The sequence below is a fragment of the Perca flavescens genome, chromosome 19, assembly GCF_004354835.1.
Source record: "Perca flavescens isolate YP-PL-M2 chromosome 19, PFLA_1.0, whole genome shotgun sequence".
Taxonomy (NCBI): domain Eukaryota; kingdom Metazoa; phylum Chordata; class Actinopteri; order Perciformes; family Percidae; genus Perca; species Perca flavescens.
The window spans coordinates 10,038,834-10,156,522 of NC_041349.1; the positions used below are offsets into that span (position 1 = coordinate 10,038,834).

General features: G+C 39.6%; 4 protein-coding genes across 10 annotated transcripts; 1 reads left to right on the forward strand and 3 right to left on the reverse strand.

Moving 5' to 3' along the window:
* Positions 1-35,348: 35,348 nt before the first annotated feature.
* On the reverse strand, positions 35,349-70,586 carry LOC114545333 (uncharacterized). Its single transcript, XM_028563607.1, has 5 exons — positions 69,979-70,586; positions 65,733-65,788; positions 65,236-65,595; positions 35,628-35,799; positions 35,349-35,364 (listed from the first exon to the last, which is right to left on the reverse strand). Exons 1-5 carry the CDS (start codon positions 69,987-69,989, stop codon positions 35,349-35,351), a joined length of 615 nt encoding a protein of 204 aa, XP_028419408.1. The 5' UTR covers positions 69,990-70,586.
* LOC114545546 (uncharacterized) lies at positions 49,426-54,310 on the forward strand. 2 transcript variants are annotated; one of them, XM_028563907.1, is made up of 4 exons: positions 49,426-49,737; positions 51,426-51,481; positions 51,619-51,978; positions 52,112-54,310. In XM_028563907.1, the coding sequence occupies exons 2-4, from the start codon at positions 51,433-51,435 to the stop codon at positions 52,306-52,308; spliced, it is 606 nt and encodes a 201-aa protein (XP_028419708.1). In that variant the 5' UTR covers positions 49,426-49,737; positions 51,426-51,432; the 3' UTR covers positions 52,309-54,310. The 2 variants fall into 2 exon arrangements, with proteins under 2 accessions (XP_028419708.1, XP_028419707.1); XM_028563906.1 differs by lacking the exon at positions 49,426-49,737 and adding an exon at positions 50,278-50,895.
* On the reverse strand, positions 53,897-88,184 carry LOC114545542 (uncharacterized). 4 transcript variants are annotated; one of them, XM_028563897.1, is made up of 4 exons: positions 88,120-88,184; positions 55,948-55,996; positions 55,448-55,810; positions 53,897-54,733 (listed from the first exon to the last, which is right to left on the reverse strand). In XM_028563897.1, the coding sequence occupies exons 2-4, from the start codon at positions 55,994-55,996 to the stop codon at positions 54,441-54,443; spliced, it is 705 nt and encodes a 234-aa protein (XP_028419698.1). In that variant the 5' UTR covers positions 88,120-88,184; the 3' UTR covers positions 53,897-54,440. The 4 variants fall into 4 exon arrangements, with proteins under 4 accessions (XP_028419698.1, XP_028419696.1, XP_028419695.1 ...); XM_028563895.1 differs by lacking the exon at positions 88,120-88,184 and adding an exon at positions 56,544-56,956 and having other exon boundaries at positions 53,897-54,730; positions 55,948-56,003; XM_028563894.1 differs by lacking the exon at positions 88,120-88,184 and adding an exon at positions 56,544-56,955 and having other exon boundaries at positions 53,898-54,733; positions 55,948-56,003.
* Positions 73,125-98,576, reverse strand: LOC114545551 (uncharacterized). 3 transcript variants are annotated; one of them, XM_028563914.1, is made up of 5 exons: positions 98,455-98,576; positions 92,543-92,598; positions 92,368-92,405; positions 74,579-74,900; positions 73,125-73,712 (listed from the first exon to the last, which is right to left on the reverse strand). In XM_028563914.1, the coding sequence occupies exons 1-5, from the start codon at positions 98,463-98,465 to the stop codon at positions 73,468-73,470; spliced, it is 672 nt and encodes a 223-aa protein (XP_028419715.1). In that variant the 5' UTR covers positions 98,466-98,576; the 3' UTR covers positions 73,125-73,467. The 3 variants fall into 3 exon arrangements, with proteins under 3 accessions (XP_028419715.1, XP_028419714.1, XP_028419716.1); XM_028563913.1 differs by lacking the exon at positions 74,579-74,900 and having other exon boundaries at positions 73,125-73,715; positions 92,046-92,405; XM_028563915.1 differs by lacking the exons at positions 73,125-73,712; positions 74,579-74,900 and adding an exon at positions 91,542-91,910 and having other exon boundaries at positions 92,046-92,405.
* Between the last annotated feature and the right edge of the window lie 19,113 nt (positions 98,577-117,689).

The window sequence follows — 117,689 nt, forward strand, 5'->3', positions numbered from 1 at the left end:
CCTACAGGGCGTCAACGAGACTCTGCCTCCTCAAGAGCACACGTAGAGCAGCAACTTACTTCTCTTTACATTACATTACATGTCTATATATGTTAGAGGTAGCACGCCTCTGGAGCAACTAGGGTTTAAGTGTCTTGCTCAGGGACACATTTGTTGATGTATCGTTGTGGGAAATGAACCCAGGTCTCCCAAACCAAAGGTATGTGTCATATCCACGGCACCATCACCACCCACTCTCTCTTTTGGATTGTTCCACAGAGGTAAAACTGATTTTATTGTTTAGCGTTGAGGGAAGTGCAAGTTTAGCGATACTTGGCTTGAAAAAAACTGAATTTAGGGCTCAGTTGATGTTGTGATAAAAGGTCTTAAATGTCATTCATAATGGTCTTAAAAAATTATAAAGTCTTAGATTGGACTTGGTGAAACCTGCAGAAACTCTGGGAGGGGCCCATAGAGAATACATTTCTACAGAATGTTGTGCTACATCCCAGCTGACAGAATAAAGTGGCCTTTTATTTTGTTTTCATTTTTTTGATAAAGAAATTAAATGAAAATATTGAAAATGTACTGAATATATTGCAAATGGAAACAAACAAAGCTAAATACTTATCTACTTTAGTAATTTATATTTTAAGTCTTTGTTGTTCCTGATCAGCTACACAACAGCCTGTACCCTGCCCAACATATTTAATATTTACAAATTATGAGACTGAAAGATTAACATAGAAATATAACCGAAGAAATGGACATGATTAAAGACTAAGTTCAGAATCAGAAAAGGCTTTATTGCGAGGTAAGTAACGTAACATAATTGTCTTGGGGGACAGTTCATACATAAACATATAAAATGACCAATACATGTAAAAGAAACAATAACAGAACCAAACAATATTACAGTTAACAATAAGAAAAGAAGGCTGAATGGTTTAGTTCAGGATGTGAACAGATGTTGAGGGAATGTGAAATAGTTCAGGAGAGATAGCTCATGGAATGGACAGGTTATAGTCCAGGATGTACGTTAATGTAACGCAGGGCTTGACATTAACTTTTTGAGGCACTTGTCCTTCGGACAAGTACATTTACGTTTCACTTGTCCATGAACAAAAGTCACTTGTCCGGGTAAAGATTCATCATTTTATAATTTTTTTTTATGTTTTGCTAATGCAGAATTTGAAGAAACCATTGAAAGCATCCAAACACTATCAACATTAATACAATTCAGTTTAAACAGTAGAAACAAATGTGTCCCAAGAACAAATTTCCCCTTCAACAAGAAAAAAGGATCTCCAGACTCATAATACAAAATTATACTTTGCACGCCGGTGTGCAGAAGTTAATATATTGAGATTCTAAGTGAATATTTTAAAGTTTCTCATTACTTTCAGATTCCTAGTCAATATTCTAAGTTACTATGTCAATATATTGAGATATTCTGAGTTACTAAATCAATATATTGAGATACTGAACCAATATGTTGAGTTACTAAGTCAATATATTACGATACTGAGCCAATATATTGAGATTAAGTCAATATTTTATAGTTTCTCATTACTTTGATATTCTTTGTTTATATTCCGAGATACAGAGTCAATATATTGAGATACTAATTCAATATTTTGACCAGAGGTAGTGGTGACTTGAACTTATACTATATCTAAAATAATTTTGTTTTCTTTCTACAATTTCACTTACCAAGGGATCCTTTAAAAAGGTGTAGCTACTTTACAGTTGATTATTACCTGATATTTAATCCGCTACAAACGAGTAGCGGAGCAGCTAGTAACGTTACGAGGCAGAGAGCCAGCCGTCAAGAGTCAAATTAACTTCATGCTTCATCCGCACAAAGCACACTTCTATTGCCACGAGTGACAGCTTTATTCGGCTCGTTTTCTGTGAACGATGTGGGGACGGGGTAACGTTAAAGCGTAGTTAGCATGCTAACGTTAGCTAACTATCACCGGCTGCCTGGCTTGCTGGTTCCGCGGTACTTTCATGCTGTATCGTTTACAGAGAAGGAGCTGAACAGTGGGCTGGGTCTAACGTCAGCGGTCCGCTCACCCGCTGCTGCTGCGTCTAACGTTAGTTAATGTAGCGATATTTGTTTCAAATCGGTAAAGTAAAATCTGTAACATAAACGGAATGAGTGGCACATAATAACGTATATAATGCTTCATCCACACAAAGCACATTGCTATCGCCACGAGTGACTTCTGTTTTCAGCTTGTTTTCTGTGAACGATGTGGCGAGGAGGTAACGTTAAGGTGGAGTTAGCAAGCTAACACCGGCTAGCTCGCCGTGCTTTCATGCTGCTTCGCTTTCGGAGAATGCGCTGAACAGCGGGCTGCCTGGGATTGTGGGGTAAAATATGTATTTGTTTCAATTCTGTAACATTGACGAAATGAGTGGCATTTTGTTTTGTTTGAGTTTTAACTTGTCCAGTGGGGCAAGTAAATTTCTCTTCCACTTGTCCTACAAAAAATCCTCCGGACAAGCGGACAAGCCTTAATGTCGAGCCCTGATGTAACGTATAACATCTAGGAGTGGGGGGGGGGGGGAGCCAATCCCCTTCTCAGCAGAGACGGTACGCTGAAGGGCAGAGTGCAGCGAACCGTCTCTAGACGCTGATGGAGGAGATGAAGATGGACTCGATGATGCCAGTGGAGAAGTTAACTCTCGTTGTCTTTGGCAGGTGAAGTTACAGTTTCAGTTACACAACACAAGACTCTTAACCAGAGTCTCAGGTGATAAAGGTCAATAAAAAGCTGCAAGCAGACATGGAGCATTTCTTCTTCTAGTGAAGAGCTCCCTCTGCTGGAAGGGTAAAAGGTTAAAGCTCTATGTGATAAAGTTAAAGCTGTATACAAAGTCTGGTAGAAGTTTAAATGAAAAAGGTTTTTAAAAATTGCACATATGAGCTGTACCCTGTGTGGAATACGAGGCGAGTATTTCAATATTCAGATCTGTCTAACAAGTTACAGACATAAATGATGGAGAAAACAATGGTCACTCAGTCACTTACTGAGGAATATAAAGGAAAGATGGGTTTCAATCCACTTTTCAGTTGGTTTGTGTTTGTTTTGCTGATGTGTGTGTGAAGCATCTGAGTTGTAACCTGACAGACAATGGGGAACTAGTATTTTCTGGGGCTCTGTGGTATGTAACTGGATTCTACCAGTTTAGTCTCATTAGAGTTGTTGATTAAACTGTTTCCACTGATCCACCTGCTGAACTGTAACTTTTCTCTGAGTAGGAATCTTGATTTCTAGACAGAAAGAGTCTGAAAAAACAGAAACAAAAACCCAGCAGAGCTGCTGTCAGTCCACAGTAGAGACCGATCCTTCCCCGACTCTCTGGTTGTGGTGGACTTGTTGTGTTTGGTGGACTTGTTGTGTTTGGTGTCTCAGGTTCAGGCCGATCCCTCGCTGCTGTAAAGAGAACAAACACATCTGTTTCATTCATGTGAAGGAAAAACATTTCACTAAAAGAGAAGGAAGTGTAAGGATCGTGGATTTTGTTTTACTTTTAAATTGTGGTGAATTAAACCTGTTATGGAAGTTGTTGTGAATCAACTTACCGGTGACATTGAGCCAACATTTACCAGAGCTACTCCCATAACTTGTGTGCACTCTACACACATACTGTCCAGAGTCTTCAGTCCTGAGTCTGGACACATGAAGTCTGAGTCGTCCTTCTCTGAGGACATCTTTGTCCCACTGGACTCGTCCTGCAAACTGTTCATGCTGAAACTCTGGGACCTCAACTCCTCCATGGAGATGAAACAGGACTGAGGGTCTGAAATGAGCAAGCTTATTACAGTAGATATAAAGAGAGTTGGAGGAAGTGTGAGGGTTGGTTGTGAAGGTCCACTCCAGTGTGATGTGGTGGTTCTCCTCTGCCTGATAGGAGGTCTGGGTCACATTCACTACAAATGTTCCTGTTGAGGAGACAGAGAGGGAAAGTGAGGAGCAGACACACTGACAACTTTAAACTCCATCTCCACATGTTTCTCTGGACACTTTAGTGATTCTTTGTTTAGTGTTAGTGGAGAATAAAGTGAATCTGTAAACTAACCAGAGAGAGGAGAGGAGACAGAGGCGAAGAGTCACAAACACATGAGCTCTAAGTTCAATCTCCAAATCAGGGACGTTGTCAGGCCTATTTTAGGGGGGCTGAAGCTACCCCAAAATGTTCCTAAGCCCCCCTAAATAAAAATAAGAACAACGATAACAATTTCATTCATCCTCATTCATATTGAGACACAAAAAATGACATATATAGCTACAAAAAAAATAGCCAAAAAGTCGGAAGTTAGACAGAAGTACAGAGAGTCGTTGTGCTATCAAGATGATGCACGGCACCGTTTCATTGCATTGGTGTTAACTGGCAGCTTTCAGAGCGTTGCAGACCGGCGCATTGCAAGTAGCTGGGGGATTCATCTCGTCTCGTCGCTACTCTTTGGTCTGAACTCGCTATGCACCCTCCCCCCCACACACACAAACACACACCGATACACACGCTAATGGTGAAAGTAAGATTGATTACACGTAGTGATACAGAGTGAAATTGTAAGTTGTTTTTAATGACCTGCTTACCTTTAGCTACGTTTTCTTGTGGTAAAGTAAAGGGGATATTTTGGTTTGCTATGGAAAACTATAGTCTACCTAGAGTGAACGAGGGAAATACAAGAAATGGTTAACTTAGCAAGCTAATCACAACTCTTTATTCATTGCCAATAATATAGCCTATCTCTATAGTAGGCATATTCTAAAACAATATCCATCTCCATAGAATGTTGTTGTCACTGAAAACTAAAGTCATCGGGTCCTTGTTAATGTAATTGTACCATTGTATCCTTCAATTCATTGAGCAGATGAGATGGAAATGGAAGATATTTCAGCAGAGAGAAAGAGAACCAGGAGATTGGCAGAGCAGTTGATTCTGAGGGAGCTGGTGTGATTGAGGTCAATACTGAGGCCTATACTACAAATCAAGATCAACATGTCCTGGATCTCTTTCAGTTACCCGGCTTCACTAACCCTAACAACCGCGGTTCTGCATAAGCTGTATCACGACGGTGGTTAACAACTAGTTCAATCAACCCAGGGTTTCCCAATCCAGCGGCACACGAGTTCACATAAAAGAGGCGGTGTTTGCACAGACCAATCACAAACATCTAACAGAGACGCATATTTTATATAAGAAGAGCAAACTATAATTCTACATAAATATGAAGAACACAGACTCGGTTTTACAGGTAAAACATAATACAGTCGCTGCTTCCTAAAACAGGAAGGAAAGCTGGCAAAAACAATAGCAGATGTAGATGCGTAAATCACAAAGCTCATCCATATCACTTCCTCATCAGTCAGACACAATATCTGACCATAATTACACTTGTGCTTTCGATAACTGTCGTTGCTTTAGTCTATTATTTCAGTTGCAACCCTGGCAGTGGAAGCGATCATGAGAGCAAATAAAAAATATAAAAACATAATTCAAACCGATGTATGCATTGGCAACACACGGCTCAAGAAGCCGACAAATAGCCTATATGTAATTCCCTCCTCTTAAAATCTATATCTTTCATATTTCAAATACCCATCAGGGAATGTTAACGGGGTTGTCGGTCTCTAAATGTTTTAACTTTTATGAGCGCACCTCTCTCTCTCTCTCTCTCTCTCTCTCTCTCTCTCCCTCTCCCTCTCCCTCTCCCTCTCTATCTCTCTCTCTCCCTCTCTTCCCTGATTTATTACCATTGTGAGTTTCCTACAAAACATAACATATTTGCAATAGTCTTTGTTAATAATATTCACGACCTTATTACAATATTCAAGACATTCACACATTCACTTCAGTTGCATATTTATTGGGTTCTGTTTCTGTTGGGCTAGTTCCATCTTCCTTTTCTTCCATTTTTCCATGTCTCGCTCAGAAACCAACACTAGACAACAACAAAATAACAGGAAACAAGGAAACAGGAAACAGGAAACAATTATTCCATTCACATGACTGCTTCTTATGTGCATGGTTTACCTGGTGCCTCTCTGATGAAAGATGAGATGTCTTCTTCAGCGAGAATTGATGTTATCTGCTCTGTCTATTCTTTGCAGGAGCTGCACCTCTGTAAAGACAGTTTTATGTATTTATACTTACCAATTTGTGTGTGATCAGCTTAACTCCAAAATATATCAAATGTTTAGACATTAAACAACTTGGCACAGTGGTAACACTGAACAATAATTTAGACAGGTTATACAGCAGTGGACAAACCCAGGTCAGTTGATTTCCTCCGTCCATAATGTAAAAGGGCATCAGTCAGCAGGTCAAGGCGGTGTGACTCTGGCAAATCTTTGGAGGAAAGACTACAGCCTTTCCATTCCTTCCCCATCTGTGAGCCCAAACCTTTCAAGCCGCCTGGTGCTGTACTTGATCTGTGATTAAAGCAAAGTCTTAGAATATCACATACACTGACACTAAGCATTATCCTACTACAGTGGAAACTGCTTATAGTGATCACGGTTACAGCGACCAACTGCCTATATGGATCAAAAAGGGATGTTTTTTTCCCCATACTCACACTACTGTGGCTCAGTGATTGATTTTGCCCTCCATTTCCTGCTCTGCTTGCGGTTTCACACTTTTATTGTGAATAATTATTGTCCCTGGGCTCTCACAGGTGCAGGTAGACCTACTGTATGTTTCATGAGTGGAGTGTAATGCTTTCACCCTGACCTTTCAGACTTGAAGGTCTTTGAGCAGGAGAGGGCCCTGATACAGTTCATGTTATTTTATCTTTAAATCAGTAGTGAACCTGTCCATTTCATTACTTTATATTCATATAATAATTATAGAAATTAGATGTTAATCTTTATAAAAAAATAAACAAAAATATAACAAATTTGCTTATAACAATCATCATATGAACACTGTAAGCGGTTTCCATTATATCACTAAACAGTGCATCTCTGAAACAAGTCAAACACTAGGTGGAGAAATGTTAGAATAAAGATTACTTTAAGGCATTCATACTTATTTCAGGTGTACAGTGGATAGATATTAAAAATGGAGGCCAAAAAGAGAGTGAATGATGAATTTACCTGGCAGGGCTGTTGTAAGTTGTAATATTTTGAAATCTCCCATATACATTCAATGAGGTTCATATCTGGTGATTGAAAAAAAAATGTATAAGCTGTTTCCCAATTCAGGGTAACATCAAGTTTCTTTGCTTGTTGTTGGGACCTCAGAATGTTGCCAGCCTTGAAATTATTGCAGTCCTAAAGATTTAACGAACTATTAGATTTATGAGCCGAATAATGGTCTTCATCCAGGAGTTTCACATTTCATAAAATCAGATTTTTCAGTCCTAATACAGTATTCTGCAACTGTGACTAACCTTGTTAGGCTTTGAGCCGTCAGGATGTGAAAGAAGGTATTCCTCTACAAACTTTTCATCAACAAACATGCGGGTTCCATGAAATGGCTCAACCACACTTGTCCCTGAGCTTTGCTTCCTCACAAGGCCAAAATTGGCATCCAATGTCACTATCATATAATAATAATAATAATAAATTGAATTTATATAGCGCTTTTCATGGACTCAAAGTTGCTTTACAGGGCAGGGTAGATTATAAAAACATAACAAAACAAAACGAACAAAACAAAACAAAACAAGTAGAACAAAACAAGATTCAGATGAAAAAGGGAGGGGGGGCAGGGGGCTATGGGTAGGCAGAGTTGAAGAGATGGGTCTTGAGGCGGGACTGGAAGATGGTGAGGGACTCAGAGGTGCGGATCTCTTGGGGGAGGGAGTTCCAGAGCCTGGGAGCTGCTCTGGAGAAGGCTCTGTTCCCAAAACTGCGGAGTTTGGACTTTTGGATGGAGAGGGGACCGGCTGAGGTGGATCTGAGGGAACGTGAGGGTTGGTAGGGGGAGAGGAGGTCAGTGAGGTATGAGGGGGCCAGATGGTGGAGGGCTTTGTGTGAGGACCAGGATTATGTAGGTGATCCGGTGGGAAATAGGAAGCCAGTGGAGTTGTTTTAGGACTGGAGTGATGTGGTGCCAGGATTTGGAGCGGGTAATGAGGCGGGCGGCTGACTTCTGGACCAGTTGGAGTCGGTTGATGTTGGTAGAGCTGATGCCAAAGAGAAGTGAGTTGCAGTAGTCCAGTCGGAAGGAGATGAAGGCGTGAATGAGTCTTTCAGCAGAGGGGGGTGCGAGAGAGAGTCTGATTTTGGCGATGTTGCGGAGGTGAAAGAAGGAGGTTTTAATGACTTGACGGATGTGAGGCTCAAGGGAGAGGGTGGAATCAAAGATTGCGCCAAGGTTGCGGGCCTGGGGAGATGGGGAGACAATGGTGCCGTCGATGGTGAGAGTGGGGTTATTGGTTTTGCTAAGTGTGGATTTGGAGCCGATCAGAAGGAATTCTGTTTTGTCGCTGTTGAGTTTGAGGAAGTTGTGTTGCATCCAGGTTTTAATAGCTGACAGACAGGAGTTGATGTGGGAGAGGGGAGGATTGTGGGGGGATTTGGTGCTGAGGTAGATCTGGGTGACGGTTTTTGTTTTGAGGGGGGCCAGGGTGTAGACAAGGTAGACAAGTTGGACATCAGGTGAGGTGAGGGTTGAGTCCAGTTGGAGAGTGGTGGAGAGCGGGTTCAGAGAGCTGGTGGGGATTGATAGATTTGAGGTTGCGGAAGGTGATTTAATATCTCCATCTACCTGGGAAACAAACATTTACAGTAATCCTGGTTAATCTGATACAGCCTTCATAAATGCAGGTTGCACCAGAGAACACCTGGTTGATACACTCCTTCTAATATTGTCACTATTTTATTATAATACTTTATACAACAATTAACTGATTTTGCAATATAAATTTAATGCCAAAGGTCATAAAATGGCAAATATAGTTAATCAAACCTTTACTTTTAATAGAAACCATTTCATAAAATTACATCTCCTAAATAAAGGCCAAGATGATGGTTGTTAACTAAGATATTATTTTTATAGAAAAATATCAATAATAACTTTGCATGTAACTATATAATCCTAGACGGTTCCATAAATAAAATGATGTAGTACTATCAAAGTAGAAGGTCCAATTGTCACATCTATGCGGACTGGTCAGTCTTCCATGAAAGGAATTAAAATGTTCACTTCACAGACATGACTTCTAACTGACCTCTGCAATCTGACTTACCTCTGCAAGTGTAAGGTTGTTTTTCCAGCGTAGGGTGTTGCGAAAACCTTTAACAGAAACCTGACACAGCCAAACAAAAAGCTGTAGCAGAAGGATGAAAAAGGCTTCTGGTTCACATGCACACATATAGACAGTGACGGTGCATAGCCGTCCTGCCAAATAAAAAGAGGGAAATAAAATAAAAACATAACAAAGTACTACTATAAAGAACATATCAGCATAGACAAAATCAATCTGAGAATTTCTGTGAGGGCACCTATAATCAGCATCTTCTAGGCAGACAACACAGTGCATAGAGATTGGTGCTGAACATTCAAACGACACCTTAAACATGTCATCCTTGACTGCATCCCAGGCATAAATCTCTCTCTTCTTTGCCTTACTGTATGCAGTCTCAGAACATGAACTACAGCTAGGTGCCACATCATCATCAGATTTAACCTGTTGAGGTCTAACAGATGTGGAAGGGTCTGAAGGGTGGGTCTGTTTGGTGCTGGGTTGGGTACGTCCTGAAGTAGGGTCTGCAACAGATGAAAATGGAACTTTGGTATCTCCTGATGTGGTGTTTCCAGATGTGTTCGAATTGTTTGGTGGGCATTCACAGGTTTTGTTAAGGTCTGGGTATAAGTGAGTGACATTTGTGTTGAGCGGACATTGTGTTCCAGGAAACACTTCTATTCCCAGCTTATTCTGGAGCTCAGCCAAGGTCTTAGTCTGCAGATGTTTGACTCCACTTTCGGGGATGTTTTCGCCCCAGTGCGCACTTGCTAGCCAACCCTCACTTTGACTGTTGCAGCAGAATGCTGACCAGAGCATGGAAGGAATATTAACCGAGCTGTGGATTTTTGTTGGGCCGGGAAATGCTCCAGTTACCAAAAAGCCTTCTTTAACACCTTCTCTGTTGAAACAGTATTTATCCAGAACACATTTGATGCAGCACTCCATTCGTCTCCAGCTTCCCCCATTGAATGAGGGTACTTGTGGAACAATGTTGGTAAGGGTACGAGTAGAGTTCTTATCATTAGCATTTGCATAAGACTGTGGAAACAGATGCCCTCTGTTGGTGTTATTTTGATTGCTGTAATCAGCATTCGCAGCCTGGTAGATGTAGCTCCTCTCTGTAGATATATTCATGTTCTTGTTGTCATTAATGTTCTCAAGCTGTAACAAAAGGAAGGATAAGTTACTGATGTGATCATGGTCGATTTAATGTACAGTAACCAGTTGCTTACACAAAGTTTTACAATTTAAAGTTGACTCAGCAATCTCATGCAGTGTGAAAACTTCCCAAAAAAAAACTTAAACAGGAAGAAACGGAGGAGGAAAACTCAGGAAGAGCAACTGAGAAGGTTTATAGTAGACGCTGTGGGCAGACGAGGATTAGTTGTGGACAGTAGGTGTGGAACAAAATATCAATACAGTTATGTATTGTCCTTTGTTTGATAGGATAATCGATATGCTGGCACCAAATATCGATATTTAAATTAATAAAATATGGTGCTCTAGATAGATTTCCCTACTCCCAACGTTACTAGTTCCTGGCTCTTCAAGGTGGCGCTAAACACGTTAATGAGGAAAACTTGAACATAAGTTAACGAGAGGTAAGAGGAAGAGTTTTTTAACAGGATGGCAGAAATCAGTTTGAGGAAAGTGATGCCCACGTTTAAGTCCAAAGTCTGGACCCCATAGTGGCCCTATAGTTAAAGTAAAACTTGTGCTGCAGAATTGTGCTGTTTTCTTACAGTTTGGACCTGCAGGAAATTAGGAGAGAAACCTGCACTTAACCTATTCACAGGAATTGTGTATTCCTAGTCAGACTGATTTTGTGATGTATTGTTATAAGATTGTCTAGCACTATATTGATTATTGCAGAATTGCTGTATTGTGATATTATCCGTATCGTGAGCCATGTGAGGTACCCTGATTCCCCCCCCTAATGGGCAGTATCACCAGATTTACAGTTAGAAGGCATTCATGAATGTTTTTTTTGCAGCTTTATTGCAGTAGCATACCAGTAAATGTCATCTTAAAAACATACGCTCATAGTTGACTATTTTGCTAAATGCTGTTCTCAAGCTGTTTCTGTCATGGATATAGATTTAATAATAATAATAATAATAATAATAATAATAATAATAATAATAATAATAATATTAATAATAATATTAATAATAATAATAATACATTTTATTTATGGGTGCCTTTCATACCACTCAAGGACAACTTACAGTTAAAACAAGCAGAAATACAGTTAAAAAGGCAAATATTATTTATAACATTTAAAAAGATTGAGATAAAGAATTAAAGTAAAAGCAACATAACTATGAATATGATTGAGAGTGGAGTTATGTGGGGTAGGCCTTCTGAAATACGTGAGTTTTGAGGGATGTTTAAAGGTGGGGAGAGACTCTATGGTACGGATGGATAATACAGGGGGGAGTTCCTAAGGCGAGGGGCAGAATGGCTGAAGGCTCTGGACCCCATTGTGTACAGGCAGGCAAAAGGAGTGGAAAGCACTGTGGAAGAGGAGGATCGGAGAGTTCGGGATGGAGCGTAGGGCTGAAGGAGTTCAGAGAGGTATGGAGGAGTGAGATTATGGAGGGCTTTGAAGGTGAGGAGAAGAATCTTAAAGTGAATAAGGTATTGGACAAGGAGACAGTGCAGCTGTTTGAGGAGTGGAGTAATGTGTTCAGGGGCTCGGGTTCTGGTGATAAAATGAGCAGCTGAGTTTTGGACCAATTGGACTTTATGAATGGACTTCTGGGGTAAACCAGAGAGGAGGGAGTTACAATAATCAATAATACAATATAGGTATGTAATCAGCTAAAAATAAAATATTTGAAATTATAATGTAGTTGTAAATTAATAACAGAGTAAGCAAATAAACAAGCACACCTGTGGTTCAATATACCAATCTTTACTGGATTTCTTGGATATGTTGCCTGGCTGCACCTCTCCGTACTTGTAAGCAGAAAACACTGCAATCTTGTTTGTGGTGTCGTAGAGCGTCACAAAACTTCTGTTGTTATTTAACGTCTGGCAAATGGGTTTGTATCTTTTCTGGTCCAGGATGTTCCCTCTCTCCAAGATTCCCGGGACATCTGGTGGAGATTCGTCGAGGAGAAACTCTGTACAGTCCGACATCGACGGGACCACTTCAGTTACCGTAGGAACAATAGTTAGGAGGAGGAGGAGAGCAGCGAGAGGCAGGAGGAGGCAGCGCATCTTCAGTGATGTCATCGTCAAACACTGTATTGGTCAAAAAGAGTTTGTGTCTTGTTGTTTATCTGTGTCTTCAATATAAAAACTTAAAATAAAAAACAATTAAAATAAACAATGTGAATCTTGCAATGTTAACATCTACCATTTATCTTTTATTTTTGTAAAGTTTTACAGTAATAAGTTAAACAAACATCTAACATTTGTAACTACATCCATGAGGTGTATTGATATTAGAGTAACAGATTACTTTGAATGTGTCCACATAAATGCACTTTGGAAAATCTGTCTATTTAAATGTACATTTAGCTGTGGGTAAATTTCAGAATATGCTTATTAATATAGCTTAAAGATGCAATAATACAAATCACAATTGGGACAGTTGTTGTAAACTGCATTTTATTTTTGTTTAGAGAGACTTAAATCAGCAGAAAGAGGAAGTGTAGTCATAAAGCCTAGTTAGTTTTGAACAAGTACAATCAGCGTCTTAAATACATCAGTTATTATCTGACCAACATATAGACTGTTTCACTGAAACATTTCTACATTATTCACATTTGCTCCCCGTCACTTGGAAAACTTGAACACAGGCCTGAATAACATAAAACGTTGTCATATGGAAACAACTCTTTACTAAATGTTCCAGCTGCTGTTTAAAGTGTCATAGAGCAGCTTTTTATGTGGATCAGGTTTCAGGATGATCTGTCTTCAATGAATCAAATGTGTGTTAAACTGTTGTTGTTGAATTGTCTCTTTACTGAGAGAACCAACCACATTATTATCTGTTAACTTCTGGTCTAATCCACCAACCCTCACACACTAAATCTGTACAGCATGACAGCATGCATCACCACATTCACACATTACCTTGTGTGTCTTCAGACATTTAGGATCCAAACCAGGAGACCAGAGGACAGAGTTCCAGTTTGTGAGTCTGATCCCTTTTCTCTAACACAAAGCTAGTATAAAGTCAAAAAAACCACAAACCACCCAATTGTGTGGCATCTGACATGAAGAGATGACAGGAAACAGCGTAGAACACTGAGCAGAGGACTTTCTAGGTATTGAGGACATTTCGGGGAGCCACCGAGACTTACTTCTGAAGTCACAGTCACAAGTAAAGCAACCAATCACTTCTATCTTCTGTAAAAAGTGTCAGAAACAGGAAATGAACACGGCTGCAGCTGTTTAACAAGAGTTTTTCTCCACCGACCACGGTGCATGATGGGAAACTCTGGACTCTACTGATCTAAAGTTAAAAGAAACTTTTCTTTATGTCTAAATGTAAAGTCCAGTATCTCTACCGTCTACTTCAGCTGTTTCTGTCTGGAACTGGGAGGACATTTGGACTGTTGATTGGATTTCTCTCAGTTTGAGAAGGACAGGCTCTTTACCTGAAACTTCTGGGATAAATAACTGGATAAATAGGATTAAATCATAAGTGTTCCGATGCACGTGATCTAAATAAACACCCCTTTCCTGTTTTGTCATTCAGTCAACATAAAATATTCCAGCACATGTGAAGCTCTTTGTTGTTGATTAACTCTCCAAGTCAAGGGCGATTCCAGAATGTTTTAAGTGGGGTGGCAAAAAGGGGACCAATAATTAGTCAGGCTGCTTAGAAATATAGAAAATATTGGATAGGATAGAACAACACAATGTAATTCTAAAAATAAAAAAGCCAGATACAGTAATGTATGTCTAAAAGATGGGGCCATTTGTTGCTGTTTGTCAGAAGAACAAGGAAGTATTGTGGTGCAAGTGTCTTTATTCATCAACCTACACCACTTTTCACCGGGGCCATGCATTAGTCCGACATGTTTAAAGAAAGGAAAATGGGTAACACTTTATAATAACCATCATTAATAGATGGTAAATTGATAGTTAATTCATCTTTAGTAATTGTTATGTAACTGTCAGCAAACAGTTATTTTACTGTTAACAAACCATTAAATTATAATTAATAATGTTTATTATTATTAATTATTTTCTCTGACCGGAGTCAAGTTCATATCTGCCGGTTATCATATCTCAACCAGTTAAATTGTGGGAGGTCACAGATCTTCCGTTTCAAGTGCTGTTAATTAACAGTTTATTGTTAGACACATTATATCCCTCATATACTATATTAGGTATTGGGTAATGATTAAAAGATGTTTGTAAACCTTTAAGAAATATAGCCTAGTTAGTTTGATAAATAACTGGACAAATATGAAGACTAAATAATAAGTGTTCCACTGCACTTGATCTAAATTAACTTAATTAATTATTAAATGGTTGCTGTACACTTTATAATTCGTCTAACGTTGACAACACGCTCAGGTCATTGCTCTTTTACCTCTCAAACGGTAAAGTGTATAATTGTTTCATTCTTATTTAGTGTTTGTTCATAAAAAAGGCTTTCTGAGCTTTCTCTGTATAAATACCATATATGTTCACTAAGTAGTCAAAAACAATACACCTGCTTAGGCTTTCAGCTAAAATTGCAATCAGCAGTGTTTGATAGGCACCAGACTGAAATCTATTCGGTTTTGAATGCATGGTTAACAGTTTTGACAGCAGTGTGTTAGCATTGGAACAAAGTGCTGTAAATCTACAGTGTTGTGCACGTTGTGGTTAAAGCCATGGGATAAGTGTGTAGAGTTCTGAAAACTGTGTTCAAGCAATAAAAAATGAACTAGAGTTTGGTCCTGCTGCTGTGCAGATTGTGGTTAGAGTTTTGTCTTTAGTTGTGTCCACTGTTGTTTAGCAATTGAAAAAAATGAGCGAGGCAAGAGGCTTTGATTACCACCCTGTCCCCAACTAACGGGCTCTTAACCCCCTGTGTATGAAAAGCACTGCCCAAGGGGATCTTTACAACCAAATGATTTTTCTTAAGTACTCACGGTTTAAGGGCGCTCCTCCCAGGATCACCGAAGGTCCCCTCCTTCCGAAGGATGCCCGCTAGCCTTCCTTGGTTGCCGCGTCGAGAGAGGCCAAGTGCTCAGGGGCTCTGACCGGCCGAGCGGGTAGGGAAATGCACTCCGCTGGGAGATAACAGGAGGTCTGACTGTCAAGATCGGTCCCCGCCAGGCCGCGACTAGCCACGGGCGGTTAAAGAGGAGTCTGAGCTGTACCCCGTTGGGCTGGCCCCTGCCCTCACGGCAGGGCTGTAGAAAAAAGAGAGAAAGTCTTCCAAAAAGGCACAAAAGATTCACGAGGTTTTTTCGTTCCTTAGCCCAACAAGCTCAGGTATTTTTATTTTATTTGAAGCAGAAAGTTAAAAAAGCAAATAAGCTAAATTGAAAGAAAATGAAAAATGCACTAAGCCCCGAACAAAGTAGGTTCAGTGAATAAATCCTCTGAATGCTGAGGTCCTGAAATCTTTGCGTCTGAGGTACAAGGTGTACCTCACCTCTATTTCCTGCCGGCGACGCACCACTATTTATGTACATTTTTTGGTTTACTCCCCCAGGCGCAGCAAGGTTTGTTGTTTTTACCTTATAGGGTGACACAAGTTAATGCAGATACAAGTCAGAAGACACATGCAGGAAATGTCACATGTGATTATGTTCCATCTCTATGCATTACACAATCTACCACAATCTGCACATGTATACATTCGACCCCATCCTCTCTCAGTGCTCCACACGTTAACTCTTCCTCTTTACAGCAGCAGTCTTCTACTCTGGCAGAAAGTCATAAAGCAATCCACACCAACATTTTTCTAAGCAGTGAATATAGTAATAGCAGTAATATAGTTTTAGCATTCTTACATAAGCAGTAATATAGTTTTAGCTGTTTTGGGGTTTTCAACTGAACCTCCATTCAACACAGCAAAAAAAAAAACAGTTACCACTTTCTCATTTTGACTATTGCTTGACCACCTGGTCTCTTGCTTGCCCCACAACACACCACAAAGTCTCTATAAAAAGGCATTAAAAACACTTGATAAAAAACCACTATCCTACCACTATTGTCATTATATAAAAAAATTTAACAGTCTCATTTCTGTTAAAATCCTTTTAAAGGAAACGAAGGAAGGGGTGATTTCAAGCACAGACGGGTTCAGCCAGCAATTATTACAATAAGTACACAAATAATCACAAGCAACTGCTATTTAAGTAGAATAAGATTTATTAACGTCACAATTATCAGTAACCAATCAGTAATCCTTCAATAATAAACTTAGATACCCTTTGACAATATCACAAAACAAAAACAAAGCAAAACAAAACAGCATGTAGCATGGACACCTCTGTGTCTGTGTGGCGTGCGTGTGTGTGTGAGTGTGTGTGTGTGTGTGCGTGTGTGAGAGTGAGAATGAGTGAAAATGGAGGGGGCGGTGTTGAAAGGTAGTCTAACCAAGGGGGTAAGCTTCGCTTCAGAACTCTAGCCATCATGGCGCCATTTTGTTGCTAACTGGCCATCACCTCCTGTTAGCATTCCGCTTTTTTTTTTACGTCACTTGACTGCGAATAACTTTACATCTGAAGCGTTTAAAGACTCTATTTGTCCGTTGTTTAGTTCCAAAGAAACACGACAATGTATAAAAGGCTCCATTACCTTGTACCTCACGTTATGGCTCCGTAGCAGACGTTTTTGTAAAAATAGGCTAACTATTGTGTCATAACCAAGTGACTTACTGTCGCATACTAGAGGAATTACCGTATAGTACAGGAGAAGCTCGCAGGCAGTTTCGACTTACATGAGATGTTTAGGTTTAATACTAATGTTAACTAACATGTTAGTGATCAATAATTAGCCTGTGCCCATGTTATCTCCTTACATACACCTACAGTCTCCGTATCTGTAAGATTGGGAATGATTGAGATTTCTCTTGGCACAGCTACCAGAAGACTTACAACTTTCAGACACGTTGCTCACGTCACATTCTCTCAGTTGGAGGCTGCGCAGTAAAGCTGGCCATCACCGGAAAAGTGCTTCTAATAGCCTTCACTGGTCTCCGTCCAGAGCAACGGGGTCTATTGGTCCATTATATACTGTCTATGAGTCTAACACAAAACTACTAAAATGGCTACTCCGGTGAGCTGCACATAACTATTTAGCCTCAAGAGGGCGATAGTGGTGCTGGGTGCACGAGGAGGGGCTGAAGAAGCCAAGGGGGGTTGCTAGGCAACGCGCACGTTTATGCTAAGTCAAGCGTTAGCTCTAAACTCCACGTGGTTAAGCTAGCAGCGTTAGCTCGGGAGCTACGTGGCTAGCTTGTATGTGTGTGTGTGTGGGGGTGTGTGTGAGAGTGAAAAGAGGGAGAGAGAGAGAGAGAAAGGAGGGAAAACACGATTTATGGAAACAAACACTTAAAACCTTGATCTCTGGGGTAATGGGACTAACCGCTCTCTTCGTTTTACTCAAGATTCTAACTTAACGTGGCGTTATAGCAGAATCTGAGGTTTGTTTAACGGTAAAGAGCGTTTATCCCCCGCAAAACAACATAGCCTTGCTAGCCTCCGCCGTCTCCGCCATGGCCACCAACCCGGAGGCGCTTCCTCCGGAGCTAGCTACGGAGATCGGCAAGGCTATGACCGCCATCCTCACCCTCAGCACGGCGACCACGGTGGCGTTGTCGAGGATCCAGGCGTGGCAGACTGTGGCCCAGCGAAATATCTGGCTCCACATGTCACAGCTACCCACGGAGGTCAGGCGCGAGCTTCTGTACGGTCCCATAGCTCCCGATGGACTATTTGGACCTCGTCTACAGACGGCCACATCCCACCTTCACCAGGCAGCCGAAAAGGCGGAGCGGCTACGGCGGCTTGGCTCCTGGAAGGCGGCACCTCAACAACAGCGCCACCGCTCCACCAGCCGCCATAAGAGGAAACGCCCCACAGCCTCTGCTGCGGTTGCGCCCTCCCAGGCTTCGATCTCCGCCCCTCCGCCTGCCCCACCGCAGCGGCAGCCAGCCCCCGACTGGCAGGCTTCACGGGGTCGAAGGATCATGAAGGCGGCCCCCACCTGGTCTAACCCGCCCCCGGAGCCACCCACCAAGCAGCGGCGACGGTGGCAATGACGGGGCGCGGGGAACGTCTGTCCCGCCACGGTTGAGAATCGGAAACACAACGGCCCTTTTAAGGGCCACTCAAGTCTTTCTAAAGAGCAGTTTCCCCTCAACCTAGCAGCCCTTGTTCCCACTGAACATTACGCTGATAATATGACAGATGTTCCCCACACAAGCACAAGCACACACCAGGTCACCGCTGCTCGCGGAGCTGCACCGCTCTCTCACTATGCAGACAGCGGGAGCAGACGCCATGCCGCTACACTTAGCGCTGCTCAGTTCTCCTCCTCCCCCTGGCTATGCCAGCGGGATGAGGACGACGATGACCCGCCACCCTTTCTACAGGGCCCTACCATGAGCTGGGCGACACGTTCTACCCACGTCTCGCCCAGCGGCGGGACAGGCTCTGCGCTTCCTGCTAGCTATGTCTGTGAACAACACACAGACATGCGCGCGCCCGCTCTCAGAGCACAGCGCGGCATGGATCAGACTGACGCACATGGACTCGTGGATGTCAAAACTGATATCACGGGGCTACACCCTCCAGTTCGCCTCCCCCCCGCCTCGCTTTGCGGGCGTGTTGGAGACAACTGTGTCGTCCCAGGCGGAATCAGACGCCATGACGTCAGAATTACGGGAACTGCTGTCAAAGGGAGCAATTTCCCGAGTTCCTCCGGGGGAGGAGAACGAGGGTTTTTACTCCCGATACTTTCAGACGCCAAAAAAGTCAGGCAGGTTTCGTCCCATCCTCGACCTGTCCCAGTTCAACCGGTGCGTCATGGTCCGTCCATTCCACATGTTGACTATCAAACATGTGTTGGAATGCGTGCGCCACCAGGAGTGGTTTACATCCGTGGATGTGAAAGACGCTTACTTTCACATCCAAGTCATCCCCAGACACAGGAAATTCCTGCGCTTCTTTTTCCAAGGGGCTCCTTTTCAGTACAACCAACTGCCATTCGGTTACTCACTGGCCCCTCGCACTTTTTCCAAGTGCATGGAGACGGCACTTCAGCCGTTGCGGAAAAAAGGCGTCAGAGTCCTGTTTTATCTGGACGATTTGCTCATCCTGGCTCCCTCTCGGGAAACGGCGGCGCTACACACCGTCCTGCAGCACCTGCAGACACTCGGTTTCGCCATAAACTGGCAGAAAAGCGCATTGGTTCCCTCACAATCGATAGTTTATCTGGGCGTAGTGCTAAACTCGATTGTTATGAGGGCCAGGCTGTCAACGCCGAGGCAAGATGCGCTGCTTTCTCTCCTGTCGTGCACCACGCCCCGCGCAAAGGTGTCGGCGCTGTCTATCATGCGCCTTCTGGGCATGATGTCCGAGGGATACATGGTAGTACCCCTGGGGCTTCTCCACATGAGGAAAATCCAGAGGTGGTTCCTTCGTCAGCACATCGACCCCATACGCCACAAGTGGCGAATGCTGACCATCCCTCCCTCTCTGCAGTCAGACCTGTCATACTGGGGAAACCCCCAGATCCTGTCAGCTGGGGTTCCCCTGGGCAGAGTGACGTCATACGTGACAGTGTACACGGATGCGTCCCTCACTGGCTGGGGAGGAATGTGCGAATCCCAGGTGGTGGGAGGGGAATGGCCTCCTCCTCCCCTCAAACACATAAACTGCCTGGAGCTGTCCACGGTGCTGAAGGCCTTGAAGCAGTTCGCCCCGAAGGTAGCAGGGAGACATGTTGTGGTGCAGACAGACAATGTCACAGCAGCGGCGTTCATAAATCGCCAGGGCGGCGTACGCTCGGCCCGGCTATTGGAAATAGCCAGGAGCCTCCTGCTGTGGTCTCACAGTCATCTGCTGTCCCTCAGGGCCGTCCACATCCCCGGGATACTAAACCGGGCAGCAGACCTAATGTCGAGGGGGGGACCCTCTCACAACGAGTGGAAATTGAATCCCACTATTGTTCGGAAGCTGTGGAGCAGGTTCGGGGAAGCAGAGGGGGACCTGTTCGCCTCACGAGAAAACACACAGTGCGCTCTGGTTTTCCTTGAGCTCACGGGACAACCCACCCCTGGGCGCGGACGCTTTCTCCCACCATCCCTGGCCCAGAACCCTCCTATACGCTTTCCCCCCGGTCCCTCTGATCCCTCGCCTCCTGGAACGCATCCAGGAGGAAGGCCTGTCGGTCATCCTGGTGGCACCGGAGCGCACGAACGCATCCTGGTTCCCGACGCTGGTCCAGCTGCTGGCGGCTCCCCCCTGGCAATTGCCGTGGCACGAGGACGCCCTGTCACAGCTGGATGGCGCGATAGCCCCCCCCCGGTGATAACCCAGCGACTGTGGGGCTGACTACTGAGCGGGAACGCTTGCAGAAGTTAGGCTTGCCACCTGCCGTGGTGCGCACCATTCAGAGCGCAAGAGCTCCCTCTACAACAGCGTGTTACGTGGCGCGTTGGTCCGCTTTCCACCGCTGGTGCACAGAGAGGGAGTCAGACCCCATATCGTGCCCCCTGCCCGTCGGACTGACTTATCTCCAAACACTGGTAGATAACGACTTGGCCCCCTCCACGGTCAAAGCCTACGCGGCGGCCATTTCATCTTGCCACGAAGGCTATGGAGAGAGAATGGTTTTTGCGCACCCCCTAGTTAAACGTTTTTTGAAAGGGGTCCGACGGCAGAAACCTGCCGTGCGTTCTCTCACGCCCCAATGGGATCTGACCCTGGTACTCCGAGCTCTGGGGAAGCCCCCTTTCGAGCCCCTGGCACAAGCCCCTCTCAGGTTGCTGTCTCTAAAAACGGCGCTCCTCCTTGCACTGACATCAGCCAAGCGAGTGAGCGACTTATGTGCGCTGTCAATCTCACCGTCCTGTCTCTCAATCAGAGGGGACGGGAGCGCAGCCACCCTACAGCACAACCCTTCCTTCACACCAAAAAGTTTAACAAATTCCTTTTGGTCGAGGGTTTTTTCCCTCGAGGGTTTTTTCCCCCCGCCTCATAACAACGACGCGGAGGAGGCCTCTCACAGATTGTGCCCGGTGCGTGCGTTATTACAGTATGTTTTACGCACGGCCGACATAAGGCGGACACAGCAGCTGTTTGTTCACTACAGGGAACACTCCCAAGGGGCGGCCCTGTCGAAACAACGCCTGTCCCACTGGCTGTGCGAGGCTATCACCCAGGCCTATAACGCAGAGGGGGCGGCGCCCCCCCAGGGCATTCGGGCACATTCTACACGGGCTCTGTCTACATCGACAGCCCTGTTCAGAGGCATGTCAGTGGCCGAAATCTGTGCTGTGGCCTCTTGGGCATCTCCATGCCCTTTCATCCGCTTCTATTTGCGGGATGTGTCTGAGCCCTCCCTGACTCACTCGGTCCTCTCTTCTCACAACGACGAATGAGGCCCCGTCGTATGTATAATTGTATATATTATGTACATATGTATATGTTTTTGTCACTATTATACAATCACGACATGTGCCGCTTTATGTTTTCTTCTGCCCCCTCACCTCCCCCCTACTCTGGGTGTCTGGGAGGAACTCGGGCGTCCCATAATTATCAATCATGTATTTCCGTCATCAATCATGCACGCCTGCATTCTCGGCTTGGGCTTTCAGCCAGCTAACAGGTCGTTGCCATGGCGGCACATGAGAGATAAAGTGACAGTAAGGGAAAACAGTTACACTATGTTCCACTTGTGGGATCTGTCGCAGGTGGCATTGACTACATCAGCTTCGCCCTAACCCATAGCGTGGCTTAGAGGGCGAAGCCTATACGAAATAGAACGATAGTTACGTTATTGTAACTCCAGATTCTATGAGTATAGGCGTAGCCCTCTAAGATTCGGGCCACCTGCTCCTATTGCATTAGCTGAAGAAAAAGCTGATGTTGGGAGCAGAGCAACGGGTCCGCCCTGTTTTTATACAGTAATTGCGGACGTAGCTGAATCCCGTGTGGCACGCAAGGGCGGGAAAGAAAATCTTTACGACTGCGCATGCGCGAAGGGATAAACCCATAGCGTGGCTTAGAGGGCTACGCCTATACTCATAAAATCTGGAGTTACAATAACTTAACTATTGTTAAAAGTAATGAATAAATAGTAGAAATAAATAGTGAAACGTCTTGCATAAGCAGCTAACATGATTAGCTAAATGTAATGGATATAGGCCTAATATATATCCATAACTTTTAGCTAAAATAGTTCTCTAAAAGTACTGACTAAATAGTTTCAATAATTAGCTTAAAGTACTGGATAAATGGTTGGAACAGTCAGCTTCACCTTCAGTAGTACAATTTTCTGACAAACCCAACCTCAATTTTGACACCAACTTTTATATAATAGGGTTATACATTTGAAACACACATTGGGAATTGATGAAGGGGTACGTGAGTTCATCTGACAGGCAGGGGTGTTGGACTGGAGGTTGAAATGGGACTGAGTCCCTAAAAAAGATGCTAGAATGAATAGCTGTGGATGTTGGGAGAGCAGGGTTTCCGCCAGGTCTTAAAAAGTAAAAAAGTTCTGAATCAAAACTTTAGGCCTTAAAAAGTCTTAAATTCTATGAGTTATTGTGTTCTAGGTCTTAAATGATTTTAAACAGGTCTTAATTTTCCTACGTCCATAAAACGCTACCTCTAATGCTCTTTTTTTATTCATTTATTCCTTGGTGTTGTGGTTCTTTCTTCCGCTAGTCCAAATATAATTTTGCTGTATTACGACTATTGTACAAATGAGACCAACATGCAATTTATATTGCAGCCAATCATCTTTTGTGTTATTGGCGCAAGTCTCTTTTGGGTTGTTCCAAAGACGTAAAACAGATTTTATTGTTTAGCTTTGGGGAAGTACAAGTTTAGCAATACTTGACTTGAAAAAAGTAAATTTCAGGCTCAGTTGATGTTGTGATAAAAGCTCTTAAATGTCATTCATAATGGTCTTAAATTGGACTTGGTGAAACCTGCAGAAACTCTGGGAGGGGCCCATAGAGAATGCATTTCTACATGTCCCAGCTGACAGGGGGGCTCAGGCTCAGACCAAAAAGGTTGGGAATCAGTGCATGCTATAAGACAAGGGTAAAACACACAGCAGCTACAGCTCAACGTAAAAGCTAACATTGACACCTACCAGAGATTTTCACAATCTTTTGAGGAAACGCAGCATAGGGAGAGCTCTTCTTTGCATGTTCAGTAGAGACAAAGATACTCTGGCACGGCTTAATTAAAACACTTACAAATTAAAAAGGTTTAAAAATTGCACATATGGGCCGTAGCCAGTGTGGAATATGAGGCGAGTATTTCAATATTCAGATCTGTCTAACAAGTTACAGACACAAATGATGGAGAAAACAATGGTCAATCAGTCACTTACTGAGGAATATAAAGGAAAGATGTGTTTCAATCCACTTTTCAGTTGGTTTGTGTTTATTTTGCTGATGTGTGTGTGAAGCATCAGAGTTGTGACAGACAATGGGGAACTAGTATTTTCTGGGACTCTGTGGTATGTAACTGGATTCTGCCAGTTTTGTCTCATTAGAGTTGTTGATTAAACTGATCCACCTGCTGAACTGTAACTTTGAGTCTAACAAAAAAACCCGAAACAAAAACCCAGCAGAGCTGCTGTCAGTCCACAGTAGAGACCGATCCATCCCCAACTCTCTTGTTGTGGTGGACTTGTTGTGTTTGGTGTCTCAGGTTCAAGCCGATCCCTCGCTGCTGAAAGAAAACAAACAAACATCTGTTTCATTCATGTGAAGGAAAACATTTCATTAAAAGAGAAGGAAGTGTAAGGATTGTGGATTTCCACCTAAAATTCTAATAATATTTACCTAAAAAGCTGCTGAATTGGGGCATTGTTGGCCCGACAACAAACTCTTAGCTGTTATATAATCACAACATATCAGAGCCTGAAGTGCTATGGAACGCAGCGCAGGTAAAGTTAGCCTTCACTAGCAGCTAGCACAGACTTTCTTTTGCTTAACGCTAAAGAAAGGGAAACAATAACACAAACTAACTAACTGCTTGAGGCAGTGGTAGTGCAGCAACTACCGTGTTCTGGGCGGTAAAATGACTGTTTTTGTGAAAGGAGTCTGGCAGCTTTGAAGAGAGCAGAGATAACAGCTTCAGCTCCCTGTTTTAAAGTGCTGTCTGACAGCGAGGTAAAGCTCTGAAAATATTCTAAATATAGAGTTTGATTCGAGGCAGCAGCCATCAGTCAAAGTTTTTTTTCTGAGGCGGAGTGATACTTAATGTGCAAAGGAGTCTGATTACAATCAGACTGCGTGATTTGAGCTACCCTTTTCTATAATGAATCAACTTACCAGTGACATTGATCCAACATCTACCAGAGTTACTCCCATAATCTGTGAGCACATCACACAGGTACCGTCCCGAGTCTTCAGTCCTGAGTCTGGACACATGAAGTCTGAGTCGTCCTTCTCTGAGGACTTCTTTGTCCCACTGGACTCGTCCTGCAAACTGTTCATCCTGAGACTCTGGGACCTCAACTCCTTTATGGAGATGAAACAGGACTGAGGGTCTGAGATCAGTTAACAGTTCACAGTAGATAGAAAGAGAGTTGGAGGAAGTGTGAGGGTTGGTTGTGAAGGTCCACTCCAGTGTGATGTGGTGGTTCTCCTCTGCCTGATAGGAGGTCTGGGTCACATTCACTACTAATGTTCCTGTTGAGGAGACAGAGAGGGAAAGTGAGGAGCAGACACACTGACAACTTTAAACTCCATCTCCACATGTTTCTGTGGACACTTTAGTGATTCTTTGTTTAGTGTTAGTGGAGAATAAAGTGAAGCTGTAAACTAACCAGAGACACAGGAGGTCAGGATGATGAGCATCAGGATGCTGCAGATCATCTTCATCATCATCTTCATCATCTTCATCATCTTCTCCCTGTGAGAGGAGACAGAGGTGAAGAGTCACAAACACATGAGCTCAGAGTTCACTTATTACAGGACAGAGAGAGGACATATACAGTCAACACAGTCTCACTCCCTACTCGCCAAATGTATGACGCATGGTCAAGGAACCCTGGCGTCAAGTTTCAACAAAGAGGTTTACCCTTGACGTTGTTTTTCGACGAGGGGGGTCCGTCAGATAGACATTCATGTTATTCCCTCACCGTCGGATATCGACGAAAGAAAAAACACGCCCCCCGCCCCTTAACTCGAAATCTGTGACAGTTTTATTATTGGTATTTTAGCCCAATAACCGCTGTTTTAATCAACATTATTCATGAGATATTATCCCGGTTTATATGTATTTCTTTTAATGTTATTATTTCGGTCTATTTTGGCCAGGGAAGCTGGATTGCTTTTTTGTTTATTTATATTTTTTAAACTATAACGCTACATCTATCAACATTTATTTAGATGTTATCATGGTATTCATTTCTTTATTTTAAGAATATTATTTCGGTCTTATTGCCGGTGAAATATTACAGTATATGCTGTAATACAGAACATTAGGATATGATCCGAGCTAGACGCATTCAAAGCCGATATCCCCCAATGCAATGCGGCCATTCATTTCACAGAATCGGCCAGCGATCAGCTGGTCTTTAACGCCAGGATCGCTTCAATCTACAGATATACAGTCAGTGGTGTTGTCACCAGCAACAACACGATCAGTTTTCTTCCAGTAAGTTATGCACCGTAATAACGTTTGAACTAATCCGCAGAAGTGACGTAGTAATTACCCTTCTTTGTCTGTGAAAGAATGTTGCACGTTGTACGTAAGAATTTACACAATAAAATACTAATAATTAATAAATAGTGTTTTATGCTAAGCATTTTGATTTGCCTTCTATATACTATATAAAAAACCTACAGTTGAGTGTTTACAAATACAGCCTAATGGCTTGTTTGACTAATTTGCATTTGTTTTGACTTGTACTGTTGTGAAAAACAATAAACTTTATACCACGAGAAGCATTTTTTATTTTATTTGCATGCATAGTTATTTAAAAACGCAATTTTCTAATTTTGCAGTTGATGAATATTAATAGCAAAGACTAAAGGGGAAAAACATGAGGATATTTATGTGTGGGACTTCACACTGCATTATTAGTTGTTTTAAATAAATTACTATTTTGAAATATCAATGTATGGTAGGCCTAACATATTAATTATTATATTCAGAAGATGATCCTCATATCAATCACCGTGGTTACAGCTTGTAGCCATCCTAACCTTTGTAGCCTTTACTGAGACTACCTTTTCAAAATTAAGAAGGGACTAGTTTTAAGAAGCATTTTCAGGAAATTAAAAGGATAAGCAGATTGATTTTATTATTATTGCTATCTTTATTATTTAAATCCTCAAATACAATGTTAGACAAAAACATCAATATTACGAATATTATGTATTTATCTTTTTTTTTTTTTTTTTTTTTTTTTTTCACAAAATGTAGATTACAAAAATCAGGTAAGCAATGATAGCACGTGAACAACAAGTGCACAAACTTATAAAGATAATAAAAATTTAAAAAAATACATATATAGAAACAAGCGAAGCAATACAAAGGGAGAGATAAAAAATTACACATATAGATATACATACACATACACACACACATACACACACATATATATATACATATATATACATACATACACACATACATACATACATACACACATACATACATATATACATACACATATATATATATATATATATATATATATATATATATATATATATATACATACATATACCTACATACACACATATACATACATACACATACACAATATAAACAAAACAAAAAAAAATGTACAAGAAGACATCAATTTAGTCAGAGGTTTCAGGGAAAAAAAGCTCTACAGTATCTACAATTTTAATACTTTTTTTGTTATCCAATGTTCTAAGTGACTTCAGTAGAGATTTAAATTCTATGAGAAAAGGTACAAAGTTAGGAGAAGAGTTAGAAAATTTTTATCTTCTTATCCGCTGAGTGGGACGTACTACGTCACTTCCGGAGTATTCCGTTGATTAGTTTAAACGTTAATATGGTGCATAACTTACTGGAACAACTACTGTTGTAGGTGGTGACCAAACCACTGACTGTATATCTGTATATTGAAGCGATCCTGGCGTTAAAGACCAGCTGATCGCTGCCCGATTCTGTGAAATGAATGGCCGCATTGCATTGGGGGATATCGGCTTTGAATGCATCTAGCTCGGATCATATCATCATGTTCTGTATTACAGCATATACCGTAATATTTCACCGGTAATAAAACCGAAATAATATTATTAAAATAAAGAAATGAATACCATGATAACATCTCAATAAATGTTGATGTAGCATTATAGTTTAAAAAATATAAATCAACAAAAAAGCAAACCAGCTTCCATGGATGAAATAGACCGAAATAATAACATTAAAAGAAATACATACAGTACAGGCCAAAAAAAAAAAGGAAACGCATTGAATGAGAAGGTGTGTCCAAACTTTTGGCCTGTACTGTATAAACCGGGATAATATCTCATGAATAATGTTGATTAAAACAGCGGTTATTGAGCTAAAAATACCAATAATAAAACTGTCACAGATTTCAACTTAAGAGAGGTGTTTTTTCTTTCGTCGATATCCGACGGTGAGGGATTAACACGAATGTCTATCTGACGGACCCCCACGTCGAAAAATAACGTCAAGGGTAAACCTCTTTGTTGAAACTTGACGCCAGGGTTCTATTGGTCCATTATATACTGTCTATGGTTGTTAGTCGAACCTGCCACTTTTCAGCCAATCAAAAAAAATGAAGGGGCTACACAATAGTTAATAAGATTTAACGCAACAACCAATGAAAAAAAGCAAAGAGCAGCGTACAGACACTTACACCTAAATATTCGCTCATTCAGAGACCAGAGACCCAAACGGGGCTCTGTGTCTGTCAGAAGGTCTTACATCTACGTATCAGCAGAGCAATCACGTAAAGCACAGCAGATTATGGTGCAGGTGGATTATTTTGTGAAAATATATTGACTATTATAACTTTATTTTTCTCAAAATATCACGACTCCTCCAAAACTCAGATAACACAGATATATTTTGAATGTGCACAAAGTTTTGGACATGAGCAGAAATCTTGCTCAAACAAATCTGAAATATTACAGTCTTGGGGTTTATTAATTCATTAAAATGAATTAATTTATCATTGACGTGAATAATTGTCATATGCACATTTAAAGAGGTTACTTCCTCAACAAAAGATGCAAAAGAAAAGGGAAGAGTAAATGATGCTGTGTATAAACTGTGCAGATGTGTAGTTCTGATGATTTAAATATTGTGCGGATCTCTGTCGATCACCGACAGAAAATCTCACCAGCGTAGATTACTTTCAATTTTGACTTACAAAGCACTAAAGTGCATGGCTAATCATGTTTTTGTAATGCAAAGTTTCCTAACAGGAAAAGGAAAGAGGAAGTGTAGTCATAAAGCCTAGTTAGTTTTGAACAAGTACAATCAGCATCTTAAATACATCAGTTATTATCTGACGTATAGACTTTGTTTCACTGAAACATTTCCACATTAGCCACATTTCTCAGGCCTGACTAACATCAAACGTTGTCATATTGAAACGACTCTTTACTAAATGTTACATCTGCTGTTTAACCCTTGTGTTGTCTTCCATTCGACCATGTACTTATCGTCCTGAAAATCAACACGTTTTTGTCTCTTTTATCAACACTTTCATCTATTTTTTCAATGTTTTTGGCTCTTTTTTTATACGTTTTAATGCTTCTTTTCACTATCATTTATAAACACCACTAACACCAACTTACTACAAGTTTTACACTCATTTTTGGAATTCATGGTCAGTACACCTCATTTATAGGACATTATAGCTAATTAGTGAGTTAAAAACAGAAATTATGAATTATTTAGACACATATTAAAGGAAGGATAATTACAGAGGGGTAAATGTTAATGTTCAGTCTGTTTTTTTTTTCAAATGCTATTTTTTTTTAAAACATAGTTTTGGGTGTTTTTAAAGTAGATATCCTATCTTTTGTTGTACTTGCGAAGCACAATGTGTGGAATCATCCAAATTAGTTAGTTAAAAGAAACCCATATTTCTGATATAGACATTTTGAAAAACGGGTCAAATTTGACCCGAAGACAACACGAGGTTTAAAGTGTCATAGAGCAGCTTTTTATGTGGATCAGGTTTCAGGATGATCTGTCTTCAATTAATCAAATGTGTGTTAAACTGTTGTTGTTGAATTGTCTCTTTACTGAGAGAACCGACCACATTATTATCTGTTAACTTCTGGTCTAATCCACCAACCCTCACACACTAAATCTGTACAACAGGATTCATATCATGACAACACCAACATCAACACATTCACACATTACCTTGTGTGTATTCAGTCAGTTAAGATCCAAACCAGGAGACCAGAGGACAGAGTTCCTGTTTGTGATTCTGATCCCTTTTCTCTAACACGAAGCTAGTATAAAGTCAAACCACAAACCACCCAACTGTTCAGCATGTGTACTAACACAGGAAACCCCAAATCTGAAACAGGAACTGAACACTTCTGCAGAATTTTAACAAGAGTTTCTCTCCACCGACCACGGTGCATGATGGGAAACTCTGGACTCTACTGGTATTAAGTTAATAGAAACTTTTCTTTATGTCCAAATGTAAAGTCCAGTACCTCTATAGTCTATTTCAGCTGTTTATGTCTGGAAGTGGGAGGACATTTGGACTGTTGATTGGATTTCTATCAGTTTAAGAAGGACAGGGTCTTTACCTGAAACTTCTGGAATAAATAACTGGATAAATATGAAGATTAAATAATAAGGGTTCCACTGCACTTGATCTAAATAAACACCACTTCCCTGTTTTGTCATTCAGGCAACATCAAATATTTCGGCACCCTATGAAGCTCTATCTTTGTTGTTGATTAACTCTCCGAGTCTGGGGCGATTCCAGGATTTTTTAGGTGGGGTGGCACAAAGGGGACCAATAATCAGTCAGGCTGCTTAGAAATATAGAAAATATTGGATAGAACAAAACCATGTAATTGTGTGTGTGTGTTTCACTTGTGTTCATTTTAAACAAATTGTATATGAGAATACAATACACACCCACCCCATGCCCCCTTCTAGCCCCGCCCCCCCTGCTCCAACTTAGTTGATGTTAAAAAGCAAATTACATAGAGGTGTAAATAGGTATTTATTTACAATATGAAAACATTATAAAGGGAACATTAGGACAGTGCCTTTTTTTCCATAAGACCAAAATAATATTATTAAAATAAAGAAATGAATACCATGATAAAATCTAAATAAATGTCGATAGATGTAGCATTATACTTTTAAAAATATCAATAAACAACAAAGCAATCCAGCTTCCCTGACAATAAGACAGAGATAATAACATTAAAAGAAATACATATAAACCGTGATGAGATCTGGTGAATAAATGTTGATTAAAACAGCGGTTATTGGACTAAAAATACCAATAATAGCAAAGCTGTATCCAGCTTCTCTGCTGCAGCCCGACTGGCAGAAAGAATCGTGCTGTGATCACGAAAGATGCTTCCCATTGAAATACATTAGTTTAAAAAACATGATAAACGTGTCCGTGTACACAAATCAATAGATTAAATTACGTGAACACGAACTGCCCTGAGACTGGGTTTGTTAAACCTCTATGTGTTAAAGTTAAAGGTGTATAGAAATTCTGGACAGACGGTCAGAAAGTTTCCATGAAGAAGCTTTAAATAAAAACATTTAAAAATTGCACTGGCACTGGCGTGAGACCAGGTTGAGATTGCACAAGGAACCCTCTAATTTGCTGCAATATTAATCATTAAGAAGAACAAAGCCGTTACATAGAGACAGAAACATTGGACAACTTTCTTTAGTGCCGAGAGAGACATATACCCAGGGGCGTAGCACAAAATTCTGGGCCCTTTAGAAAGGCAATTTCTATGGGCCCCTCCCCTAATCCACAGCTATTCATTCTAGCATCTTTTTGGGCCCTCCTCACATGAGGGCCCTGGGATACTCAGTTCCTTTTTTTTCCCCCCAGTCCGATGCCCCTGCATATACCTAAAGACATACATCTGTTTTTTTTACCTATCTTTTGAGCATTATTTAGCCTGACATGGAGTCCTTAAATCTTCTAGTTTCATTAGATACAAATATCTTCAGTGTAGGTTTCAAAGTTTCATAGTACAGGAACCATTCACCATTCACACACAAGGCTGCCGTACAAGGTGCCACCTGCTCATCAGATAAACACTCACACACATTTACACTCCGATGGTGCAGCATCACACCGATTTGAATTGCGTCCGAATCTTTCTTCTTCCCCTACTCCTGCCACAAACTTTGAGTATTCATCATCAAATTTGGAGCAGAACATCTCCGGACCAAACAGAAAGAAAATATAGACTTTCAGAGTTTTGATGTGCCATACAGTTTGGCTATAGCTGGCTATCAAATGCTGTGCGCATGGCAGACACACACACACACACACACACACACACACACAGATATATATATATCCTGAACACTTTGTGCTATGCAATCACATTTCGTGGACATGCAGATGTGATGATGTCTGAGTGATGTCTAGAATAATAGACATGCAGTAGATGTATTTATACATTTTCTATTGTATTTTTGTGTATTTTTCTCCATGTGATTGTCTTTTTCACCTCCAGATATGGCAGTGAACTCTTCCTCCTCCAATGACTCGGTCCTTCATCCCGACCTCACTGTCTGCGTCCTCGTCCTCTACCTGGGTCTCCAACGATGGCGGCGACATCGCTCCACCTCTGCAGCATCAACGACGAGTCACTCAGACAGCTTCACCTACCACATGGCCGCCATGGATCTGATGGGTGTCTTCGGGTGCGCCTTTGGGTGCTGTAGTATCTACAGGGATCATATTTTATTATCTGTGGGGTTCTATCTTTGGAGCTTCAATTGGTACGGAGAGATGTTCTTTCACATCCTGACCTGTGTGGAGCGCTACCTGGCTGTCGTTCATCCCGTCACCTACCTGAGTCTGAGAGGAGAGAGAGGGATCAGAATCAGAAATATCAGCATTGGCTGTGTTTGGCTGCTTTCCTCTGGAGCAAGCCTGATGAATGTTTACATCACAATGTTATACATCAGTGGTTCCCAACCTTTTTTCCTTGGCGCCCCCCCTACTCATGTCTAAGAAAAGCTGAGCCCCCCCCCCGGCCGAAACCGAAGTTGAGGTAACTCTCGAGATAGAGCCTTAATTTCTTTTTTGATACAGAGCAGTTATCAGCACTGTTACGTTTCTCCGCCAGTGTTAGGGTTGTAGCAGGGAGGAGTAGGGAATGGCGGACCCAAAATGCAGAGAGCAGGCAGGCAGGCAGGGGAACGTTTGAAGTGGAGGATTTATTAAGGAAACACAAACAAACCAAGGGAGTCCTGTTAGCTGCAGCTGGCAAAAACCGATTCCAAAAATGAAGACAAAAGGTATCAACAAAAACCAAGGGAATCCAAGAAAACAGGAATAACCAGGAGCACAGAAATAGACGAGGACTGACACTGGGGGACACAAAACACACAAAATGATCTGATACTGGACAAGGGGAACACAAAGACTAAATGCACAGACTAATGAGATAACACAAGACAGGTGACACAAGGGCTGGGAAACAGGTGAAACACAGTAGGCTGGGCAAAGCAATCGAAAAAGGAGGGAAACACAAGACAGGAAGTAAATTGGACAAGACAGAAAACCAGAGACTTTAAAATAAAACAGGAAACTGAGCAAAAGACAACACAGAAAACAGACTACCAAACTAAGACAACACCAAAACCATAACAGCCATGTTTCATTCATAAAATAGTGATGCCGTGGCGGCAGGAAAAATGAGGATACAACAAAATATATAGTTTTCATACAGACTTTTGTATACATTAGATATTCTAGTGTATTATCATAATTTGTTTAACATGTGCAAAACAATTTTTTTTACCTCAACCTCAAACCAGATAAAGACTTGCGCCCCCCCTGTGATCTTTGCCGCCCCCCCCTGGGGGTGCCCGGACCCCAGGTTGGGAACCACTGTTATACATAGATGTCAGCCTCTTGATTTTGTCTTTGTTTGTCATGTCCTTCTGCAGCCTTTCTGTTCTCTGCGTTCTGATTCGTCCAGGGCCAGGGGAACAGGGCGGGGACAGGGAAAGAGTTGACCAATCAAAGCAGAAGGCTTTCTACACCATCATGGTCATACTGGTAGTGCTGTTGTTGAGATGCTCTGGGAATCTGGCTGTGGTTGTTGTTGTTGGGTTGAGCAAAGGTGTTGATTGTGTGCTGAAGATGTCTTTGTTCTGGTTTAATATCCCCAGCAGTCTGGTGTTACCTCTGCTGTTTCTACACAGAGCAGGAACATTAGCGTGTCATAAGAGCAACACATAATGAGGATCAGGATTAGATTTGCATTAAATCACTTCAGATTCTAGCAAACTAATGCCTATTTAAACATCTTCTGGTTTGATCTCCAGCTGCTGCTGAGAAACATATCTGGCTCTTTAGCTGATCGATGCTCGACATTCTTGGAGCCCAGGAAGCAGAAGGACTCCACCATGTTGACTGTGGAGTCACCCAGGGTGATGGGGGGCGGGTGGGGCTGCGTCCTTCCTAAAGTCAACAACCATCTCCTCTGTCTTCAGAGCGTTTAGCTCCTAGTTGTTCTGACTGTCCAGGTCACCAGGTGGTCAGTCTCCCGCCTGTAGATGTGTTTCTAATATTTTGGCCAGTCCATTTACATACATGAGAGGGACAGAATATTAGAAACACCTATCATATGTACAATCCTTCACTACAACACCAGAGGAAGTGATGCTTTTCTTCATAATGACTATAAGTGATGGTGGTGGTGGTGTTGATGTGTCAGTGGATCCATAATGATCTGCTGCTTTATGGGGCAACATCATGAAAAGATTTTGACCTTCTATCCAAATTGTTTTTTAGTTTTTTTAAGTGATCCTGTAATTGACCCTCAGTGTGTTTAAAGCTGTCTGTTATTTCCTGTCATCGTCTCACCAAATGGGTTTTAAAGGTTAAAGAAAAGCTGTGCAGGTAAAGAGTAACCAGCAGAGGGAGCTTTTTACTGGGAGTCAGGTGGTCTTGTTGAAGGAGCTGATCATCAAGTCTCCACAGTTAACCTGCATGCTATCAGCTCAGCATCATAACACACATGAATGGAAGAGTTGCATTGCATTGTGGTTTAAATGTCTCTGGAACTGAAATGCAGGAAGAAGAAGAAGAAGAAGAAGAAGAAGAAGCAGCAGGAAGATGTCTCCATATTGTTCTGTGTGATTTCTTTATTTGCTGTAATTTACCATATTTGATTCACTTCATTTACATTTTCTGTTGTAGTAAAACACCAAATCATATCTCAGATACAAGTTTGATTCCTTGATTATTTAAAAGCTGCAAAACCCTTCACTCAATGAAAACATTATTAACAGTGACATTAATCATTTCTGCTGTAATAACTTAATTTAAATTCATAGTAACTGAACATGGGCAGAGCTCGTTAATGAACATGAAGATGTTAACATATATTTGGAGTTAGCATTAATGCTAATTTACATCAGTAGTGCCTAGACCGGCCCGTCAGACACCGCCTACCAAGAGTCTGGGTCTGCCGAGGTTTCTTCCTAAAAGGGAGTTTTTTTCTTGCCACTGTCGCAATAGCCACTGCTAATGCTTGCTCTTGAGGGAATTACTGTAATTGTTGGGGTTTTGGAATTTACAGAGTGTGGTCTAGACCTACTCTATCTGTAAAGTGTCTCGAGATAATTTTTGTTATGATTTGATACTATCAATAAAATTGAATTGAATTGAATAGACAGGTAACAATAGAGAGAACATTACAAGTAACATATGACATAATATATTGACGCAAGTAATTACACAACTAGAAGAAGACAAAACATTATGTAACATGTCAACTTCATACAAACTCAAACCTGAAGTAAAATAAACTTCATTTAAAATATAACATATAACACAACATTTCATATCACAAGTAGAACATACGGAGGAGAGACTCTAGGAGTCTGATTTAATTTTTATGACTGTGACTTTATGCTCTGGTGACTCATTTAAAGAAGGTCCTCCAGCCTGAGTGCTGTTAGTCCTGATGGCTCCTTTCTATTAAACACTCACAGCTGTAAACTGTAGGTGTTTTCTTTTATTATCAGTAGATTTAGTAAAACAAGGATTGGCAAACAAAATGAGGTGTTTGGCAACGCAAGCCAGTAGAGCTGCTGTCACTACTGCTGCTACCACTGCTGCTGTCACTGGTGGTGATCCCAGTCCAGCGTAGAGGCTCCAGATGTTTCCCCGACTCTCTGGTTCTGGTCTCACTGTTGGTCTCTGAGGTTTGGGCTCATCAGCAGCTGCTGTAAAGAACAGAAAATATAATGTGGCTGATTGACAGGAAGGAAACCTGTTTTAGTGAAAATTACTATATAATCTGAATCTTTCATTTTTTAAGTACAAACCGAAAAACTCCAGTTCTCCTGAATCAACTTACCAGTGACGAGCTACTCCTATAACTTGTGAGCACATCACACAGGTACAGTCCCGAGTCTTCAGTCCTGAGTCTGGACACATGAAGTCTGAGTCGTCCTTCTCTGAGGACATCTTTGTCCCACTGGACTCGTCCTGCAAACTGTTCATCCTGAGACTCTGGGACCTCAACTCCTTCATGGAGATGAAACAGGACTGAGGGTCTGAGATCAGTTAACAGTTCACAGAAGATATTCAGAGAGTTGGAGGAAGTGTGAGGGTTGGTTGTGAAGGTCCACTCCAGTGTGATGTGGTGACAAAAGCCTGTCGGGACGCTAAAATGTCCCGGTTTACACCAACCACTATGATTTTCCCGGTTGTTAGTGATTACATAGCCGATGTGGTCTTGTTAATAAATAAATAAATAACTTTATTTACAGACTCAAGGTCCAAATATAAAAGTACACACAACATACCACAGACAGAAGGGTACACCCTAACACAAAAAACATACAGACACACTGTCCATCACATAGTACACAGAGGGAACATACAAAACATACATACCTACATACAAAAAATACACAGACACAAAGATAGTTATACACAATACTTAGAACATATGCAAATGCGTATGCCAGTGTTTCCAGAGTTTGGAAGTAAATCTGGTATCACTAATTATAGCACGATCATTAACTAAACCCATGTAGAAAGACTAATAAAATGTCCAGCATATGATTTTAACAATGTGTGTGTGTGTGTGTGTGTGTGTGTGTGTCAGTCAATCGTAGCGGTCTGCGTCTGCATAATCTGTGCAGCCAGCGTTACAATGTATATTTGTAAACATTGTTGCAATGTCTCGTTTTAACAATAGACAGTGAAAGAAAAGGACACAGCGATGCTGGGTGGAAATGTTCGCGCATTTCAAAAGCAGGGAGATTCCGTTAAAGAAATGTAGGTCTCCTTTGTTAGTTCGCCATGTGTCTACCGGGCACAAACGCTCCCGTTGAGCGGATCTTTTCGCTCATGAACAACACATGGACTGACGAGAGGAACCGCATGACCATTCCCACCTTATAGACGCTACTCGTCACACGGGCCAATTTTGCTGACACCTGTGCGCAATTTCACAATATAGGCTTTCAGCCAACAAATTGATTCTTGAGCAAATTCACTCCTCTAACAAATATACGGAATGAATGTTTCCAATATGGCTCTATCAAATGAGATTACATTTGTGTGTGTGTGTTGTTGGTTAGAATTAACACTGGCAACACTTCACGGTAAGGGTACATGAATTATCATGAATTCAGGCATGAATTAGTTGATGTATGTATTATTATGCATTATGTAATTAATGATTTATGTATTACTGCATTCCTTAATATCCCATGAATCATGTCACATCAAGAATTTACTTGTTCATAGTCTGTCATTCGTGACCTCATACATGAACAACACAACTAAAGCATTAGGTACGTGGGCACATCATTATGAATTATGATGTATTAAGCATGATCATGATTTTTTATTTTTCTGCCAAAAAATGTGGTCATCACTGCGCAAATTCTGATTTGAACACAACTTGCATAATGATGTACCCACCTTACCTAATGCTTTAGTTGATGTGTTGTTGATGCATGAGGCTATGAACTCATGTCAATTCCTGATGATTCATAAGATATAAAGGAATGCAGTAATGCACAAATCATGAATTAATTCATGCATGAATTCATAATTCATGCACCCTTACCGTAAAGTGTTACCATAACTTTAGGTCAAGCCTGTGGCAGCAGTTCCAAATAATTCGTTTAGTGCCATGCAATGAAAAATACCTTTACACAAAGTTTTTCACAAGTTGAGTGGGTGCATTTTCCAAAAGAATACTTTAATTCTGAAAAATAAAGTTGGTCCCACACGAAACTCACTCAATGTCTTTTAATATTATTTCTTAGATATGTAGGATAAATACCAAGAAAAATCATGAATATTAACTGAGATAGCCCGTTATGTTAGCAGTGAGCAGTAGGCCTACGTGTACTGTTGGCAAAATAGTATCTAATCTGTCTGTGTCTATGTCTGACCTGGGCTGGCACATGTTCACGTTAAAAAGCGTGTGCGTGCACGAGCACTACGGTTGCGCGCAAAGTGTCCCGGTTTTAGTTCCAGGAAATCTGGTCCCCCTATGTTGAGGAGACAGAGAGGGAACGTGAGGAGCAGACACACTGACAACTCTAAACTAACCAGAGACACAGGAGGTCAGGATGATGAGCAGCAGGATGCTGCAGATCATCTTCTCCCTGTGAGAGGAGACAGAGGTGAAGAGTCACAAACACATGAGCTCAGAGTTCACTTATTACAGGACAGAGAGAGGATATATACAGTCTGTTCATACTTCCTCTGTGTTACTCTGCTACATTTGCTTTTCAAACACCTTGAGGGAAGTAGGTCCCATGCACAAATTCTTTTTATTGATTTTTCATCCGCTTTTAATACAATTCAACCTCATATTTTAGCCAAGTGCTTTGTTGAACAATTTGATTTTAGTCCTAATCTTGTTTGTTGGATTTTGGATTTTTTAACAAACAGGACACACAGAGCAAGGAGTTCTGTCTGGTCAGCTTTGCTCTTCCACAGGCTCACCACAGGGGTGCGTACTTTCACCTCTCCTATTCATCCTATATACGAACATGTGTCAGAGGAAATATGTAAATAGGACCATCATTAAGTATGCGGATGACTCCGTCATAGTGAGCCTGCTCCATAAAATGACAGAGGCTAATAATAACTATAAATGGTCAACTAGTGGATCAAGAAGAATCCTATAGACATCTAGGGACAATTATTGACTCTAAATTAAATTTCCAGGAAAATTGTCTCACGTTTTTGTTGGACTTTGACCATGCTCTATGCATGCATGTGTGTGTGTGCACTCACCACGAGTGAACCTCTTCTTTATCAGTGTTTGGGTTTAAAAGGAATGATAAGGAAAAGAAGGGGGGAGAGGGTAAGGCAAAAAAAAGATATTGTTTAACTAGTGGTTAAACATTACATGTGGAGGTTACAATTTCAGCTCACACTAAAGGGACACTTCAGAATTTGTGAGGGGGTACATTTAAAAGTTTTATGATCTTGAATGTTTGTGTATAATGATTAATTCAATTGGAATACTATTTTTGTAGATCTGGTAAAAAAAATGAAATACTCACTTTTGGTCCAAAAGTGACAGAACGAAAACAAGCACCAAAGAAGAGCTATATCTGTCTGAGTATTGCATTAGTTGGTCAAGATTTCAAAATGTTAGCTTTTGCAGCTTTTAATGTCATCAAGTTTGCTTTTGGGTGGCTCATGCTAAAGAAAAGAGAAAAAAAAAAGTCAGTGAGCTGGCTTCTCAAAACATGGTTCCAATGCCATTCCACTGACTGATTGCAACTCACTTAGTAAGTCAATAAGAAGCAAGCCTTTGATAATGTTTTATTCGCTGATCATCAGTTCTGTTTGTACAGTACAATACAGTTTATTTGGTAGCAGCACAGTTGTAACCTATTTTGCCGTCAATACTGCCGACATTGTCGTTTATCAATGGGAAACATACTGTACATGTGTACAGAACATTCTAGCAGCCGCAGACACGTTTCTGGTGTGCAAAGACATAGAAAACGCCACGCAGCCGCCACGCAACTGGAACGCCACGCTCACGCCACACAGGCATTGTGCATCTTTATTCATCAAACTACACCACTTATCACCGGGGCCATGCGTTAGTCCGTCATGTTTAAAGAAAGGAAAATAGAACTGAAGAAAATTGCCAACTATTTGAGTCAAGTAGTAACACATAAAGTGTGGTATTCCTTATAAACAACAGCCTATACAACACACAATATAGAAACAGTAAACACTCAACCAACCTCATGCTGTCATATTGAAACGACTCTTTACTAAATGTTCCAGCTGCTGTTTAAAGTGTCATAGAGCAGCTTTTTATGTGGATCAGGTTTCAGGATGATCTGTCTTCAATTAATCAAACTGTTGTTGTTGAATTGTCTCTTTACTGAGAGAACCGACCACATTATTATCTGTTATCTTCTGGTCTAATCCACCAACCCTCACACACTAAATCTGTACAACAGGATTCATATCATGACAACACCAACATCAACACATTCACACATTACCTTGTGTGTCTTCAGCTATTTAAGATCCAAACCAGGAGACCAGAGGACAGATGTCCAGTTTGTGAGTCTGATCCCTTTTCTCTAACACCAAGCTAGTATAAAGTCATGAGCAAAAACCACAACCCACCCAACTGTGCAGCATGTGTTTGTATGAAGAGATGACAGCAAACACAGCGTAGAACACTGAGCAGGGGCGTTACTGGGACTTGAGGACATTCGGGGCGCCACTGACCAAGACTCTGCCTCCTCAAGAACACGCAGAGCAGCAACTTACTTATAAAGTCACAGTCACTAGGGAAGCAACAAATCACTTCTATCTTCTGTAAAAAGTGTCAGAAACAGGAACTGAACCCGGCTGCAGCAGTTTAACAACAGTTTCTCTCCACCGACCACGCTGCATGATGGGAAACTCGGGACTCTACTGATCTAAAGTTAAAAGAAACTTTTCACTTATGTTTATTAAAAGGAAAATATTGTTTTGTACATTTTGGAGACACAGCATAAAAAAAACTAAGGCAGCAGAGATTTAATTTAACATTGCATGAAGCCCTAAATGGATAATTTTATATTAAATGTCACTTGATCTGAGTAATCTATGGAAGTTGGTTTCTTGGTAAAACTTCAGCAGCTTTTGGAAAATAAGTTTTTCTACAGCGCCACCATCTGGCCAAGCTGTGTAACTTCTGTTATTTGATTGCTGTTAAAACCATCTGATGTGAGACAGATATTTACCATTTTATTTAGTCTGTGTGTACCTTGTACCATTTCACGTGACAAATAACAAAGATTGATTGTTAATGTGTTTATTTGCATGACACTCCAACAACACAACACAAAGCAAAGTTATCTTTTATCTGCAGGCTCATATTTGTATGAAGTAATACTGACAGACGCTTACTTTGTTTGATTTGAATACACACCTGACACCTTTTCACTTACATAAAAATGATTTGAATTCTGTCATTGTCCATCTTAATGGACAAATACAATGAGTTACATTTGCATTGGTGTTATGAAACTGGACACTGGCACGAATATGAGCTCAGATAATAAATAAATAAATCATTACTGGATTTGTTTGATTTTAGGTCTGTAGTAAGACTTTAGCAAATGATGAATTATTTTCCAAACAGTGAAGCTCTAGTAATGTCACAACTAAGTTGATGAACGAATGTATTCATGTTTCAGTTGTCAGGTTTAAGCAGATGTTAATACTCCCTGGAAAGGGAGGACGAGAACATTTACCTGAGAAATTAACCGTGTTAAAAAGTATCACAAAGTCTGGATTGGTTTTGCAACATGCAAAAAAACCATACACCTGCTTCACACACACACACACACACGCACGCACGCACACACACACACACACACACACACACAAACACACACACAATATAATACACTGTATATTTGGATCAGATGTCAGTTTTGAGCCGTCTCCGCAGGACGAAGGTCAGAAATACACAACAAGGTAGGTGTCCTGTAAAAATATCATGACATGTTTTAGTTATTAATGTTTCGCTGTCAACTAATGATTGCTTTCATAATCGATTAATATGCCTATCATTGCCTCGACTAATCGATTAATTTTTTTATATAGTACCAAAACTTGTTCAAGCCCGAGTGTTTTGTTGGATCCAAATAGCAAAAGTTGAAGATTTACAAAGTTTACAAAGATATAAAATCAGAAAAAAGCAGCAACATTCTTTCATTTGGAAGCTGGAACCAGAGAAAGTTTTCACCCAATGTTTGCTTAAATTTACTTCAACTCTAATATAATGCTGGATGGTTATTTTTTTTAAAGATTTTGTTTTGGGGCTTTTATAGCCTTTAATTGACAAGATACCTTGAAGACAGGAAAAGCAGGAGAGATAGGGGACGACATGCAGCAAAGGGCCGCGGGTTAGATTCCAACCCGAGCCGCTGCCGAGCACTCAGCCCACATGGGGCGCACGCTCCACTGGGTGAGCCCCACAGGTCCCCCCGATGCTGAATAGTTTAATGAATTATAATGCATCATATTGTAACGGTTATATTTTCTGAGTAAATTCTGAATCTGCAAAGTAGCCAGTGATATTTCTCTGTCAGGTAAATGTAGTAGGACACTGTTCTCCTCTGAAGGAGAAGTGATCAGCTGAGCGGTAGCTGAGGGTTAGGGTTAACAACTGAATGAGTGTGAATTCAGAAAGTCAACTAAACGGCTAACTGCTTTGAATTGGCACAGCACTATTGTAATTATAAAGCAAATAATCTCTCTGTTTGTCTTTCTGTCTGTCTGTCTGTCTGTCTGTCTGTCTGTGTGTGCGTGTGTGTGTGTGTCTGTCTGTCTGTCCTTCACATATCTCGAGAACCGATCATCCGATCTACTTCACACTTTATGGGTGTATTGATGGGGACCCAAAGAAGTGCAGTGTTGAATTTGGTGCAGTTTTGATGGTAGCGCTATAACAACGTTTTGGCTTATAACATTTGAACCAAAAGACTCAGAAAGAAAATGTATTTGTAAATGGACTGTTTTTATTTAGCACTTTTCTAGTCTTAACGACTACTCAAAGCACTTTTACATAGTACAGAAACCATTCGCCATTCACACACATTCACACACTGTGGCCAAGGCTGCCGTACAAGGTGCCACCTGCTCATCAAATAAACACTCACACACATTTACACTCCGATGGCGCAGCATCACGCCGATTTGAATTGTGTCCGAATCTTTCTTCTTCCCCTACTCCTGCTACATATATATAGTACAGGCTAAAAGTTTGGACACACCTTCTCATTCAATGCGTTTCCTTTATTTTCATGACTATTTACATTGTAGATTCTCACTGAAGGCATCAAAACTATGAATGAACATGTGGAATTATATACTTAACAAAAAAGTGTGAAATAACTGAAAACATGTCTTATAGTCTAGTTTCTTCAAAGTAGCCACCCTTTGCTCTTATTACTGCTTTGCACACTCTTGGCATTCTCTTGATGAGCTTCAAGAGGTAGTCACCTGAAATGGTTTTCCAACAGTCTTGAAGACTACCCAGAGATACTTAGCACTTGTTGGCCCTTTTGCCTTCCCTCTCCGGTCCAGCTCACCCCAAACCATCTCGATTGGGTTCAGGTCCGGTGACTGTGGAGGCCAGGTCATCTGGCGCAGCACTCCATCACTCTCCTTCTTGGTCAAATAGCCCTTACACAGCCTGGAGGTGTGTTTGGGGTCATTGTCCTGTTGAAAAATAAATGATGGTCCAACTTAACGCAAACCGGATGGGATGGCATGTTGCTGCAGGATGCTGTGGTAGCCATGCTGGTTCAGTATGCCTTCAATTTTGAATAAATCCCCAACAGTGTCATCAGCAAAGCACCCCTACACCATCACACCTCCTCCTCCATGCTTCACGGTGGGAACCAGGCATGTAGAATCCATCCGTTCACCTTTTCTGCGTCGCACAAAGACACGCTCGGTTGGAACAAAAGATCTCAAATTTGAACTCATCAGACCAAAGCACAGATTTCCACTGGTCTAATGTCCATTCCTTGTGTTTCTTGGCCCAAACAAATCTCTTCTGCTTGTTGCCAGTGTTTTCCTAGCAGCTACTTGACCATGAAGAGCTTATTCGTGCAGTCTCCTCTTAACAGTTGTTCTAGAGATGTGTCTGCTGCTAGAACTCTGTGTGGCATTCATCTGGTCTCTAATCTGAGCTGCTGTTAACTTGCGATTTCTGAGGCCTGTGACTCTGATGAACTTATCCTCAGCAGCAGAGGTGACTCTTGGTCTTCCTTTCCTGGGGTGGTCCTCATGTGAGCCAGTTTCGTTGTAGCGCTTGATGGTTTTTGCGACTGCACTTGGGGACACATTTAAAGTTTTCGCAATTTTCCGGATTGACTGACCTTCATTTGTTAAAGTAATGATGACCACTCGTTTCTCTTTACTTAGCTGATTGGTTCTTGCCATAATATGAATTGTAACAGTTATCCAATAGGGCTTTCAGGTGACTACCTGATGAAGCTCATTGAGAGAACACCAAGGGTTTGCAGCGCTATAAAAAAAGTAAAGGGTGGCTACTTTGAAAAATTTAAAATATAAGACATCTTTTCGGTTATTTTACACTTTTTTGTTAAGTACATAATTCCATATGTGTTCATTCATAGTTTTGATGCCTTCAGTGAGAATCTACATTGTAAATAGTCATGAAAATAAAGAAAACGCATTGAATGAGAAGATGTGTCCAAACTTTTGGCCTGTACTGTATATCCTGAACACTTTGTTATGCGATCACATTTGGTGGACATGTGCAGATGTGATGATGTCTGAGTGGCCCTGCCAAAAAAATCCAAGAATGATAGACATGCAATCGATGTATTTATACATTTTCTATTGTATTTTTGTGTATTTTTCTCCATTTGATTGTCTTTTACTCCTCCAGATATGGCAGTGAACTCTTCCTCCTCCAATGACTCGGTCCTTCATCCCAACCTCACTGTCACCATATCTTGCTTCTTCATCAAACCAAGGTCTTTCATCCTTTTTGCATACTACATCACCAACATCCTCCTCCTCCTCCCTCTCTGCATCCTCATCCTCTACCTGGGTCTCCAACGATGGCGGCGACATCGCTCCACCTCCGCAGCAACGACGAGTCATTCAGACAGCTTCACCTACCACATGGTCGCCATGGAGCTGGTGGGTGTCTTCGGGTGCGCCCTTGGGTGCTGCAGTATCTACGGGGATCATATTTTATTATCAGTGGGGTTCTTTTTTTGGAGCTTCAATTGGTACGGAGAGATGTTCTTTCACATGCTGACCTGTGTGGAGCCCTACCTGGCTGTCGTTCATCCCGTCACCTACCTGAGTCTGAGAGGAGAGAGAGGGATCAGAATCAGAAATATCAGCATTGGCTGTGTTTGGCTGCTTTCCTCTGGAGCAAGTCTGATGAATGCTTACATCACAATGTTATACATAGATGTCAGCCTCTTGATTTTGTCTTTGTTCGTCATTTCCTTCTGCAGCCTTTCTGTTCTCTGCGTTCTGATTCGTCCAGGGCCAGGGGAACAGGGCGGGGACAGGGAAAGAGTTGACCAATCAAAGCAGAAGGCTTTCTACACCATCATGGTCATACTGGTAGTGCTGTTGTTGAGATGCTCTGGGAATCTGGCTGTGGTTGTTGTTGTTGGGTTGAGCAAAGGTGTCGATTGTGTGCTGAAGATGTCTTTGTTCTGGTTTAATATCCCCAGCAGTCTGGTGTTACCTCTGCTGTTTCTACACAGAGCAGGAACGTTAGCGTGTCGAAAGAACAACACCTAGTGAGGATCAGGATTAGATTTGCATTAAATCACTTCAGATTCTAGCAAACTAATGCCTATTTAAACATCTTCTGGTTTGATTTCCACCTGCAGCTGAGAAACATATCTGGCTCTTTAGCTGATCGATGCTCGACATTCTTGGAGCCCAGGAAGCAGAAGGACTCCACCATGTTGACTGTGGAGTCACCCAGGGGGATGGGGGCGGGTGGGGCTGCGTCCTTCCTAAAGTCCACAACCATCTCCTCTGTCTTCAGAGCGTTTAGCTCCAAGTTGTTCTGACTGTCCAGGTCACCAGGTGGTCAGTCTCCCACCTGTAGATGTGTTTCTAATTTTGATTTTCTTCATAATGACCATAAATATTGAAACGGTGTTGTTAATGTGTCAGTGGATCCATAATGATCTGCTGCTTTATGGTGCAACATCATGAAAACTTTTTGACCTTCTATCCAAAATTGTACAGCTTTGGCTTTGAGATTTAATGTTTTTTAGTTTTTTTTAAGTGATCCTGTAATTGACCCTCAGTGTGTTTAAAGCTGTCTGTTATTTCCTGTCATTGTCTCTCTGAATGTGTTTTAAAGGTTAAAGAAAAGCTGTGGAGGTAAAGAGTAACCAGCAGAGGGAGCTTTTTACTGGGAGTCAGGTGGTCTTGTTGAGTTGATCATCAAGTCTCCACAGTTAACCTGCATGCTATCAGCTCAGCATCATAACACACATGAATGGAAGAGTTGGTGCTCCGGTTGCATTGTGGTTTAAATGTCTCTTGAACTGAAATGCAGGAAGAAGAAGAAGCAGGAAGATGTCTCCATATTGTTCTGTGTGCTTTATTTATTTGCTGTAATTTACCATATTTGATTCACTTCATTTCCTTTTGCTGTTGTAGTAAAACACCAAATCATATCTCAGATACAAGTTTGATTTCTTGATTATTTAAAAGCTGCAAAACCCTTCACTCAACAAAAGCATTATTAACATGACATTAGACATTTCTGCTGTAATAACTTAATTTAAATTCATAGTAACTGAACATGGGCAGAAGTCATTAATGAACATCAAGATGTTAACATACTGGAGTTATCATTAATGCTAATTTACATCAATAGTCCCTAGACAGGTAAAAATAGAGAGAACATTACAAGTAACATGACATAATATATTGACTAAAGTAATTACACAACTAGAAGAAGACAAAACAATTAATAAAATGTCAACTTCATACAAACTCAAACCTGTAGTAACATGAACATCATTTACAATATAAAAATATAACACATTTTAGTTTTATGACACTAAGAACAGACGGAGGAGAGACTCTAGGAGCCTGATTTAGTTTTTATGACTGTAACTTTATGCTCTAATGACTTATTTAAAGAGAGTCCTCCAGACTGGGTGCTGTTGGTCCTGATGGCTCCTTTCTATTAAACACTCACAGCTGTAAACTGTAGGTGTTTTCTTTCATTATCAGTAGATTTCGTAAAACAAGGATTGAAGATTACAGCTGCATCTATTAGAAATATCACAGCAGAGACTAGGAGAACTTTGCAGCTCTGAGAGAAGTTGTAACTTTGTTCCAATGATGTGATGTGACTTTTGGGCCTCCTGGTGTGTGTTCTGCAGCTGCATGAAGACAGAAAACCAGTGTTTGTATCTGATATCAGGTGCATCAACTCAGTAGTGTTGGACCAGCTCATAAAACACATTTATACCAATTCAGCAAATGTAGAACTGGGATTAAATAAACCGGTAAATATCTGTCTCACATCACATGGTTTTAACAGCAGAAGTTACACAGCTTGGCCAGATGGTGGAGCTGTAGAACAATTTATTTTCCAAAAGCTGCTGAAGTTTTACTAAGAAACCAACTTCCATAGATTACTCAGATCAAGTGACATTTAATATAAAATGATCCATTTAGGGCTTCATGAAATGTTAAATTAAGTCTCTGCTGCCTTAGTTTTTTATGATGTCTCCAAAATGTACAAAACAATATTTTCCTCTAAATAAACATAAGTGAACTTTTTAACCTGGCTTGTTTGTACAGAAACACAGTGTGTGCAACATGTCTATTCTCTCATTTCCCTTTGCAGAATTTGAACACACATATAAAGTATAACATTTAAATATTTTGCCAACTTTACCAAAGTTCATAGCTTATCCAATTATTAATCACACAACTTTTAGTTAAAGACCCTGTCCTTCTCAATCTGAGAGAAATCCAATCAACAGTCCAAATGTCCTCCCAGTTAGACAGAATCAAGGAGAGACAAAGACTCCTGAATTGCAGCTGAAATAGACTGTCAGGAGGTTTAATATGAGAGGTAGTTAGAAAATAAAAAAAAAAAAGTTTCTATTAAACTTCATTAGATTAGTGGAAAGTCCAGAGCGTGCCATCATACACTGTGGTCTCTCAGTATCGGCGCCTATGTTATGCACTGCTGCGGTTTTCATCACAGAGGCGACCTGGAATGGAAATAAGTTTGTAACTTTCTTGTGTTATCCTCGACAGTTCTGTTAATTGTGAAATGTCACTGTGATGGCATCTTGTTATGCATTTATTTCTGTTACTGTCTAATAAATCAAATCAAAAATCACATCAAAATCTGGCTGTGTCGGTGCCTCCTGTCAACATGGGGAGGAGGCACACTTTGCTCCTCCTCCCCCCTCTTGTGATTTGATGTGGTCCCGTCACGTGACTCAGCTGCGGTAAACAGCACACACAGAGCCAGAGCCTCCACGGGGACAGACTGTGCACTGACATGGTTGCACCGAAACAGAGAAGAATCGCAGAGAGGAAGAGGAGCGCCTGCGGCTAGATTTTCAGGCTGAACTTACCCCGACCTTGAAGTTGGCTTCCGATTCAGTAGTCAGCAGGGAAACATAATTTAAATTGCTGAGTGACTGATCCTTTGATTTTTTTTGTGTGCGTGTTAGTCAGTAAGGTAAATTATTAATTGTGTAAAACACACTTTTAGATTTGTGAAAGGATTATTCTCTTCATTAGAATGCAATAAAGGGAGATTTCCGTTTTTTTTTGTTTTTTTTTCAAATGTAAACCATATAAGACCTGGCCCAGATCCAAAACCACTATACGTAGACTTGTCAAATCTGGACTAAATGAGAGGCTAAAGATTCCTAAAAACACAGTTTCAGATTTGTGAAAACTTTATTCTACTTGTGAAAATGCAATAAAAGGGGATTTCCCTGTTCTTTTTCATATGTAGACCACATTGGACCAGGTCCAGATCCAAAACCACTATATGTATACTTGTCAAATCTGGACCAAATTATCTCAGAGAGGCTAACGATTCTTAAAAACACAGTTTTCACTTTCTCATACGGCTGCAGGGTCAAAAGGGCAGTTACACACAGTAATTCACACTAAGGTGTCTCTAAGCATGTTTTATAATAATATCAGTAACTCAACGTTTAGCATAATTATATTTCTAAGCAATCATATAGTTTTTGAAGTGAATCAACACTCACAAACCAATATCAAAGGCAGTATTATAGTTTCAAGAGCAGAAATATATTTGAGCTGTTTTTGGGTTAACTCATGTCAAACGCAGAAGCACAGTCTCACCTGTTCTTGAGCTGATACATTTCAAAAGCAGGAGTATAGTTTTAGCTGTTTTTTGGATTTTCACATACTCTCGTACAACAACAGAAAGTAATTTTTGGTTCTATTAACCTTTAAAACTCTAAGAATTTGGAGGTAGTATTTGAGTGAAATAAAGCTTTACAACTAAGTACTTTTAGCTACCCATTTTTGCCGCTTATTAACGACTTGTAACTATTTCAAGGCCCAAAGCAACCCAATAAAATAAAATAATATACGGAATAGTTGTCTCACTTGACCTTCTCCAGTAAGAACCTGTTTAGGTTTCCCTGACATCTGGCTCATTTCTGGAGGACAATAAGTCTTTTTCTAACTGATTCCAACAGATTTTAACTTGCAAAATGACTGAGTAAGCTGCGGTGTGTGGATTGGTTCCTCTATTGCAGAATTCAGGAACATCAAACAGGAACTCTGTCCTCTGGAGTTCTCTGTTGAAGTTGGAAGGGTAGCTGTCTTCAGTTTTGATAACTCAGAGATTTGTTGTGACATTATGGGAATTTGAGCACAGGGGACTGCTTCACTCCTGGCCACGGATTGGGGGGGAGAGGGGGGGGAGGAGTCAACCAACTCAGCCTCACATTACACGCTCAAGCCTTTCCCCTCACACAGCTGCTGCCTGATGTGTTTGGTGTTTGGATGTGCTCATTAACTCTGTACTGGCTGTCTGTTGCAGAGAAGACACAAACTGGACCTCTGTCCTCTGGACTCCTGGTTTGGATCTTAAATGACTGAAGACACACAAGGTAATGTGTGAATGTGTTGATGTTGGTGTTGTCATGATATGAATCCTGTTGTACAGATTTAGTGTGTGAGGGTTGGTGGATTAGAGCAGAAGTTAACAGAAAATAATGTGGTCGGTTCTCTCAGTAAAGAGACAATTCAACAACAGTTTAAAGTGGCCACATGCCACATTTTCAGTGTTTTCTGACATATCTACAATGTTACAATGTTGAATTTTCATATTAAACGTGGCCACAACTTCAAATAATGAGTTTAACGTATTTTAGACAAATCCCCGTGAGCTAAAACATTATGATTTTCCAAAATGATATCCCCATCTGACGTGGTGACACATCTTTGGGTCAGAGGTCACCGATGACATCCAGACCACAGATATCTGGTCTAGGAGCTTTCTCTTCACAGTTCAAGTTTCAATGTGTATGCTCCAACAATCGGCACAGAGAAGAAGCTGTTTTTCAAAAAGTTAGTGATGTTTTAAATGGATTTTAACTGTACTGAAAATGCATCATTAGATCACAACCATGCAGAGCCGCCCGCATCCAGCTTCCCAGCATGCCCTGAAGGAGCTATCCTCCGCCCATGGCCTGGTGGATGTATGGAGGAGGATGCATACACAAACTGCAGACAGTACACATGGTCCCACCTCAGAGAGAGTAGGATCTATCAGCCAGAATAGATTGTATTTATTGTTTTAAGCATCGTTTTATTTTTTTTAAAGTGTATAATGTCGTTCCTTCTGGTTTAACTGATCATTCTTTGCTTTTGTGTAATGTTTTTATTAGAAATGTGAAACCCAAAAGCGCATATTGGTATTAATTCAAGTCATAACATTTGATAAAAAATTTAGAGAGGTCCTTATTTATTTCTGGCATGGTTTTAGTAAGAGGAAGGGTGGTTTTAGCAGTGGTGGGACCATGGTAAGACAGATATCAAGCTTTATGTCAGCAGCACACCCTCAACGTGAGTCCACAGGAGATCGAGGATATGTTGAAATCCTCAAGTTGAAAACACTAGCTTTAGCCAACCAGCTGGACGTAAAAGGGTGCACTGGTCCGGTCCCGATTCCAGACCATCTCAGAGATGGATATTAGCTTCTTCTTCGGTCTGGAGAAGGAGAGTGGACCCAAGGGGGTGATCCGCACTTTGTTAGCAGACACAGGGTAAACAATTACAGAACCAAGTCAGATAAGAAGGATAGCTGTGAGTTTTATTCCTGTCTCTACTCCGGCGAGTACGAGAAGGATGTCACCCTGATGGAAGGGTTCTGTGGGGTGTGATTTTCCTAAACCAGGGAAAGGCTTATGACCGCGTTGAGCACAGCTTCCTAATTGAACGGCAGTCTGTGTGCTCCTTTTAGAGTGGTCATACAAATATGAATGGAAAAAATACACTACAGTTATTCAGTTCTGCACCCTAACTGACAACACTTTAAGCAATGTCACCTTCTAACTGGCTCAGTAATTTTGTGAGTCATGTTCCATGGTTATTACGGTCAGTTCTGACTTGCTTACGAGCGAGTTGAACCACTGGCGCCATCTTGTGACATAAACATATTACTGCCACTTAGAACGTTTTTTTATTGATCCTAATTGTGTTCATTTTCTTCAATTTCTTTTGGTTTACATTGTTTTTAGCAGTTGTGTGTAGATAATAAGCAAGCTAATCTCTTCACCTCTGTCTCCTCTCACAGGGAGAAGATGATCTGCAGCATCCTGCTGCTCATCATCCTGACCTCCTGTGTCTCTGGTTAGTTTACAGCTTCACTTTATTCTCCACTAACACTAAACAAAGAATCACTAAAGTGTCCACAGAAACATGTGGAGATGGAGTTTAAAGTTGTCAGTGTGTCTGCTCCTCACTTTCCCTCTCTGTCTCCTCAACAGGAACATTAGTAGTGAATGTGACCCAGACCTCCTATCAGGCAGAGGAGAACCAGCACATCACACTGGAGTGGACCTTCACAACCAACCCTCACACTTCCTCCAATTCTCTGAATATATTCTGTGAACTGTTAACTGATCTCAGACCCTCAGTCCTGTTTCGTCTCCATGAAGGAGTTGAGGTCCCAGAGTCTCAGGATGAACAGTTTGCAGGACGAGTCCAGTGGGACAAAGATGTCCTCAGAGAAGGACGACTCAGACTTCATGTGTCCAGACTCAGGACTGAAGACTCGGGACTGTACCTGTGTGATGTGCTCACAAGTTATGAGAGTAACTCTGGTAAATGTTGGCTCAATGTTTCTGGTAAGTTGATTCAGGAGAACTGGAGTTTTTCTGTTTGTACTTCAAAATGAAAGATGCAGATTATATAGTCATTTTCACTAAAACAGGTTTCCTTCCTGTCAATCAGCCACATTATGTTTTCTGTTCTTTACAGCAGCTGCTGATGAGCCCAAACCTCAGAGACCAACAGTGAGACCAGAACCAGAGAGTCGGGGAAACATCTGGATCCTCTACGCTGGACTGGCAGCAGCAACAGTTGTACTGATTATCTGTATTATTTGTTTTAAATCTATTAATAAGAAAAGAAACATATTTTCTGTCTCAAACGCCTCTTTGTCTTCAATCCTCTGATGTCCAGCAGCAATGTTTCTATATTACGTTCTGTTTGTGTCGTTGCTTTGTTTGCTCTTCCTTTAGTCTCATGTCTCCTCCAGCAGAACAAGTCAGATCCAGAACTGGTCCAGATGTGAGGAGACATTTAGCAGCTTCACTTCTTACGTTCTGGGTCCAAACTGTTTGAAGGAAGAAACATAACATCAGTTACACATCTCTACTGATCAATAAATACTTATTTTAAGTACTACATTTAGCTGATACATACTTACTTTAACTTAAGTAAGAATGCAGAACTTTGACTTGTGGAGTGTTTTCACAGTGTGGTATTGGTGCTTTTTAAGGCCCAACACAACATGGACCAACCAGGACCAGGTCTGGTATATGTGCTGATGTGCACATGTGGGTGATTGGGAAATGAGACCCAGGTGATCAGGATGAGGAGAGTCTGAGGACACCTTGTGGACAGGTGGAGAAGAACAATAAGTTTTCACAGAGCTGCAGAGGGAAGTAGGGGGGTATGTCTAAGAAGAGGGACAGAGAGGCAGATACTTACTCTAACTATGAAGCAGGGGTGTGCATGTTTTATACTGAGGACAGTAAGTATGTCAAAAAGAAAAGAAAAACAGGATATGTGAATGTGTTGAAACTTGAGTGGGACCATCATGTCTCTTCATGTCCTCCAGCGGTCCCAGTTGTGTCTCCTGCAGTTCAAAGTTCAGACTGAGCTGCAATTTGCAGGACGAGACAAACACTTTCAATCTAGAAAGGTACAACTTGGTTTTAACGGGACGTTTTACAGTAACGTGTTGAGATCCACAGTTATACTTTAGATGTACAAACCTGCAGGACTCAACCCCAGAACACTTAAACTCTCTACGTCTTCAGTAACAACTCATGTGTGGTCTCCCTTCCTATGTTCAGCCTTTTGCCAAATTCTGACAGCCCAGTATGTATTCTGTATTTAAATATGTAAAATAGGGTTAAAGAATAAACTCTTTCATCATTATTATTATGTTACAAATAACACAATTCAACCAACATTAATTAAAAATAAAATACATAAAGGCCCATGAATAGAAAAATGTATTTAATTATATCTGATAAATGTTCATGAGTCTTCCTGTATGTTACTATGAGACAAGTCAATTATATTCAGCTGAATATCCCAGATCACACATTTGCCTCAAGAAACACCCTCTCTTTATATTTGACCCTAGATTGAATTAAGGAAAAACTCCCCCAAAAACTTTAACAACAGAGAGCGACAGAGGAGGACCCCTCTCTCTGGATGAATAGATATGCAATAGATGTGTACAGAATAACCAACAAAATCAAATAACAGTATAGACAGATGACTTCTTAATCAAGTCTGGATGATACATAGATGTGAATTAAGAGTGTCTTTTATCTTCTTTATTATCTAACATGATGAAAAGTGCAGCTGTGAGTTCTGACCTTCTGTCCAAATGTATATATAGCTTTTAATATGATTTCTAATATGATCCTGTAATTGACCCTCAGTGTGTTTAAATCTGTCTGTTATTTCCTGTCTCACTGAATGTGTTTTAAAGGTTAAAGAAAAGCTGTGGAGTTAAAGAGTAACCAGCAGAGGGAGCTTTTCACTGGGAGTCAGCTGGTCTTGTTGAAGGAGTTGATCATCAAGTCTCCACAGTTAACCTGCATGCTATCAGCTCAGCATCATAACACACATGAATGGAAGAGTTGGTGCTCCGGTTGCATTGTGGTTTAAATGTCTCTGGAACTGAAATTCAGGAATAAGAAGAAGAAGAAGAAGCAGGAAGATGTCTCCATATTGTTCTGTGTGCTTTCTTTATTTAGTGTAATTTACATCATTTGTTTCACTTAATTTCAGCAGCAATATATTAAGTAACATATTTTCCACCATTAATCAGTTGTGTTATATGACTCAGGGTCACTTTTTGTGCACAGCATTTGTTTCAAACAACTTTGTTTGTGAGAAACTAGTATTTTCTGTCTCTGTGGTACAAAATTGAATTTTTTGACAGTATTGTTTAATTAAAGTTTCTACTGATGCACTTGGTGAAGTATAAGTTTTCTCTGAGTAGAAATCTTGAACGGAAAGTGTCTGTAAAAACAGTAACAACCAGCCATCAGAGCTACTGTTGTCAGTCCACAGTAGAGTCCGATCCTTCCCTGACCCTCTGGTCAGACTGGGTCCTGTTAGTCCTGATGACTTGTTTCTCTGATAAACTCGACATCTGTACAGCTGCAAACTGTAGGAGATTTCTTTCATTATCAGTAGATTTGGTAAAACAAGGACTGAAGACTAAAAAGAGAGTACAAAAAACCAGCAGAGCTGCTGCTGTCAGTCCACAGTAGAGTCCGATCCTTCCCCAACTCTCTTGTTGTGGTGGACTTGTTGTGTTTGGTGTCTCAGGTTCAGGCCGATCCCTCGCTGCTGGAAAGAGAACAAACACATCTGTTACATTCATGTGAAGAAAAAACATTTTCACTAAAAGAGAAGGAAGTGTAAGGAGCCTGAAGTGGCCTATTGCTTTTAGCAAACAGTCAAGTATGGCATTATGAAAGTTAGTCATATTTCATTTTAAATAGATTTTTATTTATAAAAAAATCATTTTCACAATAAAATCTAAGCTCTCCTGGGCTGGCATCCCACCTCTCACATACTGAGGCTGTTGCTATGGAAGGCAGCGCAGGTAACATTAGCCTTCACTAGCAGCTAGCACAGACTTTCTTTTGCTTAATGCTAAAGAAAGGAAAACAATAACACTAACTAACTAACTGCTCGAGGCAGTGGTAGTGCAGCAACTACCGTGTTCTGGGCGGTAAATTTATTTTTGTGAAAGGAGTCTGGCAGCTTTGAAGAGAGCAGAGATAACAGCTTCAGCTCCCCGTTGTAAAGTGCTGTCTGACAGCAAGGTAAAGCTCTGAAAATATTCTAAATATAGAGTTTGATTTGAAGCCAGCTCTGTGTCCTGGCAGTGCTTTCCTCCGAGGCAGCAGCCATCAGTCAACGTTTTTCTCAGACGTGGAGTGATACTTAATGTGCAAAGGAGTCCGATTATAGTTGCTGTATGTGGATATTATATCACGGCTATTAACCAATCAGATTGCTTGATTTGAGCTACCTTTTTATAATGAATCAACTTACCAGTGACGTTGAGCCAACATCTACCAGAGTTACTCCCATAACTTGTGCACATCACATCACACAGGTACTGTCCCGAGTCTTCAGTCCTGAGCCTGGACACATGAAGTCTGAGTCGTCCTTCTCTGAGGACGTCTTTGTCCCACTGGACTCGTCCTGCAAACTGTTCATCCTGAGACTCTGGGACCTCAACTCCTTCATGGAGATGAAACAGGACTGGAAAATTGAGATCAGTTATCAGTTCACAGAAGATAAAAAGAGAGTTGGAGGAAGTGTGAGGGTTGGTTGTGAAGGTCCACTCCAGTGTGATGTGCTGGTTCTCCTCTGCCTGATAGGAGGTCTGGGTCACATTCACTACAAATGTTCCTGTTGAGGAGACAGAGAGGGAAAGTGAGGAGCAGACACACTGACAACTTTAAACTCCATCTCCACATGTTTCTGTGGACACTTTAGTGATTCTTTGTTTAGTGTTAGTGGAGAATAAAGTGAAGCTGTAAACTAACCAGAGACACAGGAGGTCAGGATGATGAGCAGCAGGATGCTGCAGATCATCTTCTCCCTGTGAGAGGAGACAGAGGTGAAGAGATTAGCTTGCTTATTATCTACACACAACTGCTAAAAACAATGTAAACCAAAAGAAATTGAAGAAAATGAACACAATTAGGATCAATAAAAAACGTTCTAAGTGGCAGTAATATGTTTATGTCACAAGATGGCGCCAGTGGTTCAACTCGCCCGTAAGCAAGGAAGGAGGAAGTCAGAACTGACCGTAATAACCATGGAACATGACTCACAAAATTACTGAGCCAGTTAGAAGGTGACATTGCTTAAAGTGTTGTCAGTTAGGCTGCAGAACTGAATAACTGTAGTGTTTTTTTTCCCTTCGTTTTTGTATCACCACTCTAAAAGGAGCACACAGACTGCCGTTCAATTAGGAAGCTGTGCTCAACGCGGTCATAAGCCTTTCCCTGGTTAAGGAAAATCACACCCCACAGAACCCTTCCATCAGGGTGACATCCTTCTCGTACTCGCCGGAGTAGAGACAGGAATAAAACTCACAGCTATCCTTCTTATCTGACTTGGTTCTGTAATTGTTTACCCTGTGTCTGCTAACAAAGTGCGGATCACCCCCTTGGGTCCACTCTCATTCTCCAGACCGAAGAAGAAGCTAATATCCATCTCTGAGATGGTCTGGAATCGGGACCGGACCAGTGCACCCTTTTACGTCCAGCTGGTTGGCTAAAGCTAGTGTTTTCAACTTGAGGATTTCAACATATCCTCGATCTCCTGTGGACTCACGTTGAGGGTGTGCTGCTGACATAAAGCTTGATATCTGTCTTACCATCGTCCCACCACTGCTAAAACCACCCTTCCTCTTTCTAAAACCATGCCAGAAATAAATAAGGACCTCTCTAAATTTTTTATCAAATGTTATGACTTGAATTAATACCAATATGCGCTTTTGGGTTTCACATTTCTAATAAAAACATTACACAAAAGCAAAGAATGATCAGGTAAACCAGCAGGAACGACATTATACACTTTAAAAAAAATAAAACGATGCTTAAAACAATAAATACAATCTAATCTGGCTGATAGATCCTACTCTCTCTGAGGTGGGACCATGTGTACTGTCTGCAGTTTGTGTATGCATCCTCCTCCATACATCCACCAGGCCATGGGCGGAGGATAGCTCCTTCAGGGCATGCTGGGAAGCTGGATGCGGCTCTGCATGGTTGTGATCTAAAGATGCATTTTCAGTACAGTTAAAATCCATTTAAAACATCAACTTTTTGAAAAACAGCTTCTTCTCTGTGCCGATTGTTGGAGCATACACATTGAAACTTCAACTGTGAAGAGAAAGCTCCTAGACCAGATATCTGTGGTCTGGATGTCATCGGTGACCTCTGACCCAAAGATGTGTCACCACGTCAGATGGGGATATCATTTTGGAAAATCTTAATGTTTTAGCTCACGGGGATTTGTCTAAAATACGTTAAACTCATTATTTGAAGTTGTGGCCACGTTTAATATGAAAATTCAACATTGTAACATTGTAGATATGTCAGAAAATACTGAAAATGTGGCATGTGGCCACTTTAAACTGTTGTTGAATTGTCTCTTTACTGAGAGAACCGACCACATTATTTTCTGTTAACTTCTGCTCTAATCCACCAACCCTCACACACTAAATCTGTACAACAGGATTCATATCATGACAACACCAACATCAACACATTCACACATTACCTTGTGTGTCTTCAGTCATTTAAGATCCAAACCAGGAGACCAGAGGACAGAGGTCCAGTTTGTGTCTTCTCTGCAACAGACAGCCAGTACAGAGTTAATGAGCACATCCAAACACCAAACACATCAGGCAGCAGCTGTGTGAGGGGAAAGGCTTGAGCGTGTAATGTGAGGCTGAGTTGGTTGACTCCTCCCCCCCTCTCCCCCAATCCGTGGCCAGGAGTGAAGCAGTCCCCTGTGCTCAAATTCCCATAATGTCACAACAAATCTCTGAGTTATCAAAACTGAAGACAGCTACCCTTCCAACTTCAACAGAGAACTCCAGAGGAAAGAGTTCCTGTTTGATGTTCCTGAATTCTGCAATAGAGGAACCAATCCACACACCGCAGCTTACTCAGTCATTTTGCAAGTTAAAATCTGTTGGAATCAGTTAGAAAAAGACTTATTGTCTTCCAGAAATGAGCCACATGTCAGGGAAACCTAAACAGGTTCTTACTGGAGAAGGTCAAGTGAGACAACTATTCCGTATATTATTTTATTTTATTGGGTTGCTTTGGGCCTTGAAATAGTTACAAGTCGTTAATAAGCGGCAAAAATGGGTAGCTAAAAGTACTTAGTTTTAAAGCTTTATTTCACTCAAATACTACCTCCAAATTCTTCGAGTTTTAAAGGTTAATAGAACCAAAAATTACTTTCTGTTGTTGTACGAGAGTATGTGAAAATCCAAAAAACAGCTAAAACTATACTCCTGCTTTTGAAATGTATCAGCTCAAGAACAGTTGAGACTGTGCTTCTGCGTTTGACATGAGTTAACCCAAAAACAGCTCAAATATATTTCTGCTCTTGAAACTATAATACTGCCTTTGATATTGGTTTGTGAGTGTTGATTCACTTCAAAAACTATTTGATTGCTTAGAAATATAATTATGCTAAACGTTGAGTTACTGATATTATTATAAAACATGCTTAGAGACACCTTAGTGTGAATTACTGTGTGTAACTGCCCTTTTGACCCTGCAGCCGTATGAGAAAGTGAAAACTGTGTTTTTAAGAATCGTTAGCCTCTCTGAGATAATTTGGTCCAGATTTGACAAGTATACATATAGTGGTTTTGGATCTGGACCTGGTCCAATGTGGTCTACATATGAAAAAGAACAGGGAAATCCCCTTTTATTGCATTTTCACAAGTAGAATAAAGTTTTCACAAATCTGAAACTGTGTTTTTAGGAATCTTTAGCCTCTCTGGGATCATTTAGTCCAGATTTGACAAGTCTACGTATAGTGGTTTTGGATCTGGGCCAGGTCTTATATGGTCTACATTTGAAAAAAAAACAAATAAAAACAAAATCTCCCTTTATTGCATTCTAATGAAGAGAATAATCCTTTCACAAATCTAAAAGTGTGTTTTACACAATTAATAATTTACCTTAATGACTAACACGCACACAAAAAAAAAACAAAGGATTAGTCACTCAGCAATTTAAATTATGTTTCCCTGCTGACTACTGAATCGGAAGCCAACTACAAGCGTGGAGGGTAACTTCCGCCTGAAAGTCTAACCGCAGGCGCTCCTCTTCCTCTCTGCGATTCTTCTCTGTTTCGGTGCAACCATGTCAGTGCACAGTCTGTCCCCGTGGAGGCTCTGGCTCTGTGTGTGCTGTTTACCGCAGCTGAGTCACGTGACGGGACCACATCAAATCACAAGAGGGGGGAGGAGGAGCAAAGTGTGCCTCCTCCCCATGTTGACAGGAGGCACCGACACAGCCAGATTTTGATGTGATTTTTGATTTGATTTATTAGACAGTAACAGAAATAAATGCATAACAAGATGCCATCACAGTGACATTTCACAATTAACAGAACTGTCGAGGATAACACAAGAAAGTTACAAACTTATTTCCATTCCAGGTCGCCTCTGTGATGAAAACCGCAGCAGTGCATAACATAGGCGCCGATACTGAGAGACCACAGTGTATGATGGCACACTCCGGACTTTCCACTAATCTAATGAAGTTTAATAGAAACTTTTTTTTTTATTTTCTAACTACCTCTCATATTAAACCTCCTGACAGTCTATTTCAGCTGCAATTCAGGAGTCTTTGTCTCTCCTTGATTCTGTCTAACTGGGAGGACATTTGGACTGTTGGATTTCTCTCAGATTGAGAAGGACAGGGTCTTTAACTAAAAGTTGTGTGATTAATAATTGGATAAGCTATGAACTTTGGTAAAGTTGGCAAAATATTTAAATGTTATACTTTATATTTGTGTTCAAATTCTGCAAAGGGAAATGAGAGAATAGACATGTTGCACACACTGTGTTTCTGTACAAACAAGCCAGGTTAAAAAGTTCACTTATGTTTATTTAGAGGAAAATATTGTTTTGTACATTTTGGAGACATCATAAAAGACTAAGGCAGCAGAGACTTAATTTAACATTTCATGAAGCCCTAAATGGATCATTTTATATTAAATGTCACTTGATCTGAGTAATCTATGGAAGTTGGTTTCTTAGTAAAACTTCAGCAGCTTTTGGAAAATAAATTGTTCTACAGCTCCACCATCTGGCCAAGCTGTGTAACTTCTGCTGTTAAAACCATGTGATGTGAGACAGATATTTACCGCTTTATTTAGTCTCAGTTCTACATTTCCTGAATTGGTATGAATGTGTTTTATGAGCTGGTCCAACACTACTGAGTTGATGCACCTGATATCAGATACAAACACTGGTTTTCTGTCTTCATGCAGCTGCAGAACACACACCAGGAGGCCCAAAAGTCACATCACATCATTGGAACAAAGTTACAACTTCTCTCAGAGCTGCAAAGTTCTCCTAGTCTCTGCTGTGATATTTCTAGTAGATGCAGCTGTAAGATGTCCAGCAGCAATGTTTCTATATTACGTTCTGTTTGTGTCGTTGCTTTGTTTGCTCTTCCTTTAGTCTCATGTCTCCTCCAGCAGAACAAGTCAGATCCAGAACTGGTCCAGATGTGAGGAGACATTTGGCAGCTTCACTTCTTACGTTCTGGGTCCAAACTGTTTGAAGGAAGAAACATAACATCAGTTACAAATCTCTACTGATTAATATACAGTATACTTATTTTAAGTACTCTAAATACATTTAGCTGATACATACTTACTTTAACTTAAGTCAGAATGCAGGACTTTGACTTGTAGTGGAGTGTTTTCACAGTGTGGTATTGGTACTTTTTAAGACCCGACACAACATGGACCAACCAGGACCAGGTCTGGTATATGTGCTGACAGGGTGATTGGGAAATGAGACCCAGGTGATCAGGATGAGGAGAGTCTGAGGACACCTGGTGGACAGGTGGACAATCTTCTTATTCTTCTGCTAAACACTTTTGAAGCACTTTGTTCTTAAAAATAAAAAGTAACTATTGTTTTCTATGATGTGAAATATACCTTTGTATGTATTATTTACTGTGAATGTATTGAGAGACTGTTTTCATATATGTAACCTCTGAATGTTTACATTATAAGTCAAATCAACTTTATTGTCAATTCTGCAAAATGTGCCAGACATTCAGAGCTATTAAAAATATTCTTCTCTCCGACACGGTGCAATAAGGACATGTACAACAAGTGTAATATAAAAGATAAGAAATATATACAAATAAAGATGTTTCTCCCATTCGTGGTTCTAATTCAACAAATCATCAGAAGTTTAATATGATCACTTAGACCTGCAACATTTTCAGATAGCACAGCCAGCAAAGAACATTTAAATTAATAACATTTAAATAACTTTATTTAGTTAGAAACCTAACATACTAATCTTCCAGAAATTGTGGACTCTTCAAGTTTAACATCTTATTGAAATGAAGTTTTGAAATATAACGGAAACATTTCAGTTTGTGACAAATGAATGAATGAGACCAAACATCAGATCAAACATTTAAAACCTGTCAGATAAAATCAGAGCAGAAGATCTTTGTGATCATCAGTTCATTTAAATATCCTGATGGTCTCAATGATCACAGCTGGAACCTGCAGACAGACACACAGACAGACAGCTGGAACCTTCAGACAGACAGCTTTCCCAGAATGCATTGGCATTTACATTATCCTGTAAGCACCATTTATTTTATAAAATTATTAGATATTGACGGAAAGTGGAAATATTATATAGACATGTCTACAAGTTCCTTTCTTGACTTGATTTTTTTGAGTACAATATACTTTTAAATCAATTAAAATAATAAATAACTAGTAAACACTACAATAGATGCCTTTGCAAAATAGATTTTTGTTTTGAATGCATATGAATCAGAAAAGGGTTTTGTCGTTGCCTTGGTGAAAGGTGCATGCATAGACAAACAAACATATTAAACATTAATACAAAACACAATAAATATATAAAAAACAAATACATACATACAAAGTAACTGTTGCATAAGAACCAAATACAAAATAATCTTAAGTAACCTGCTGTTACCTGCTGTTATATTACCTGCAAATGAGAAACTAGTATTTTCTTTGTGTCTGTGATATAAAAGTTCATTCTAACCATCAACTGCTGATCTGTAACTTATATTCGCCGAATGGGAATATTGTTCTTTCTGCAGAACGTTTCTGAACAAACAGAAACAACCAACCAGCAGAGCTGCTGCTGTCAGAACACAGTAGAGACCGATCCTTCCCCGACTCTCTGGTTGTGGTGGACTTGTTGTGTTTGGTGTCTCAGGTTCAGGCCGATCCCTCGCTGCTGTAAAGAGACCAAACACATCGGTTTCATTCATGTGAAAGAAAACATTTCACAAGTCCACCATTCTGTGGGATTTGTTTTAATGCTAATTGAATGTGACCAGTTTTAGCACAAACTGCTAATTAGCGTCCAGTCGAACGCCGATCGTTGTTCGACTAATCGGACCGTTTTCCCAAGATGGCGCCTGCCTGTATAAGTGAACGGTACAGTCTTTATAAACTATCTTTTTAATAAACTGTCTGTACACTTCTCAATGTTTCGGTTTACATGTAGGGACCCCTCATTATGCTACCGTGAAAGTGTGGTGCTATTTTGAGCTCTTGTAAAAGTCTTTAGTGACATCCACTCTAACACAGATAGTGGCAAAACCAAAGTCTTGGTGTTACTTGATGTTAGTGTGGCTTTTGACATGATTGACCGTGACATATTACTAGATTGATTGAAAAACTGGGTTGGCCTTTCTGGATCAGTTATAAACTGGTTTGAATCCTATCTAAAGAACAGAGACTACTTTGTGTCCATAGGCATGTATCTGAGCATACAATTATGACATGTGGAGTTCCCTAAGGCTCTATTTCTGGACCTCTCCTGTTCAACATTTACATGCTTCCATTGGCTCAGATTATGGAAAACAACAAGATAAGTCCCCATAGTTATGCAGACGACACACAATTTGATATAACTTTAACACCAGGAGACTATAGTCCGATACGAAAACTGACAAATTGCATTGAACAAATCAACAATTTAGGACTACAGATGGAAATTAGCCTTTGGGCTACATTCTGGCACTTTTACGTGTACTGCTGTACATGTTCATTAAATGTGCATTGTCCTTAAATAAAAACAAAAAAAAAAAGACAAAACTGGATGTGCCAAAATTTTCTTAAATTAAGAAAAAACTGAGGTGGTTGTTTTTGGTGCAAAAGAAGAGAAACTAAAAGTCAGACGGCACTGTTAAAAACAACAGACAAAGCCAAAAATCTTGGTGTTGTCATGGATTCGGACTTGAATTTTAACAGCCACATTGAGACAGTAACAAAATCAGCCTATTACCATTTTAAGAATATATCAAGGATTAGAGGACTTATGTCTCAGCAGAATTTGGAAAAACTAGTCCATGCTTTTATCTTCAGTAGACTTGACTATTGTAATGGCGTCCTTACAAGTCTTCCTAAAAAACTTATCAGACAGCTGCAGCTGATTCAGAACTCTGCAGCCAGAGTTCTCACTAGGACAAAAAAGTGGATCATATCACTCCAGTTCTAATGACTTTACATTGGCTTCCTGTGCCTCAAATAATTGATTTTAAAATACTTATGCTGGTTTATAAAGCCCTAAATGGCTTAGGACCAAAATATATTTCAGATCTGTTAGTGCATTATGAACAACCCAGACCTCTCAGGTCTTCTGGAACATGTCTGCTTGTGGTCCCCAGAGTCAGAACTAAACAGGGAGAAGCAGCGTTCAGTTTTTATGCTCCACATATCTGGAACAAACTCCCAGAAAACTGCAGGTCCGCCCCAACTCTCAGCTCTTTTAAAAGGAACACGCCAACTTATTGGGAATTTAGCTTATTCACCGTAACCCCCAGGGTTAGACTAGTCCATACATACCCTTCTCATCTACGTGCGTGCTGTAAAGCTGTCTGACGGCTCCAGCATTAGCTTAGCCTAGCACAGATTCTACAGGTAACTGGTTCCAACTAGCCTACTGCTCCAAATTGTGACAAAAGTGACAAAATAACTCCAACATGTTCCTATTTACATGTTGTGATTTGTAGAGTCTGGCGTACAAAAAACAACGTAACATGAGACACAGCCATCTTCTAACAGTAAACAAACCGGGAACTATATTCTCAGACAGGCTTGCTGCGAGCATATCACTCCGCCCAAGTACTATATTCTTCCGCCTGAGAATATAGTTCCCGGTTTGTTTACGGTTAGAAGATGGCTGTGTCTCATGTTACGTTGTTTTTTGTACACGCCAGACTTATAAATCACAACATGTAAATAGGAACATGTTGGCGTTATTTTGTCACTTATTCGGAGCAGTAGGATTACTGGAACCATTCACCTGCATGTTCTGTGCTGGCCTGATGCCGCTGGAGCCGTCAGACAGCATTACAGCACACACGGAGATGAGAAGGGTATGTATGGACTTGTCTTACTCTGGGGGTTACGGTGAATAAGCTAAATTCCCAATAAGTTGGCGTGTTCCTTTAAATCAAGGCTGAAGACCTTTCTTTTTGATGATGCTTTTTGTTAATTTTTTATACTGAACAGTGAATTTTATTCATCTCGTATACAATTTTAATATGGAACTGTAAATTTTATTTTTTGATTTTTATTCTCGTATTAATTGGTATACTGAACTATGATTTTTATTTATGTATCTTACATGGTATTAAATTTGTATTCGTTAATATTTTTATTTTTAATCCCTATTTTGCTCTTTGTTTTTAATGTTTGATGTTTTGTGTAAAGCACTTTGAGTTGCATTGTGCTGAAATAAAGTTGCCTTGCCTTGCCTTACTATACCCGTGCCCCGACGACTAGCGTTATAAGCTAATAAGCAATTTGCTCTAAAACTGGTCACATTTGATTAGCATCAAAACATATCCCAGAGAACAGTCGACTCGGTACACATGTGTTATTAACCACTAGGTTCATTTGGTTCAGGTTCATGCGCTGAAATTGTCCTTTAATGTGAAAAGGAGTTTTATTATAGCCGTTGTATGTGGTTATTATAATCACAGCTATGAACCAATCATATTGCTTGAGTTAAGATACACTTTTTTTATAATGAATCAACTTACCAGTGACATTGAGCCAACATCTACCAGAGTTACTCTCATACCTTGTGAGCACATCACACAGGTACAGTCCCGAATCATTTGTCCTGAGTCTGGACACATGAAGTCTGAGTCGTCCTTCTCTGAGGACGTCTTTGTCCCACTGGACTCGTCCTGCAAACTGTTCATCCTGAGACTCTGGGACCTCAACTCCTTTATGGAGATTAAACAGGACTGAGTGTCTGAGATCAGTTAACAGTTGACAGAAGATTAAAAGATTGTTGGAGGAAGTGTGAGGGTTGGTTGTGAAGGTCCACTCCAGTGTGATGTGGTGGTTCTCCTCTGCCTGATAGGAGGTCTGGGTCACATTCACTACTATTGTTCCTGTTGAGGAGACAGAGAGGGAAAGTGAGGAGCAGACACACTGACACCTTTAAACTCCATCTCCACATGTTTCTGTGGACACTTTAGTGATTCTTTGTTTAGTGTTAGTGGATAATAAAGTGAAGCTGTAAACTAACCAGAGACACAGGAGGTCAGGATGATGAGCAGCAGGATGCTGCAGATCATCTTCTCCCTGTGAGAGGAGACAGAGGTGAAGAGTCACAAACACATGAGCTCAGAGTTCTCTTCTGCATATTTTGTTGGGGAAGTAACCTCCTTAAATGTGCACAAACCACAAACCACTAGAAAACCACAAGACATGAAAGAATAAACCAGCAGGAATGAGAGACGCAGGGAATAACAGGGAGGGAGGGAAGACGACAGCACAGAATAAATACACCATGTAACGACGGTCAAAACACATCAGGGCAGACAATCACAAAGTCGGAGAAACACAAGGCAGGAAGTAAAACAAGACATAGAGAAGAAACAGAAACAGAGACTACAACATACAGGAAACTGAAGCATAAAACATACACAAGGATGGAAACAGGGTAAAACGCAACAGAGAACACAGGAGACAGTAAACAACAAGGAAACGGGGAATACATTAACACAATAAAACAGGAAAGACTAGAACAGAAAACCATAACCATGACACATGTGTTGGAGCAACATTTCTGCTCATGTTCAAAACTTTATCCACATTCAAAATATAACTCATCCCATCTGTGTTCTCTGAGATTTGGAGGAGTTGTGATAATTTGAGTAAAATGAAGTGATAATGGGCTATTATAAGAATAACGTCACTATATTTCAGAAAATAATCTATCTGCACCACAGTCTGCTGTGCATTATAGCTGATACGGTAGATCTCAGACCTTCTGACAGACTCAGAGCCCTGTTGGAGACTCTGGTCTCTGAATGAGAGAAAGTTTAGGGAAGTGGTTGTATGCTTCTCTACATCGGTGGTGGAAAACCAAAATAAATAATCATAAACACGGAACACAAAGGCGACACGTGCCGCAGCATGAACACAGCAGAGCGTACTGACACTGAGTGAATATGGTCCAGCCACACCTCGGATATTTCCCCCAGCCGTCACTGTAATGAAAACCCAGCCACCCCACTAACACAGAACGTTTAGGGAACGTTGGGGAACGTTAGTTTTTGGTTCTCTAAAGGTTAGTTCGAACCAAACCAAAAACTAACGTTTAGGGAACGTTCCCTCATGGTTATAACGTTCCCTAAACGTTAGGGGAACCAACCAACTGAAACGTTCTCCTGTGGTTGCACTGTTACCTCCACACAACGTTCCTGTTTGGTTGTTTTTGGTTGTTCTGAGTGCGGTTTTGAAATGTTTATTCAAACCAACTCCATTTACGTTTTTGAAGTAGCATATAAAAGGTTTGCAGTCACTTGATTTAGATTCACTCAAAAATGATTGGTCTTTTAAAATCTAAGTAAGATAAGCAACATAGCAAGCTAATATATTTACTTTTAGGCTGAAATCAATTTTGCTAAAAACTGTACTAGTTTAACTGTATTAGGTAAAAATACTTAAAACAAGAGTCTATCGATTTTCACAACTAAGAAAATTCATTTTTTCCATTTCACTTCTAATCAGTGGCTCAATCAGTGTTTAAATCCAACCGTTACACCCCCCCGCCAGTAGGGGAAGACCGTGCCTCTGTTCTCAGGTGACCGATTCAAGTCCTGTTCTCCGGACTTCCGTTTGCATTTGATACGATACACCAACGGACAAAGGAAGATTTTATTTGCTTCGCCAAACGATCTCACGAAAAAGTAAATGAAATACGTTACAGTTTCAAGATGTTATGGTTGTAATGCAACGGTTTGGGGTTTAACCGTAAGCCCATTCCCTCGTAGTTCTTAAATCGTTTTTAATCAGGTTGACCAAAAAAGGTTCAACAACTCACTTCAGCATTTGTTTTTCCCCTCGTCGCAATCTTGCCAGTCAAGCACCGACTTGTTCAAATTTTTTATTTTTGGTAAACTCTTTGTGCACAAACAATGTTCTCAATGCTCGAGTTCATGTGTAAATCCCCTGGTGAGACTTTGTGTTGTGTCGAGCCTTCTTAGTGTTTTACATATAGTGATTTTGATGCGATAAAAGTAGCCTCTAGTTCTCCCATTCAAAAGGCCATTTGACCCGAAAACGACAATACGATCAATCTAAAAAGTGGCGTTTCCGTCCTAATTATGCTTTTAAACGAAGTTTGACTCTGGTAAATTCACAAAAAGATCCTAGGTTGCATTGTGGCGAGAGGTACGCTTTAAATGGACTGCATATATATTGCGCTTTGCGTATATATTGCGCTTTGTTTGCTGTTGTGCACGACGTGTATGCTTTGCCGCATTGTATGTTTTGTGTCATCGTGTTAACCTGCTTGCGTTGTTCTTACAAATAAGACATAACAGTTCTTTCAATTAGTTTTAGTGTACGGTACATACATGATAGCCAGTACAATCAGTCATTTTAGACAAGTCACTCGGCGGTACCTTGCAACGTACTTTGAGCAGTTATCGGCAAGCTATTTTCCTATTTAAGTGAATGGGGAAGCATACAGGAACAGACAGAATATGTGTAGGCTACACAGCTGCCATACTGGCTTTACAAACTAACCCCATGCATTTTTATGGATGCTGTGTCTCCCCATTAGAAAGTCTCTGGGCTACTGACCCTCAACCTGGTGCTTATCATGTGACTGTTCTGATGTGTTTGTCTCTTCCTGCCTTGTTTTCAGGTCAGTAGACATCACTGCCACCACCACCTGCATGTAAGTTTTTTTTTTTTTTTTTTTTTTTTTTAATTGTCTAATGTAACAGAGTAGTTATGCAATGGCATTTGCAAGAAACCTACCATAAATGAACTGACCAATATTCATATATACTTTCTTTTTAGATGAGTCAACACCACACAGGAAACCAGCCGGTCGCCCAGGGCTGGATGGGTGTATTCTAACGCAAGCTCGGCCTGCCACTTCATCTTGGGACCCAGTTGAAGGTACAGTGGCTTCTGCATAACTTAAATTAGAGCAGAACTGACTTCTCTTACAAAATGAGATTGTACAAGCTCTCCACTTTGTTCCACGTGTATAATTTGTGTTTCTATATGTTTTACAGCAACTTTTCCTGACAAGCCCGGAGGTTCGCATGCTATGGCGAGTGGCAACTAATGAATGATGTTCTAAAACTGTATATCCTGCGGGGCAGAGAAGGAAAGAAGGCCTTCCAGGACTTGACTATCTGCAGGGTTATAAACGGCAGGTGTTATTTTATTGTTCACATCAGTATTATGCTTAGCTTGGCTAATAAGAGGTTTTAATTTGACTTGTAACGTTGCTTCATTTTGACTTCTACTCTAGCGGTCTCCCAGAAAAACTTGCCCGCGGAGGACTTGATTGGGCAAGGGCTGAAGTTTGCTGAGAAGGACTGAGCCTTCAAAACCATGGAGCTCTATTTTTGTTTTGCGGAAGCAAGAGCTGTTGGCCATCTTCTACACTGCTACATCCTCCTGCCTCCTCCCCTCTGGCTGGCGCTACAGATCCCTGCACACAAAAACAACCAACACAAGACCAGCTTCTTTCCCACTGCCATCACTCTCCTGACCTGCTGATAAGTGGGCTCATCCCCACTTTGGTCATTCACCTACACATTACATACTTTATCATTCCAATATGCATTTTGCACACTACATTTGCACTATTACTTTGCACTCTACATCCTTATCTATTTTGTTTATTCTTCTTTGTATACTGTTAATTAAAGTTTTAAATCCCATCAAGTTTGCCTGTTCATTAATTCCTGCTAACATATACAGACGGTTTAAAGTAATAATAAAATTAGTATCATTGTTAAAGTTTGTTAAAGGTTAGGGGAACGTAAAAAAGAACGTTAGGGGAACGTTCTCTAAAGGTTGCAACGTTCTGGGAACGTTCGGAGAACGTTCGATGTAACCAAAAACGAACGTTCCCAGAACGTTCAACCAACTTTCCATAATAACGAAAACACAACCAAACCTAACCTTCAGGGAACGTTCGCGCAACCAAAAACGAACGTTCCCAGAACTGGGAACCAAAAAATGTTAGCTGGGCAGTGTCTTAGTGAGCGCTGATATCAGAACATGAACCAAATGGGTTTGGTTTCTATAAAAACTAAACGACCAAGTAATGTAATCATGTATGTCACGGACAGACACAGCAAGCCAGTTTGCAAAACTAGTTCTTAACACGTAGCCTGCAGCCAACGCCGATCAGAGCTCCGTACAGCAGCAGCAGAGTAGAGGAGTGATGTGGGCCTAAACACACAGCTTTACGCTTTCTACATGTAGCAAATATTCACTAAGAAGATCACTCTTACCTGAAACTCATCCAATCGACTTTTGAAAACGGCTCAGTAGTAGCATATTCATCTTGTTGTTAGAATCAACTAGAATAGTTGCGAAAAGTTAGATTTGTTTGTTTTTAGTAGCCTATGGGAAGTGAGAGAAGCAGCAACTTCTAAAATCCGTTAAAACGAAGTCCCAGTATTCCCAGTGAGAATCCTGAAAGGTCCCAGACAGTAATAATGGATTCAGTCTCAGATTCTCTCTCGTAGTGTTTGGTTAAAGCTCCCAGTCCTCCCAGTAGCCGACCACACGCTGCAACACATTAGGCCTATCATCAACGGGTTGGTATGATACGGTCATCCACATCGAGGGAGGAACATGGGATCTGATCCTGGCTGCTGACGGCAGGACTAGAGTCTGAGAAACCCGAGTCCCCCCAGGTCCGTTATGGGAAGTGTAGGCGTCAATAATGAGAAGAATAGCGACTAAAACGTCAGAAAAAAGTCACAGAGACACATAGAAAAAGCGACTGGTATGCGTTTAAAAAGCAACAAAAACGTAAAAAAAGACATGATGAACAAAGTGATGATGAAGAGTTGGAGTTTGAAGTGTCCAACAAAAACATAAAAATAAGCGAAAAAAAAACGTCAGGAAAAAAAAATGCCTCTGAAATGCCCAAAAACAGTAGAATGTCCCACATGAACCACTTAATGTGATGATATGAATGCAGCAACATGAGTCAACATGTTCAGAAACTATTCTGCATAATTACTGAGATTAGGCTAATTCACTTTTTCAAAGTATTCTTTAAATCTCTACAGACTGACTCATCTACAGATGAGTGGAAAGCATTTCATTCATCAGGTCAAAAAGTTCACTTATGTTTATTAAAAGGAAAATATTTGTTTTGTACATTTTGGAGACACACCATGGAAAACTAAGGCAGCAGAGACTTAATTTAACATTACATGAGGTCCTAAATGGATGATTTTATTTTAAATGTCACTTGATCTGAGTAATCTATGGACGTTTGTTTCTTAGTAAAACTTCAGCAGTTTTTAGAAAAGAAGTTGTTCTACAGCGCCACCATCTGGCCAAGCTGTGTAACTTCTGTTATATGACTGCTGTTAAAACCATCTGATGTGAGACAGATATTTACCGCTTTATTTAGTCTCAGTTCTACATTTGCTGAATTGGTATAAATGTGTTTTATGAGCTGGTCCAACACTACTGAGTTGATGCACCTGATATCAGATACAAACACTGGTTTTCTGTCTTCATGCAGCTGCAGAACACACACCAGGAGGCCCAAAAGTCACATCACATCATTGGAACAAAGTTACAACTTCTCTCAGAGCTGCAAAGTTCTCCTAGTCTCTGCTGTGATATTTCTAGTAGATGCAGCTGTAAGATGTCCAGCAGCAATGTTTCTATATTACGTTCTGTTTGTGGCGTTGCTTTGTTTGCTCTTCCTTTAGTCTCATGTCTCCTCCAGCAGAACAAGTCAGATCCAGAACTGGTCCAGATGTGAGGAGACATTTGGCAGCTTCACTTCTTACATTCTGGATCCAAACTGTTTGAAGGAAGAAACAGAACATCAGTTACCATCTCCACTGATCAATATATACTTATTTTAAGTACTCTAATTATGTTTAGCTGATACATACTTACTTTAACTTAAGTAAGAATGCAGGACTTTGACTTGTAGTGGAGTGTTTTTCACAGTGTGGTATTGGTACTTTTTAAGGGCCGACACAACATGGACCAACCAGGACCAGGTCTGGTATATGTGCTGACAGGGTGATTGGGAAATGAGACCCAGGTGATCAGGATGAGGAGAGTCTGAGGACACCTGGTGGACAGGTGGACAATCTTCTTATTCTTCTGCTAAACATTTCTGAAGCACTTTTTTCTTAAAAATAAAAAGTAACTATTGTTTTTGATAATGTGAAATATACCTTAGTATTTATTATTTACTATGAATGTATTGTGAAACTGTGTGTGTATATATATATATATATATATATATAACCTCTGAATGTTTACCTCTGAATGTTTACATTATAAGCTTAATCAACTTTATTGTCAATTCTGCAAAATGCGCCAGACATTCAGAGCTATTAAAAATACGCTTCTCTATAACGGACACATTTCAGTTTGTGCCAAATTAATGAATGAGACCAAACATCAGATCAAACATTTAAAACCTGTCAGATAAAATCAGAGCAGAAGATCTTTGTGATCATCAGTTCATTTAAATATCCTGATGGTCTCAATGATCACAGCTGGAACCTGCAGACAGACACACAGACAGACAGCTGAAACCTACAGACAGACAGACAGACAGCCAGCTGGAACCTGTAGACAGAGAGCTGGAACCTGCAGACAGACAGACAGCCAGCTGGAACCTGTAGACAGACAGCTGGAACCTGCAGACAGAGAGCTGGAACCTGCAGACAGACAGACAGCTGGGACCTGCAGACAGACAGACAGCTGGAGCCTGCAGAAAGACAGCTCTCGCAGAATGCATTGCCATTTTCACGATCCTGTAAGCACCTTTTTTTAAATAAAATGATTAGATATTGAAATATTATATAGCCATGTCTACAAGTCCCTTTTTTGACCTGATCAATTTTTTTGAGAACAATCTACTTTTAACTCAATTCAGACAATACAAAACTAGTTAACACTACAATAGCTGCCTACCCTCTGCAAAAGTAGAAATACAGTTTTACTTTGAATGCATATGAATCAGAAACAGGTTTTGTCTTTGGTTCATACATAAACATCAAACATATTAATACAAAACACAATAAATACATAAAAAATAAATACATACAAAGTAACTGTAGCATAAGAAAAAACAATTTCAACCAAATACAAAAACATCTCAAGTAACATTAAGACTGGGGGCAATTGTAACACTCTGACTTTTTCCATTTAATTTATTATAGTCTTGTCCATATTATTCTAAATGTAATAATTGTATAATTAATTAGAGCACATATAGAAATATATATATATATATATATATATATATATATATATATATATATATATATATATATATATATATATATATATATATATATATATATATATATATATATATATATATATATATATATATATATATATATATATATATATCTTGTATCAAAAGATGATGAGAGTATTTCAAGTCGTCTGTGAGTCATGAAGGAAAATGTAAAATATGTTACTATTGCTCCGGTCTCCCCTAACATTTTGACGAGACATCGCTTAAAAATAATGACAACATTGTTTTCCTCCATAATTATTTTTGTATATCAGTTCTGTAATTAGACTTTTATATCATGAATGTGTTTCAGTCATCACCTTTTACAGCTTGTTTCTGTTCATTTTGCTGATTTTCATGTGTGTGAAACATCAACATTAATATGGTTACCTGCTGTTATATTAGCTGCCACTAGTACTAGAAACTAGTATTTTCTTTGTGTCTGTGATACAAACAGTTAATTCTAACAGTTTTGTCTCAGTTGTTAATGATTAAACTCTAAACCATCAACTGCTGATCTGTAACTGGTATTTGCTAAATGGGAATCTGGTTCTCTCTGCATTCTTCTCTTTCTGAACAAACAGAAACAACCAGCCAGCAGAGCTGCTGCTGTCGTCAGTCCCACTACACAGTAGAGACCGATCCTTCCCCGACTCTCTGGTTGTGGTGGACTTGTTGTGTTTGGTGGACTTGTTGTGTTTGGTGTCTCAGGTTCAGGCCGATCCCTCGCTGCTGTAAAGAGACCAAACACATCTGTTTCATTCATGTGAAGGAAAAACATTTTCACTAAAAGAGAAGGAAGTGTAAGGATTGTGGATTTCCACAGTACTTTTCTTCTCAGGTTCTTATTTATCTAAAAAGCTGCTGAATAGGGGCGTTGTTGGCCCGACAACAACCCCTCTTAGCTGTTATATAATCACAACATATCAGAGCCTGAAGTGAGCTGTTGCTTTTATAAAACAGTCATCAAGTATGGCATTATGAAAGTTAGTCACATTTCAATTATAAATGATTTTTATTCATAAAAAAAAAATCACATTCACGATAAAATCTAAGCTCTCCTGGGCTGGCTGCCTACCTCACACATACTGAGGCTGTTGATATGGAACAGTAATGCTAGCCTTCGCTAGCAGCTAGCACACTTTCTTTTGCTTAACGCTGAAGAAAGGGAAACAATAACACAAACTAACTAACTGCTCGAGGCAGTGGTAGTGCAGCAACTACCGTGTTCTGGGTGGTAAAATGACTGTTTTTGTGAAAGGAGTCTGGCAGCTTTGAAGAGAGCAGAGATAACAGCTTCAGTTCCCTGTTTTAAAGTGCTGTCTGACAGCAAGGTAAAGCTCTGAAATAAATAAATATAGATATAGATATAAATATAGAGTTTGATTTGAAGCCAGCTCTGTGTCCTGGCAGTGCTTCCCTCTGAGGCACCAGCCATCAGTCAACGTTTTTCTCAGACGTGGAGTGATACTTAATGTGCAAAGGAGTCCGATTATAGTCGTTGTATGTGGTTATTATATCACAGCTATGAACCAATCAGATTGCTGTATTCAAGCCTTTTTTATAATGAGCAATTTTATAATGAATCAACTTACCAGTGACGTTGAGCCAACATCTACCAGAGTTACTCCCATAACTTGTGAGCACATCACACAGGTACAGTCCTGAATCATTAGTCCTGAGTCTGGACACATGAAGTCTGAGTCGTCCTTCTCTGAGGACGTCTTTGTCCCACTGGACTCGTCCTGCAAACTGTTCATCCTGAGACTCTGGGACCTCAACTCCTTCATGGAGATGAAACAGGACTGAGGGTCTGGGATCAGTTAACAGTTCACAGAAGATATTCAGAGAGTTGGAGGAAGTGTGAGGGTTGGTTGTGAAGGTCCACTCCAGTGTGATGTGGTGGTTCTCCTCTGCCTGATAGGAGGTCTGGGTCACATTCACTACTAATGTTCCTGTTGAGGAGACAGAGAGGGAAAGTGAGGAGCAGACACACTGACAACTTTAAACTCCATCTCCACATGTTTCTGTGGACACTTTAGTGATTCTTTGTTTAGTGTTAGTGGAGAATAAAGTGAAGCTGTAAACTAACCAGAGACACAGGAGGTCAGGATGATGAGCAGCAGGATGCTGCAGATCATCTTCTCCCTGTGAGAGGAGACAGAGGTGAAGAGTCACAAACACATGAGCTCAGAGTTCACTTATTACAGGACAGAGAGAGGACATATACAGTCTGTTTATTTGTGCTTGTTCTCCAATGATTGTTGTTTTAATTAGGCCTTTGTTAATCTGTGACAGTGTAGCCAAATGCTGTATAGGCTATATATCTAATCATCATAACGTTCATATGAATATAGCCTATATATATATATATATATATATATATATATATATATATATATATATATATATATATATATATATATATATATAGGCTATATTCAGTATACTCAGTATATATACAGTACAGGCCAAAAGTTTGGACACACCTTCTAATTCAATTCCTCAAAGTAGCCACCCTTTGCTTTTTTATTAATAAGAGGAAAAATTCCACTAATTAACCCTGACAAAGCACACCTGTGAAGGTAAAACCATTTCAGGTGACTACCTCATGAAGCTCATTGAGAGAACACCAAGGGTTTGCAGCGCTATCAAAAAAAGCAAAGGGGGGCTACTTTGAAGAATCTAAAATATAAGACATGTTTTCAATTATTTCACACTTTTTTGTTAAGTACATAATTCCATATGTGTTCATTCATAGTTTTGATGCCTTCAGTGAGAATCTACAATGTAAATAGTCATGAAAATAAAGAAACACATTGAATGAGAAGGTGTGTCCAAACTTTTGGCCTGTATATATATATATATATATATATATATATATATATATATATATATATATATATATATATATGTTTGATCATCAAACAGTAATATAGGCTATATTAAAAAAGCATGCATCCATAAAAAGGGCACTTTCTATTGAGGAAGAAAAAGGGCAGGTGCTCAAGCTTTTGATGTCTATGTGTGCTGTGTCTGACTATAGCAGCCTATAGGTCTAAATATATAATATATAGACCTTCCCCCCGAAACTTCTGAATTTCTGGTGAATTGTTATGCCCCTATTCTACCTTTTTCTGAAGCAATTTGTGCTGGAAATATCTTTATGTAAAGGTGAACGTGGATTACAATACAAACATAATGGAATATTTAGCAGTAAGGCTCTCAGACATTATGTATTGCTTTCAACTATTTCTTCTGTAAATCAACTTTTCTAATTATACCTGCGTCAGTACACATGTAGTATAGGCATGACTACTCTTCCCTCCTCCTTTGCATATTTTGTTGGGGACGTATGCGCCTTAAATGTGCATATGAAAATTATTCACCTCAAGATACATTCATTAATTTCAAGTAATCAATAAACCCCTGGACATTAATAGTTCAGATGTTGTCAGCATTGTGAGGCTCGGACCCAAAAATGCCGACTAAAGGATTTTATTAACAAAAGACTTATAAATGAAGGTGTCCTGACGTAGGTGGGGAGGCAGACAAAGCCAAGACAAACCTAACACAAAAAGCACAAACCACTAGAAAACCAGAAGACATGAAAGAATAAACCAGGAATGAGAGACGCAGGGAATGAATGACACGGAGGGAGGGGAGACACACCACAGAGTTTCCAACAAGGGGACATCATGGCAGGGCAACGAGGGGGGGAAAACACAAAGCAGGAAGTAAAACAAGACATGTTGGAGAAAGATTTCTGCTCATTTTCTAAATTGTGTGCACATTCAAAATATAACTCATCCCATCAGTGTTCTGCGATTTAAGACGGAGCATTAAGGGAATTTTTTTTGATTTTTATTATGTATTTTGCATTTCGAGAATAAATTCGAAATGTCGGGAATAAAGTTGAAATACTTTTTCGAGAATGAAGTCGAAATGTCGAGAATAAAGTCAACATGACGAGAATAAAGTTGAAAATACCATTTCGAGAATATTGATATTTCAAGAATCAAGCTTTACCTATAATCTTCTATAAAATATATGAACTCGTGAAATTATACTTCAGAATCGGTTTTAATAACAATGAAATTCTTTCTCTTTTAGTGCATAAACACAGTATGGTGATGAGTCTGTTCGGAAGGGGAAACCACACAAAATGGAAGAGGTGCCCGTATTCTTGCAAACTGAAATAGCTTGGAATGGACAGATGCAAGTATCGATGGTTATATGTTGTATCACAAGACACAATAAGACAAATGATCAAATTGTTTGATCCTGAAGGAGTGGAGCTCAGGCGAGCGCAGCACTCCAAGGATGTAACCCATATCTATGATGTTGCCTACATGGCAGCTGGCATGGCGGGCAGTCGCTCTAAGGGGTTAATATTAAGTGATAAAGGAGTTGAATTTATTCTCGAAAAAGTATTTCCACTTTATTCTCGTCATGTTGAATTTATTCTCGACATGCTGACTTTATTCTCGAAATGTAAAATAAATTAAAAATCTTCCTCCTTAATTTTTTTCCCCCTTGATGTGCTATAGTGCTCCGTCGTAGTTTTTAGTATGGGAAGTAAGAGAAGCAGAATCTTCTAAAAACCTGTTTTAATGAAGTCCCAGTATTCCCAGTAAGAATCCTGAAAGGTCCCAGACAGTAATAATGGATTCAGACTCCGATTCTCTCTCGTAGTGTTTGATTAAAGCTCCCAGTCCTCCCAGTAGCAGATCCACACGCTGTAACGCTTTATCATCAACGGGTTGGTATGATACTGCCACACACACCGAGGGAGGAACTGGAATATGATCCCCGGCTGCTGAAGGCAGGACTAGACACACACACACACACACACACACACACACACACACACACACACACACACACACACACACACCCTCGGACTCTCTTCTACCCACCTATGGTGGAATATTTAATATTAAATACTTTTGATGATATTGATAATGATAATACTGTGCCATTTCATTACTGTGAAATATCCGTATACTGTGCAACATCATTACTCCACACTACATATCACACTGTATATAAAACCATATTAATTTTATTTTTATTTTTTACATATAGCGTCTCAGAACTGTGCACCTTACCCCCCTTTATTGCACTACTTATTTTATTCCATGTTGTTACATTTCTTCTACATACATATTGGCACTGGAAAAGGAGTTGCTTTTAATCTCGTTGTACATGTGTATAGACCAGCCTGAAAATCTAGCCACAGGCGCTTGCGGTTCTTCTGTGTGTGTGCTTTACAGTCAACGGCTGCTGAACAACGGCTGTTACAACATCAGATCACAAGAGGGGAAGGAGCAAATGCACCTGCTCCGCATGTTGACAGAAGCGGCAGTTAAACAGACTTTTTCAAGAACTGCACCAAGACGGCAACACTATATAGACATTACAAATAAGAAGGCAATCAAGACTGGAATTGTGTTTGATACATTTCTCACATACCAATGATACATTTAACTTAACACTTTTCTTTTTTACTTTTTTATTTATTTTCTACATTTATCTTTTTCTGTAGGCTATATGCACCTCTGGTATTGACTTTTTCTATATGTACATACTGGCGATGTACCTATGTTCTTTACTAATAAAAAACATAAAAATAAAATATACATATAGCCAGGTCGCCTCTGATGAAACCGCAGCAGTGCATGAGACGCAGGTATACGCAGTATACCCACTAAGAAAATTACTTAAAAATGCCCAATGACACGCAACAACATACTTTCCATTATATTTTTGATATATTTTGAATTGTCAAAATGGTCTTCTTCTTCTACACTAAATAAAGGTATTACCACCGTAAATTGGTTCATAAATGTGTAGCTGAATACAGGAAATGAAGTCGTTGATGCTCAAAACTTCCCTGGGAAGGACACCCAGACCCCCACTTTGATATGCCTTTGAGATTCCGGATATACGGTACAGTATACCCACTACAATACATTAGACTACACCACTGAGAGAAACTGAAACTATCAAAAGTATGAAAGTATCGATCTCATTACACTGGCATTGATCAATACCAACGTTGGTATCGATATTATCGATATTTGGATCGATCCGCCCACACCGCTAGTTGGCAGAATCTACTTGATGTTCCTCCGGGTAAGTTGATATTATTAGGACTTTGTCGTCAAATTAATTACATTTATGTTTTTAGCATCATTGTTGCAGTGCATTTGCAATTTACTTGTGTTGTTATGGTGTTTAGTGACAGTTAGCTACTTTTTGGAGCGTGCTAACTTTCAAATTTTTGTACAGCTCGAACAGCGATGCTAGCTTGTTAAAGTCAGCCCTGTAACATGGGCTTTGCCTGGTCTTTGTATGGAGCTGGCAGTCTGAAATATTATTAAGCACTGCTTAAACCCGTCGGCGATCTCGGCCAATATTACGGTCTTTTAGTGGGCCCAGTTGTGAAGCTAGTGATATCCATATATCCATTTGCGGATACAAATCACTGTGCATTAATTTGTGCATTGTGTTTTACAAGTTGCAAATATTTATGGGACTGTTTTAGCACCATGCACCTCCTCCGCCAATCCGTGGCCAGAAGTGAAGCAACACATTCATGACCATATTCTCATAACAAATCTCTGGGTCATCAAAACTGGTGACAGCTACTTTTTCCAGCTTCTCTCCAACGACCACAGTGCATGATGGGAAACTATGGACTCTCCACTTATCTAATGAAGTTTAATAGAAACGTTTCTCTTTGTTTTAATGTACAGAGCAGTAGACTACCTCTCATCTTAAACCTCCTCACAGTTTATTTTCAGCTGACATTCAGAGAACAACCTGGCTCTGAACACCAAGAAAACAAAGGAGATCATTGTAAATCACTTTGTAAATTATAGAGTGTGGTCTTGAAAAAAATTGTAAAGTGTCTCGAGATAACTCTTGTCATGAATTGATACTATAAATAAAATTGAATTGAATTGAAATTGAATAGTCGACTTCAGGAAGAACAGCACCGAACTAGCCCCCTGTACATCAACGGCGAGTGTGTGGAACCTTCCGGTTTCTCTGCGTCCTTATCTCCGCTGACATCTCCTGGACAGACAACATTACAGCGGCCATTAGCAAGGCTCAACAGCGGCTACACTTCCTGAGGGTCATCAGGAAGCAAAACCTGGACTCCAACCTGCTGCTGACCTTCTACCGTGCTTCCATCGAGAGCCTGTTGACGTACTGTATCACAGTATGGTACGGCAGCTGCACCGTGGCAGACAGGGAGAGGCTCCAGAGAGTAGTAAAGACAGCACAGAGGATCATCGGCTGCCCTCTCCCCTCCCTGATGGACATTTACACCTCTCGTTGCCTCAGCAGAACAGAAAACATCACCAAGGACAGCTCCCCCACCCCCCCGCCTCTGATCTGTACATTAAACCATATCTATCTTTATATTTTTATATATGTATATAGTTCTCAGAACTCTGCACCTTAATCCCTGATTAAAACTTTTACACACACAGAAGAGTCACAAGCTTGGTGGCAAAACTGTGTCAGGTTACAAAGTTGAGGAACTTTAGTGAAGTTGGAAAGTGATTTATTTTTTTTTATATTTGTGTTCAAATTCTGCAAAGGGAAATGAGAGAAGACATGCTGCACACACTGTACAAACAAGCCAGGTCAAAAAGTTCACTTATGTTTATTTAGAGGATAATATTGTTTTGCGCATTTTGGAAACATCACAAAAGACTAAGGCAGCAGAGACTTAATTTAACATGACATGAAGTCCTAAATGGATCATTTCATATTAAATGTCACTTGATCTGAGTAATCTATGGAAGTTTGTTTCTTAGTAAAACTTCAGCAGCTTTTGGAAAATAGGTTGTTCTGCAGCGACACCATCTGGCCAAGCTGTGTAACTTCTATTATATGACTGCTGTTAAAACCATCTGATCTGAGACAGATATGGGTGAGGCTATTTCCACCCCTGGTACAATTAGCAGTGTATGCTATTCGTACCCTGGTGCAATTAGAAGTGCTATTCATACCCTGGTGCAATTAGAAATGAATGCTATTAGTACCCCGCCGGTGCACACAGCAATGTGTTCTATTAATACCCTGTCTGGTACAAATATCAATGTATGCTATTTGCACCCCTGTGCATTTACAGTAGGCCTACCTTGGCATATATTTACACACAGTTATCCATACTACTCATGTATTACACCTTTTTGGAATATTATCGCCCTGACATTCTTACCCTAACCATAACCAATCCCACTCCTCTTGCCTAAACCTAACCAACCCGAAACTTCTGAATTTCTGTTGAATTGTTATGCCCCTATTCTACCTTTTTCTGAAGCAATTTGTGCTGGAAATATCTTTATGTAAAGGTGAACGTCGATTACAATACAAACATAAAAAACATAATGGAATATTTAGCAGTAAGGCATAATCATGAATCTTCCCCTACCACCCTGGAAAAAATATGTCTCGGCCCTGACTTGCACAATTGCATGCAAATTATCCAATCCAAAATGAAAAAAACAAGATTTCCTCGCCGGGGAATCAAACTCCAGACTCCCATAAAAAAGATCAATGTTCTAACCCACAGCTGCCAACACTCCCATTTTTCCCGGGTTTCTCCCCTTTTTTAGCCCTGTCTTCCGGACCCCTCCCGGTTTGTTATTTCTCCTGGGAAACTCCCGTAATGTGCATGGCCCAAAGTCCTTTATAAATAATCAGACCAAAATGTTTGTTTAATGTTGACCAGTTGCCAGATCTTATATGAAAAGTATCCTATTCACACAATCCACACACTCCACACACCATATACAATTTGAATCATGAAAGAACAGACAGAAGCAGAAAACGTGAAGCAAGCTGAACTCAAGATGGAAATGTTGGTAGCACAGACTTACAGTACAGTTATCACTAACCCCCTCCACAATGGAAAGCAGTCCATCACCTTAACCACTTTGCCACCTCGTCTGAATTTTTATCTCGTATACCATGACTTTTTTAAATCACTTTTATGACATACAATATTATTGATTTTTTAAATATTTTTTTCAACATAGTATAGGCCTACTATGACTTTTGTGACATGCTATACTGTAACTCTTTTCAACATATAACAACATTTTTATCACTTTTTTTGACATACTATATTATAGCGTTTTATCACTTTTTTTCGACATACTATACTATGACTTCTTTTCGACATATACTGTCTTTTATTGATGTACTATATTGTGACTTATCACTTTTTTCGATATATTACTTTTTTATCACTTTTTTTGACATACTATATTATAGCGTTTTATCACTTTTTTCGACATACTATACTATGACTTTTTTTCGACATATACTGTCTTTTATTGACGTACTATATTATGACTTTTTTCAATATATTACTTTTTTATATACTATATTATTGCTTCTTTACACTTTTTTTCGACATACTATACTATGACTTTTCCAACATACTATATTAGGATCTTTTTATCACTTCATTCAACATACATTACTGTCATACTGTCATACACAAGGAGGGAGGAACTGGAATCTGATCCCTGGCTCGCAGCCAGAGAGGCAAATAGCTGTTGGGACAGGTGGAGAAGAACAATGACTCGTCACAGAGCTGCAGAGGGAAGTGGGGGTGTGTCTGAGAGAGGGACGGAGAGGCAGATACTTACTCAAACTATGCAGCAGTAAGTAGGCCTATGACAAAAAAGAAAAAGAGAACAGTATAATCCCTGAATGTGTTGAAACTTGAGTGGGACCATCATGTCTCTTCATGTCCTGCAGCGGTCCCAGATGTGTCTCCTGCAACACATTCTCACTCCCATCTGGTAAAATACAGATGCTTGGTCAGGTGCTTTTGTTGTTATTGACGCTAAAAGTTTCCTTTAGCAGAATGCATTAATCAGCATTTAAATCTGAAATCTGACAACATGGGGAGTCGTCTTGTTGATTAGAGTCATACGTACAAAAATGATTTTATTATGTCTCCACATTAAATTAGGATTTACTTCCAATGTGTTATTGTTCAAAGAAAATCAACGGGTGGAAAAGCTCCAACAAATCAAATCGACATGGTTTACAAAGAACATTAACATGAAAATACAACAAAACAAGTAATAATCTGCTGCCATCACCCTACAGTTTATAAACAGTGTGCCTATATATGATGTTTACAACAACAGGGCAGATATTAATGCAACACAGCCGCATGCTTCTGACGGGAATGTCTTCATCGTGGAACATGAAGCTTTCTCTCACCAAGGCACACAGTCAAGGTGCTTTTCTACGTACGCAGACGATGCAACACGAGGGAATCAACTTTCAGTTATCACAACTAAACGGTCTCCAGCTGGATCAGGAACCCATCCACGAGCTTTCTGGAGGGGGAGAGACATGTATGATGGTTTAATGGTGTTGTCATTTAAACATGTAAGTGTTTATTTGGTTTATGCTTTATTGTCTAATTTGTTATTGTTGATTGGTCTTACATATTGTAGTTACTGTGTAATCTTTTCTTTATTGTTTTTCTGGGTAGGTGGTGATAACAAATGTGTTGGGGGGGATTGTTCATGACGCGAGCTGTATCTTTTATCTACAGGACGCCATATCACTGCTCTGACTAAACAAACAAAGCAGGTAGGCCTACTCAACAAAGCTTTATCCTTTAGAGCCATTGGGATTACTATCATGCAGAACAACAGACAGAACCGTGCTCGGGGAAATAATAAAGTACTACAAAAAAATGCTACTTCATAAAAGGAAATTAAAGTGTCACGTGCCACACGCACGCATGCACGAACGCACGCACGCACGCACGCACACACACACACACACACACACACACACACACACACACACACACACACACACACCACCCCAAATCATACTAGGCCTACACCTGCAGCCTGGCTTATATATTTTAACTGCTTTTGTTTAATCCCAACTGATTGCGATCAAATATACAGATTATTAAGAGACATGTGACATTTTGAATCAGACTCCAGATATCTGACAGAAGCATCTTATGCAGCTCAAAACCTCAACAACTTTTTACAGCAGTTTCATTACACACATCATACAACATGAAATTAGCCTACAGTGAATGGTTGAGTCATTTACACTGACGTTAACACCAACCAGTGGTTTTACAGTCTTGTGTATGAATGGTTGAGTCAGAGCTACTGTGTGTTTTGGTTCTATGTATGATGTCAGCTTACCTGTGACGTTGAGATCACATCTCTCGCTGCGACTATCTCCATTAACGCCAGGGATAAATGTTTAGATACCTGTCTCTTTGAGCCTCAGATCTGTGAAAAGACATTCAGTCCGTCCTGTCTTAGCGAGATCTGGATCACAGACTGGTCCCCTGTAGAGTTCATCTTGATACACCACGGTGACTGTCATAGAGGGACATGGATGGAGTCTGACCTGCAGGGGTCAAAACACAGACTCTGAGGAAAGGAGCCACAACCAAAGGCAGAGAGATCACACACTATGTGAGTGGCTGAGTAAATGAGAGTGTGAGGACATCTTGTGGCCAAATGTGGCACAGCACCAACTTGATTTAACCCAAAATGACCTCCCATAGCTCTTTGAAGACCTGGGACACAATATTACATTAAACCTTCTATAATTTATTTATTAATTCTTTTTAAGAAAGCTGTATATTCTATGTACTGTCTATGTAATGTCACTCTCAGCATCCTCCTCAGTTCAGACCATAAATTATTATACATGTCAACATTTTATTCAACCTTTTCAATAAAAGTTGTATTCTCAGTTCTGCAGACACATTTTGAAATTAAATTAGTTAATTGTCTCTCTCTCTGAAAAGATTCTCTCTTCAGTCAAGACTGGGTATCTTAGTAATGTATGTATATTCTCAAAAAGGCCTGCGTAAAGTGCATTTATCCAGCTAGCGGCTAATGGCTACTATGTAAACAAACCAAATGTATGCACATGCATTCTCATTCACTTTTTATTGTAAAATACACGGGACAACGTGGACATAATTTCACTGCAGAGCCCACTCACCCACACTACAACTTGTCTGTTGTCATCGTGTGATGTGAAATGGCCGAAGGTCCTTGTCATTTTATTTCTGGCTGGTTATTGTTATTTGTTAAATGTTCTTCTTGAAAGGCCAGGGGCGGGAAGGTGGTTGAATGGAGTCACATCAGACGTTAACCTTCTGACCCTTAAGACAGACGTTGGAGGGAGAGAGTCTGGGACTCTCAGGTCTCTGAATCAGAGCTCTGACGACTCATTCAAAGAGTCCTGTTAGTCCTGATGGCTCGTTTCTCTGAGGGTGGGGGTTTGAGATCTCCACTTTTGAGCAAAATTTAGATTTTGAGCGTCAAACAAAACACTTTTTTCTGCATTTTAGTACATTAGTGCACATTAGTGCAACAAGTTATGGTGTAAATGTATTTATTTATGTAAAGGAAATTAAAATAGATAAATTAGGCCTACGACCAGATTGACTGGAGGTAGAATAAAAGTAGAATAAAAAGTAGATGTAAAAAACGACCTGATTTCTTTCTCCCATTCGTGGTTCCAATTCAACAAATCACTGACGTTCAACATGATCAGTTAGAGCTGCAACATTTTCAGATATCACTGTCAAAATAAGAACATTTAAACTAACTTTATTTAGTCCAAATCTTCTACAGTTTTTAAAGTGAGGTATTGAAATACAAAGGAAACATTTTGGAGTGAAAAATGAATCATATTATACGTCATATGAAGCAAACATTTGAAACCTGTCAGATGACATCAGATCTCTCTGTTTAAAGATCCTGATCGTCTCAATGATCACAGCTGGAACATGCAGACAGACACGGAGCATTTATTCTTAATGAAGAGCTCCCTCTGCTGCTCATCTTCTTCATCAACACCAGAGTTAACTCCTCACAGCTTCACAATAACAGAGACAGGAAGTAAAAGACAATCCTAAAACAGAACCTGTACATTTCAGTTAACTGAAGACCTTTCAGATCTGCAGAACACACTCAGGAAGTGTTTCATGAAATCTCTCTGACCTTCTGTTCAGAATGTATAAACAGCTTTTACTTTAACACATCGAGCTTTTTTTTGCAAAGTGCACTTTAAACTGAATGCTTCATCACATATAATCCAGTCAATTTCCTGCAGGAGCAACTACAGGATAGACAGGATTTAGAATAATATGAAAGGTCTCAGAGCTTAACAAAAGATATATGTTATAAATAAAGATTAAATTATATATATAAAAATGGTGCACATTTCAGATCTGTCTAATAAGTGACAGTTTGACAAAATAATGAACAAAAGAAAGGAAAGATATGTTTTTATCAACTTTTACAGTTTGTGATCATTTTGCTGATGTCATGTGTGGGAAGCATCAAAGTTGTTGCTATGGTTACCTGCTGGTATGTTTTGATATGTCCTGATAAACAGTTTTATTACCTTCCAGCCAATGAGAAATGAGCATTTTCTGTGGCTCCGTGGTATAAACATGAACTATGTACAGAAAAATTGTAGCAACCCTTGGAACCAAAATTAAGAGAAGTCTCGAAAACTGGTGCAATAACGTTTATTGCCGCTCTTCCAGCACTGTGAAACTAAAAGGATATGATACAAATAAGTAAAGTAAATAAATTACAAATAAAGTGCATGGGTTTATGCAAAATATTAACTAGATGCTCAAATGTTAAAATTTAATAGACTACAATAAAGCCAATGTTCACATTAAATTCATAAGTTGCTGACCCGTGTTAACGAACTCATAACCCAAGAAAGATTGCAAATATAATTTAACAGTGTGGGGGCGTTTCTTTGCTATAAACATGATCTCTAACAGTTTTGTCTCATTACAGATGTTAACTGTATCCACTGATTCACCTGCTGACATTTTTTTTAATCTTATGTAACAGCTAGACACAAAATCCACCAGTGGAGATACCAACAGAGTACAGACACTACAAGCCCGATTATGAAAGAATAGCAGAATAGGAACATATCCCGACTCTCTGGTTGTGGTGGACTTGTTGTGATTGGTGTCTCAGGTTCAGGCAGATCTCTCGCTGCTGTAAAGAGACCAAACACATCTGTTTCATTTATGTGAAGGAAAAATATTTTCCTAAAAGACGAAGAAGTGTAAGGATTGTGGAAGTTCAAAGATTTCCTGTTATATATCTAAAAAGCTGCTGAATTGAAACTGAAAGAAAGTTCTGCATCAACTTACCAGTAACATGGAGCCAACATTTATCAGAGCTCCTCTCATTACTTGTGTGCACTTTACACTCATACTGGCCCGAGTCTTCAGTCCTGAGTTTGGACACATGAAGTCTGAGTCGTCCTTCTCTGAGGACGTCTTTGTCCCACTGGACTCGTCCTGCAAACTGTTTATGTTGAAACTCTGGAGCCTCAACTCCTTCATGGAGATAAAACAGGACTGGAGGTGTGAGATCAGTTAACAGTACACAGTAGATATAAAGAGAGTTGGAGGAAGTGTGAGGGTTGGTTGTGAAGGTCCACTCCAGTGTGATGTGGTGGTTCTCATCTGCCTGATAGGAGGTCTGGGTCACATTCACTACTAATGTTCCTGTTGAGGAGACAGAGAGGGAAAGCACGGGCGTCACTTTGATTTGAAATGTACTGTGGACAGGGACGCATTAGGAAGTGCATTTTCAGAAGTGCATTAGACATACTGTATGACCGACTATGTTCTGCTTCATGTATCCATGTACCATGTTGACAATGTGACATGACGTGTTATTAGACTCAGAGATTGGAGCAACGAAAGGAAAATAGGCCTGGCCTATGTGTTGATGTTCAGTGTCCAAATGTGTGGCTATGCCTTTTGATGATATTTTAATTTAATTCCCAGTACAATTGACCATATGTACACAATACAACTGCTCAGCTGACGACGTGCCGCAAGTGATATGATGACATCACCCAATCATGTGCGATTCCCACTGACAACTTTAAACTCCATCTCCACATGTTTCTGTGGACACTTTAGTGATTCTTTGTTTAGTGTTAGTGGAGAATAAAGTGAAGCTGTAAACTAACCAGAGACACAGGAGGTCAGGATGATGAGCAGCAGGATGCTGCAGATCATCTTCATCATCATCTTCATCATCTTCTCCCTGTGAGAGGAGACAGAGGTGAAGAGTCACAAACACATGAGCTCAGAGTTCACTTATTACAGGACAGATAGAGGACATATACAGTCTGTTTATACTCAGTTGTTACAACACCTGTTGTTTCATTGATGAGAGATAATAACGCTACAACATCACAAAATGTGACAAAGTTTGAAAATAACAACATCCTACCTGTTCATGTGTGTTTGTAGGTGTTTACCAGGTCTATAACTACAAACTCCTCCACAAGTGCATGAACGAGGACGAGCAAGTTAGGACGAAGGTTTCTGGAAACTTCTTTCTGCTGAACAAGTTTGCATCTCAGTCAGCAACACATTCCCGACATACTGACACAGACTGAGCTGGGAAATTAAACACAGTTGTTTATATGTATGTCTTTACGAGGCAACAACATTATAACATTGAAAATAATATGTATTTATAGGAAGTCTAATGTCCTGGACCCAGCTGTTCAGAAAAGTGGAATCTGGAAATCCCATGTTTTGCTATCCAGGAACAGATAATAAATGTTACTTTTGTTTCAATTTTTCAAAGAAAATTGGATTGAATCACAGTTATCCAGATACAAATGTTTCAATATTACCAAATCCAGATTATCAGGGTTCTACAGTAGCCCACATATCACAATGTAAACTATTGACTATGTAAAGAACCAGAGGTAGAATAGCCAGCATGAGATCGCCTTAAGTGTTTTTATTTAAAGAGACAGAAAACAATACAAACATCTCCTTCCATTTTCTATTTCTTTTCTTCTTTTAAACAGTCGGATCCACAACAAACTAATGGAAACATATACACATACAGGTTGGCTTTTACAGTTGCATTCACTTTGATTGCAAAGGGTTACATGTTGGACATGTGTTTTCCTTTGTCTCAGAGGTCACATGCTCTGAGATCCTTGTTTAAAAGATAGTGGTTAACCACACTGCTCGGTAGGGCTGCACAATATGAGGAAAATGTCATATTACGATTATTTTGACTGATGTTGTGATTGCAATATGATTCATGATATTGGAGGGAATGATGAATTTTTTAGATCATCATTCTCATTTTCATTGAAACACAAATAAAAATGTGCTATTGTCATAGTGTGATTTTTGCAAGAATTTGTACCAAACAAAGATGTTTTCCTTTAGTCTGTAGGATGGGATGTGTAGGCCGAGACGTCTCTGCAGCCCCACAATCCTTCATTCAGAATGGTTAGACACATATTCTGCCTTTAACAAATATTGCGCCCCTTCCATTTTCTATTACTTTTTTTCTTACAGTCTGTCCCAAAACAAACTAATGGAAACAAAAAAAATGTACATTAATACAAATACAGTGTCATATATTTAGCACATTTGTTTCAAATCATAACAGACCAAATGTCCAATAGAAACCACCGGGAGTGTCCAACATAATACTGGCCTGTATTGTCCCCACAACATGTCCACCACTGGCTCTCTGTCAGACTGACTGGCCGTGCAATAGTTAGAAACTACTTTAGATCTCATCTCTGATGGTTGGGTCATTGTTAATAATTAATATACAATGATCAATGACATATTATTTTTGTTTGATATTGACAACTGTTTTGTAGATAATTTTATGGGGACAAACATATATTTATATAATTTAATTATGTTCATTATTGGAGCTTTAAAGACTTAAAGGGAAACAAGTCATCCTGATGTATGAATTTGACACTAAATAAAATGTAACTGATCATCCAAACTAACATCGAGAAAAAGCCTAAAACAAAGTATAAAACAACACGTCCTGTCATTTATCAACTGAAGATCACAATATGTCTGAAGATCAAATCCTGGAGGAACTTTTATAATAGTTCAGTAAAGAACCAAATTTAAAAATTGCGACAATTTGTTTGAATCATTTTCTAATCTGAGAGTAAATTAACATGTTTGTCATTCTAAACATCAGTAAATGTTGCACAGTTGATGTACACAATAAAAACAAACCGTGAATCATGAAATTTGATTTATACTTACTTGTTTCGAAGAAGAGCGAGCAGCGAGCTGTTTTGTGTCTCCTGAGTTATCAGATAGAAGGATGAACTGCTTCTCTACTCTGAAAATATTTGACTCAGAATATGTAGTCCTACCTGTTCTGCTGCTCAGCTCAGGACACTAAGGAGGAGCGGCAGCAGCTGATTACATTATTTTTGTTCAAAGTGAAAGTAAACAGTGGCCATTAAGGCATAACATGTTTCAATGAACCTGAAGTCCATAGCAATACAAAATGTCCAAACATAAACTGTAGTGTGTGTTACCTCTGCCTTCGTGTCCATGAATCAGCCTCCATCACACCTCTCAGGAACGAGCCGATGCTAACGTTAGCAGCTCTGTGCCTCCAAAGCGAAGCATGTTTATGCTATAATTAGCATGTTTGCTAACATCATTTTCCCCAGGCGGCAAAATTACGAATCCCACTATGGCCACGCCAAGTACCAGACATATCCTCCAGTCTGGACATATCACAGAAACTGTGAAACACCCATTTGAGTCATATGATATCAGGATGAAATCAGGAGATTAGCGGGACAAATTACTAATGGGGAGCAGAGGGACAGGAGAAACAGGAGACACCCGCGTAAATCTGGAGTGTTGACAACTATGGCATATATAGGCCTACTGTAACCTAAAGGTCAGAAAGACCGAAAAGTGTTAATAAATATTTCAGCATTAACCAGCAAATGTAACAAAAAGCTGTGGAGTTAAAGAGTAACCTTTTTACTGGGAGTCAGCTGGTCTTGTTGAAGGAGTTGATCATCAAGTCTCCACAGTTAACCTGCATGCTATCAGCTCAGCATCATAACACACATGAATGGAAGAGTTGGTGCTCCGGTTGCATTGTGGTTTAAATGTCTCTGGAACTGAAATGCAGGAAGAAGAAGAAGAAGAAGAAGAAGAAGAAGCAGGAAGATGTCTCCATATTGTTCTGTGTGATTTCTTTATTTGCTGTAATTTACCATATTTGATTCACTTCATTTACATTTTCTGTTGTATTAAAACACCAAATCACATCTCAGATGCAAGTTTGATTCCTTGATTATTTAAAAGCTGCAAAACCCTTCACTCAATGAAAACATTATTAACACAGACATTAATAATTTTTGCTGTAATAACTTAATTTATATTCATAGTAACTTTACATGGACAGAGCTTGTTAATGAACATCAAGATGTAAACATGCTGGAGTTAGCATTAATGCTAATTTACATCAGTAGTGTCTAGACAGGTAACAATAGAGAGAACAGTACAAGTAACATATAACATAATATATTGATGCAAGTAAATACACAAGAGGACAAAACATTATGTAACATGTCAACTTCATTCAAACTCAAACCTCTAGTAACATGATCATTTAAAATATAAAGATATAACACAACATTTTATATCACAAATAGTTTTCTGACACTAAGAACAGACGGAGGAGAGACTCTAGGAGTCTGATTTAGTTTTTATGACTGTGACTTTATGCTCTGATGATTCATTTAAAGAGAGTCCTCCAGACTGAGTGCTGTTAGTCCTGATGGCTCCTTTCTATTAAACACTCACAGCTGTAAACTGTAGGTGTTTTCTTTCATTATCAGTAGATTTAGTAAAACAAGGATTGAAGACAAAGAGGCAGAAAATCAGAACTGCTACTGTTGCTGCTGCTGTTGCTGCTGCCAGTCCAGCGTAGAGGATCCTGATGTTTCCCAGACTCTTTGGTTCTGGTCTCACTGTTGTTCTCTGAGGTTTTGGCTCATCAGCAGCTGCTGTAAAGAACAAAAACTATAATGTGGCTGATGGACAGGAAGGAAACTTTTTTTTTAGCATGAATGACTATAAATCTGCATCTTTCATTTTTTAAGTACAAACAGAAAAACTCCAGTTCTCCTGAATCAACTTACCAGTGACATTGAGCCAACATCTACCAGAGTTCCTCCCATAACTTGTGAACACTTTACACAGGTACAGTCCTGAGTCTTCAGTCCTGAGTCTGGACACATGAAGTCTGAGTCGTCCTTCTCTGAGGACGTCTTTGTCCCACTGGACTCGTCCTGCAAACTGTTCATCCTGAAACTCTGGGACCTCAACTCCTTCATGGAGATGAAACAGGACTGAGGGTCTGGGATCAGTTAAAAGTTCACAGAAGATAGAAAGAGAGTTGAGTGTATGTTTGGTTAGGGTTGTGAAGGTCCACTCCAGTGTGATGTGCTGGTTCTCCTCTGCCTGATAGGAGGTCTGGGTCACATTCACTACTAATGTTCCTGTTGAGGAGACAAAGAGGGAAAGTGAGGAGCAGACACACTGACAACTTTAAACTCCATCTCCACATGTTTCTGTGGACACTTTAGTGATTCTTTGTTTAGTGTTAGTGGAGAATAAAGTGAAGCTGTAAACTAACCAGAGACACAGGAGGTCAGGATGATGAGCAGCAGGATGCTGCAGATCATCTTCTCCCTGTGAGAGGAGACAGAGGTGAAGAGTCACAAACACATGAGCTCAGAGTTCACTTATTACAGGACAGAGAGAGGACATATACAGTCTGTTTATACTTCTTCCTCTGGGTTACTTATTACATGACTAGCCAGAGGACTGAAAGCCAGAAGAAGAACAAAGAAGTATTGTGGTTTGACCATCTTTATTCATCAATCTAAATATACAGCATGTCAACATGGGTTCAACTTCGCACTGACTGTTTCTGTTGAAGATCTTGTGGATGTGTTTTCTGTTGGGCTTCAAGTATGAAAAATATTTCTTCTGTTGCTCTCTGTTGTTCAATCTAGGGTCAAATCTAGAGAGAGGGTGTCTCTTGAGGCAAATGTGTGATCTGTGATATTGAGCTGAATATAATTGACTTGTCTCATAGTAACATACAGGAAGACTCAAACATTTATCAGCTCCAATTAAATAATTTCTTTTGTCATTTATGGGCCTATATGTATTTCATTTTTTCTTTCTTACATGATTGTGAGCGCTATTTTGTAAAATAGACCTGATATTAAATGATACTTGCATGTTATTCATGGCACTATGGTAGGATGTAACTGCAGATGGTTATTGTGTGGATAATTGTGATGAGTAATACAATTGCACACTATAAGAAACGCACAGAAAACATGGATCTTTACCATGTACAGAAACATGAATTCAACTAAAAAACGTCATGTGCTTTTGGCAAATCAGGTCCAATTCCATTTACCACAGGAGTAAAAACATTTCAAGGATGATCAGGAGACTTGGGATGCACTTGAGTGTCATGTCAAGCAAAGGGTCTGAATCTTGTTTTTTAAATGTGCAATGTCATTGTCATTATGAGATAGAGTGATGAGAGAAAACTGAATTTAAATTATTTCAGCATGAGGCTGCAACAAGACAGAATATGAAAAAGTGCAGAGGTCTAAAAACAACAAGGTACCTGTTCATGTTCATGGGTGCTTGTAGGCGTTTGTCAGCTGTACCCAGGAACCATGAACTTCTCCCCAAGTGCATGAACGAGGACGAGCAGGAGAGGAAGATGTCCTTCTGAACAGATTTCTGGCTGCATCTGAATCACTAAAATATTCTCACTGCCAACTTGTATAGCATGGTCAGATAGCGCTGCAAAGGAAGCACAGTTTCTTACACATTTTATTTTTTTATTTTCTAAAAAGAATCTGGTCAACATTCTATGAATACCAAATATACCATAATGCTTGCCCCTTGTCCAACACAAATTTCTCCCAAGGGAGACAAATAAAAAAACTTTGATTCTCAACTAAATAACATCAATATTTACAACACTAATTAATTCAAGCAAAGAAGAACAAAACACACAACTCTATTCATGGTCATAGAGCTGCAAAGGGAGCAAGTTGTCCTCAGTATTGTTTCCGGGAGTCTAGTGGTAAAAGGTGTACTAATTATACTTGATGAACTGGTTCTGATATTCATCTCAACTTTGTCTTAACACAACATCACAGTAAATTGCATCATTTAAAGGATATGGCTGTGTGTGGTCAATAACAAGATAATAATAATAATAATAATAATAATAATAATAATAATAATAATAATAATAATAATAAAATAGGCTACAAGATACAAAAAACAATGAGAATTCAACTGACCAGATTACCAGCAATAGTAGTCCATTTCTCATTTTTTGGATATTAAAGCACATATGCTTCATAAGTCTTAAGAAATCAACAGTAAGATATTACACCAGTTACAAATATACAGCAACGAAATGACACTGATTTATTCAATAAGTTGCAATACAAACAGACATCCAAGTCATTTACATATCAGAATGTCAACATTATCCAAATCCAACAGTTTACTAGAACTAGAAAGAAACGGCTAAATTAGCATTAGCATGAGAAGCCATGCTGAAAACTCAAGCTTTTCATAACTTTTTGTCTTTAAGGTCTTTAGAATGCTCTGAAAAAAATGTGAAGACGATCAGGTTAAATCTGTAGGAGGATTTCGTTATGACAGCTGTAGATGGGGAGAAACATCCTAAAATTGCAAAATAAATTAAAAATGTCTGACTTCCTGTTGAGTTTAGGGTACAATCCCAAAGAGGTTGTTTTTTAGCCTATGTCTAAACATGTTACATGCGTACACATGTTAGTTTTTGTAAAAAGAGGGGGCTTGCGCAAAACCCATAAAATATATATTTTGTGTCGACGAGGTGTCCATTTTCAGCAATTGATGAACCGGACAGTTTCCTCCCCGAAGTTCATTAATAAATGACACCACCTCCACAAAAGAGACAATTTTTCTCCAAGTCCGTGTGGTTCTCTCTTCTGAACAGACTCAGTTTCCTGCATCTTCTCTTCATGGTCCTGATACTTCAACATCAACCATGTCAAAATATTAAGTAGCCTGTTTCCTTAGGCCTATTTGTGAAACCCACTGAAGCACAACTTCACAAAGTACTCCACATCTCTCATATGACTTTATTCTCACAATATTACTACTTTAATCTCATAATGTTGATATAGGCCTATGAATTTTTCTCGTAGCCTACAATTACGACTTTGTTTTAATTTTTTCCCCTTAAGGTGGCCCTCATACACCATGGTAGAAATCTTTAAAGCTACAACACAAACACAAAAGCTACAACACAAAGGGAAACAAGTCATGTGAAGCATTCCTTTGTTGCGCAAAAAACTCTCACCGCACTTCCTTAATTCTTTATGAAGCAACTACAGCAACTAAAATCCTGATCATCCAAACTAGTATCGAGAAGAAGCTTAAAACCAATAAACACTTAACCCTGTCTGTCTTTTATCAACTGAATCACAAGAATATCTAATCCTGGAGGAGGCTTTTCATGTTCAATTATAAAATAAAAAAGTTCAATAAAGAACACATTTTCTAATCTGCAGTAAATGTTTGCCAGTCCAAATGTCGAAAGTAAATGTCCCACATTTAAAAACACAACCTGTGAATCATGAAATATGTGTTTTTAGTAACTTACGTGTTTGAAGAAGAGCGAGCAGCGAGCCGTGTTGTGTCTCCTGAAGTAGCCCGTTTAGTGATTAGCTGTTACACCAACTGTTCACTTTCATCAGCCAGCGGCTCAACTAATGTCAACAAGGAGGAGGGGCCACACCTACAAGATATACACAGTTACCGGTACTTCTGTTCCTTGTTCCGCTGTTCATTGTGTGTTTCTCTTTATCCTGTTTTAACTGTGCGTTTGTATTGTGCATTCCTGTTCGTTGGTGATTATTTCTGGTTCCTGTTTTATTTTGATAGTCTGGTTTTCTGTCTTGTCTCGTCCAATTTACTTCCGGTGTTTTCCCTCCTTTGTGATTGTCCTGCCCCGCCCTGATGTGCTTCACCTGTTGTCTCACCTGTTTCTGATTTACCCATCACCTCATGTATTTAGCCTCTGTGTTCCCTTTGTCTCTTGTCAGATAGTTTTGAGTTTGTTCCTGTTCGGCCCGTTTGTGGCCGTGTTTCCTGCTTGTGCCCTGTGTTCGTTCCTGCGTGTGCTCGTTTTGCCCCTGCCTATGTTTTGCCCGTTGGTTCATTATTTTATGAGTGTTCCAGTCTTTGTACTGCCGTTTTTTTGTTAATAAATCCCTGAGTTCGACCATCTCCTGCCTGCCTGCCTCCCTCTCTCTGCGTTTGGGTCCACATTCCCTGCTCCCACATCACAAAATCATTAGTATTGTGCCCGTAAACGCCAATGTATTAGACTGATTGGGCTATGAATCCTCAAATTCAAATTTACACCTTTCACAGCAACAAATAAGTAGGCTAATGATGGTCAGACCCCGTACGTAGGTAGGTAGGCTACTATTTTTCTGTACTATTCGCCTCAGAAAAATAAAACAAAGTTGTAACAAAGTTACAGTTCTAACATGAGTTCTACAAAAAAATTTAAGAACTGCGAGTGCCTTGGAAAATACTTCTTCGTAAATTGGATGTGCCATCCTGTGGCTTTTTATTCTATTAAAGCCCTACTTATTTTTGTAAAAAATAAATTAAAAAGAGACAGAGAGAAAGAGACCTAGGCCTAATGACGCCTCTGAGTCCTGGACCATAGACTTCCTACAGCACAAATAACATTAAAATGTTGTTGTCATATTGAAAACAACTCTTTACTAAATGTTTATATTATAGGTTGTTGTTGAATTGTCTCTTTACTGAGAGAACCAACCACATTATTATCTGTTATCTTCTGGTCTAATCCACCAACCCTCACACACTAAATCTGTACAACAGGATTCATATCATGACAACACCAACATCAACACATTCACACATTACCTTGTGTGTCTTCAGTCAGTTAAGATCCAAACCAGGAGACCAGAGGACAGAGGTCCATCTTGTGTCTGTCTTCTCTGCAACATCTGTGAAGCTCTAATAACAATAATAATAATAATATCTTTGTTGTTGATTAGCTCTCTCTGAGTAAGCTAGTGTAAATAGTTTTACACAGCGAAGAGTTATAACAACTTCTCTAATATAAATATGGATTTATTTACAATATGAACTCCTTGTAACATTATGAAGTGAACATTAGGAAAGAACAGAAACAACATCCATCAGTCAGCAGAGGACAGAAGGTCTTGGATCAGAGATCTGATGACTCATTCAAGACCTGAAGGCTCGTTCCTCTGAGAATCTCTACACATCAGAGATATGATCAGTAGATTTAGTTAAAGCATGACTGAAGCAGATTGTTGGCAGGCTACATAGACGATAAGGGAGATAGGCTCACACATGCCCACATATGTCACAATCTTTAAAGTAAAACCTGCCAGGACAGGACAATCTCGTCCCATCTTGCCAGTGTCTGTGAACGTTTAAATTATAAGTTGAATCACACTTTGAATGTGAGTCTTTACAAAGAAAAAGAAAAAGTAGATTAAAAAAATACCTTTAACAATCAGCAAAGACCATTTAAATGAGAAGACAACAGACATGAAATTTCTCAAGAGCATTTTTTGAAGGGGACACAAATAATAAAGCCAAAATTGTCCAGTTGTAGAGGATCTATGTAGTTGTGGGACTCCAGTAAGTAGGCTGGCGAGGCTATTTTATTCACTTTAATTATGTGATGAAGTGATTATTTTTTCTCTAATACAGATGACGTGAGAATTGAACTTAAGTAAACATAACGTAAAGTGCAATCATGGATTAATGGTGTTAAAAACTTCACTTGTTCAGTCAGAATCAGGTTCATTAAAATAGTTAATGTAGTTAATTAAAATAATATTTACTAGTGACAGCACAGTTTTGTGCTCAACATCCACAACAAGAGGGGCTGGGCTCTACTGGTGTAGACTTAGGGCGAATTCAATTTCAAATGCAAATGGGAAGTTTGTGCAATAGGCTACATCGCTTGTGTGTTTTGAGTGTAAAAACCAAAACCTAAACCTTTTAATATCGGCATTAAATAATGACTATTTCACAGAGCACTGGTTGGTGTTAACTTGTGTCAGGGAGGTTACTGACACTGACTGAATATGGCCCAGCCTCACCTCGGATATTTCCCCCAGCCGTCACTGTAATGAAAACCCAGCCAGTGTCTTAGTGAGCGCTGATATCAGAACAGGAACCAGATGGGTTTGGTTTCTATAAAAACTAAATGACCAAGTAATGTAATCTGTGTATGTCCGACAACAGAAACACTGACAGACGCAGCAAGCCAGTTTGTAAAACTAGTTCTCAACATGTAGCCTGCAGCCATGCAATGCCGATCAGAGCTCCGGGCAGCAGCAGCAGAGTAGAGGAGTGATGTAGACTAGGCCTAAACACACAGCTTTACGCTTTCTACATGTAGCAAATATTCACTAATAAGATCACACTTACCTGAAACTCATCCAATCGACTTTTGAAAACGCCTCAGTAGTAGCATATTCATCTTGCTGTTAGAATCGACTAGAATGTTTGCAAAAAGTTTGCTTTGTTTGTTTTTAGTATGGGAAGTGAGAGAAGCAGATGCTTCTAAAAACCCGTTTTAATGAAGTCCCAGTATTCCCAGTAAGAATCCTGAAAGGTCCCAGACAGTAATAATTCAGACTTCAGATTCAGATTCTCTCTTGTAGTGTTTGGTTAAAGCTCTCAGTCCTCCCCAGTAGCCTCTCAGAGATCTCTGAGAAATACCTGTTAACAGGTATTTGCCTCTCTCAGAGGCAAAAAGTGGGGGTGTGTCTGAGAGAGGGACAGAGAGGCAGATACTCTAACTATGCAGCAGTAAGTTGGCCTATGAAAAAAAGAAAAGAAAACAGTATACCTGAATGTGTTGAAACCTGAGGGGGACCATCATGTCTCTTCATGTCGTGCAGCGGTCCCAGATGTGTCTCCTGCAACACATTCTCACTCCAATCTGGTAAAATACAATGCGGTACTTTCCATAAAATCATCTCTCAATGCAAATCAAACTAGCTATTATGCTAACTGACATAAAAACATGCCAATATATAGGTATGGTGAAGGGTATGTGATGATGTGTGGCTATTTTAATTCCAAAGGCCAAGGGAACTTTATCAGGATGCATAGTATCCTGGATCCATGAAATAACAATAACAATAACTGGCCTTTAAAAATAAACATCTGCCTGCCTCTCTGGGAATGTAACATAGGGGTGTACTGACTTTTGTTGCCAGCAGTTTAGACATTAATGGCTGTGTTGAGTTATTTTGAGGGGACAGCACATTTATACTATACAAGCTGTAAACTTAATACTTTACATTTTAGCAAAGTGTCATTTCTTCAGTGTTGTGCCATTAAAAGATATAATGAAATATTTATTAAAATGTGAGGGGTGTTTTGTGAGATACTGTAAATGAGAGTGGTAGGACATCTTGTGGCCAAATGTGGCACAGCACCACCTTGATTTAACCCAAGCCTCGGACACAATATTACATTAAACCTTCTAAAATTTCATCAGAGCAGAAGATCCCTCTGTTTAAAGATCCTGATAGTCTCAATGATCACAGCTGGAACATGCAGACACGGAGCATTTATTCTTAGTGAAGAGCTCCCTCTGCTCCTCTTCTTCATCAACACCAGAGTTAACTCCTCACAGCTTTACAATGACAGAGAGACAGGAAGTAACAGACCATACTAAAACAGAACCTGTACATTTCTTTTAACACTTTAGTCACACACAGGAAGTGTTTCATGAAATCTCTCTGACCTTCTGTTCAGAATGTATATACAGCTTTTACTTTAACACATCGAGCTTTAACCTTTTTCTGTTTGTAAAGTGCACTTTAAACTGAAGGCTTCATCACATATAATCCAGTCCATTTACATCCTGCAGGAGCAACTACATGATAGACAGGATTTAGAACAGGGGTCACCAACGCGGTGCCCACGGGCACCAGGTAACCCCCAAGGACCACATGAGCTCAGGCCTGTTCTAAAAATGAAAATTGAATATTGATATTATCGGTTACCCACATTGTTAAGTCATTGTTGATAATTATTGTGAGAAATCATTAACATGACCAGTGTCTTCACATAAATGAGTATCATTAATCATTAATAATCATATATAACTAAAGGCAAACTGAGCAAATTTGTTATTTCAGAAGAGTGTATCAAACTGGTAGCCCTTCGTATGACTCAATACCCATAAAGTAGCTCTCAGTTTCAAAAAGGTTGGTGACCCCTGATTTAGAATAATATGAAAGGTCTCAGAATTTAACAAAAAGTATATGTATCAAATAAAGAGGTCATATTATATATATATATATATATAGATGGTGCACATTTGAGTTTTCTGTCTAATAAGTGACAGTTTGACAAAATAATGAACAAAAGAAAGAAAAGATGTTTTTTATCAACTTTTACAGTATGTGATCATTTTGTTGATGTCATGTTTGGGAAGCATCAAAGTTGTTGCTATGGTTACCTGCTGGTATGTTTTGATATCTCCTGATAAACAGTTTTATTACCTGCCAGTCAATGAGACATTAGTATTTTCTGTGGCTCCGTGGTATAAACATGAACTCTGTACAGAAAAATACTTCACACATCTAGAACGTGAGACAGGACAGGAGCGTGGAAGGGGGACAAGCAGGTCAAAGGTAGCAAAGAACAGCCACCTTAGGGTCGCTATAATATACATGCCGTGACAAAATTCAAAGTGTAAATATACAATCGTTATGCTGAAAGTGTAGCTAGCTAGCCACGATCTTTACCCATATGACCCCTCAAATAAAAAGAAATTCATGAAATTGAAATCGGACACAAGTGTTAGCTTTGTTAGACTTTAGGGTAGCTGTAATATAAGTGGCGTGATGAAATTCAAACTGTAAATATACTATAGTTATGCCGGCAGCGGGCCAGCTCCACGGAGCCCAGAGCCCCGGTAGTCCAGTAACCTAGAAACAGTGACTTTGCCCTGGGTATGGAGCCCAGCAGGCAGGATTTAAAAAGGGATACATGGGTTGCTTTTTTTCTCCCATTCGTGGTTCCAATTCAACAAATCATCAGAAGTTCAATATGATCAGTTAGAGCTGCAATATTTTCAGATATCACAGTCCGTCTTCATTTGTAAATGTCGATTCTACAATATGTGCCAGACATTCTAATATATTGAAAATAGCTTTCTCTCTGACCCACGGGGCAATAAGGACACGTACAACAAATATAATATAAAAGATAAGAAATACAAACAAATGTGTTTCTCCCATTCGTGGTTCTAATTCAACAAATCATTCAGAAGTTTAATATGATCAGTTAGAGCTGCAACATTTTCAGATATCACAGCCAGCAAAGAACATTTAAATAAACTTAACTTGACCAAGCACGTTTACATGAGACGCTAAAGGAGACTTTTAACGTCAATAAGAACGAGAAAGGCTCCTGACCGAACGTCCTTATTTTACGAGTTGGGTGTGAGAATGTGTTGGTATAAATGAATGAATCAGATCATACATAAGATGAAGTACAAACATTTAGTTCTTCATCATTTAGATCTTTCTCTTCATCATCAACACCAGAGTTAACTCCTTACAGCTTTACAATGACAGAGAGACAGGGAGTAACAGATCATAATACAACAGAACCAGTACATTAAAGTGCTCATTACAAAAAAAGGTTAAAGCTCTATATGTTAAAGATGAAACTGTATATAAAGTCTGAGCAGAAGGTCAGAAAGTTTTCATGAAGAAGATGCCTTCACTTCCTGTGTGCTGCTACAGTTTGATGCAGATTCGGAGGATCTTCAGTTAACATGAAGGCTTCATTACATCCTGCAGGAGTCAACTACATGATAGACAGGATAGAATACTAATGGATAGGTTTTTATGAAAACATTAAAAGCTTTAAATGAAAAGATTGCACATATTAGCTACAGCCTGCATTGTATACGAGGCATTTCAATAAAGTGAACACAGCACATTTCAGATCTGTCTGATAAGTGACAGTTTGATAAAATAATGAAACAGGAACATCTTTTCCTACATTATCAGTTGTGTAATGTGACTCACTGAAGAATATAAAAGATTTCTTTCAATAAACTTTCACTTTTTGAGAAAATATTTTCTGTCTCTGTGATATATAATAAAATTGAATTCTAACAGTGTCTCATTAAAGTCTCATCCAATGCTGAACTGTAACTCCTTCCCCGACGGTGTTGTGTTTTTTTAATTCTTTTGAATAATTTGAATAAAAACCTACAACCACAAGTACAAATTAAAAGACCATAAACCGGCCAACCGATGAATATGAACAACATATCTGGGAGTCCAATGCTTCCTTTCTCTGGTTGCGGTGGATCCGTCGCTGCTGTAAAGAGAACACATGTCACACTAAAAGACAAGGAGGTATGAGGGTTGTGGATTTCAAAACTTTTATTTATCCAAAAAGCTGCTAAAGTGAAACTGAAAGTTTTGTTCTGAATCAACTTACCAATGACATTAAGACGACATCTACCAGAGTTCCTCCCATAATTTGTGTCCACATCACACAGGTACAGTCCCGAGTCTTCAGTCCTGAGTCTGGACACATGAAGTCTGAGTCGTCCTTCTCTGAGGACGTCTTTGTCCCACTGGACTCGTCCTGCAAACTGTTCATCCTGAGACTCTGGGACCTCAACTCCTTCATGGAGATGAAACAGGACTGGATTCTTGAGATCAGTTAACAGTTCACAGAAGATATTAAGATAGTTGTAGGAACCGTGAGGGTTGGTTGTGAAGGTCCACTCCAGTGTGATGTGGTGGTTCTCCTCTGCCTGATAGGAGGTCTGGGTCACATTCACTACTAATGTTCCTGTTGAGGAGACAGAGAGGGAAAGTGAGGAGCAGACACACTGACAACTTTAAACTCCATCTCCACATGTTTCTGTGGACACTTTAGTGATTCTTTGTTTAGTGTTAGTGGAGAATAAAGTGAAGCTGTAAACTAACCAGAGACACAGGAGGTCAGGATGATGAGCAGCAGGATGCTGCAGATCATCTTCTCCCTGTGAGAGGAGACAGAGGTGAAGAGTCACAAACACATGAGCTCAGAGTTCACTTATTACAGGACAGAGAGAGGACAGATACAGTTGTTACAACAGCTGACGGTTCTGTGGTGTCATTGATGAAAGAAAACTGAATTTAAAAGGTTTCATTATAACGCTGCAACATCACAAAATGTGAAAAAGTTTGAACATAAAAACATCCTACCTGTTCATTTGTGTTTGTAGATGTTTGCCAGGTCTATAGTGACAAACTGCTCTACAAGTGCATAAACGAGGACACGCAAGTTAGGACAAAGGTTTCTGGAAACTTTCTGCTGAACAACTATCTGTCAGCATCACATTCCCAACATACTGACACAGACTGAACTGGGAAATTAAACACAGTTGTTTATATGTACACTACTGGTCAAAAGTTTTGGGGTCACTTAGAAATTTCCATTCCACTCCATTATAGACAGAATACCAGCTGAGATCATTTGCATTGTTTTTTTAACCATGGCAACAGTTTTCAGATTACATTATGTGCTTACATAATTGCAAAACGGTTTTCCAATGTTTTCTCAGTTAGCCTTTTAAAATGATATCAGATTAGTAAACAGAATGTGCCTTTGGAACACTGGATGAATGGTTGCTGATAATGGGCAATGTAGATTATTATATTAAAGATCAGCCAATTATTTCTACAACAGTCGACAACCTTTTTGCAATTATGTAAACACATAATATAATCTGAAAACTGCTGCCCTTATTAAATTTTTTTAATCTCAGCTGGTATTCTGTCTGTAATGGACTGGAATGAAAATTTCTGAGTGACCCCAAACTTTTGACTGGTAGTGTATGTCTTTATTAGACAACAGTGTTTAAATAATATTTATTTATAGGACGTCTACTGTCTTGGGCCCAGTTTTTCAGAAGAATTTAATCTGAAAATCCCATGTTTTCTATCCAGGTACAGGTAATCCATGTTACTTTTCTTTTTTTTCAAAGAAAATTGGATTGAATCAAACTTAACTAGATACAAATGTTTCAATATTACCAAATCTAGATAACCAGGGTTTACAGTAGACCACATATCACAAGGTAAACTATTAACTATGTAAACAACCACAGGTAGAATAGCCTCTGGTTCTTTAAGTGTTTTTATTTAAAGAGATAGAAAACAATAGAAACGTCTCCTTCCATTTTTTTCCATTTCTTTTCTTCTTTTAAACAGTCTGACCCAAAACAAGCTAATGGAAACATTTACAAATAGTGTCATATATTTAGCACATCTGTTTCAAATCATAACAGACCAAATGTCCAATAGAAACCACCGGGAGTGTCCAACATAATACTGGCCTGTATTGTCCCCACAACATGTCCACCACTGGCTCTCTGTCAGACTGACTGGCCGTGCAATAGTTAGAAACTACTTTAGATGGTTCATCTCTGATGGTTGGGTCATTGTTAATAGTTAATATACAATGACCATTGACATATTATTTTATGGGGACAAACTCATACATTTATATAATATATAATATATATTATAATTATGTTATCACTCTTCCATTATTAATGTGACTATTATTGCCACTGTTCATCACAGCCCCAACCGGCACCGTCAGACACCGCCTACCAAGAGCCTGGGTCTGTCCGAGGTTCTTCCCAAGAGGGAGTTTTTCCTCGCCGCTGTCGTTGTCATTTATCAACTGAAGATCACAATATGTCTGAAGATCAAATCCTGGAGGAACGTTTATAATAATAGTTCAGTAAAGAACCAAATATAAAACTTGGGACAATTTGTTTGAATCATTTTCTAATCTGCGAGTAAATTAACATGTTTGTCATTCTAAATATCAGTAAATGTCCCACAGTTGATGTACACAATAAAAACAAACTGCGAATCATGAAATATGTTTTATACTTACTTGTTTTTAAGAAGAGCAAGCGGCAAGAGGTTTTGTGTCTCCTGAGTTATGAGATAGAAGGACAAACTGCTTCTCTACTCTGAAAATGTTTGACACGAGAATATGAATCCTACCATGCTGCACTGTCCCCTTTCATAAATAAACTGAACTATGCTCAGCTCGGGTCATTAAAGAGGAGTGTCTGAATAAGGAGCTGATAACCGCTGTTTTTGTTATCTTTGTTCAAAGTGAAAGTAAACAGTGGCCCTTAAGACATGCATAACATGTTTCCCTGCGGGCCAGTACATCAGACAATACTGTTCTGCTATGGCGTTATATATGTAGGCTAATTGTATGTTTTGAGCGCAGAGAACTTTATTTTGCAAGCACATTATATTGCATTTTAAACAGAAATTTACACTTGCAAAAAATAATCTAGTTTGAGTAAACAAAAACATATTTTGTGCACAATAAATGTATTTGCATGTCATTCTCTGCTCGCAGGTAGACACTGCTGTGCTCCGGTCATGTCTCCCTCGCTCTCAACCTCTTCTCTCTGCGCGCTCAACTCTAGACACACTCGCTCGGATTTTCACTGCGCTACAAGTGTGCCACAAAAACAACGAATTGCAGAATCAAAAGGTCAATTCTGATTGGCTGTTCGTCTCCAATTGACGAGTCCATAGCAACCAGTGTTGAATTTGTTATTTCCCAGTGTCCTTTGCTGAATGGTCTCAATGTTTTATTGTTTTATTTCATGTGAATACTAGTTTACTAGATGAGTAACTTAGTATTTGAAGTAATGCAGTAATGCAGGAAGTGTGCATTTAGTTTCCATGCTTATTGTGTTTTCACAACAATGTTAGTGAGGAAATCTACTGAAATGGCCCCCACACCATAACAGAGGAGTGGGATGTATAAGATGAGAAAGCAGAGGTTAACTTATGTAAATTGTAATTATAAAAAGAATTACCAAAGGGTTTCTGTACAACTTTGCAAAGTTCAAACTAGAATGTAAGGCATGAAGAAATTGCTGTGGAAGGTTATGCATTTGTTTCAACTCATTTTGTAGGGTCATAGAAAATGTATCACTGGCGAGGTGAGGGTGAAGTTTATTTTCTTTAAATATCCCAAATCTCTTCCGGTGTCCTGTAAATAAATAACGAACACTCCCTAATGTACCTAAATAATAGGGCTGGGACTCGATTAAAAAATTAATCTAATTAATTACAGGCTTTGTAATTAATTAATCGAAATGAATCGCATTTTAATTGCATAAATATTTGACCTGAGAACAGTGAGAAGTAATTTTTTTCACATGGATTTTTAGTATACCATTGAATAATGACTGAATACATAAGCTTAAGCAACAAAATATTGTTTATTTTTGTTCAACCAAGTCCAGCAGACCAGTGCAATTTTTGCCATTAAGTGTAGCAATAGCATATTTAGAAATATAGTACATTTCAGAAATTCAGGTAGCCTATAGGTAGGTAGACCTTCTGTAAACTATGTTTTTTTTAAGTAAAACACAATACTTTCAAGCATAGGCGGCGCTAGGCTATTTTTAATTAAAAAATCATCTCAGCACCCCTGAAAATAAAGTCCTTATTGTGATAATGTGAAATCGTTTAGTGCTCAAAGTAGTGGCGGTTTTTGGCACGGGCGAACCGGGCAGCCACTTAACTTAAAAAAATATATAAATAATCCTCTGTGCCGCGAAGCGTTTTTCTGTTTTCTATCATTTCACTGTGTGGGGAATTGGCAGATCAGCGCCCCCAGCAGCTGCAGGCGCCCTGCTTGCTGAGAGAGGTCAGCACCCCCCACTTTCACAATGAAATGGACTAGTCCGTCCCACAGTGCGCCGCCAAAGATAAACAAACTGTGACAGGAGAAATGGGAAGTACACGGAGACGGAGAAAGACTAGAGTCTAAACGGTCTAAACCTTTCTGTTATGTTAATGGTCTAAACGCCAAAATGAAAAAAAGTTACCCAAGCGGCTCAAATAAAAGAAAAAAGCGAAAAGACATGTTTTCGGGAGTAGCAGGACCTTCATCAGCTCTACTTTGGTAGCCTACACAATGCATTCTCTGTTGATTAGTTGATTACATTTGCCTTCTGGTTGACAACACAAAGGAGCGAGGAGAATAGAGAGGGAGAAGGGCAGAGAGAGCAAGAGGAACAGGGTGAGAAAATGGCTAGTTAGCCTATAAGACATGTATATGGTAGGACTACTGTGTTTTATTTTCTCTTTTATTTGAAGATTATTTTCTAGTTGATTACAAAATGTTTTGTATGTGATTGTCAGTGATATGACGGAGGGAAGGAGATAGAGGGAGAGAGGAGGATGGGGAGAGAGAGAGAAGGATGGAGAGAGAGTGGACAAAGAGAGGGACCTGGAAGAACCAGGTGAGAAAGTGGACATATATTATACGGGCAAAAACACTTAAAACATTCCATTCACATTATATTTACATATGCATTTCATGGAGGACTAGGCTCTTAAGAAAAAGAGATGTTGTGTTTTCCCCATCTGGTTCAGAGGCATTATTAGATTAGATGAAAAAGTTGAAAATCAACAGCAGAAAAAAACATGAATAATCTTGTCTAAAAATATGTTAAGGCTTATTTTAAAATTCAAGGTATGTGCAGGGGTGTAGCTCCAAATTCTGGGCCCTGTGAAAGGCATTTTCTATGGGCCCCTCCAGCAGCCAAAGCTATGAATTCTAGCATATTTTTGGGCCCTCCTCACATGAGGGCCCAAAGCTTAACTGCTATCAACTTTTCATTAGGGGCTGAGCACCCCCAAAGGTCAGATCCTAGAATCGCCCCTGCTTTCAAGTACATTCAGACTTAGTTACCCTGGTCCTTAAACCAGTCATCTGGTGGAGTGTAGGTTGGGTGTGGGTCCTTGTACTCGGAGTCGGGCTAACGTCCACGCTAGCGGCTAAATGTTTTGCGTCGAGGTGATACTTGAGGCTCGATGTGCTGCGGTGATATGAGAATTCCTTGTTGCATAGCTTGCACACAACCATGCTCTAATCGTCGCTTCCATCCGTTCGTTTTTTATAACAAAATTTCCCATCCACGGAGCCAACCAAAGCGGTCTCGTCAGCTTCTTCGTTCATGTTCACTGTGGTTTGTTGTTGTCTGAAGCATTGACATATATAAAAGGTCTGAAGTCATGAACGCTAGTTGGTACTCCAGTATAATCGGTCCGCCGAAACTCATCCAGTGAGAAACTTCCCGCGGTGCAAAAATAAGTGTGATTAAAATGCGTAAAAAATGTTTAACGTGTTATTTTTTGTGTAATTAATTAACGCATTAAAGTCTGTAATTAATGAATCTTAATTAATGCGTTTAAGTCCCGGCTCTACTAAATAATGATCAATGATTAGCCTACCAAATTTCTCTCTCATATTATTCCTCATAACCACTGAAAACTAACCAGAAATCTGGTGATGATTGATCGTTGTTGAGGTACAGTAAAACCACGTTAACCCTTGTGTTGTCTTCGGGTCAAATTTTCTTTACCAAAAATAACATAGGTGTTTCCCAATAAAATTAATGACCACTACTACTACACTACAGCCTGGGTCTGTCCAAGGTTTCTTCCCAAGAGAGAGTTTTTCCTCACCACTGTCGCACTGGTCGCACTGCTTGCTCTTGAGGGAATTACTGCAATTGTTGGGGCTTTGTAAATTATAGAGTGTGGTCTCGACCTACTCTATCTGTAAAGTGTCTTGAGATAACTCGTGTTATGATTTTTTTTTGTTAGCTCTCTGTTGTTTGTGAATACAATTGCATCAGTTAATTTTGACCTGGGGATATCCTGGCACGGGACATCTACACTGTCAGAAAAAGAGGTACAATAAAGGTCCATTTTTGTTCCCTAAGGTACAAACTTGGCAAATGTACCCTTAAAAGTACAAAAATGTACCTTTAAGGTACAATTATGCACAATTAAGGTACAATTATGCACCTTCTATTGTACATTGTGGACTTTTCCAGGTGTAAGGTACATATTTGTCCCTTACATATTTGTACCTTAATGTTTAAATGTAAAACGGCAGGAATTTGTGGATGGTCATAATAGCAGAAAATGTCATCTCTCATTATAGAAATACAAGTTAACCTGTACTATCAAACTCAATAACTCAATAATTGTCAAACTAAATTATTAACTGTAAAGTTTTGGGATGTAGGCAAAATAAATCAGAATGTTTTTTTGGTGAAGTGTCCCTTTGAATCATTTTTAATCATGTTAATGAGGAGTATGTAATAATTTATATTCACAAACCGTATTGAAGAATTTAATTTTCAAACTTTGTACCCTATTTATATTAGAATGAAACAGATAAATAATCGTTAACGCTTTAAGTTGTGTTCTATTGAAAGGATCTAGCTACAGGCTAACGACAGCTCGACTCGGTGGAAGCATAAATATTGCTGCGCGGAAGGATACATGAGTGAATAAACAGTGATCCAACTGTCAGTCTCTGTCAGTGTCATCAAAGTCGGAAGGATGGCGCTTGGACATTTATCAACGGAGGATTTAATCACGGAGTTACTTCGTTTTGAGGTCACTGAAGAGGAGCAGGTAAATTCAAAAGGTAAATTATTAATTTTTAATCAGTGTTTGTGGTGTTAATATTCTGAAGTTGGAAGTTAACTTTACCTAGCGCTAGCCAAGTTCATACTCTGTCAACATTAGCTAGCTAGCTACACTCGACATTGATGATTGCCATTATTAACCTTAACTAGTTAGCTAGTTAGTTAAAACATTAGCAGTATTATGTCCCATATTGCCATTCTACACGATATTAGCTACATGGTACTAAGCTAGCTAACGGTACAGTTCACCATCGAGTTCGTTGTTAACGTTAACTACAAAACTATGAAGTTATATTCCTATCTTTATTCAAGAGCGCAATCTTTCAATTTGAGAGCATTTCTCACTGATATTACGTTCAAATTTTGTAATAATTTCCATCAAACCTTGCTCTCAGCTTTGAACCTTCTCCTCGCACTCAGCCTGATTCTGTGCGCTTGCAAATCTGCTGCTCTCGGATCTCTCCTGCGCGCTTGGATTTTTCTGTGTTACAACACTATCAAAATTCCACAACCAATAGAATGCCAGGTGTAGTGTTGACCAATGAAATTATCCCTGCCCCGTTGAGGGTGCGTTCGTTTTATGTGAGAACATCCGTTGCGGCTGGATCCTCTGTAACCATGGGTCTGTAACCCAAGTTTATTTAACCCCGCCGTCCATCGCTTTATTATTAGTATATGTCAATAATGTGCACAGAATGGTCGACGGTCTTTCACCTGCACCCATCAGGAAACGGGAGAAAGCTTTGAAGTGGGACATATCAAGTTACGTAGCTACACAACTATGAGGGTGAGTAACATAAATTAAGCACATAGCATATGGCGCTAGCCTAGCTTGATGTCTGTAAACAAATAGCTTTTCTTTAAATCAGTAGTTTAGCTAGATAGATTGAACGACATATGACGGACAGTATGTGTGTATTTACAACTGGTATTTAATGACCCCACTTTGTAATTTGTCCTCGTTTGGTTAACCATGTTCCTGGGGATTTGGCTAATTTCAGACATGTTAGAGGCAATTGTAAAACCTAAACTGTAATATAACTGAAAAACAAAAGAAACTGGATTGTTTGTATCAGTTTTTACATCACTGTTGCATGTTTTTCAGATGTTCTAAATTCTTATAACATTATTTTAACAATAACATTCATATATATATATATATATATATATATATATATCTGTATAGAAAGTTGTAAGTACAATTCCACTCCTATAATAAAACACGATTTAAAATAGCAGTTATTTATTTTTACCCTTATGAAATCAATACAAAGCAAATTGAACAGAAAAAAAACAAGTATTTTGTTTCAGTTTCCCTTCTTCCAGGTGGGGCTGAAGTACCCCTGTTGAGCTGCACCGTGTGCATGGACCAGTGTTGTACAACCACACTACTGTGTTGTTCCAGTCAGTACATTACTCCAAACGCAAAGTCCCATTGGTTCCCCCTGTACTCACCTGTGTGCAGAGTGCAGGCATTAGTGGCACAAACCAAGTACGTTGGCAAGTCTGATAATAATTTAATTGTAAAATCATGTTACATACACTTATTTCTTTCTTGCTTAAATTCACAGGGTGCACAACAAGGCCCAGGAGAGACAATTACTGTGATGTCCACACATCCAAAGCAGAGAAGAGAAGGTAAGGTAAGATAGTAATGTTAAAGAAAGCTATGTACACCTACTACCTTATGTGTTGATGTCTATGAATTTGTTTTAAATAGGAGCACACTATACAAAGACAACAGTGGAGAGTTGCTGGATCTGTCTGTCCTCAAAGTGCCAGAGATCTACAAGGACTTCACCTGTTTCTGCACCATCACCTGCATAATCCAAGTGATAAAAGAGAGAACAAACTATTTTGTTCTCTGCTTACATGAATAGGTGCCTGTAATGTCTGCACACATAAACAATCAATTAATAAATGTTAAGTATCACTGATATTTCTTAAATCATTGTGGTTTTTCAGAGCAATAAGATTATTAAAGCCATGTTCATACTTGCAACAAATTAAAACCCTTATCAAGGCAAATAGGTTTTTCATTTTCTTTAATCTAAATCTAAAAACAGTATAATTAAATTTACCAGAGTGGACACTTGCAGGTTGTTCAACAGCTTTAATTTACCTTGTCAAAACAATAAGTAATTCATAACTAACTGCACAATATTTGGACACAAAACCTAAAAAGCGTATGGTTCATACTCCTGTGAAGCAGTACACTTTGCCTGTAGGATTTACTGTAGCAGGAACATTGATATTGGCAAACTGATGACCAAGGTACAGGTGAGTTTGTGAGCAGGGTTATGATATGAACTAAAATAAAGATAAGATAAGCCTAGTGTTCACAAGAGGGATAATTCAGGTATTGCAACACAAGTTATAGAATAATTGAATTAAATAGGAGGTATATATAACAAGTAGAAAATAAATTACAGGGCTCGACATTAAGGCTTGTCCGCTTGTCCGGGACAAGTGGATTTTTTGTAGGACAAGTGGAAGAGAAATGTACTTGCCCCACTAGACAAGTTAAAACTCAAACAAAACAAAATGCCACTCATTTCGTCAATGTTACAGAATTGAAACAAATACATATTTTACCCCACAATCCCGGGCAGTGGGTCGGCGGGCCGCTAACGTTAGACCCAGCCCGCTGTTCAGCGCATTCTCCGAAAGCGAAGCAGCATGAAAGCACGGCGAGCTAGCCGGTGTTAGCTTGCTAACTCCACCTTAACGTTACCTCTTCGCCACATCGTTCACAGAAAACAAGTCACAAGTCACTCGTGGCGATAGCAATGTGCTTTGTGTGGATGAAGCATTATATACGTTATTATGTGCCACTCATTCCGTTTATGTTACAGATTTTACTTTACCGATTTGAAACAAATACATTAACTAACGTTAGACCCAGCCCGCTGACGTTAGACCCAGCCCACTGTTCAGCTCATTCTCTGTAAGCGATACAGCATGAAAGCACCGCGGAACCAGCAAGCCAGGCAGCCGGTGTTAGTTAGCTAACGTTAGCATGCTAACTACGCTTTAACGTTACCCCGTCCCCACATCGTTCACAGAAAACGAGCCGAATAAAGCTGTCACTCGTGGCGATAGAAGTGTGCTTTGTACGGATGAAGCATGAAGTTAATTTTACTCTTGACGGCTGGCTCTCTGTCTCGTAACGTTACTAGCTGCTCCGCTACTCGTTTGTAGCGGATTAAATATCAGGTAATAATCAACTGTAAAGTAGCTACACCTTTTTAAAGGATCCCTTGGTAAGTGAAATTGTAGAAAAAAAAAAAAAACACGTTGACACCAACATTTAGTGGCAAAATCCATTGTTATGTCTACAAAATTATTTTAGATATAGTATAAGTTCAAGTCACCACTACCTCTGGTCAAAATATTGAATTAGTATCTCAATATATTGACTCAGTATCTCAGAATATAAACAAAGAATATCAAAGTAATGAGAAACTATAAAATATTGACTTAATCTCAATATATTGGCTTAGTATCGTAATATATTGACTTAGTAACTCAACATATTGGTTCAGTATCTCAATATATTGACTTAGTAACTCAGAATATCTCAATATATTGACATAGTAACTTAGAATATTGACTAGGAATCTAAAAGTAATGAGAAACTTTAAAATATTCACTTAGAATCTCAATATATTAACTTCTGCACACCGGCGTGCAAAGTATAACTTTGTATTATGAGTCTGGAGATCCTTTTTTCTTGTTGAAGGGGAAATCTATTCTTGGGACACATTTGTTTCTACGGTTTAAACTGAATTGTATTAATGTTGATAGTGTTTGGATGCTTTCAATGGTTGCTTCAAATTCTTAATTAGCAAAACACAAAAAAAATTATAAAATGATGAATCAAGTGACTTTTGTTCATGGACAAGTGAAACGTAAACGTACTTGTCCGAAGGACAAGTGCCTCAAAAAGTTAATGTCAAGCCCTGAATTAACTAAACAAGAGCAATTAAGGCAAAGTTATGAGGCAGTAGCAAGCTAAAGTGACGAATAATCAATAGCAGTGAGTCACATCAACAGTGTACACCAGAATAATATATACTGTGATTAAGTAATGATACTTAGTGTTGTCTGTAGACTACTAATATAACAAAACAGAAAAATAATATAGTGTACGATGCAGTATGGAGAACAACCGAGTCCCATATGACCCCAAGAGACTTTAATTGCAGCTGTTGATGTTGCAGATGGTTGTAGTCTGTAGCCAGTCATACAGTAGGTAGATCTGGAGCAGCAGGGTGACTTCTAGCTTTCATGGGCTGGTGATAAGACTCTGCTGCTATGATGCAGCATTGGTCGAGCCCTTCATTCTCAACTGGAAGAAAAGAAAAGAAAATGCTTGTTTTTTCTGTTCAGTTTGCTTTGTATTCATAAAAAAAACCTGCTATTTAAGGAGCAAATTATTCAAGATCTGTTTTTATTATAGTGATAACATTGTACTTAACATTACAACGTTTTATACAGACTGATATGAATCCATCATTTTCAAACTAATGTTATATGAAGAAATGAAGACTAAATTCTGATGAACAACACACAACAGTGATGCAAAAACGAACACAAACAATCCAGTTTCTGGTGTTCTTTCAGTTATATTACAGTTTAGGTTTTACTATTGGCTCTAACATTAAATTAGCAAAATCTCCAGGAAGGAGAGGTTAACCAAACGAGGAAAAATACACATACTGTCGGTCATATGTTGTTCAATCTAGCTAAACTATGAAGAAAATCTATTTGTTTACGGACATCAAGCTAGGCTGTATGTTAGCATGTCTGAAATTAGCCAAATCCCCAGGAACATGGTTAACCAAACGAGGACAAATTACATAAGTGGGGTCATTAAATACCAGTTGTAAATACACACATACTGTCCGTCATACAGTATGTCGTTCAATCTATCTAGCTAGCTAAACTACCGATATAAAGAAAAGCTATTTGTTTACGGACATCAAGCTAGGCTAGCTATGGCTAGCGCCATATGCTATGTGCTTAATTTATGTTACTCACCCTCATAGTTGTGTAGCTACGTAACTTGATATGTCCCACTTCAAAGCTTTCTCCTGTTTCCTGATGGGTGCAGGTGAAAGACCGTTGACCATTCTGTGCACATTATTGACATATACTAATAATAAAGCGATGGACGGCGGGGTTAAATAAACTTGGGTTACAGACCCATGGTTACATAGGAGCATAGGAGCCGGGCCGCAACGGATGTTCTCACATAAAACGAACGCACCCTCAACGGGGCAGGGATCATTTCATTGGTCAACACTACACCTGGCATTCTATTGGTTGTGGAATTTTGATAGTGTTGTAACACAGAAAAATCCAAGCGCGCAGGAGAGATCCGAGAGCAGCAGATTTGCAAGCGCACAGAATCAGGCTGAGTGCGAGGAGAAGGTTCAAAGCTGAGAGCAGGAAATCTGTCCACAGAACAACATATCTGATTCCGAGCACAAAGTTTGAGCACAAGCAGAGAAAATCCAAGCGCGAGCATGACCATTTGAGTGTGAGAGCAAGGTTTTGAGGGAAATTATTACAAAATCTGAACGTAATATCAGTGAGAAATGCTCTCAAATTGAAAGAATGCGCTCTTGAATAAAGATAGGAATATAACTCCATACAAAACTACTGCGTCAGAGGAGAAAAAAAACGTTTTTGCCGCCAAAAAGTCTTTTGTTCTGACTGACGTTAACGTTAGCTATAAAACGTTAGCGGGACTGCGTCAGAGGAGAACAATAAAAAGCGTGTTTGCCGCCTAACAGTCTTTTGTTCTGAAATATATGTTAATGTTAAAGCAAAGCCATTTAGGCGGAATGTCTCTATCGGTAGCCAGTGAGGGTTTGAAATTATGATTTATTCCTTATTTTGTCGTCAAAACTGTCTTAGAACATTTTTGTAAAACCATGTGAAGATGGATGGATGGATAGATGTAATGTTAATGTTAATTAACGTACAAAGACTAACGTAAATTACAACACCAGTCACCTTAACTGACAGAACCTACCAACTGTTATAACCTCCCTTTCGAGTAATGTTAACGTTTAGCGTTAGCTGCTTTTCTCAAAATAACCCGATTACTATCGTTAATGGTTTTAACTTTCTTTCCCTGCTGTCCTGGAAAAAAAGTAAGATAGGCCTGACGTTACGTTATATTGTGTGTGTGTGTGTCTGTGTGTGTGAGAGAGAGACACATTTCCAGCGTTAACGTTACAGTCTGGAGGATGATACAGAAGCGTGACTTATGCATCAGCATAATAACATAACATAATGTGCCTTTTAAATTGTGTAACATTACATTATGCTGTTACCACAGTGGTGGTTAACAAGTGCTGTTTTTCTTTTCTCTATTGTACGGCTGATAATGAAGTTGACGGAGAAGCAGTGGACTATGGATTGACTGAGAGGATGGTTTCATACCTCTTTGAAGGATCGTTTAAGAAGCAAGCCAAATTCAACCGATTTGTTGCAGTGTAAAGAAACCGTGACAGTAACCATCGAGCCTGTCCCGGTACATTCAGAGAAGGCTACGGCGGAATCAAGGTACCGGTAACAGTAATGTTATGTCATTGTTATAACGTTAGGCCTAAGAACCATGGAAAGTAACTCTCTAATCTAATAGACATATAATCTAGCTTTAAGGTTACTACTGAAGACTGAATTCACCTGGCTCCGGTAGTTTATGTAGTGTAACATTATGCATTAGTGTGTACACACTCTACACAGAATGTAACTAAGTACATTTCCTCCTGTACTGTACTTCAGTCCAAATGTTGAGGTACTTGTACTTTACTTGAGTCTTTTCTTTTCATGCCACTTTCTACTTATACTCCACTACATTTCAGAGAGAAATATTGTACTTTAATTACTCCGCTACATTCATCTGTTCCAGCTTTAGTTACTAGTTACTTTAGTTACTCCGCTACATTCATCTGTTCCAGCTTTAGTTACTGGTTACTTTAGTTACTCCGCTACATTCATCTGTTCCAGCTTTAGTTACTAGTTACTTTAGTTACTCCGCTACATTCATCTGTTCCAGCTTTAGTTACTGGTTACTTTAGTTACTCCGCTACATTCATCTCTTACAGCTTTAGTTACTAGTTACTTTAGTTACCCCGCTACATTCATCTGTTACAGCTTTAGTTGCTAGTTACTTTAGTTACTCTGCTACATTCATCTGTTACAGCTTTAGTTACTTTAGTTACTCCGCTACATTCATCTCTTACAGCTTTAGTTACTAGTTACTTTAGTTACTCCGCTACATTCATCTGTTACAGCTTTAGTTGCTAGTTACTTTAGTTACTCTGCTACATTCATCTGTTACAGCTTTAGTTACTTTAGTTACTCCGCTACATTCATCTCTTACAGCTTTAGTTACTAGTTACTTTAGTTACTCCGCTACATTCATCTGTTCCAGCTTTAGTTACTGGTTACTTTAGTTACTCCGCTACATTCATCTGTTACAGCTTTAGTTACTAGTTACTTTAGTTACTCCGCTACATTCATCTGTTACAGCTTTAGTTGCTAGTTACTTTAGTAACTCCGCTACATTCATCTGTTACAGCTTTAGTTACTTTAGTTACTCCGCTACATTCATCTGTTACAGCTTTAGTTACTTTAGTTACTCCGCTACATTCATCTGTTACAGCTTTAGTTACTAGTTACTTTAGTTACTCTGCTACATTCATCTGTTACAGCTTTAGTTACTTTAGTTACTCCGCTACATTCATCTCTTACAGCTTTAGTTACTAGTTACTTTAGTTACTCCGCTACATTCATCTGTTACAGCTTTAGTTACTAGTTACTTTAGTTACTCCGCTACATTCATCTGTTACAGCTTTAGTTGCTAGTTACTTTAGTTACTCCGCTACATTCATCTGTTACAGCTTTAGTTACTAGTTACTTTAGTTACTCTGCTACATTCATCTGTTACAGCTTTAGTTACTTTAGTTACTCCGCTACATTCATCTGTTACAGCTTTAGTTACTAGTTACTTTAGTTACTCCGCTACATTCATCTGTTACAGCTTTAGTTGCTAGTTACTTTAGTTACTCCGCTACATTCATCTGTTACAGCTTTAGTTACTAGT

What these genes read in the sequence shown, in the direction of transcription:
- LOC114545546 (XM_028563906.1), top strand. Translation starts at nt 50,816, where the DNA reads ATGGATATTAGCTTCTTCTTCGGTCTGGAGAAGGAGAGTGGACCCAAG. An exon ending in ACTTTGTTAGCAGACACAGG is followed by an intron (nt 50,896 to 51,425) that starts GTAAACAATTAC and finishes CTCCTCTCACAG; the next exon opens with GGAGAAGATGATCTGCAGCA. An exon ending in ATGTTGGCTCAATGTTTCTG is followed by an intron (nt 51,979 to 52,111) that starts GTAAGTTGATTC and finishes TGTTCTTTACAG; the next exon opens with CAGCTGCTGATGAGCCCAAA.
- LOC114545542 (XM_028563894.1), bottom strand. Translation starts at nt 56,623, where the DNA reads ATGGATATTAGCTTCTTCTTCGGTCTGGAGAATGAGAGTGGACCCAAG. An exon ending in ACTTTGTTAGCAGACACAGG is followed by an intron (nt 56,004 to 56,543) that starts GTAAACAATTAC and finishes CTCCTCTCACAG; the next exon opens with GGAGAAGATGATCTGCAGCA. An exon ending in ATGTTGGCTCAACGTCACTG is followed by an intron (nt 54,734 to 55,447) that starts GTAAGTTGATTC and finishes TTCTCTTTCCAG; the next exon opens with CAGCGAGGGATCGGCCTGAA.
- LOC114545333 (XM_028563607.1), bottom strand. An exon ending in CCTGACCTCCTGTGTCTCTG is followed by an intron (nt 65,596 to 65,732) that starts GTTAGTTTACAG and finishes TCTCCTCAACAG; the next exon opens with GAACAATAGTAGTGAATGTG. An exon ending in ATGTTGGCTCAATGTCACTG is followed by an intron (nt 35,800 to 65,235) that starts GTAAGTTGATTC and finishes TGTTCTTTACAG; the next exon opens with CAGCTGCTGATGAGCCCAAA.
- LOC114545551 (XM_028563913.1), bottom strand. An exon ending in CCTGACCTCCTGTGTCTCTG is followed by an intron (nt 92,406 to 92,542) that starts GTTAGTTTACAG and finishes TCTCCTCAACAG; the next exon opens with GAACATTAGTAGTGAATGTG. An exon ending in ATGTTGGCTCAATGTCACTG is followed by an intron (nt 73,716 to 92,045) that starts GTAAGTTGATTC and finishes GTCTCTTTACAG; the next exon opens with CAGCGAGGGATCGGCCTGAA.